General features: G+C 42.7%; 7 protein-coding genes across 9 annotated transcripts; 2 read left to right on the top strand and 5 right to left on the bottom strand.

Annotated features, from left to right (window-relative positions):
* Positions 1-23,165: 23,165 nt before the first annotated feature.
* pitx1 (paired-like homeodomain 1) lies at positions 23,166-34,528 on the top strand. The gene is made up of 4 exons (XM_056285291.1): positions 23,166-23,211; positions 28,452-28,625; positions 29,739-29,941; positions 33,332-34,528. The coding sequence occupies exons 1-4, from the start codon at positions 23,166-23,168 to the stop codon at positions 33,878-33,880; spliced, it is 972 nt and encodes a 323-aa protein (XP_056141266.1). The 3' UTR covers positions 33,881-34,528.
* Positions 34,529-44,449: 9,921 nt separating this feature from the next.
* Positions 44,450-71,286, bottom strand: LOC130117140 (pterin-4-alpha-carbinolamine dehydratase 2-like). Its single transcript, XM_056285296.1, has 4 exons — positions 71,149-71,286; positions 60,489-60,620; positions 45,712-45,792; positions 44,450-44,727 (listed from the first exon to the last, which is right to left on the bottom strand). Exons 1-4 carry the CDS (start codon positions 71,245-71,247, stop codon positions 44,632-44,634), a joined length of 408 nt encoding a protein of 135 aa, XP_056141271.1. The 5' UTR covers positions 71,248-71,286; the 3' UTR covers positions 44,450-44,631.
* A 1,459-nt stretch (positions 71,287-72,745) lies between these two features.
* On the bottom strand, positions 72,746-82,235 carry txndc15 (thioredoxin domain containing 15). The gene is made up of 6 exons (XM_056285290.1): positions 82,047-82,235; positions 81,249-81,568; positions 77,984-78,121; positions 75,815-75,978; positions 73,507-73,637; positions 72,746-73,074 (listed from the first exon to the last, which is right to left on the bottom strand). Exons 1-6 carry the CDS (start codon positions 82,141-82,143, stop codon positions 72,878-72,880), a joined length of 1,047 nt encoding a protein of 348 aa, XP_056141265.1. The 5' UTR covers positions 82,144-82,235; the 3' UTR covers positions 72,746-72,877.
* Positions 82,236-82,300: 65 nt separating this feature from the next.
* On the top strand, positions 82,301-82,954 carry dnlz (DNL-type zinc finger). The gene has a single exon (XM_056285294.1). The coding sequence runs from the start codon at positions 82,348-82,350 to the stop codon at positions 82,909-82,911; it is 564 nt and encodes a 187-aa protein (XP_056141269.1). The 5' UTR covers positions 82,301-82,347; the 3' UTR covers positions 82,912-82,954.
* Positions 82,955-87,459: 4,505 nt separating this feature from the next.
* c8h5orf24 (chromosome 8 C5orf24 homolog) lies at positions 87,460-96,796 on the bottom strand. 2 transcript variants are annotated; one of them, XM_056285293.1, is made up of 2 exons: positions 96,581-96,796; positions 87,460-88,177 (listed from the first exon to the last, which is right to left on the bottom strand). In XM_056285293.1, exon 2 carries the CDS (start codon positions 88,169-88,171, stop codon positions 87,551-87,553), a length of 621 nt encoding a protein of 206 aa, XP_056141268.1. In that variant the 5' UTR covers positions 88,172-88,177; positions 96,581-96,796; the 3' UTR covers positions 87,460-87,550. The 2 variants fall into 2 exon arrangements, with proteins under 2 accessions (XP_056141268.1, XP_056141267.1); XM_056285292.1 differs by having other exon boundaries at positions 87,460-88,174.
* A 391-nt stretch (positions 96,797-97,187) lies between these two features.
* ddx46 (DEAD (Asp-Glu-Ala-Asp) box polypeptide 46) lies at positions 97,188-135,923 on the bottom strand. Of its 2 annotated transcripts, none has more exons than XM_056285288.1 (23): positions 135,818-135,923; positions 135,370-135,552; positions 134,787-134,909; positions 133,671-133,758; positions 132,969-133,137; positions 131,821-132,062; positions 127,987-128,097; positions 123,931-124,096; positions 114,475-114,595; positions 112,072-112,247; positions 111,368-111,489; positions 111,163-111,241; positions 109,910-109,992; positions 108,593-108,757; positions 107,297-107,459; positions 106,362-106,555; positions 106,115-106,252; positions 102,876-103,025; positions 102,008-102,235; positions 101,201-101,419; positions 100,032-100,176; positions 98,300-98,373; positions 97,188-97,701 (listed from the first exon to the last, which is right to left on the bottom strand). In XM_056285288.1, the coding sequence occupies exons 1-23, from the start codon at positions 135,832-135,834 to the stop codon at positions 97,654-97,656; spliced, it is 3,204 nt and encodes a 1,067-aa protein (XP_056141263.1). In that variant the 5' UTR covers positions 135,835-135,923; the 3' UTR covers positions 97,188-97,653. The 2 variants fall into 2 exon arrangements, with proteins under 2 accessions (XP_056141263.1, XP_056141264.1); XM_056285289.1 differs by having other exon boundaries at positions 127,987-128,094.
* A 1,877-nt stretch (positions 135,924-137,800) lies between these two features.
* Positions 137,801-142,466, bottom strand: camlg (calcium modulating ligand). The gene is made up of 4 exons (XM_056285297.1): positions 142,175-142,466; positions 141,351-141,805; positions 139,520-139,585; positions 137,801-139,268 (listed from the first exon to the last, which is right to left on the bottom strand). The coding sequence occupies exons 1-4, from the start codon at positions 142,341-142,343 to the stop codon at positions 139,077-139,079; spliced, it is 882 nt and encodes a 293-aa protein (XP_056141272.1). The 5' UTR covers positions 142,344-142,466; the 3' UTR covers positions 137,801-139,076.
* Positions 142,467-144,179: the final 1,713 nt, after the last annotated feature.

Genomic DNA, 144,179 nt, shown 5'->3' with positions numbered 1-144,179 from the left:
TACTTATCTCCTTTCTCCTCCGTCCAATTTATCCATCAGGTCTCTTCCTTTTTTTTTTTTCCTTTTGCTTGCTCCCTTCTCCGCCCCCCCCCCCTCATCCCTTTTACCTTTGACCTCTCTGTATCTGTTTACATTTTGGGCGGGTAGTAGATCATCTCATTTGGAAACCATCTACTGATCGATTGCCAGCGTTACAGGCAGCCAAATAAGGAGCGAGGGGGGAACTAAACAGGCAGGGGAATAAGACAAGGCTGTACGATGACTCGACCGTTTCCTGTGTTACACTGAACATTTACGCCCGATGACACAGACGGGTTACAACGACCCACGGGATGAGCGCTACTCTACCCAGAAGGCCCTGCGTGAGGGTTCTCTGAGGCCTGGCTTCCTTACTGGGAGTTTTACCTTTAAGTTGAAGAAAATTATATGTGTTTACCCCCGCCCATTACCTATATCTCCACCCCCCCCTTCTTGCCCCGAGGGTGGGTTATTAGCTCATCAGGACAAACGCATTTTCTGTGACATGTGTACCCTCCTCTCACACCGAGAGGCACGTTAAATAGACACACATACACGCCATGTACACACACACACACGCATGCACGCCCCGAAACATCCACGTACCTACAGGCACATTTACATACCCACACACACACACACACACACACACACACACACACACACACACCAAGCAAGTGAATATAATAGACACAGGTGCACGTGTGCACACACTCACACGATCATACTTGCTGAAGTGAGAACACGCACTGATGTTAGTACACACAGAAAGGCGCGCACACACACACACACGCACGCACACACACACACACACACACACACACACACACACACACACACAAAACATGCAAGCGAATCCTCACTACTCCACTCTTTCAAAACAGTACTAAACATTTGAGAATAAGTGTGGCAGCGTAAGATAAGAGTCTTACACCCACACCTGCTTCATCATTGGAGTGTAGTTACAATGTTTTCCCCACAACTAAACACCGAGAAGCTTTTCCTTCACTCCGCCCGAGGACTGTGACATAGCAGATGTCTGAGAGAGAGAGAGAGAGAGAGACAGGGAAATGGAGGGAGAAAGAGAGAACGGCGTAGAAAGGAGAGCGTGAGAGAGCGAGGGAGAGAGTGTAAATAGTCATAGGGTGAGGGCCAAGTGCATATACATGCATACAACCATGCACTTGGCCCTCGCCAGGCTCCACACAATCTGTGTGAATTTTTATGGCTTATATCTGTCCTCCTGTAAAAAGCACCGCACTCTTATTCACAAAATGTGCTATATAAATAAACTGTGCAAGACAAGGGGGGGGGGCTGTGTGTGTGTGTGTGTGAGAGAGAGAGAGAGAGAGAGAGAGAGAGAGAGAGAGAGAGAAGGAGAGAGAGGAAAAGAGGGGAGTGAGAGTAAAGAGAGAGGGGGAAAGAGGGAAGTGAGAGTAAAGAGAGGGGGAAAGAGGGGAGCGAGAATAAAGAGAGCGCGAGAGAGGAAAATAGGGGAGAGAGGGAGAGCGAGAGAGAAAAAGAGGGGCGAGAGAGTAGAGAGAGAGAAGAAAATGGGGAGAGCGAAAGAGGGTGAGAGAGAGAGAGCAGGAGAGAGGAAAAGAGGGGAGTGAGAGTAAAGAGAGAGGAAAAGAGGGGAGCGAGAATAGAGAGAGAGAGGGGAAAAGAGGGGAGCGAGAGTAAAGAGAGCGAACGAGAGACGAAAATAGGGGAGAGAGGGAGGGAGAGAGAGGAAAAGAGGGGAGCGAGAGTAAAGAGAGAGAGAGAGCGAGAGAGGAAAAGAGGGGAGCGAGAGTAAAGAGAGAGAGCGAGGAAAACAGAGGAGAGAGGGAGAGCAAGACAGGAAAAGAGGAGAGAGAGAGTAAAGAGAGAAGAAAATGGGGAGCGCGGGAGAGGGAGGGAGAGAGAGAGGAATTTTAAATTTACGACAGCTCTTTAACGAGAAAAACAATCTTAAACAATGAAAAATGACATCATCAAACGTAGTCACTCCTTTACATTAACGTGCACCAAAAAGATCGATTTAAAGAGAGCAGACAGACAGAGAGAGAAAAAGAGGAAGGGAGAGAGAGGCAGAAAAAGAGAGGGGGGGTGGGAAATAGAACAGGAGGACAAAGAATGAGGTGTGCAATGAAAACGAAGCAGGGACAGAGTGATCCCCGTGCAGAGAAAGAGAGGAAAGGAGGAGCATATCAATCAAAATCAGTTAACCACGCGAGTGTACACATACAAGGACTCTGACCTGCACTTAAAACAGGACTTGATCTTATAAAGGAATGATATCTGCATAAGTGTATAACTGGAGAGAACCTGGGAGGGAGAGAGAGAGAGAGAGAGAGAGAGAGAGAGAGAATGTGTGTGTGTGTGTGTGCGCGTGCAAAGGTAGAGAATAGTACATGACAGGAACGAGAGAGACAAAAAAGAAGACAGAGGGAGAGGACACGGGAGGGTAGAAAGACAGAGACTCTAAAGAGAGACAGGCGCCTGGGCAGGACCAGAGACTGGGGAAGCTAAAAACAGACGCACAGTCAAGTCAAGTCAAGTTTATTTGTATAGCCCAAATTCACGAGGTAGTCCCGAAGGGCTTTACAGTCAGTACAATCTATAACAATATGACAATATATGACATATGACACCCTCGATCCTTAGACTCCAAACCCGGACAAGGGAAAAACTCCTCAAGAAAAACCTCATCAGGAAAAAAAAAAAATATGGGAGAAGCCTCGGGAAGACCGGCGGAGGAGGGACCCCTCTTCCAGGACAGACACGCAATAGATGTCAAATGCACAAAATACACAAAAATAACAGAATTATAATGCGATAGCATAGAGTACACAGAGCAAGCTAATGTAGAATACATATAGTTCATGCATAAAATTTAGCAAATTTGGGGCGTCCGGGTAGAAAAACGGTCTATTCCGTTGCCTAGCAACACAGGGATCGTCGGTTCGAATCCCCGCGTTACCTCTGGCTTGGTGGGGCGTCCCTACAGACACAATTGGCCGTGTCTGCAGGTGGGAAACCGGATGTGGGTATGTGTCCTGGTCGCTGCAGTAGCGCCTCCTCTGGTCGGTCGGGGTGCCTGTTCGGGGGGGAGGGGGGAACTGGAGGGAATAGCGTGAGCCTCCCATGCGCTACAGCCCCCTGGCGAAACTCCTCACCGTCAGGTGAACAGAAGCGGCTGGCGACTCCACGTGTATCGGAGGAGGCATGTGGTAGTCTGCAGCCCTCCCTGGATCGGCGGGGGGGTGGGTGGAGAAATGACCAGGACGGCTCGGGAGGGTGGGGGTAACTGGTTGGGTACAACTGGGGAGAAAAAGAAGGTGAAACCCCCCCCAAAAAAATTAGCTAATTTAAATGTGCTGGGTAATACATTTGCGAAGAGAGTGCAATGCAGATTTAGTGAATCTGTGTCCGTCCAAGACAACGTCAGGAACCCCACAGACACAGACAAGGGCCCCGCGCCACAAACCAGATCTGCTCAGCGGGATCCTGCAGAGAGAACAGGCTTTCACGTGCACACGAGAGGCGAGGCAGACTTCCACACAGTGTCCACACAGAGAGAGAGAGACAGAAGACGAGAGAAGAGTGATGCCGCAGCTGAAGCACATAGTACAAAAGCAATTTCTAAACAAGAACAGCGCAAACGACGGCCCAAACCTCCAGGAGGTTGGGACTGTGTCCCAGCAAAAACAGGACGCATCACAAACACGCGCCAAAGTCATCAGGTGGTTGAAAAAGAGAGAGGGAGATGATCCACCTCATGTGTATGTGTGCATTTGTTTGCCCTCTCCAGCGACACGGCTTCCCTGAGTGATTTTTATCAGACCCCAGAGACACAGGCTGCTTGAGTGCTTCTCGCTAAAGACTCCTATGAGCAGCTTTATGGCCGCAGATACGATTTTATCTGAGGACAAAGATAAAAATGCCAGGGCTAACCCCCTGCTCCGGCCTTTCCCAGTCCTCGGCCTCATACCTGGACAACGTGGAATTCCCAGAGACCGGCAGTAAATTGTTCTGCGGGGCGACATTGTCCTTTACTTCCTGCCTGCCTTTCACTCTGCTAAATAAGAGACAGGAGAGGAGGAATGTTGAGTTTCACCTCATATGCCATCTTTTTTTTTTCTGGGGGGGGGGGGGGGACAGTGCCTAGAATGAGAGGGTGCATATATACCATGTGTGTACTTGCGTTTTCGTCTACTTGCATGCGAGCGTGCACGAGTACGCGCATAGCTCGGTTTGTGAAATCGAAGCGCTCGGCCCAGCTCCAACCGGATGAACTCATTGAGGAGTTGCAGCGCTTTGTGAGAAAATTAGATACGCAGGCGATCCATTGTTGATTGACAAACACGGCTGAGGTCACAGAGCAAATATTCGGTGATAGTTTGCACAGCCTCAGTGTTTTCTGTTAGGTCAATCCGTGACGCTGACATATGGACAGTGCCACGGCGATGTTCAGACCCAGCCAAGAACTTGTCATGGTTTTGATTGCCCAGAAGAAAACATACAAAAAGTGCACAGCTAGTTTCAAAAAGTAACATTGTGGTCAATTTCCACGAGTGTCAGGTCAAGCATACCGTTCCGTATATCGAAAGAATGCACTGATGGATTTGAACTACCTATGCACCCAAATATAACCGGGACTATTGCATGAAATGGTAAAAAAAAAAAAAATCATTATTCTTCAAGTAAAATCCCCCCCGAGTAAAGATGTATATTTCCTCTGAAGTGTATATCAAATGGTCTGAACTATAGCACACATGATTCAGAGCTAGACCAGTCATCTGTAATTTAATGTCTACAGTGACGTAAACTTGCCTGTTTCCTGTCTGTTGAACAAAATAAGGTTCCACTGGTTTAATAGTTCTCTGGCGAGATATGTACTCCAATGCACACAGTGGAAGCCCTTGTGAACGTCTCCCCCACCCTGCATCTTTCCTGCATTAACGCTGCAGGAATTTCCAAACAAATCTTCTCGGGGGCTGTGGAGGAAGACTTGCAGCAGCAGTGCAGCTGGCAGGTGAAAATGATGTCTCCGTTTGGATGTGAAGAGCAATGCAGTGGCTCGGCTACAAAACCCAGAGTTTTGGAAAAGGAAACAACGGCCATAAACATGGTGCCTATCCACAAATATCTGGCTTCAGACAGAGAAAAAAAAGATCCCAGACCTGGATGTAGGGTACATGCAAAAGATATTTTTCTTCTGTTGTCATCACAATTTATTTTTGTTACACCGTTTCCTCCTATGTATAAAATAGTGTGTTTTTGAGTTATCCATATAGTGATTTAGAGTATAAGTACCTGCCAATATCTATGCATGCCCATGAGAGAGAGAGTGTGTGTGTGTGTGTGCATGTGTGCATTGCATGTGCATGTGTGTGCATGTAGTATGTGTGTGTGTGTGTGTGTGTGTATGTGCATGTGTGTGTGCATGTAATGAGTGTGTGTGTGCGTGCGTGCATGCGTGTGTGTCGGTACATGGGTGTGTATTGTCCATAACTATTTACCCTCTCGTGGTGCCCTGTTCCTCTGAGCAGGCAGGGCTGACGGTCAGCGAAGCAGGCTGGGCGGTTGTGGCAGCTTCTTAATCATTTCTCCCTACTTTTTGTTACTCTTTTGACAGCCCTTCGCTCTGGTGTGACGGCCCACAACGCCGCCCCAGCCTGCTTGGCTTTTCAGAGCTCCTGAAGCGAAACTACTAATGCACCTTGCCGGCTCGCAAGACTGCCCTGAGCTCTACACTGCCGTGACAGCGCAGGACGCTCACTTTGTCTGCATTGTTTGTCCAAAAATTGTTCCAATATGTATTTTTGGGAACGGTAATGTTTGCATGATAAATCTTTGTGTCAGGGGAATACAAAGGGAGCCATAGGTCGAAACCTGGGCGGGCCAGGTTGGACTTTCTCTCGCTCGCTTTCTCTTTCCTTCTCTCTCCCTCTGTCCCTCTCTTATTCGATTAATGCCCACTTTCCTTCTCCTTTCTTCCTTCTCCCTTTCTCACGTTCCCATTCACTCCCGAACACACAACCTTGAGCTTTCTTCTCTTTCCCCTCCAGTTTTTTTTCTTGTCCTTTCTCTCTCTCTCTATCTCTCTCCCTCTCTCTCTATCTTTCCCCACATTTCTCTCTCTGTCTCTCATGTTGTTTTTCCTTCCTGCTGTCAGTGGGTTTACACTGACACGTATCAGAAGCCCAGAGCAGAGACTGGAACCGCCTTCCTCCTGTATAACCTCTGACAGTTCTCATGCCCTTAGTTTTTACCTTCCCTTGCCCGCATTATGAAAGAGGTGTTGAGAATATGCAGAGATTTGCACTGATCTACGGAGAGCTGAGCTACTCCTTCACCAGCTCTTCCCAGCAGTCAAACAAAGCATACGTGCGTTGCCACTAACTTTCTGAAATGGCTCAAGGGCTTAAAGAATAAATAAAAGCATCTTTCCTGGGTCCTGTGATGGCCTTGTGATGAAAGCAAATCATATTAAAAACACCAATGAGGTATTATGTCACTGCATCCATAGTGCAATGTCATCACTGAAATATGGCGTACAGGCCAAAAGAACCTCCAAGGCCATCTTTAGTTTCCGCAGCCCAACCCTTTAGCAGCCTTGCCTGGTTAAAGTGCAAAGTGCAAAACACATGTAAAAACTCAACAGCCTGGGGCTGAATTATACATTGTTATCGTTTTTGGTTCATCTTAAAATTCAAATCACATTACCATCAATCTAAACATGTATAGCCCATGAAAATCATTTGGACCAATCAAATCAGAGGAACCCTAAGGAGAAGAGCTAATGATTAAAAACTGCTATGTGGAATATTTCTGCTTTCTTTAAGCATAATGCGTAAATGTCAGCAGGGATTGCAGAATGGTAGGCTTGCTGATTGAAACAAACAACTGACTCCCATACCTCAGATTTCTGAATTCAAAAACATGCTTACTGTTATGTAATGTCCCACTCAACAAGGATTATGCTGTGGGCTAATTAGCTACATCAGTTAACTTAGCTAGCTAGTCTAGGTCAGGCAAGCAAGTTATACTATCTCATGCAATAGTTATAACATCCCTCCTCTGTTGCTCTCCCTGAAGTTTCTACCTGTTTTTTCTCCCTGTTAAAGGGTTGGGGTTTTTTTTAGGGAGTTGCTCCTTGTCTGGTGAGGGGGTCTAAGGAAAGGATGTTGTGTTGCTGTTACGTCCACTGAGGCAAATCTGTCATTTGTGATATTGGGCTATAGTAATAAAATTGACTTGATTTGACCAAGTAAAACTAAATCACTGTTTTCAAGGGCAGCATGTCGATGTTACCTCAGCCCTATGTTCCCTCACTCTAACCTACCTATATAAATTCATGAGGCTGAGGCAACATAGCGCTGACCCCGATTTGAAGCTATATAGTCCATTATTTATGTTGTTTTTCATGTTAAAAATCTGCCCTGATAGCTAGGTAGTTCAGGAGTGGGCAGTCTTATCCAGAAAGGGCCAGTGTGGGTGCAGGTTTCTGTTCCAACCAAGCAGTTATACACCTGATCCCACTAATTAACCAGTAGAGTCTTTGCTGAGGAACTTGATTAGGAGACGCAGGCGTGTAACTGCTTGGTTGGAACAAAGCCCTGCACCCACACTGGCCCTCTCTGGATAAGACTGCCCATCCCTGAACTACCTAGCTATCAGGGCAGATTTTTAACATGAAAAACAACATATATAATGGACTATATAGCAAATGTTTAATGCTAGCTAGCTAAAGTTAGCTAAAAAGTTATTGATTAACATTGACTCAAAGCCACGTGATATGTCATCATCTGTATTCTGATTGGTTATTTCAGGTCATTGGTTGCTTGAAGTTAAATAGTTAAATAACTCCAACCTGGTTGCAACAAAATTAACATGTGATGTTATGGTAGCCATGCAACTTCACTAGGGTTGATAACCGTCCTGTAAAATACGGAATCAATCCCATAAAATACGGAGGAAACTAAAAGACGCACTCCATATTGAACTGATTTGGGAACTGCTTTGTTCTGTATTTTTGAGAATAAATTCAGTGCAAATCTATGGGGGAGAAATATTTCAGTTTAGACTAAGACAGGGTGATTTTTATGAGATAGAAGAAACCCTCCTGCTCTGTTATCCCTCAGTCAGTCTGTCATGTTATGTTCCATCTACCCAAGCAGAGAATGTGCTTCTCATTGGTTGTGGCAACGTCGCAGGGATACGCCTGACAGCGAGACGAAATTTTAAAAAATGGGGACCTGCGGGCGTAGTCTGCCAGCAGAAAAAAAGAAGAAAAAGAAGAAGAGATTAGGACAAAAATACAGAAGGGAATGGGAAAAATGACTATCAATGGCTGGGATGCATGAGCGAGAATGTGTACAAGACTAACTGCACCATCTGCCACTGGGTTTTCTCCATTAGTCACAGAGGAGCCATCGCAGTTTCCTTGATGTGTTTATGTATGGCATGGTTAGGACTTCTCACAACCCTGTATGTGGGCATTTTTAATTTTCTATCTTTGGATAAGTCTACTACTGAAGGATAATGTATATGTATGAGTAAGACCCATCGTTTTGAACAAAATCAAATATTTGTTATAGGTCCACAGTAGTCAGAGCTCCTCAGTCACAGGGGTGGGCAATCTTAGCCAGAAAGGGCCGGTGTGAGTGCAGGTCTTTGTTCCAACCAAGCAGTTACACACCTGTGTCTCCTAATCATGTTCCTCGGCAAAGACTCAAAGACCTGCACCCACACCAGCCCTTTCTGGATAAGATTGCCCACCCCTGGAAGGTCATATAGCCCCCCTCCCCCCGCCAGTGTTCCTTATTTCCATTTCAGGAAGTTGGCAACCCTAAACGTCACCTTCATGGATTTAAAGGAGTTGTAAACCTTTTTCACATTGTTGTGGCAGAAAACATTTTGGTGTGGGTCTAGGATGGTAAAACTGATTGCCCTCATTACAAATTCAACAAAACACGTGACGTATAACACAGCCATAGTTTTTCTTGCATCCAAGAGAAAATGCTCAGTTTAACCTCCTCTGAAATCCCTATGAAATATGGGGGCGTTTAAGACTCCAAGACCCATATGTGACACAGGTGAGACATATGGAGCCAAGTGTGCTAGAATTTAAAAAACAAAATGAGGCAAATAGAAATGCAACATGTCAGTGTCAGCCAACTAAACTCTGGATAGACTTGTGTGAAACTGTGGTGTGGTGTTTTACTGCAACACTGACACCTTCGAGACTGATAGCGAATTCACTGCTCATGACGATGTCATTCAAATAAATTTATTTTGATGTGAAATATCACTGTCATAAATGCTGGTGTAACCACAGCCTTAGGCTGCAATCACATTTGACATGTTTTTGGCAGTGAGTGCATGTTTTTCCTATTGTTTTCACTGAGTTTGAAGCATTTTGCTTGTGAAGCTGCAAAATGTTAAGGTCAGTTTTAAGATATAAAATGCTGTGATTGATATAATAAGTTGTCTGGTGTGTTTTTTCTGCAAAATGAGTTCAATTATCTTGTTAAAATCCTGAAAATCACATCTACTACCTGTCCCTCATTTTTAAAAAATCCAGAGTCTTCATATGAATATGCAAATTAGCCCACCCTAAACTTAAATCTCCCCCACCTGCATCTCCCCACCCCTCCGCCGCTCGCCTGCAGTGCATATACCTGCTCATCATCAACTCTGCTCATCAAACACAGTAACTTCTGCTTGTTTTCTGTTTTGCTTGCTACTGTATGTTACACAATGGCAAGTGGTCATATAGGAGTAATTCAGCCATACATGTTCAAACCGGAAACCGATTCCGTAGAAGAAGAGCAAATGGGACAGGGTCGCTGTGGCTTGTTAGCGCCAACGGGGAGGAGGAGGCGACTTGGCGTGACTGTGGAGCCTTTGTCCTCCCTGCTGAGCCATCGGTTCGTCCTCTTGGGCCAGCATGGCCAGCGGAGCCTCACCACCACCGCCACACTGGGTGTGCCAGACAACCGAGACAGACGTAAGGCTGACGCGTACGGAGGAAGACTGAGGGAGATGCCATGTGTGCCACGGACAGTCAACACACCATGCCGGGCAGGGCCACCGCCGGGTGGCTGTCACCATGAGGAAACGGAGCCGGGGAAGGGAGAAGGGTGCATGAGATGCGCCGGGGAAAGACTGGGAAGGCTCTCCGTGCCGGCCCGATCTGTGGCCGGTTCTGTCTACTCTTGGTGTCTTTGTGTATGTGTCGTAATAAACATATCTGTAACTGATGATGTTTGCCTCCGTCCTTCTGTCCAAACCCCCTCGTGGCACCGGACTTAGCGTGCAAGTGGATGTATCTGGTAACGTATTTTATGCATTGCTCTCCACAACGTTAGAAACTCATCAGTAATAGATAGCCTTCGGCTTGACAACGTTATCAATCAGCTGATAAATGTGTTGCTAATGTTATATAAACCTTGGTCAGGCTAACCAGCTCTGACAAGTTATCTACCTCGTAAAGATAAACACTCAGATGTGCCGTTAGGAAGAGGCGATTTGAACACCACAGTCTCTGGCGAAAGAAAAAGAAAACTTACCGGTTGACCAACGTGTCGGCTCGACCTCGTCGCGTCCCCAGGATAAACGGATGGCACAGCGTCGGGCTTCAATATAAGCTTTGTGGCAAAACTCATCTGTTCCTGTGACGATTTTCAAAACGGTGTTCTTTAAAATGGCTACCGGAAACGTTTTCTCCGGAAGTTTGGCAGGGACACTATGATTTTTCCAAGTAAACTACACCAATTTCTCTGGGATTTTCGAATCCTTTGGTAATAAACGAAGGCTCACTGTTTATCCTTTTGTACATTTGCAGCCGAAAACAAGACACGTCTCCGCCATCGTCTTGAAAGTACTGAAACTTGTAGCTACTTCCGGCTTCTCTGGTCCGCGTCGCGGTTGTGGCTAGATGGGCTACAGCCACGGACGGAAGTGTCGCAAAATCTCTTTCGTTGCTATGGCGATAGCTAGCCTAGCTTACCTCCTGAGCTGTATCTCATAAAAATAATAACAAGAGCTATTCGTGCTTTGTTCCAACAATATGTATTATCTGTACCATATGTCATTTCTCATTGGAGTAAATGTATTTCTAATATCTGTTGGGAAAAGGTTTGGATGCTACCACATAATTTTTGATAAATAACAAAATAAAAGAGGTTTCCTTTAAATTGTTACACAGGTGTCACCCAACGAGTCAGTACCTGAGAAGATTTGTAAAAGCAATGAACCCCTGTTGTTCTTTGTGCAAAACTCAAACTGAGACAATCACACATTTATTTTGTACCTTTGGAAGGAACTAAAAAGTCTGTAATAATTTTTCCCTTAAATGGGAATATGTATTGTTTGGTTTCCATGACACAAACAGTGAAAGTAACAATAAGTTTTACTTAATAAATCTTGTTATTGGTTTTTTTTTGTGCAAATTTTCACATCCATAAAAGTACATTTTTAAATAATAAACCATTCTTTCCTGTTTTAATTATAGAAATTGGGAAATATATCTCTACCATTTCCAGAAGCACAAACAGAAAAGCAGTCAAAACATATAATGCTTGTTTACATTTTAACATTTTCACTTAATGTACACTGTAAATTTCCCCCCTGGCAAAAGTGCTTTGTTTTTGTTCAACATCATCATCATTATTATTGTTAATACTACAGTTCATTCATTTTCTTTATTTACTTTTGTTATGACATCGAATGTAAAGGTGTAAAGTTGTTTATACTTGATTGGTCTGATGATATATATGTACAATGTTCCTGTATCGTTTGTATTCTAGTCGGGGGGGGACTTCCTGAGGTAGTTTGGACTTTGGTTTTTAAAGCCAGATGAATGATAAGTCGGATGAATTAGTTTTACTTAAAATAAGTACAATTTCACTTAGTGAAAACTTGTAATTGTGTATTTTAAATGAAATATCACGCTGCTTGTGCGTAGATACTGCTTCCCAATGCTAGCAAGCCAGCTGAGTCTATTTTTAAACGATAGCTAACGTTAGCTAGTGTCTGCGACACTGTAGCTATTTATCCATAGAGATAACGTCATATTTAAAATGTTAATTCTGTGTATTAAGTAATCGCGTTTGCCACGCTCGGCCAGGAGTGAGGGTCGCGAAATAAACTACAGTGTATCAGATTCATCGCCAGTGCATGGATACCATATAACCAAACATTTGTCCTGCTAAAGTTACATGCCTAATGCGGTCTTTCGAAGTAAAACAGTCCTACATTGATTACCATCCGTTATCTGCACATACTGCCATACCTTGCATGGTTCAGCCAGAGTAAGACGTATAAGTATCTTTGGTTCGGCTCCTTCCTTCAGATGGTAGGGATGGTAGGGATGGCATTGCATGTCATGCTCTCAGCAACATACAAAAATATCAAAACATATCTAGAGAATCATTTATTGCTTTACAGACTGTAAAATAACAGATCATAAATTAATAAAATGGCAATCAAAATAAAATTGAAGACTGTTAAGAAAAGAAAAAACACATGAGATTAAAGTTTATTATAGGCTATTCTATAAAAATGTGTGTTAAGTTGGGTTTTAAAACAACGACACAGGTGATCTAATTTCCAAAGGAAGGTTGTTACAGAACCTAGGGGCTGTGATCAAGAAGGCACGATCACCTTCCATTTTCAACCTAGACTCTGAAACAACCAACAGTACGCCCGGCGAGATTTTGCGTCACTTCCGTCCGTGGCTGTACCCCATCCAGGGGCGGATCTACAGGGTGGCAAGGGGTGGCAGCTGCCACCTCTGGGACACAGTCTTGCCACCCCTGTTGCCACCCCATTTATAAATCAGATAATATGTTTTTAAAGTATATTTTATGCACATGCATGGTGAAGGTCAATGAGACCCGCACCAAACTCATCTCAAACAGAAGTCGCCGATTTAGAATCCCCCTCCCCCTCACAGGCGCGGATCTACAGGGTGGCAAGGGGTGGCAGCTGCCACCTCTGGGACACAGTCTTGCCACCCCTTTGCCACCCCAGGAAAAAATCTCTAGATCCACCACTGACCCCATCTAGCCACAACCCCGCGTCGCCGAAGCGGGTGTACATAATGATATGTGAAGCACCACCCCGTCCATTAACGAGATTGGTTCCTTAGGTTTGTGGCGTGTGAAATCCTGCCTGTCTGAATCCGTTTTTTTGAGACTGTGCTTGGTACGCTGCAGTCTCAAAGTAGATATGCTCAGCCTCAGCCATTGCGTTGACTGCTTATTTAGCTCCTGATATGTCGTAGATTACCCTAACCCCACAAGGACGTGTTGACAAGGTTAAAAAGTGATTTTGGCTTACATCAACACAACTTTTTTTCTATTCTCCAATCAGAGGAGCAGAGGCTTCTCAACTCAACTATCTACATTAAAGGAAATTTCACCGGTAGCACATGAAAAACACTTGCAGTTGTACCTGGTCGTTTCTGCATCTCTGGAGCGGCAGTGAATTTTTTTTCCCCGGCTGCCAAGTGACGTATTATGACGTCAGTTGGCGGCCGGAAAAACTACAGCCTAGTAGGGTTTCTAGGCGTCCGGGTAGCGTGGCGGACTATTCCGTTGCTTATCAATACGGGGTTCACCGGTGCGAATCCCCGTGTTACCTCCGGCTTGGTCGGGCGTCCCTATACAATTGGCCGTGTCTGCGGGTGGGAAGCCGGATGTGGTGTCCTGGTTGCTCCACTGGCGCCTGCTCTGGTCGGTCGGGGCGCCTGTTCAGGGGGGAGGGGGAACTGGGGGGAATAGCGTGATGCTCCCACGCGTTACGCTCCCTTGCTGAAACTCCTCACTGTCAGGTGAACAGAAGCGGCTGGCGCCCTCCCCGGATCGGCAGAGGGGGTGGAGCAGCGACCGGGACGGCTCAGAAAGCAGGGTGATTGGCCAGGTACACTTGGGGAGGAAAAGGTGGGAAAATAGAAATAAAAGAAAGTAAAAGAAAAGGCTGGTAGGGGTTCTAATACTCTAATCTGCTCTAAACACGCTGTTCAGATCCTCATTCACATCCTCATTCAATCGCCTAAACTACGTTTCCGATGGCGGAAATGACGTCCCACACCACTAGCGCAGAGGATTTTAAGGACGACGGTACGGAAGCTTACGCGCAATGCATTCTGGTACGTGTAGGCGCTTTGGGAAAACACTGAGCAGGAGACAGTGAGGTAGACAGTGAGGACTTTACTGCTTCAATCGACTACTTTACTCATCAATACTGATGAGCACATACACAAAACCACTGATGAAATTCCCTTTAAAGACGGACGGAGTAGAAATTGCTGAAGCAGGTGCTCTAAGCTCCTCCGTGTTTTAGAGGAATAAATAGTAATATGGGTAATAAAAAGAGATATTGTCGAAGTTGCGCGAAAACAGAGAAGAACAACTTCTCTCTTTGACTACACTAACGTGTGTCATTTAATGCTTCACTCACTATCAACTAAAAAAAAAATCACACACACAATAGTGCTGCCCATGCCACAAAACACTGAAAACAATAATGTCCATGCCCATAATAGCCATAATGTCCATAAGGCCCATAATGTCGCCACGTTACCATGGCTACGCACTGATCTCTTAAAGTGAGCGCATCAACACAAAAAGTCACGTAACACAACTGTACATGTTGAACAACACAACGAACGACAGGTTATGGTGAATTATGTCCATAAGTCCATTAAGTGTCCACTACAATGTGTTGTTTAATGGCAGGGGGGACAAAACCAGGTCCAGAAAGTAAGTCTTAATCACCTGTCTTGCCACCTGTTTACTGATAATAAGTAATCCTAAGTCAGATGGATATAGTTGTGCAGCATAAACACATACCCCTAATGTTGGTACACAAGTGATTGACAGGCCCCAGCAAAAAAAAAGAAGTCCCCAGCACGTCCCCTAAAGGTCCTCTCCACACGTCCGGCAAATTAGGGTTTTCATTACGTCACGGGGACGTAATTAAGAAACAGTCAAAGAACGTCCAACAACATCCCCGTGACGTCCCGGGGCCATCTAGAGGACTTTTCCCTAATGTCCCTATAATGTCCCCGGGACATCACGGGGCCGTCTAGAGGACGTTTCCCTAACGTGCCTGTAATGTCCTCGGGACGTTACAGGGATTCCCCGCAATAACGTCCCCGTGACGTAATGAAAACCCTACACAATTGATATATACGTCACGGGGACGTTATTGCGAGACGTTCAAAGAACGACCCACAACATCCCCGTGACGTCCCTGGAAGGTCTAGAAGACTTTCCCTAACGTCCCTGTAATGTCCTCGGGACGTTATAACGTCCCCGGGACGTCACGGAGATGTCTAGAGGCCTTTCCAATAATGTTCCTGTAATGTCTTCGGGATGTTACAGGGACGTCCCACAATAACGTCCCCGGGATGTTACGGGGACGTCTAGAGGACTTTTCCCCCAACATCCCTGTAATGTCCTCGGGATGTTATTGTGGGATGTCCCACAATAATGTCGCCGGGATGTCACGGGGACGTCTAGAAGACACTTTTCTCTCCCCGGAGCCAACTGCTGGATTGACTGGGGGGGGAGATAAAGGGGGAGGGAGGGTATACGCGGAGCTTTGCGGGACGTTGTAACGTTGTGTAGGGCAGCGCTATCCCAAACACAGCGGAGTGCTGTAAGCCTCCGCCATAAATCTCGGAGCCCGCAGAGCCGCAGCCAGGCCTGCTCGGTTCACCGTGCGCCGTATACGAGAGGCCAGACTCCAGATGTCGGGGGAGAGGCGGTAAATAAAACAATCGATCAAAAGTGTGTTAGAAATATTAGTCGAGAGAAAGAGGGGAAACTTTTCTTCTTTTTTCTTTCTCTGTATTCATGTAACTGATATCAGAAAGAAAAAGGTACTCTTCCAACCTTTCTATATAGGTGCATTTATGGCATACGCAGATGTATATCCACTTTCTCTCAATGGGTGAAATCAGGAGGTTTAATCCAGTTTGGGACTCCGCAGATATATTAAAGCGCTGGGCGCGCTATTATAGCTCAAGGTGTTTCTGAATACAAAACAGGCCTCTATCTCCGGATTAGGTTTTTATCATGTATGGATGCCGGCGGTTTGAAGGGATAAACACATACAGAAACCTCGTTGAGAGGCTGAGTAGCTTGCGCCGGGGTTATAAACATTCACGGCTTGAAAAGTTCACTTCCGTTTCATAATGGTGGTGTAGTGGTTTTAGAGGCCTGCCGCTGGACACGAGCCCCCGCTGACCCGGGATTGAATGCTGGCAGGACCTTGTCTACCGTGTCTCCGCTGCTCTGTGATTTTGGTCTGCCTGAGTGCCATGTAACATGCTGGGGGGGGGAGTTAGAGAGCCCCCCCTGGGGGGAGGGGGGGGCTGAACAACAAAGTTAGCTTATGGATCTTTAATTCCCCCTCGTGTGTTAAGTTGGGTCATGAAGAGTAATAAGCTGGCATTTAGAATATTAAAGCGGAATACTGCTTCGTTTAAGACTTGTTATCTTAAGCGCCTATAAGAAAGGCCATCACAGTTTTCCTTTCCGTTGCTATTTAATTTAGAGGGGGGGGGTTGTGTATGGCGGAAGCACCTCCCGAGCCAAAAATCAGCTGGTATTTAAAAGTGAAGACGTAAAAGTTCTGTCTTTTAGGTTGTAGACCGATGTACATATAGCGAGTATGTGGTTCATAATTACTTTAAGTGGCGTTTTCCATCCGATGAAATATTTTCCCTTTTCCATGTTCACGTCTTCAGAGATGTTCAGATGCCTTGAAGGCCCCTGTGTTGGCTCATTATGGCCGCCCCACGCCATGAGGACACTCTCCAACCAGCCCTCGGTATTCACAAAGACATGGAGACAAATCCAGTTTGTGAGAACCTGGATCCAGGAACTATGTTAAAGTGCTATTGTCTGATTTGATCGTTGGCTATTTTTTTCCCCTTAATTAGCAACTTAGTGCTAGAAAGTTGATTTTGGGGGAGATGGCTTTCAAAGTCACTACGGGGTTTGCAGCTTTTCGGTGGTGGGCTCTTATAGTAAATGCTGTGCCGGAGAGGAAATATCACTTCAGCTTGCATTAAGGTTATGCTCAGATTGAACCACTGGAAGCTGGACGTCCGATTCTCATCACCGCTAAGCCACGGAGGCCGGTGGACTTTGGAAAGGAAAAAAAAAGTGGAAAAGAGGGATGATGCCTCCTCTTGAAATGATGATCTATGCACCAGGCCTGTTTACGTTGGTAATCTCCGAGCTCTGCGTAATCAAAACATCACTAATTTCACCGCCGATTGGAAACTGTGACATCTGCGTTTTCAGCACACTTCAAGGTGGACTGTTCTTAAAAAGGAAGAGGGGGGGGGAAGAAAAGTAGCAATAAGGAAGCATGCATAGACCGTAATAGCCCAAATGATGACAGGATGACTGAATCCCCCCCTCCCCCCTCTGTTCAGATGTTTAGAAATGGATAGATATCCATAGTGGAAACTGGATGAAGTAAATATCCTGGCTTGGCTTGCTGACGGTCTGGCCGGCGTTGCCGGCTGTGTATCTGTCTGTGTGTCTGCGTGTGTGTCTGTGTGTCTGTCCGTGTGTCTGTCTGTGTGTCTGCTGGCTGCCTCGGCTTGCTGGCTTGTTGACAGACCAAGCTCTCTGCTCTGCTCTGTTCCTAGTTAGGGGAAAGGGCTGTCAGGTCACAATGGCCTTTCCATTCCCCACTGCTCCCGAGCTCCCAAAACCACCATGATTGATTTTACAGAGTCGGTAGGATGTGCGGTTCAAATAAAAAAACAAAACAAAAACAACAAAAAAACAAAACAAAACAAAACATTTTTCTGCTCTTGGCTCAGGAAAAACGAGCCTTGCTTCGTGTAATGCCACCAGCGCTCAGCGATCGTCCCGGAGGAGCTTGGGGATCTGTGCAAACAAGTTGATGGGCCACGGTGGGTAGGACATGTCCCTCGTGTCAGTCCAGACACTTGGCCACTTGGAAAACAACCAGTGCAGCTACTTATGTACCTCTGGCACCTGCACACTAAGGTGGGTGGGGGTGGGGGGGTGCATGACTATATAAGTGTTGTGGGTCGGTAGTTGTAACGTGTGCTCTGTGTAGGAGCATGCTTTTACATGTGCGGGCACACGAATGCATACCAGCCGAAATCACCAGCCCTGAGTGCAGACGAACGCGCGCATTAATGGATGCATGTGAAATTGAACACACGCACACGCACGCACACAGAACACATAAACACACGCATAGAAAGACAGAAATCTACATACACAGACACACACACTAGCATATGCACACGCGCGCGCTCGCACACACGCACACTTATGAGCACGCGCACACAAACACATCAGCCCATACCGACTCACCAATGGGGTGTGACTTGTTTTCCACCGATCGAGTATGCATCACCCAATTCTGTTTTTGAGAATGACTATTTACAACACAGAGGTGACCATCCGAAGTCAGACAGGCCCTAGCCACAGACGGGCAGACGATGTGAAGCCCCCACCCCACCCCACCCCACCCCCACCCCTCCCACGCCAGATGCTAAATCCTCTCCACCTATTTGCACAGGAGGGATGGGGCCACTGCCTCACCTTCAGGGTAGTACTTAACTCAAAGTCCCCTCTAGTCACTCATTGGGTAATCACAGCATTTACTTACCGCCTAATTATAGAGAGCGTGTGTGTGTGTGTGTGTGTGTGTGTGTGTGTGTGTGTGTGTGTGTGTGTGTGTGTGTGTGTGTGTGTGTGTGTGTGTGTGTGTGTGTGTGTGTGCGTATGTGTGTTTGGTGCACTCATCACTGGTAAGTCTGACAGGTAAACAATTATCGAGAGCGACACGTCCTAGTATTACTATTCTGTGGACACAGTTGCATGACGCACAGCAGCCTCGGTCACCGTTGTGACTGCAGCCTGGTCAGAGAGCTGTGTTGGGGCTTCGGCCCTCAGTGATCAGGCGGGCACACAAGGAGGCCCATGGGCCCTCCGCAGAAATATCCGCCCTCTTGGATGAGTCAGTTTAATCCCAAAAGAAGAAAAAATTCTAGTTCCAGATAAAAATGAATTACTATTCTTGCATTATTTATTTATTTTTTGTCAGCAATGTAAATATTGGTTTTGAAAGGGGTTGTTTTCCGGAAGCCTGTTATTAGAATTAATACAAAACGACAGACGATGGGTTTCTCCTACATTAGCCGCCCCGTTGCTTTCTTTGGGGTACACGCACGCGTCTGTGGTTTATCGCAACTTTGATTTCTTTTGATTTGATTTGATTTTTTTTTAAATGTAATAAAAGTGAAGCAAATCTTGCGGAAACGTGAGGTTGCCTGTTGCCTGAAGAAGACGAGCGCATCAGCCGCGCAGTGCTGCGCAAGGTCGTCGCGCACCGGACGGGATTTGGCCGCGTGCGTACTATCAGATACGGACCCGACATCACTCAGCGGCAAGGGGGCACAAATATTGACGCGTCCTTTCGGATAACGCTGCTGGCAGAGATGTAAAAGCGGAGTGAGTTGTTGAGCCCCCCGCCGTTCAGATGGAGTTAGCGTCTCCAGAAAGGAGCATGCGTATGAAACAGGAGGTCTGCCTGTATACCGGGGGGAGCTCTGGTCTAATCCTCCCCGAATCCCAGCCAAAGAGCCCCATTCGGGCTCATGCCAAGCCCCTCTGGTTGCTCCGAGTGGACGTCCGGGGAGGGCGACACATGTCTCACTTTCTGCCGTGTCGAAGGTAGCTCGACACGGCTGCAGACCAAGCTGGGGGTGGTGGGGTGTGGGGGGCGGTATGGGTGGGGGGGGTGTATGGTACGGTGCGCCGGCTGCAGCCTGGGTGTGCTCTGCTACCTGTGCCCTGCTTTAACCACCGTCGGACAGCCGCGCGGTCAGGAGACCTGCGCGAGCGCGCGCGTGTGTGTGTGTGAAAAGGATCGTTTTGACTATACATTCTGAACCCCCCCCCCCCACACACACACACACACACACACTATTTTCGTTTTCTGAACATGATAATAAACCATTAAAAATACAATATGTTGGATGCATTGACAATGATGCGCGCGAAAAGGTTTAGAATAGCTCTCTCCCCCCCCCCTCTCTCTCTCTCTATCTATCTATCCATCTATCCATCTATTTTATAATCGGCGTGGGCCTTTTTAGTGAGATTTGAACATGTGATGAGACGGTGAATGAAAGTAGTTGCCCGTCTCAGTCTACAGGCCTCTGCATCTTCGCGTGGCGTGACCCTGACCTGCGGGCTCCGTCCTCGTTACATGATGCACTTGGAGAAGGAATTATTTTCCATAACAAATAACTCCTACAGACCAATCTCTACAGCCTACTGCCGTTATCGTTTCCGGTGTTTTGCTTCCTGTCATGCCCGTCTTCTTCTCCAGCTCTGCGTTATTACATCCAACCCGTGTTAGTCAGTTTTCACATTTCTTTAAGTGGGGATTTAAATTTCCACTCATTCTTGTTTAACCGAAACAGTGTAGGTTTAATCACCCTCAATTTAAAATGGGGGCCTGGCCGTAGAAAACGCGCGCGCGAGCGCGCACGCACGCACGCACACGCCCGGCGCCGCTATATTTATTTTGAAAATATGAACATATCGAGAAGAATAACGGAAAGGGCAAACTCGTCAGTTCACGAACGTTTCATATATTTGCCTGCTTGACGTTGGCAATTAGTAATCCAAACAAACAGGAAACGGGGACTACAGGATGGAGCGGAGTTAGGTGGGCCTCGGTTCTGCGGGCGGCGCGCAACACGGCGATCAACCCGAACCGCCGCGACTGACTCGCGGAAAACAATCCGCTTTAACCTGTCTGCAGTGTCGACACGTCCGAAAAGGCGCGGGAAAAACAAACACGAGCAACAACAAGAACAAAATTATTCTTATAAGTTACATTACGTTACATTTGACTCCACAAAACTAATGGATCCGGACTAGTATTCGGAGACTTGTAATTGTAAACAGTAGCTCGGCAGACCGCTTTTCGGACCCGTGAAGTACTTCAGACGTGGACTGGGACACTGGGCCGAGTCATCCTGGAGTCCGGCTTGTAGACAGAATTCATATTTTGTGCAAAACAGATATCGCTTTATTCTCTGAACCATTATTCCGCTCTTCACGTGAGGCCAGACGAACCCGGGCCTTCGCTAAGAGGCAGACTGAAACGCGGAGAAAGACCCAGTTAAGATGCTGAATCCCACTTAAGATTTTGGTAAACTATTTTTCACGTCCGGACTGTTTTTCTCCCCAACCTCTGGTCGAATTTTGTAATTGTAATTACACAGTAATTGTGTAAAGGCAATTTAACCCTATATTAAAACACACACACTAAATTTATATATATATGTGTGTGTGTGTTTGTGTGTGTATGTATATATATATATATATATATTATAAACACACACCTACACATACATACACGCGCATATATATAGATACATACACACGCACGCACACACATATAATATATAATATTATATATATATAGTTAAGTGGTTAGTTAGCTATGTGTATACATATATATATATTTATAGTGAGGACATATGCCACATACCGGAGAGCATCCCGTTAAAGCCGTGAGCATCCAGCCGCCTTTAGAGGTGAGGATGAGGATAGGGGTGGGGGGAGGTGGGGGGTTGCTAGTGTGACGTCACTGCAGGGCGAACAGAGAGAGCATGCGAAGAAAACCAAGGTAGCGCTGCAGACACAAGCAAAGCGTTTATTATCCTGGACGCAGCGTCCGCGCACGGCGCTAAAGTGGATTTATTGAACACCTGCATGGGGAAATTTTGAGGTTGTCTCGTTGTTGTTATTGTTGTTGTTGTTTTTTTTTTTTGGTTTTTTTTTTTTTTTTTGGTTTGTTTTAATCTCTCCCTGCTGGGGAAACCAATTGGTGAGTACTATATCATAGCCCACCTATATACATCCCATCCTCTTTTTGTATGTCGCTACTGGAAACGTAGCTTTTAAACCCGCTTTCAGAGCCGCGTCCGAGCCCAGGTCCAGCCGTGCTGAACTGGACGCTGTTGTTTTGATGTAGTCTGTGTGTCAGCCCTTCATCTTACGCCGGAGTGCTAATAGCAAATATGAGTCACACTGGAGTCCCTGTTGAGCGTTCAAAAAAAAAGAAAACAGCAAATATTGACACATACCGAGCGTGTTTTACTAGAGTCCCAGACTATAATGCTTAATTTCATACTTAAACCCCTCCAACAGGCGGCTGAGAGCACGCTGCGCTATCCAATGAGGGCAACCCGATGAAACACAAATTTGTCTTTGTCGGGATTTAAGTAGGCTACACACACAGACACACACACACACACATGGCTTATGCCGTCGTTTTGCCTTAGCTGGGTGCATTTAGCGGTATCGATAAGAGCCACAACAGCGGTAGATTACAGGACAACACCCCCCCCCCCGCCCCGTGTCAGAAGTTACTGCCCGTCTTCCGTGTTTCTGTAACGTAAACATTGCAGTCGGCGGGCGCGGGGAGCCCGCGTGAGTCCACGCTGATCTCGGCGCTTGAACGGCGGGGAGAACGATCGGCGCGCGCCCTGCCCTGCACACGGGGCGAAGAGCGTTGTTATGTCAGGATTTATTGTTGACATAAAACGAGCGAAGGGATTCCTGCAGAGGAGAGGGGCTGTGTGTGTGTGTGTGTGTGTGTGTGTGTGTGTGTGTGTGTGTGTGTGTGTGTGTGTGTGTGTGTGTGTGTGTGTGTGTGTGTGTGTGTGTGTTGTGAGTGTGTGTGTACATCATGGGAAAGATAAACTATTTGGGACAACGTGGAGATAAAGATCTCTTGAGTGTCACAAGGATGAGGCCCACGATAGACTGGTCTGAGTCTATGGGAGAGGGGGGGTGGTGAAAAATGGGTGAAGGTGAAATGTGAATAATGCTGTATGGTCGAAAAATAATACCCTCAGAAAAGAAGAACGCACCGATACTACGCTTATTTGGCTATCTGCGTGCTTTGCTTTTTTGTTTTTTAATTTGAGTTGAAAATTCACGATAATGGTGCAAAACCCACCCAACAGGCTGCCCTTTCCCCTCAAACAGCCGAGCAGCGGCTTTACACAGAGGAAGCTTCGTTTTAATTATGCAAATTGTTTTGTGTTGCAGGCAACTGGAATGGAACTGAATCTGTCGAAGAATGTAATGTCTTGTGGGGACCCAGGTATGAGACCTAACTCCTTTCTGAGCATGAACTAATACGGACCTATATTGTTTTAAGGTTGTTATTAATTGAGCATGCTTGAAACACTTCTCTGCGTGCCCGTGTTGGCGAGTCTGAGAGCTTTAAGGTGTTTTTGACCCTAAACACGTGTCGGGCTCACATATAGACTGTAGCTTTCGTCGTGTGCCACATTATAAACACGCTGAAACGGCAAGGAAAGGGTGTGTAGCTACATGTCCCACAATGTATACAGACTGCTGCACATTTCCCCCCCGTGCCTGCAGACACAGACGTGTTTTTAGCAAGACACCGGTACGTAAACGACACAGACATATCCGAAGTACCGACATATCCACCGACGTAATTTGGAAAGCTTTGATTGGGATAGTCGCGGTGTTTGTGTGTTATACACCAAAGCCTTGACACAACGACATCCTTATTAGAGATGGTCCATTTTGGATCAGTAATGTTGTATCCTCATAATGTTACTGGCCTGCGTGTGTGTGTGTGTGGCCCGTATCGTAAACTCCAGGTAAACATATGGACCACAAAACACAAAATACAGAGATAGCTTTATTCGATTGAAAACACCCATTTGGGTGATATAAGCGTATATCATGAGAGTTTTAACGTTAAACATTTCTGCAGCATAAAGATTGACAGCACACTTGAAATTGTTTTGGGTTTTTTGTTATCAAATAAATGAAATATCGGCTAAGTATAGGCCTAGCGTTAAGGAAAAGGGCTTTGCTGTACAGTACTAGCTAGCTAAAGTGGTGACGAACCTGAGAGCCGCTTGTCTAAACCTTAAAAATATACAAAAAAAACCCCATTATTTACCCACAAATATAAATCAGAAATGTTCTGATATGAAATACCCAAACGCTGTTAATAAAAGCAAGTGCATCCTTGAGTTGCGACAGACGGTTTGATTCAAAGTCGGGCAAAAAAAAGAAGAAAAAAACCCTTAAAAGCGCGGATGCGTGATGATGACGTCATCCAGCCGTGTTTCGTTTGCAGGCGAACCGTCCAAGGCGGCATTTCGTCGTCTGATCGCCGTCGTGGGTCAACTTGTTACATTTTACTTCAGCTTTACAAAGCGAGTCGACGTTGTTTCTGCAACCCGCTTTATTGCAACCGCTTTTATAACTTCGGTTACAAACTGTTGAGTTTTGTTTTTTGTTTTGTTTTTTTATTTTGTTTTTTCAAAACAACAACAACAACTGACATTATTTCGGCCACATTTCAACCTTGACGGATGCTCACGCGCTGGGATGGCGCCGTATGGATAAAACAACCAATGGTTGTAAACGTCTCCCTCCTAAACCTGTGAACCCATTAATATTCACATTACCAACAACATAACACACTTATTTTTAATAAGTGTGCTTCTTTTTTTTTTTGAAGAGAAGCAGTTGTTGTCAAGCCCCGGATGGGCCGGGTCTTGGGTCAGAGCCAGCCAGGGGGACACCGTCACCAAGGCAATAATGTCATTAGCCCCGTCCTTCTCCTCTTACCCACCGTGTCCAATTACATCTGCATGTCCACCTCTTTCCCCCCCTCACAATTTGCAGAAAGGGTTTAATTTTCTGTTTTGGCTTTGTTTTTTTGTTTTTTTGTATTTTAAAAAAAAGTTTGCCTCATATGAGGTATCCGATTTATTTGGCTAACATACAAATAATAATAATAAGTGGGGGGGCACTACAGAGAAAACTCAGATTTCTGTCACGTTTGCTTTGTGATTTGTCATGGTCGTCGAGTATATTTTAATTTCTTCGAGTCAAGTCAGTTTATGCTAGAAAGTCTTTTTAGATCATTCATCACACGCAATATAAGCCCCCACACACACCCACACACCACCCTACCCCATCATATAGGCCTAGGTAGCCTACCTATACAGCAACACAGACCATGCATGGTCACCTCTTTTATGTCTTCAGGGTGCCTCCCCACACACACACACACGCATGTCTTTTCATTGTAATTTACACACACACACACACACACACACACACACACACACACACACACACACACACACACACACACACACACACACACACACACACACACACACACACACACAAACACACACACCCAGGTATGAGACCTAAATCCATGTATATATACACGCACACTGTGATGTACTATAGCATCACAGTGTTTCCTCCGTAAAAACAACCACACACCGCCCCACTGCTCTCCAGTCAGTATCAGCGAATCCACAGCTTTCGTGAACGCGCAGAACCGACTCACGCCCCCCCCCCCAAAAAAACAATGACTGTCCCTCCATCTAACCTATTGCCCTGCTGCGCCGCTGCGCCATCGGAATAGTAAATACCACCTGCTGACACTATTCAGTGACAGCAGCCAGCAGGGATGACCAGGTCCTTGAGGTCACCTAATGCAACATGTACATCGTCAGCCTGTGTGACTTAATAACGCGTGGGTCCTTCAGTCACTCTCCCGGAGGCCCCGCGTCTGCAAAACATTGATCCGTGGCACTGCACAAATGACGGCCACAATAGTTAAAATAGTTAAATATTAGTTTGCATTGATTTGTTAGAGGGGGCGGGGGGTGCTGCTGGTGAACCTGATGTTTGTTTGTTTTTTTTTAAGAAACGAAACGTCGTGAAAGATCAACTTCCAATTAGTGTAAAAGGATGACGCGTATCCCAAGTATCGTGATCCCTCAACATGTTAGATTAAAACGCGGATGTCCCTGTTATTCATGCGTTATAATGGTAAACCGAGCGCATGCGGGAGCTACCTCGTGTGGGTTATCAACTCCCGTGCATAAAAAATAAAAAAGGGTTGCATATATACATATGGAAAAGGGCGAGCGATTGTTGAGACGTTGCACAATTGCCTCTTTTTTTTTTCTTTTTTTGTGAAAAGGCCTCCGGGGGAGTTTTCCGGTCGGACGGGGTCGCCTGTCAAAAGTCCCTGTCATACAATAATGCCCTGATACGCTTCCCACTGGCGCCTGTGACGGGCACCGAGGCAGACGGAGCTGGCGAAGCAGTGTGGATTACCTGACGCATGCGCGGGCCAGGCCACGCAGGTCCCCGCATGCGCACTCACTTGTGAACGGGGGGTAATGAATGGAAACGCCACAGATTTCAGATTTATTTATTTCTATGCAAGATCTATAGCCTATATGCTCGTCGTGATCCCAAATAGTGTAATCAGACAAAAATCACGTCTCTGAAGGGTGCACACCGGCTATGATGGACCGAACTGAGCATGGGCGGTCTACAACATGTGGTGGTGACCCTGTGGTCCCACTATTTGACTGATGAGTATTTGAATATCCGGAGCCGTTATCGCGTCCAGCAGGCGCCGCTGGAGCTCACATGCGTGTGTGTTTGAGGGTGGAAGAAGCGTGTGACAGTAACAGTCAAGCTGCACCCGCTGCGACGCGTATAGCTGGACCCGTTCTGCCTCCGGACACTTCCTAAACACTTAGACTTGGAGCTCTACACCCCTAGGCTTCAGTGCAGGCCCCTGTGATCCCAGGATGTTGACAGGACAGGATGTTGTGTTGCTTGTTAAGCCCACCGAGGCAAATTTGTAAATTTGTGATATTGGGCTACACAAATAAAATTGATTTGATTTTGATTTGATCTGATCCCGCCGTAAAGCCTCCAGTGCGGCGCTGGCCTGACTGACTGGACGCTATCGTCGATGCTCAGCTGAGCAACGAGTCTTATAGTATCACGATTATTATTTATTTATCCCTCAGATTTAGATATTTTCACCCTCACCCCCACCCCTTATTTTAACATGAAGCTTCGGGCAAGAATGTTTGGTTTTTTTCTATCGAAATACATCTGTAAAGAGTTGACAACCAGTAAGAGAGGATGAACAAAACATCCCTGTTAGTACTGCGAGTATGTTATGCTACATCTGCAGTATAGGGAGGTGCAGGGGACTAGGTGGGATGAATGGCTCCTTAGAGGGCTCCTCCGTCCCTTTCTTAAGAGTTTTCCAAAGGAAGCGGGACGTTGGCTGTTCCCTCCAACATGAATTCACCGTTGTTTGGAGGTGTTGTACCCGGAGGAACATGACCTTCTTCTTTTTTTAGTAGAATTATAAGCCTAAAATTAACCAAAATTGACAGGAGTGGAATTGTACAACGGCCCCCATTCACACCTTTGAAGGTACCCAAATATAGATAGGCCTTCCCTGGCCACTGTCTTGCTTATCGTTGGCTGTGTTGGTGGTGGCAAATATACAGTTTTAGGTTATGAAGGTGGGGGGTGGGGGCGCGCGCAAAGGAAGATTCATGGCGCGCTCTGATGTTTCTGGGCCGCTTCGCTTTTATTGGACGTGACTGAACCTCCCGTGTATACACTTGGAGAACAAAAACCTTAACCCCAACTGCAAATGCGAATGAACCGATGGAGTGACACTTGGCACGCACTATGCCCATAAAGCGTGCGCGTGTGCGTGTGCACGTGTGCGTGTGTGTGTGTGTGTCTTTTTTTTCCGTTTCTCGAGCTGAAAGAAAATTATATATAACCGGGGCAGACTGGGTGGCAAATGTTTATTCAGGTCGTATACATACCCGATATATACATTGTGCGCGAGCGCGTGTTTATAAATAAGCGGGCGCAGCTGCCCCCCCCCCTCCTCCTTTGCGTGGCGTTGCACGGGAAGTTATTCCAAACATGCCTGCAGGAATAAAAGGGGCCCATTCTGCTTCAGACTTTTCCAATGCGCGGCAGAGCAAAGCGTTTGGGCCCGGTAGATAACCCTCCTTTAAAAAAAAAAAAGGAAAAGAAAAGGAAAAAAACAAACCCTGCTCCTCCGCAGCCCTGCTGAACAGCCTTAGTGGGTGGGACCGGCTCCGCGTTTCGGGGAGGTTAAACAGAAGATGGGTGGGTCTCATCTCTAGGCTCCAGCGCGAGCGCTTCCTCTCGGCCACAGTACAGACTCGTTCCCACAAGCGGATACCTAAAGGAGCGCCGAGGGTCGTCGTCGTTCCTGCACCGGGGGGGGGAGAAAGACTGCATATGAAAGCCTGCTTCTGTTTTGTTTTTTCCTTTTTCTCCAAGAGCCATATCCTGAGAGATTAATATATATATTTATATATATATATATAAATATTTAAACATACATCCCGCAGAGTTAATTCTCCCATGCAGTGGCACACACCGGGCGGCGAGTGGAATTGTTGCAAGCTAGCTGTCGAGGAAGCACGCCGTTCCCTTTTCACACGCGTCGCTCCTTTCAAGGTGGGATGAATTTGGACAGAATCGCAGAGGCCGCGAGACCGCCGCCGCCGACGACGACGACGACGACGACGACGACGCGCGACGTGGCCTCCTCGTTCCATTTGCCGCGAGCTTCCAACGACAGTCGCGAAGCGCTCGAGAACTCGAGCAGCGAGTCGTCGGACGAGCTGGCAGGTACATTGAACCGTCCCGCGGAGCCGACGGGCCACTCAGACGCCTCTCTGGGGGGGGGGGGGGGTACATTAATGATGGCGTGTTTCCGCGAGCGCGTCTCTCGCGGGCCGTCACGGTGCCCTATGGGAGAGTGGCTGGGCATCAGTATACATGCGTGCATTGCTGCGAAGAAGGGCGGATTGGGTACGGTTTAGGTTTTGCCCTTCCGAGCCTGCGTCTATCTGCTGCAGAGTCTGATACCCGGGCTTACGCGTTAGGCACAGGAAATGAATATTGGCGCATTTTGGTATCCCATTGAGTGTGTGTGTGTGTGTGTGTGTGTGTGTGTGTGTGTGTGTGTGTGTGTGTGTGTGTGTGTGTGTGTGTGTGTGTTGTTCAGAATAACACTGAGCTACAAAATTGTAACATCCTCGCTGTTTGTTTCTTTTTCAAGCCATTATGATTAATAACAGTTTAACAGCTCTTACATGCCAGGATATAGACGGATATCCTAAAGGGCGGCATTAATCATATTTCTAAAAGAAGATGTTTACAGTTCTGCCATCCTTCATGTTGGCCGTGTTTTGCAGACCCACGGTAATTTATGCAGGCACCGTGGCTTACAGACAGCTGATCGAGTTTATCGAGGTAATCCATAGCGTTAAATGGGCATTAAGTTGATTGCAGGTTGCTCGTTTCGTCTCTGTTTATATTGTTGGCAAACATTCAAGTGGCCATTCTGTTTCTCTAATTCGCCCCCCCTCCCTCCCGCGTGCATGCGGGGGTCTGTCTGTTTGATAGGGCTTAGTTATTAGGACATCAATACTAGGTAGTGGGCGCAAGATAGGACGGGGGGGGGTTACCCTGTGTTGGTGGGGACTGACATTGGTCCAGCAACGGGACACATCCAACGAGGCGCTTGCGAGAATCACGTCCGACGTTAGAGTCAAACTTGTTCATGTTTGACCTGCCGAGTCCTGCTGGGACTCAGCTATCCTTTTTGTTTGCTCGGTCTACGTGTTTTTTGCGCGCCCGGTTGTTTTGCTCGGTGTTGTACTTTCACTGGCCAGTGAGAATCATGAAAAGGCACATATATATGATATGATATGATACTGCGGTTGTTGTGCCTCACAGAGAAGGAGAGGAGCGTCGAACACAGGAGCGATGACGGCAACGCGGACGACCCCAAGAAGAAGAAGCAGCGCCGGCAGAGGACCCACTTCACCAGCCAGCAGCTGCAGGAGCTGGAGGCCACCTTCCAGAGGAACCGCTACCCGGACATGAGCACCCGGGAGGAGATAGCCGTGTGGACCAACCTCACCGAGGCCAGAGTCAGGGTAAGGACGGAGCACACAGGCCGCGGACGAGACCGGAGATCCGCTTCACCCTCACAGCAAATGTAGGCAGACATGAACACAGAGCCATGACTAAATCCGAGGCATGAAGAGAGGCGACGTGACGCGACACTTGGGGCTTGGTTTGCTGTTACTATGGGACGAAACCGTCCTCTTTATTTCCCTCACGTTGATGGGTACGTTTATTTTGTCCGTTCAGGACCTACTGAGGTTGGGTTTTTCTTCTTCTTCTGCAGATCCGCAATAACTAGTTCAGCTGCCATTATGTAGACCATTTATCAATTATAGATTATAAAAATATCACTCTCGACTGGTGTTTCGCGTTTGTTTTTTGTTTTTTTGTTTGTTTTTTTACGGAGGACGTATTCCCTAAAATAGATCTCAATGTATTTAAATCGAGTTCAACTCTTGGTCATTTTAAACCAACTGAATTTATCATACTGCCATTCAGACACAAGCGAGCATCGCTTCACCGGCGATAAAATCATAATTGATGAGCACATCATCGAAATAAACAGATGCGTTTTATGCTCCATAAATACTACCGAAAAACATAAGATATGATGATGAGAGAAGCACCCTGGAGAATTACGGGCTCCCTCCAACACAGACTAGCCAGCGTTAGGAAGAGCGATTTGTCATTTTCAGCACACTGCACTGGCCTAGTCTGAGACGATAAATATTTGCGTTTGACCAAAACTTCAGGTGGATTATTAGCTTACACGTGGCGTATTGACACAGCACTGGCTGCGGTGTGTGCACTGTCATGCTGTCTAGCACCGGTTCTGGGAGGAAAGGCCCACGTCTCGTCCCCCGAACCTCTCGGATGAGTTGAGATGCGCGTCCGTCAGAAGAAGAGCGAGCGTGCGAGCCCGTGTTGACGGAGCGCGCGGGTTACTGTTATCTGGTGATGTCACCCGCACAGTCTGGACTCTGGGAAGGTCGTCCTGCGTGGACGGGACCGACCCAGGCGGACACCAAGCAGTCCCAGCATCGTAACCGGTGCATCGCCATGCATGGAGCTCTCACCGTATAGAGCTGGATTACAATTATCATTTGCTTTGGGACATATATAAATATAAATATAAATATAGCAAAAGTCTCAGTTCAAATTAGAAAATACAGTCAAATACGGTCCTCATTCTGGTCGGGTAAATAAACCAGTTAGATTTGACAGATAAATAACACTTAAAGTGAAGCATGATGTAAAAAAAATAAGTAAAATTTAAAAAGCTATATTATTATTGTTATCATCATCGTTATTATTGTTATTATTATTATTATTATTATTATTATTATTATTATTACTCAGCACTAGAGCCTATCTAAGGTTTTCAATTTGATGCATTTTTTTGTTCTTTGGCTCCGGACAAATTCATTTCGTCTTTTTTATTTTATATTTTATTTTAGAAACGCTAACCTTTACTTAGGCACAATAAAGTCCGTAATTTGCACATGAATATGTAAAAAGGTGTGACTAAAGCACGTTTCGTATTTAGATCCGTTTAGTTAGTAAAAGTGCGTGTTGTGACATTTTTACTGGTTTGGATTGGACCAGTCCTTGTAGACCAGCTGGACCGGTCCTTATAGACCAGTAGTATTAAACCAAGCTAAAATGATATTTCAACACTAATCACAGCCTCACTCATGTAGCAAACATGCCACTTAATCCCACCTATTCAAAACTAAAGAAAGAAAAAAAGAAATAAAAACCGTGGGCCATATTAGCTTGAGAGTATGACATTTATGATTTCTAATAGAATTAATCAATACGTTTACGTTTGTTTACACAACAGTAAATGTCATGAATATATGGCTGCAGATGGCATGCTGTGTAGGATGCTACAGCCTATATAAACATACACCTGCATATATAATATATATATATACACATACACACATACACACACACATATACACACATATACATATATACACACATATATATATATATGTGTGTGCATGTATATATATGTGTGTGTATATGTATGTATACATGTGTATATGTGTGTATATGTGTGTATATGTATGTGTGTGTGTGTGTGTGTATGTATGTATGTATGTATGTATGTATGTATGTATGTATGTATGTATATATATACACACACACCAAACAAGGCATCTTCTGTATGTCTGTTCAGCTTTGGCTTTCAATCTCACCGTACTGATAGAAACACTATAAACAATGTAAATATTATAAACACTATAAATTATATAAACACTATAAATACTATAGACACTATAAATATTGTAAATATTACAAATACTATAAATGATATAAACACTATACATACTATAGACACTATAAATATTGTAAATATTATAAATACTATAAATGTCATAAATCTTATAAGTACTGTAAATATCATAAACATTATAAATATAGATATTATAAATATAGATATTACAGGTATCATATTATAAATCTTATAAATATTCTAAACACCATCAATGTCATACATTCTATAAATATTATAAACACTATACATATACATTTTATAAATACTATAAATATTATAAACACTAAAAATATTATAAACACTATACATATTATAAATACTATAAATAATATGGATATTATAAACACTATGAATATTATAAACACTGTAGATATTATAAATACTATAGATATTGTAAAGATTATAAATATTATAAATACTCTAAATATTATAAACACTGTAAATATTATAAATACTATAGATATTATAAAGATTATAAATACTATAAATATTCTAAACACTGTAAATATTGTAAATACTATAGATATTGTAAAGATTATAACTATATAGGGTGTCTGTGTACCAGCTCTCTGATAAGTTGTAACCTGTTTCTACTGTGACGTCATCAAAAATACAATAGACGAGACTTTTCATGTGGGTTTCATCTTGTGACACGACATGATTTATTCATTATAGTGTGTCTTTAATTTGGTCCTCGTCTGACTGTGTGTGTGTGTGTGTGTGTGTGTGTGTGTGTGTGTGTGTGTGTGTGTGAGACACAACATGGGTGATACAACATAAGCTGTGTTGTGGCCTGTTAATTCGTTATTACTGCTTATGGTCTTCCAACGGTGTTGGAGCGACATCTGGATATAGTGATGCACAATATCTTCTCGGTCTAAAATCAATGAACAAGAATTAAAATATGCCATAATGTTCCAACAAAATGAGATCTGAGATATCATAGAGTTGTAATGTGAAAACTATTGGTTTGATATTAGCATACATTACCAGACAAGTTGATTGTGATGAATGTCAGTTTGGACTGTGGGGACGTTGTTGAGCTGACACGGTGTCCCCATTTCCACCGGCCCACAACAGCTCAGTTCATCTGCTTTAGACAAACCCTGACAGTCTCTCTCCACCCTTCAAGGTGTGGTTCAAGAACCGGAGGGCCAAGTGGAGGAAGCGGGAGCGCAACCAGCAGATGGACCTGTGCAAGAACAGCTACCTGCCGCAGTTCAGCGGCCTCATGCAGCCCTACGACGACATGTACCCGGCCTACACCTACAACAACTGGACCAACAAGGGCCTCACCCCAGCGCCCCTGTCCACCAAGAACTTCACTTTCTTCAACTCCATGAGCCCCCTCACCACGCAGTCCATGTTCTCCGCGCCCAACTCCATCTCCTCCATGACCATGGCGTCCGGCATGGGTCACTCGGCCGTGCCGGGCATGCCCACCGCGGGCCTCAACAACATCAGCAACCTGAACGGCATCGGCACCTCCACCATCAACTCAGCCATGTCCTCCTCCGCCTGCCCGTACGGGCCCCCCGGGTCCCCTTACAGCGTATATAGAGACACGTGTAATTCAAGCCTGGCCACCCTGAGACTTAAATCCAAGCAGCATCCCACCTTCGGATACAGCGGCTTACAAAGCCCGGGGTCTACTCTGAACGCCTGCCAGTACAACAGCTGACGGGCTAAGAGACGATGAATTATAACAGTAACAGTAATAATAATACTAATAACTAGCAACGAAACGATCAGCACACACACACACGCGCGCATGCGCACACACGCGCAGGGGGTGTGTGCGTGTAGGGCCCATATGTCTGCCTGCGGATGGGGGAAAGACAACTAAACTGGATTAGTTGCAATCATTTATTTTTCAACATGGATTATGCGGGTTGTACTATGTGTTTACCAATGAACTTGCACAGCAATTTAAAATGTCCAGGTTTTATTTCTTATTTTTTTAATTTTTTTTTTTTGTTTCTTTCTAAAGTGATGAAGACATGTTACATTGCTGCATTGTACATATATACAGTCGAACAGACGGTGGACAGTCTGTGCTTTTTTCTTTTTTTCGTTTTTTGCCTCGCTTGCTTTTGCAGCCTCGCGCCGTTTAGCTCATGCTTGGTTCGGGCCCGCGACCTATCCGGACCAGGAAGAAAAGGAAAAACAACAAAACAAAAAAACGAGACGAACGTGACATAAATGTGGACCCGGTGAAAACAAGACATCTAATATGTTGTACATAGTTGGGTAGACTCTTATCATGCTTATGTGTGCTTTATCCAGCGCCTCTATGCAGGTTGCTTATAATGCGTCCAGTGACTGTAGCCCCCCCCCCCCGTCTACACGTGTTGTCCGAAGCCCCCCTCCCCCCTGCGGTTTGACTTGTTTGATGAAATAGAAACCACGCATGTTTTAACTTGAGTGCAACGTGTTTTGTACGAGTTGTTCATAATGTAAGACTTGCAGAAATACGTTCGTCACCATGGTTACACGAATGGTGATTTCAAGTCTACATGTGTTAATGGTCATGTTTGTTTGAATAAACTACCAACAAAAAAAATAGAGGTTTATATCAAGCCTATCTACTATATCTTTAGTCTATTCTTTTAGATTCGGTCTCGGTTTGACCAAAACGTCACATTATTATCTTAAAATATATATTTAAATATATATTATATATATATAGCTAAATATAAGTGATGGGAAAATAACAAAACAAAACAAAAATCCAGGGTGACGGCAGAATAACACCTGTAGCTCCAGTAAACGGTGAAGAGAGTAAGACCGGGCTGCTGGGCCAAACAACGGGCAATTAATATCGCAGGTTCGTTTTCCTGCTGACAATATCACCGCGTCGTAATCAGAGAAGAGACGCAGACTGACGACATAATCCCGCCCAAATGGACAGCTGCCTGACCGTTTATCCTGTTTTTGGTGTGTTGGTGGACTGTCTTTATTACTATTACTACTATTACTACTATACTGTTGTTATTATTATTACTATTATCATTATTATTACTATTATTGTTATGTGAATGCAAGGCGAGGCAAACCGATTTGGAGTATCAAGAATTCGCCTTCAATGCCTTTTCGGGAATGGATGGATTCATTTCATGCATATATATATATATATATATATATATGTGTGTGTGTGTGTGTGTGTGTGTAACGTTATAGTCTATCTTGGAGACATCATTAGGAGGTCATATACATTGTAGAGTGTTATGTGTGTGTGTGTGTATATATATATAGAGAGAGAGAGAGAGAGAGAGAGAGAGAGAGAGAGAGAGAGAGAGAGAGAGAGAGAGAGAGAGAGAGAGAGAGGGAGGGAGGGAGGGAGAGATTATAAATGCGACACTCCGAGCGCATCTAAAACTAATTTAGTCCACGATATCTCATTTTTTGACACCTCCACGAGCCTCCGTATCTTTATGAGTGGCCAATAGGCCGATATTATTAAGGCTGTGTAAATCTGCAGCAGCGAGGTGTGTTTACTCTGAACGACACGTACTGATAATGCACTCTTCAGAAACCCCAGCAGACAGACAACACGGACGCTGAACCGGATTAATGTGTATCCCTTGCAAGTACTATTTATAACAAATCACAAAGGCGTATTTGTTTATGGAAAATACCTCGCGCGACCCCCCCCCCAAAAAAACGTTTCAAAGGTGTGCCCGTACGCACGGGATAAGCGTTCGCCCGGGATGCGCATGCGCATCTGCACCCGTCGTTCCCGTCAGCTTTGATTTGCAAATGTTTGAGCAGATAACACCATTATGTCAGTGTTCATAGTGATGCATAACGAAATGAAGTGCGGCTGTCGTAAACGCATTCAAATAGGTTTTCCAGTTCCACCTCCCGCCTCCACATGGTTTATACAGCAGGAGGTGACCTGGACGGCGAAGGTCCATCAACAACAACAACACAAATGCGTTTATAACTTGTAAATATTTTATATTTTCTTTTTCTGCGCACGAGGGAGGAGGTTATTGCTTGTTCGTCAATTTCGTCTCCGGGGGGGGGGGGACTACAGGCCTACCACGAAAGGTGCTGATGAAATTAGATCAGAATGCAACGTAACTAAATAGCTATAGGGTGTAAAACGTGTTCATCTCGACCATATGGGGGCACACTGAAATCGGGGTTCTGCTGAGACGGGACAGGCACGCCCGCAAGAGCCCGGCTGTTGACCAAGGGGGGTGCTTGGTTAATCCTGTTTTGTTTGTTCTCTCACCGGTAGAGGACGGGGGCCTGCTTCTGGGACCTCAAGACAATTACGCGCACCGACGGACACGCGCACGAACGCACGCACGCACGTACCTAGCGTACGTGCACCCCCCCCCCACCCCCACGCATGCGTCCAGGTAGTTCCATATGAACAATTTTAATGGCAGCCTAGTGTAGAAAAAGACTGCGCTTGAACGAAAGAATAAAACAACAACAAACACATCAGGACATTGGAGCGCAGCAGGATTTTTGGAGTTTAATTGCCCATCTGAGCTCAACTTGACCGTGAGCACATAAAGCTGTGCTGGGTTCCTTACCCACCCCCCCCCCCAAAAAAAATTTTTTTTTAAATGCACCGCAACAATTTCTGGGATTGTAATGCAAAATCCATGTGAGGTGAAAATGCAATAATCTCGGCATTCAAAGTGCTGGCACAAGATGTCACCACCAATTGCACTTGCCTTTCCTCCCCCCCCCTTCTTCTTCTTCCACCCTCTATTTAAGCCTGCCAGCGGTGGAAGGATACGTAATGAGTACAACTCACTCCCAGAAGAGTAGAGAAGTACAACAGACTTTATTAGTGTGCCCCTCCTCTTATGGTTTTGACTTTTTTTTATTTGACTATTCAAAATAGTGATACAGATTTTCCACATGAAACCCTCATGGTTGGTCTCACTGCCCGTCCTTCGGTTGGTCCCCCGGTGACGCAACTAAGCACGTCTACAGTTAAAATGAAATTTACCCAACATGACCGGGTGTGTGTGCGTGTGTGTGTGTGTGTGTGTGTGTGTGTGTGTGTGTGTGTGTGTGTGTGTGTGTGTGTGTGTGTGTGTGTGCGTGTGTGTGCGAGTGTGTGCGTGTGTGTGTGTGTGCGTGTGCGTGTGTGTGCGTGTGTGCGTGTGTAAAATATCACTTAGAAGCACACGACGCTGGTTGAACCCGAGTTGCAGCTCTTGATGTCATATCTGTTGGGTCTGCTATGAGCTCCTCGCTCTGCCCAATATCTGCTTTTTTGGCTACAACAACTAAAGCCTTTTCCTTTCAACTTTAAACACACACTGCCTGCCTTATTCTTCCACATTTTTGGCTGCTCTGGTGAAGATGTGAAACATTAATTACAGGGGGTGTCATTTTGCCTGGGAAAGTCCTATCTGATGGTAAACTATGATGGTTTGGATATGTGGGAATTTGCTGTTGCTAAATACATCAGAGAAGCGGACCAAAAAAGAAAACAAAAAAGAAAGACATTTGTTTGCATGCACAGCTTCAGGATTTAAACTTTAAGACATAATAGGAAATCCCATTCACTTAAACCCTGTTCTCTCTCAATATCACATATCAGAGCCACAGCATGGACGCTGCAGCCAGTGCCGGTTTTTATCAGATACTGTATAAATCAGCCAATAGCAGGGTTCAGTTGGGATGACATGGCTCAGTTGGCGTTCATCTGTCTTCATTTGAATAAGGTTTATCTCATACGACGAGCTCGGCGACCCCGTAACTGGTGGCTGATGAAAAAAGAAAACCCTGCTTAGAATTTAATATATGAAGTCCGGTCAGGGCTTTCCACGCTGCGCAACTTTAAAAACAGGGTTACCCCTTAGCCAAAAGCTTGCCTGTCTTGTGTTAATTCGGCCCGTTTCTGCAGAAGCATTTAGAGGAGGGTTTAGCAGCAGAACACAAGGTCATTGTTTTAATGCAGGACTATGCAGCATTTAACACAGTATGCTCCACTGTTCGTGCCGCTGCTAAAATGTACATCAAGAGACTAAGTACCCGAAACCTAAATGGTGCGATACACAACACTCGCCGTTGTATCGACAATGAAAACAAAAAACTGGTTTTTGCACCCCAGCCTTCTCAGGCCAGGTTTGCAGCCCATGACTCAACTTCCACATGTTGAAGCCATTCTCCATGACGCGTGCCAAATACACCAACCGGATGCTAACAGCACTATCTGACCCTGCTCCTTGATATAGGGAACATGGGGATGCGTCATTTAAGAGGCCGTGACAGGTCTCAGCCATCGCTTGTTCGTGAATAGGTTGCCAATGTGCCTTGAGCAAGGCACTCCATCCCTATCTGTTCAGCCGTGGTAAGTTGCAGCTGATAAGAGCGGTATCTAAAGACCTCCAAGTGTCAGCGGGAGACAAAGTTAAAAACTTCCTTCTTGCAGCACCTTTTCCCTTCCTTCTCTTCCTCTGTTGGACTTAACAGGCTAACAAAGAGAGCCTAAACGACTGATTGCCTGCAATTTTAAATCTAGTAAATCTAGGTTACAAACATATACATAGGATCCTAGTTAACGCTGCAAATGTGATTTTGCTATTTTTCTTTCAGTTACACTTAAGTCATAAACCTCCTAAGCGTCACATTCAATAGCACATTATGCAACGTAATACCATACAATAACGGCTAATAGCATAATATAAAACCCATATTGCACTATAAAGACAGACTCAAATTTATGGCTTTTTAATATCTATAACTCAAAGTAAACATGAAAAGCCAATTGGGTCGATCTCGTGCAGTCAAATGAGCATCCAGCCAATAAGTGCGCAGTGTTGCAAGCCCAAGTACAACAGCGTAAATGACTGTAATCATGCTCATCCTGGGAAAATGATGTAATTACGCCCAAGACTCCGTCTGTACCGGGGTACACTCTGACAATGCTGACACATGACAGTCATTTTGGGATTAGCAATAGCGCTGAGTCTAGCTTCAGCACACTGCTACTTAACAGTACAAGGCCTACTTTTTACTTTGCATGTACTTAGCCAGCCTGCAACACGCGGTCCAAATGCTGAAGGTGGAGCCGACAGGAGAATATGGCGTAATGCAGACTGTATCAAACCACAATAAAAGTTAACTGGTGAACTTAATGGGGGCAGCCAAATTTAAAACCAATTTAACCACGAGCCGTTAACAAACAGTAGCCTTGCAACGCAGCTTACAGAGAACCAGGAACGGAGACACACGGAGAGAGAAAAGGACGGAGGCAAACCTCCACTATTCTTAAGATGTGAGGCAAGGTTCACCCATTCTCTCTTTTCTCTAGGTCTCTCGCTCGCTCTTCCTCTCGGCTGTATATAATAGGTTTGCCTGAACTGTGGCATGGTAAAGTCTTAAAAAAAAAGAAGTCTTAAAACCTTTGAATGAACCAGGACACACTTTAGAGGAGTGACTCAATGAGTCAAAGGGTAAACCTGGCCAATTTTTTATCAGTTGCACAAGTTATTGCCGAGTATTTGGCAGGCCCTGTTGGCTTATTGTGGAAGAGATTGTGTGTGCATGTGTCTGCCTCTAGCAAAAGCAGTGGCGAGCAAGCAATATTTTGAGACGAGCGGTAAATACGGAAATTGATGAAGAGTATAAAAATCTGCTCAGGTAACCTGTCGGACTGATCGTGTCAAACACCTTTGGTCGTGATTCTGGGGGAAATCCCATTTCTGTAGTCAAGAGTTTGATGTGTACTAGTCACCTACCTGAGTCTGGATAGGAGTCCTCAGTCCCCTGGTCGGCGTGGACAGGATGACCTTTCATGTGCAGCGTGACAGGGAGAGGTAGAAGAGCCATCTACTCGCCGAGGGGAGCTCGACTTCTCGCCAGCTTCTGTATTTCAATGGGAATTAGTCTGGGTATGCTCGTTAAGTCATATCCCTGAAGATTTATACTCAGACAAACGTCATTTATGACACTTTCCGCTGCAAGCGTATTTAGGACAACAGCTAATCCACAAATATTTGACCCAGGAACGTTATTGTAGCTGAACATTTTAACGGGTTTTGGGTGCATATAATTTTTACATCTGAACCGTGGCAGCTGAATGTGGACAAACGCGGCAGGTAGTGGCAAGTTTGAAGGAGCCGAGCAGTTGCAGCAAACATGAATATATGGCAGATCGAGCTTGTGGAAGCTCACTGTCAACACACGCTACAGCATCAATAGCTTAAAACTGGATCAAAATTTTTTTTCTTTCTTTGCTGTGGGTGAAGCACTGACACATCACCGACAAATTTGTCAAATTTAAAAAAAAGGATCTCTGGGATTTAGAGGGTCTTACACCGCTGCCATTACACGTATCATCGTCAGTAAGTTAAACAAAAAGGCCGATCTTTTGAGCAGAAATGGGGTTTTTTCAATAGATCAGAAAATACCCTTAATGGCACTGCTCTTGTCCCTCTGTGTGTGTGTGTGTGGGTGGGGGGGGGGTTCTGAAAATTGTTCCAACACTGCTCCATCATGTACCTTCAGAGGGTTCAACAGAGACTAACGATAATAAACGACAAGGCCGTATCCGGGGATACACCAATATTGCTTTTTTTTGGTCATTATCGACCACATTATGTGCACATTTGGAAAGACTGTTCGCTACAGCGCTGATCCTCTTGGACACGAGCAGCTGAGCTACAGTAGGATTTCTATCACAAGGGGAGCAAGTAGTACAATAAAAAATGAAAACGAGTTCAAATTAAGCCAAGTTAGAATAAAATAATAACCGATGACACGATGCTTCATTTCAACAAACATCAGTGCACCCCTGAGGAAAGTTGTCGACCTTCTCTTACAAGATGGAAGTTTGATCAGATGATGCACAAACGTCTCTGCAAATATTAAACCCACATTCTGCTTTTTTGGGGGGGGGGATTACTTTCAGTGCATGCCATGGCAGAGAGAACAACTTGCTAGCCGATGGCTTGAGTGCTACCCTTCAATAATACTCGGAGAGTAGACGCAAGTCATAATTGACTTTCTTTGACCTTGTTATCTTTATTTGGCTATATCACATTGCACCGCCGCTCTCCCCCACACCACACCGACTGGGAGGGACTCTGCTCTTCACACAGTCCAGGAGAAATATGGGCTGCTATCACGCACAGCAGCTCCCTGGAAAAACAACCCGGAGACCCTTTCTCCCACTCAAGTCACTCTCTCTCTCTCTCTCTCTCTCTCTCTCTCTCTCTCTCTCTCTCTCTCTCTCTCTCTCTCTCTGTTGCACCCCACCAACCCCCCCCCCCACCCTCCATCTCCCTCTTCTGCTCTCAGAGCTGCTAGACATTTACACTGGAGAGAATTATTATTTTTCCATCTCAAGATATATATAAAAAAGAAAAAGACATTGTTCACTCCCCCTGCTACCCCTCCGTCTCCCTCCACTCTCCTGTCATCCATTCTCAACTGTCTCCCTTTTCATTCTTCCCTCGCTCTTTCTTTACAACCCCTTATATGCCATTTACTCTCCCCTTTGCCTCAGCAATCTCTTGCTTACCAACCCCCCCCCTTCTCTCTGATGCCCCGCTCTCTCTCTCTCTCTCTCTCTCTCTCTCTCTCTCTCTCTCTCTCTCTCTCTCTCTCTCTCTCTCTCTCTCTCTCTCTCTCTCTCTCTCTCTCTCTCTCTCTCTCTCTCTCTCGTGTGTGTTGGCTATAGTGCTGGCGGTGCAGAGTTAGAAGGTCAGGCTGCAAACGGATTAAGGAACTGGAATCCAGGGAGAGTAGGTTTGGGAAGGCTGGTTTGGATGAACACCTCTTCTGGTCATCAGCTGAACCCAATTATCTGAAGGGCCACATCAGGCCTGGCCTGGCTTAGCCTTGCAAGTAATACTGTCTGGTCATATAAGAATCCTCAACTCCTCAGCAAACGCGCTACTGACCGTCTCCGCAAGTATTCTTTTTTTATTTTTGTTTTGTTTTTTTGGGGGGATTACTTTCAGTGTTGACTTTTTAGCACATGCGACGGCATAAAGGACAACTAATGGTTAGCCTTTGCATTACGCTTGAGAGATATTCAGAGGAAAGACGCAAGCTAAAATCGACTTCCTGTGATCTTGTTATTTACCTGCAACCCTCCCCCCCTACGGCACAGATGAACCGGAGTGTCCTCCTGGCTGGTACCATCCTGTAACTGAAAGCTCGCAAGTTCAATCTCTGCAGCAGCCATCACTGTCTTTCAAAAGGCCCAAACCCACTGACTCTGAAGCTTCACTGGCACGATCTGTTAAATCACTCCTGAAACCCAACTTTTAAAACTGACCTGAGGTGTTTTTTTTGTTTTTTTTTACTCATTTCACACGGCCATTGACAGTCTGTTGTCACTTGTTAAAAAGCACATGTTAATAATAAGTTAACAGGATAATTGATGCGGCACAATTTGTGCCATAGAAGTCAGTACAGCACTGGAATTTTTGCCAACATGTAAAAAAAAAAAGCACTCCTGCACTGAATTAGATATTTGGAACATCCAGTGCATCAAACCCAAATCTGAAAAGGAGTTTAACTGCCTTTCAGCCTCAGAAATATTCCTAACGCATCGATCAGAAAGGAAATTTCAGCCCACGCCTACAAATCATGACTCAAAACCTGTCTGTCCTCTCTTTCTTATGGCTACCATGCCCAGCTCCACTGTATGAATATCCTGATTACGCATCATTCTTTCTGTTATTGCTGGCTTGTAGTGTTGCTCTTGTTCTATATATTCTTGACTGATATTTTCTTTTTTTTAAATGTGAAGTGTGTCGAGACACTTCTGTGAAAATCACTGTAAATAAAGGTGACTTGATCTTCATAGTGGCTCATTCCCTTGTGTTGCTTCATATAAAAGCGACTGTGTCGCATCTTCTGAGGGGCCCCACTTTGACCCTCAACACTGTTTACCATCTGGTGTTAACAGTGCACGTAAACAAGAAATATCTTGGGGGTTCCGGGTGGCGTAGTGGTCTATTCCGTTGCCTACCAACATAGGGATTGCCGGTTTGAATCCCCGTGTTACCTCCAGCTTGGTCGGGCGTCCCTGCAGACACAATTGGCCGTGTTTGCGGGTGGGAAGCCGGATGTGGCTATGTGTCCTGGTTGCTGCAATAGCGCCTCCTTTGGTTGGTCGGGGTGCCTGTTAAGGAGGGAGGGGGAACTGGGGGGAATAGCGTGATCCTCCCACGCACCACGTCCCCCTGGTGAAACTCGTCGCTGTCAGGTGAAAAGAAGCGGCTGGCGACTCCACATGTATTGGAGGAGGCATGTGGTAGTCTGCAGCCCTCCCCAGATTGGAGGAGTGGGTGGAGCAGCGACCGGGACGGCTCAGAAGAGTGGAGTAATTGGCCGGATACAATTGGGGAGAAAATTTAAAAAAAAAAAAATATCTTTACTATATCGGCTGTTGGCATCAACACTCTACACCGCTTGTCTTCCTCTTCTCATAGGCATAATCAACAAAACAGACAAATTTGTTCCTGGGGCCTGCCCAGTAAGCAGCCTTAGTTTAGCATTGGGGATAATTGGTGCCTTGCTCAACAGCACCCCCACAGGTACATTTTGAGAGTGTACATCAGCTCTCCTGTCCAGAATATGTTCATGGACGATGAGTCAGAGATAATATTTACAACGTTGGTTGCCGGCATTCAAAATACGAGTCCTACTGAGTTGCCCCCCCCAGGCCCTCAGCGTACTTCGCTTATCTTCTCTCAAGGGTATCCTAGCCAGGAAACCTCGGCAGCGCTCTCCGGTTCGCCCTTTATTCACCGTAAATCAAGCAAATCCACTCCTCATCGCTGACCCCTCCGATATTTTTGCTCCGTTCTCCGGTGCCAAAAATGAGGACCCGGGGTCTGCCGGACAACTGGAAAGGAAGGGAAACTGTCCTCCGTTATCGCTGGCTAATTAGCACATGCAGCCAGTTGCTGCACGACGGCTGGCTGTTACTGCTAACGCAACTCTATTTCTGGGTTTTTAAGGTTAAACATTGCTTGAAAATAGGAGAACGGCAGCAGCATTACAGCGAAGCAGAATGTACATGTAAATGTAATCCTAAATCTAAGGCACGGGGGATGTTGTAAATGCACCTACAGCAATTCCCTTACTTTAGAGGCTCGAGGCTGGGCCCCAGCTTTGCAGATGTAATGTAGAGCAAATTTACAATACGAGGATGATTTCCTTTATTTCGAGTCCAAAGTTTTTTACGAGAAAGCAAGAAAACAGAAATCAGCACTACGACGTCAAAATACAATTAACAGATTTTATTTGGGTAGCAGATGTACAGGCCTCCAGGAGTATGGACCAAAAGGAGCAGAAAAATGTCCTACTAAAAAAACAATTCTTTACACCAGCTGAAATTATAACTGGAAGAAAAAAGGGACATTTGGGAAAACTGAATAAAACAGTCTGTCCAATTAACTTGACATTCATATAAAACAACAACAACCACAAAAATCACATGGCAAGTGCAATTTTGTCAATGAACTTGGCCATTTTGATGTCCCGTTGTGAGAGTCCCCCACAGTCGTGGGTCGTCAGCGTGATCTGGACCTGTGAGGAACGGGGAGATCAGAGCATCGTAGCCAAGCCGTAAATGTTCACAAGGGCAGTGGGAAACAAAGACATTAACTCAAGTCGGCCAAAACTATGGCGAATTAATGCCATATCTTTAGCGCACCAAGGCCTACCAAACAAAACAAAATACAGAGCATAAAATAACAGAGCAGAAACGCGCAGAACAGAGTAGATTAGAGTAGAGGACAACCTTTTTCCCCAGGAGAGCCATCTGTAAATGTGGGATTTATTTTGAGGCATCAAGTGGAGAGTGCTGTGGGGGCCCTCAGGCCCATCACACCGTGCTAGAGGCACTTTAATAAAGAGTGGATTAGGAGCTGCATTCCTTTTTGAGCAGCAGGGTCCACCACACAGTAACTCAGTGGCTGGGGCCCTAATGCTGAGAGATTTTCACACACTGTGTTTGTCATCTCAACCAATACTTTAGTTCTGGAGTGACGAAGACAGTGTGTGTGTGTGTGTGTGTGTGTGTGTGTGTGTGTGTGTGTGTGTAGGCTTGAGCTGTTCCAGAGTTTTTGCAATAAGAATTATGGGTTTATGGTTTGAAGCAACCACTTTTTTTGTTGTTGTTTTTATGCCCTCTGATTGCATTTTAACTAACCTGAGTGCAATTCGGTCTGAAGTGGAAAAGGGTAAAGTTCCCCACACCATCCATCAATTCATTGATTGTACCTGCTGAAGCCAATGTAGAATCACTGGTGGGGACAATGCCAGCATGCATTGTGCAGAAGGCAGGTCACCAAGGGCAGCACAGCATTGTTTATCATGAAAAAAACTGGACTCGGGTTTTTTCATGGTTGGTTGATCTTTTTTGTGGATATTTGGCCCCATATATTTATCAGCATCGCCAACATGTTGCCCACACAACTGTTTCATTCCACCAGGTGCGACTCTGGTGCATGTCGATCCTCATCACATTATAAACTGTAAATCTGGGTGTAACCTAAGGGCCGTTATTACCTTATTATACACATTGAACCATTCCGGATGGTGGTTCATCTTCTCTGCTTGCAGGGCTACTCGGGACATGAAGCCGAAAGCCTGGTTGAGAGAAAGACAAGAGGTATGAACAACTAGTCCACCCTGACTGAAGTCCCTGTAACATCAGAATCACTTCAAGAACTGGAATTTCTTCAAAACTGAAGATGGAGGCATTTTGCTATACATAGGCTTTCGAGTGCAACTTGGAGAAACGATTAAGAATAATCACTGTAACGGTTGAATCCACCTGTTGAAAATGAGAAAATTGAAAATAAATGGACCCCGGCCCTGATAGCCCGACTGACTCTCTCAAGACTCAAAATGAGTGGTTTATGACCACAATATACTCCACTAAAATGAAAGACTTTGACGTAGAGATATAACTGCTGCTAATAAAGCTAGAATCTGTAATAAATCGAAGATGATAAAACAAAAAAAAAAAGTACAACAAAGTGTACATCTGGTGTTTAAAACATGCAGGCATGGAACCTACAACACACACACAAAAAAAAGTTACCCTTTAAGACACAGACACTCAAAGTCAACGTTTCTGCATGGAAAAATAGCTACGCTTGGTTGTGTGCCTACATACACACACAGACTATTTAAGAGGACAGAGTATGCTTGCATGTGCACGTGCACACTCCCACATTCATAACTCAAGTTGGGCAATGTGAGTCTTTCCAATCACGTGCCATCCATGGAGTGATTACGGTCATTTTAATTATCTACAAAGACGAGAGTGAAATCCCTTGTTATGCTCACTATGGAAAAAAAAATCAGGTAGAGGCATTTCAGAGCAATTTCCCACTGCAATCTTAATTAAGCCCCTAAATACTTCCTCCCCGTCTAATTAAATCAACTGAAACTCTATTGTTTACAGACCGTCACTGCGGCAAAATCCACCGCCCGTCTGACTTGTGACATGACAAAACAGAATTACTCGCCGAGAGGAAATTGCGTTTAGCCTTTTTAGTGCATTGTAACCAATTTGGCAGGCCTCCTGTTTCGCCGGTCCGCACAGGGCGACACGTGTAACACGATCGGCTGCTTGATCGAATTGGTTATCAAGGAAACAGTGTCCCGATCAATTTAAGTAATTGCCATATTCCTGCAACTTGACCTCCACTGGCACCAATTTTGAGACGGACGTGGTCTGCTTTTTCTCAGCGTCAACCGGCTCTGATGGGAGACGGTTAAGGAGGCCGTCATGTCAGGTGTTGTGCAAAACGTGTGCCCGCTCTCAGGGACCGAAACCCAACTTACCTGCCGCAGGGGTAGCCCGCTCTGACAGGCCCCCGAGTAGTTTGTGTGAACATATAGACAGGCTTCCTTCACAATTCCCTGCAGAACGAAACGTCACGTATTTGTGCCCCCTTGAACTTGAAGATTTTGCATACCGGGCGGCCTGACTGCCAGCTGGATCAGCTGCTATCTGTATTGCTGATAAGTACACACAATAAATATCCCAATAACACACTGCTGGAGCCACAGAAGAGATGACTCTGAGCCTGAAAACAAAAATAAAGTGTACAATATATGATTAACTTTGTAAAACTCCCCAAAAGTAGTAACTGCGGGCCATTGCCAGGACTAAATTACTTCAATTCCCCGTCACTCTAAAAAGTAGGCTACATTTTCTTTGAAATTCAACTTTTGGCAGAGGGAATTTGACATTTCTAGCCCATTAGAAATGATTGAGAACAAATGTTTAATCATTAGCCAAAGAGCCGCGGTTTCTATTTTCATTTTGGATTGATTTGAATTATGGGTGAACTACCCCCCGCCTTATCCCAGCTCCATTCATCCTTAAAAAAAAAAAAATGCTGAAATCCCTTAGACATGCAGTTTTTTTTTCTTTTTCCGAAGAGGTGTCACATTCACCTCATTGTCTAAAACACCCAAATCCATGTCACCGTTTAGGTCCAATAAACGCCCAAATCAATTATTGAGTTGAAGGTAAATTGGAAGAGAAGAGCGTTTTAAACAGAAGATGACAGATTAACCCCATGAGCAGTAAGGTTGGTCAGGTTAGGGATTTGGGGGGGGGGGTTGTGCTAATCTATTACAAACAAATTGGAATTGTTGGTCAAAGAAGGAAAAAAAAATCCTGAAATCGCCTGGAAAAATCACCTCCTGCATGAACTCTTCCTCTACCCAACCATCCTGTTGAACGCAACTCGACAAAACATCGGCGAAGGAAGTCACTGACTCAATGAACTCAGTCATCTACCATCAAGATAAGGTGATGCTGTGAATGGTGCTACCTTGTCAAAGGTCAGTGACCTTAAATATGTCCTCCCTGGTGACCGTTTGTGGATTAGCTCATTACTATTGTACACCAGAACTGGGCACGTGTTTGAATGGCTGCCTTGAACAACGGGCACACAGGTTGTTACATCATGTTCTTCATAATGGCAAAGAAGGGAGGTGGGCCCCTTGGGGCCATAAGGAGAGAGTGAGTACACTACACCGGCTATCTATCCCCATCTGTCACCTGCAGGTCTACAACATCCCAACACTTAGGACAGACAAGAACATAAAACCAACCCCCACCTCTAACCCGAGGCCTAATGTCAACATAGGTCAAGGACTCTCCCTCTCAGGGCCTTTTGTTTACCCTGCTGTGTCGTGTGGACCACACTTATGGTGCCAACAGGTCAGCTATCCATCCATCCATCCAACCATCATTTCATCCATCCATCTATCCATCCATCCATCCTCTGCCTTTAACTGGCCCAAAAAGCTGTGGCTGTCAGAGTCAGCTAATTTGATGTGACATTTCACAGACCCCAATCTCAGATAATCAGAAACACCCGACGGCGGACCGCCTGATCCGCCCCCTTTTCCCCGTGCACGGTTTTTGAGGGGCCATTTTGCTGCTATTAAGGCGTGATTGTCATACAACACTGGATGAGACAATTTGACATTGGAGTGGAGCAGTTCTCCCTCTTTGTCTCTCTCTCTCATTCTCTCTCTCTCTCTCTCTCTCGCTCTCTCTCTCTCTCTCGCTCTCTCTCAGTGCAGTTGTGCGCTGGAGTATAGGCCTCGTTTTCTAACACATGTCTGTTATTTACAGATCGCTTTTCCACCGCTGTGCAGTCCAGGGGCTTAGGGATGCCTGCTCTGCCTTGCCAGGACTAAGTGCATGCAGATTGTGCCTACTCTGACACGCACACGCACATGCATGCACACACACACACACACACACTTTCTGCAACCCTTCTTCTACATTACACATCACCATGACTACCCGGTGATTATCATGTGAGGCCCATCATCACCAGCGCTGGCATCAGCGTCCTGGCAGACCTTGCCTTGTACACAGTGAAAGACTAGAACGCTGTGAACTGCAAACTGGTGGCGGCGATGACCACGACCACACCTCCGGCATTTCTTTACCCAAACAGCACTGCAGGAGCTTCCAGTTGGCCGATGAGAGGTTACCCGCAAAGTTGACATGTAACTTAAAGCAAAAGATCGAATAATAATCACGCAAAGCTGCCACGTGAAGTTGCCAAGTTTCGTTTTATGTAGGAGATAGTCTTGCAGGGCATGTGTCACGCCGTTGGCATTAATCTTCTCCAATTAACATTCTCAGCGCTAAGCCGAGGGGCGAACTTCAATTTGATACTCTGACAAAAACGGAATACATACTCCTCCATCCTGTGAGCAGGTCTGAAGTAGATAATGTCCCGTGTAACAGACATTCATTAACATGAACACCTGTTTATGTAAGGAGTGTCGTGTAATGCCGAGCGTGGCATTAAGGCTGTCTTATGCAAACGCCTCTTTAACGTCAGGGTAGCCAGCTAAGGGCTTAAGGAGACACCGGGCTTGTCAAAAGACAGCGGACGTCACGGCCATCTTGGCTTACCCCGGATACGATAGCCAGATCGTCTGACAACCTGCTTTGGGATGCCACACCCCCTGGCTCCCCTCCAGCCATTTTGGCAAGGTAGAGATCAATGTTGATCACAACCAGTTCCCAGAGAAAGTTTCTCATATCAGGAACCGAGGCAGGAATTCAACACCACTGAGACAATTAACGGGTCATTGGGTGTGAGTAAACTGTGTGTGTAGGTGTATGTTGTCGCACATATGTGTAGGGGTAGCTTTGTGTGTGCATACACGTGTATGTGCATGTGAAATTTTGTAATTTTGTATGTGCGCACAGTTTTGTGTGTGTGTCTCAGTGAGTGCACACACAAGTACATCTGGTAGTGCACGTTGGGCTGCACATGGTATACGTGTCTTTATGTCTGAGCAGTGGTGCCTGCATGTGTCCTTGTGCACGTGCGCATCTTTGTGTGCATGTGTGTGTGCGCCTGTAGAGAGGAAGGGGAGATGGCCTTGGAAGTTTCGTTTATCCGGGGGGCTCAGCCTTACTTGTAGGACAACTCATTTAACACGGGCAGAGCGAGGGCCTTAACAAGAGGGAAAAGCTTGAGAGGAGATTTGGTGGAGCAAGAGCCCCTGACAGAATGTATAAAAGGGGGATCAGCCTCCCCGAGTGGACCAGAGGGACTATGGGTAACTGTCTGTGAGCAGAGCAGTTACATGGCCTGTCTTGCTTAGTGCTAGCAGATGCCTCAGTTATAACATGGGAACCTCAAATCCTCATCCAGAAGCTGCTCTGGATTAAATTCTACTTTTTCCCTGGCCCTTTAAACATGGCTCTGCTATGTCAGAGCAAACAGGTTCAGTGTTTTTGTTTGTGTTAATTTTGTGTCACTTCCATACATATATACATACATACATACACACACACATATATATGTATACTTTTTTTTTTTGGCAGATTAAATGTTGGGGTGTTATTTGTGCCATTGCTTTCTGTGTTTGATTGATAAGCAATAGGTCCATGTCTTGACCTAAAATTTTTTTTAAAAAAAAAGCAGGTTAGCTAATTTTGTAGACAACCATCTGGAGGCAGAATGAATGGGATTTGTACATTTTTCATGCTGGGGATATTCTTACACCAGCGTTACCATCTTTTGATTTTATTAATAACCAATATGACTGCCTTTCTCCACTTTGTGTGTTTGTTTCAAAACAAAATTCTTGACTTTGATACCAATACCACATTGATAGCACAGGAAATTACTGAAAATCAAGGTTTCTCATAAAACTTCAAAAAATTAAAGATCAAGACCTGGCTAGTCCATCTTACTTGTCATTTTACACCTTAATCGAGTCTTTTTTAATCCGGTTTTTAACAATTGAACATTTAAAGTACATACGGCATGGTCCATATCCCCTTTACTCAAGTAATTCAAGTATGTGTAATGATTGCATCACTACAGGTTTGGAATTTCAGTACCCATAAACTACTTTCTCCCTGGCATCTCATATTTTCTGTCAAGCTGTTGAATCCATGCAAGTAAACACAGCTGCAGCTCTGTTCAGTCTTTTTGGCAGCTTTTAAATTTATATGATATCTTCTTTGCATTTCAAATACATTTTGAATGGGGTGCTAAATCCCTAAAACTATAGGGCATTATAGGTTCTGTCTGATTCTGATTTTTCTGGATGGGGAAAAGAGGAGAACTTACATAACTGGCATGCCATAAACGTTGGAATCTGGACATTTTTAATTTTATCAGCGTCATAATCCATGTGAATTATGTAATTATTGAATTTGTGCGAACAAACACACATGATGTTCCTATTTTGCCCCTGAATTTTACAGAACTAAAAGGATTAGGCTTGAAGCAATTTGGTTTTGCATCAGTTTGTAGCTAGCTAACCAGTTTCAGTTGATCAAAAAAGATTGGGGCTATGGGTCTGAATTAACACACAAGTAAGCACTTTGTGAGCAATAGAACCACACTTATTAAACCATCAAAACACCTTAATCTACACTTTTCATCTATCCATTATTATCCCACTGTCTGGCTTTGAATTCTTTGACGAGGTCAGGGAAGGGGTGACGGGGGGCACTGGTCTTCCTTCTTGTGCATTGAAAATACTCCATCACCATGTTTCATGAAGACTCATAGTTTAGAAACTCTGTGTGAGACTGTAAAAGGCCTTCAGTTAGGTTGTAAATTGACACCAGCAAGCAACACTGAGTGCCTGGATAGTGACACCAACTCTCTGACCTGTCGTTGGTTAGTGATCAGCACATTAGGCTCCTTGCTGTGCTTGTTCATTCGGGTAAACTGGTCCCTAAAAGTTGTGTATAGTGCATAAGTAATGATGTGTGCCTCAGTTTTGTACTGACGGTGATGAGTTATTGCTACTGGTGTTTCGGAAACTGCTTTCTGGGACAAGCATTGACAGGTGAGTTTAAATAAAGGCAGGGCTTAGGAGGTAACTGCCAATATAGCTTATTATTGGCTTATGCAATTCAATCCATACGTCACATGTCGTTGATATTTGGAGCCTTTCAGGCATGAGTTTGCTTAACACCTAGCTAAGACGGGCTTATGTGACAACCCTATCCTAGCCCTAAACCTGTGCTGAGTTAGCTAGCTAGCTAGCTAGAGAGCTACTACAGGAGCAGGTGAGCTTCTATAGCACGTTAGTCAGCAAACCTAATCATGGGGGTATGAAAACAAATAATATAAACTTGATATGAAAAACAAAGTCAACTTAGCACTCACTAACACGAGACAAATGCTGAGGACACAAGTCATGCCTTTGGTAGCAAAAGTAGTTGGCGTGCTGTCCATTAATCAAAAGCAGAGCAGGAAAACTGTCTCCGCCAACCAGCCCTGACAAACAAAATTCCCTTCACGATTATAAAAAGCCATTACATTGTGATCCCACTTTTCATCTTATTTGTGAATGCAGAGTAACATAACAGAAAGCTTACAAAGAGTGGACAGTTTAAAACAACAACAACAACAACAACATGTCATAGTGCCATTGAATATTTCCCATTTAGTGACACATTTTTAACCCCTTGTGGACATATACCACAAAAATTATGACATGTGGGTAATTTCAGTCAAAACATTCACAGGTTAATTGACCCAAACATTTGAGATAGCATCAGTTTAATAAAGTAAAGGGAAAAAATGTTGAATGGAGAGACTTTGTCAACTGTGTTGAGTAAAAAAAAGAAAAAGAAAAAAAAAGACCCATATATATCAAAAAGCTGCTACGTATAGAATTACTAATTAATAGCAGGGGTTACTGAACGGTAATAACTGAAACAAAGTAAATGACTTATACCTCCCCCGTCACAACTCAGATTTCTGCATTTAAAAACACATGGTGGCAGGCCAGTTAAGTTGTTTTAGTAGCCCAGTTGTTTGACAACCAACCCCCGAAAGACTTAATTCGGCTGACACCTGCAGCCCTCGACAAATTATGCAGTGAAGGCAGCAAACAGTATTTTGTAAGGGTGTACTGAAAACAGCAAACACGCTGCATATCTGCAACCTTTCTAAGGGAATTCTGTTTGTCTTGCTTGCTTTGATTTGTTAACTGAACAAAAAAGTCAGGACTCAAAGGGGCTATATGCGATTCCACTTAAGTGCTCTAATCTTGTGCACTGTCCAGATTACATCTCTCTCAACAATATTAATTCTAATTTAGCAATGTTAGCTGTACCAGAGGTTGTTACACACAAGGGCCCTTGATACTCATTTGAGCTCTGTGGCACAGAGGCCGTACCTCAGACATATTTAAGGGTTGACCCCTGACCCTTGCCCAACTAAATCAACTACGTAAATGGAACAACACACTTGACTGGGTGTCCTAGACGTCACCTGTGATCATCTAGGCAACAAATCATTCAACCCTTTCCTCATAGGCCTCCTGCCTCACCTGGTCAACCCAGGAACAAGCAAACCATCTATAGAACTTTGAACGCCGATGTTTGCTTGGTTAAAAGTAAATACCTCACTCCTCCAGCAGTAATGAACAGTCCCTTCACTTTGAAAGAACACACTTGAGGAATGTAGGAAACGCAACTGATTAGACTTTCAAACCAAACACAACTCATGACAAATATTTTTTTCCCCTTGCTGGAGTGAATGTTTTTGGTGAGCTCTGGAACGCTATTGTCAACCTCAGCTAACATAACAGAACAGTTGTGTATGTGCCGCTTTTTAAGTCTAGTGTCTCCATTGTGTCACATGAATCTTTCAGCTTCATCCAGTGAAATGTGAAGCAGATGGCCATCTCTAAACATATATAACATACAGATATGGTTGCATAAACATCAGTGATCTCTGGATCCAGACTATCAATGACTGCAACCTAAAACACACGCAATTCCAACTGAAATGTACAGTATATAAAACAGGATGTTTCCACAGATGATTTCTTGGATTTTAATCAACCAAAACGAATCCAGAATGAGGATTTCATTTCTCAGATCTGATCAAATATTTATGGTCTTGACGAGTAAAATAATACTTATTTACATGTCAGACTGCTACCAATGAGAACATCTTGTACACACACACACCACAGATTGATTACAAAGTTGGTCCTAAGTCCATCCCAACATTTTCTGCTGGTGGTAATCAAACAAAAAAGCTAGTACAACTGTCATGCTCATGCTCTCTTTGTTAACTGGTAGATTTACAAGAGGCAAAATACTTAACTTCACAGATTGGCCCTTAGGTTTTCTAAAGCTATGGGTACAGCTCTACCACCCCCTAAAGGCCATATGGGGTACACCTCCGATGTGAGGACTTGTGACTCTCATTATAACCCCCCCTCCCCACACACACACACACACCAAACCCATCAATTGGAGACAAGTGGGGAATGGAAATCAGCCAGGATGTCGCTCCTCATCTCCATTCTCCTTTGGTTAAGGGCCCTTGAGAGAAGTCATAAAAAAAACGAGACACAAATTTTGCGAAAATGCAGCAGGCAGATGGGAACATGGTTTGGAAATGGAAAGAAAGAAAGAAAAAAGAAAGAAATAAGAGCGATGTCTAGACCATTCCCTTGCAACGTAGCATATCAGAGATGGAGTGAAAGAGCAAGAGAAGAGTGAGACAGACGAGAAGGAGGTATATAAAAAAAAACAGTCCAAGAAAAACATCTGACCTGAAGAAATGATGGCGTTGTTAGTGGTTTGTGAACCAGATGAAACATTTTAACCAATTTGATTGTTTGTGAAAGAAATCATTTTGTACGAAACCCCAATTGCTGCCAACTGGCGGCCTGGCGTGTCTCACGGTAATGCGGCCTGACATGTTGGGGTAAGAGGAGAGGGTTTTCAGCTAGGGGGAAGAGATAGAGGGGGAGGCCTCAGCGCACCCCTGGACTTCAAACACAGGGAAGTGTAAAAACAGAGTGTGTTAGAGGGCTAAAACAACTAACTACAGGATTAAAGGAAGTCCACTAAGTGGGTTGGAGGTGTTGCAGTTTACTTCGCCAAATGCGGAGGTCGAGGGAGAGCGGCAGGCTTGCTACCACATCAGGGACAAACAGTATTTGCAAACAAGTCCTTTGGTTGCTTTTTTTTGTGCTACATGGGGTACCACACGAGCAAAGTTTGTCTTTCAGGATGCTACAATGAGTGCACCATTGTTTAGACAAGACACAGCTTAGTGTTTGTGTCAGTTTTTTTATACCTTTGCGCGACTGACAAGTCTTCGGACATTGTTAAGGGTAATCCCGATGTGGTAAGCACCACCCCTCTGGTAAACCAGGCACGTTAAAGAAAACGCAAAGTTATTTGCACACGCTGTTTAACCTACTGGGTCTGATAAGATGGGACACAAAGAGCTACAGTAAATAAATTAGTGACTTTCTAGTGTTTTCTTTGAAGTGGCTTGTTCATACACCTGATCTGGCAGCTGTCTTATTTATGACCCGACATATATTCCATACATTTCTGAAAAAATTCTAGCAAAAAAACAAAACAAAACACTTAATGTGCCATTGCCAAGAATATAGCGATTGCTTTTTCTTCTTTTTTTCAGATCCGCACATCTGACGACCTTCAAATACCTGACAAGGTTAACCCTGGAAGGTCGGAACCAAAAACTGGGAACCAAATAAAACTCCAGAGAGTTTAAGAGGGAGCCTGTCCCCCTCTACACCTGCAACCAATCAGCTGATAAACATGAATTTGTGTGTTTCCGATGGTTATGTGGCCAGCTGTGCATCTGGCCATCCCTATGCTGAGCCCCCATGTAACAAATCTCCAGTCTACACATTGCTAGTCCCCTTAAGATCACATATCCCCCCCACAGACCAATGGATAAATTACTCCATCTGTAGAGACACATCTGCCCTGGTATGAAAACTACACAATGCTCTACTGGCAGATTAGCAAAATGCAGCAAAGACAATCGCAGGTGTCACCTGTGTGTGTGTGTGTGTGTGTGTGTGAGTAAGAGTTTATATATACAGTATAAATATAAAATTGTTAAAAGAAACACTCGACAGTAGGGAAATCGCTCAACAAATAAGGAGCAAAATAATCCAGTTGGTCAAGTAAATTCTCTGAGACAGTACAAGCCTGTTTCATGCTATAAGCAATAATCAGCTGTCAATAAAACTACTTGAGGAAGGACATACCACCTACTGCCACATCATGCACCTCACGTGCACGTTGTCCAATGGGGGAGGGAGATGTGCAACGTGAAAATTTTTCAAAAACACGTGATTACTAATGGAGGTGCAATTCAAAAACACGTGATCGCTAACGGTCCAGTTTGGGGGGGTATTTGTCTATTGTCGTGATTTATTCGTAATTACAAAATAGGTGCTTATATCTATGTCTGCAACTGCTGGCCAATTCATTTCTGTTATTCTATGTGGACATTTCTGGTTTGAAAATTATAAAATATTTTTAACTGAGACATAGATTGTACATTTTATTGCTGGTTGAATATGCTTTGTTCTTTGAGAGGATTTTCCAGGTGGTTGAATAATTAATGTTTCTGTCCGCCAATGACCAAATATAACGGCTTAAAGATGTTACATTCTTTAAACGGCTGTTTCTAAAGCTACACATGTATGCATTAAACCTCTTTTTGAATGTTCCCTCTGTTAGACCGATGTATGTCTCTATTTTGTCATTGTCATCTCTCGTCACCGTAGCTTGGTAGATGACTCCCTTCGTCTGGCATTTTCCCTCGAGGGGGCATGATTCGTTCACACGGCAGTTGCAGCCGGGGAGCCGGGTCTGACAACATATATATTATTACATATATTACGCATATCTATCTACCAATATATATATAGATAGATAGATAGATAGATAGATAGATAGATAGATAGATAGATAGATAGATAGATAGATAGATAGATAGATAGATAGATAGATAGATAGATAGATAGATAGATAGATAGATAGATAGATAGATAGATAGATAGATAGATAGATAACATGCATGGACAAGTAGACTCACTAGCCACTGGCTAATGGGTCGGACCATTTAGTCTACTGGTTAACGTTGTTGCCCGTGGTGCAAGAGATCTGGGTGCGTGTCCTGACTGCGGCGGTTCCTCGGCTACCCCCCAAATTTGCTACATTGGTGTCAGAAGTGGGATTAGACACTAAGGAAGGAGAAAAGGACTTGTACCGATTGGCTAGACAGAGGGACCAAGCTGCAAAGGATGTGCAGCAAGTTAGGGCGATCAAGGATAGAGATGGAAATGTGCTGACAAGCGAGGAGAGTGTGCTAAGAAGGTGGAAGGAATACTTTGAGGGGCTGATGAATGAAGAAAATGAGAGAGAGAGAAGGTTGGATGATGTAGGGATAGTGAATCAGGAAGTTCAGCGGATTAGCAAGGAGGAAGTGAGGGCAGCTATGAAGAGGATGAAGAATAGAAAGGCAGTTGGTCCTGATGACATACCTGTGGAGGCATGGAGATGTTTAGGAGAGATGGCAGTGGGGTTTTTAACTAGATTGTTTAACACAATCCTGGAAAGTGAGAGGATGCCTGAGGAGTGGAGAAGAAGCATACTGGTACCGATTTTCAAGAACAAGGGCGATGTGCAGAACTGTAACAACTACAGAGGTATAAAGTTGATCAGCCACAGCATGAAGATTTGGGAAAGAGTAATAGAAGCTAGATTAAGAGGAGAGGTGATGATCAGCGAGCAGCAGTATGGGTTCATGCCACGAAAGAGCACCACAGATGCGATGTTTGCTTTGAGAATGTTGATTGAGAAGTATAGAGAAGGCCAGACAGAGTTGCATTGTGTCTTTGTAGATTTAGAGAAAGCTTATGACAGAGTGCGGTAAGGTATGATGAAGATTGGAGAACAAGTCAAGGATCGGAAAGGCTGAACTGGTGTTCTCCGATTGGTTAGACGGGTGTCAATAATTTTCAGGTCGAGGAAAGACTAGGTGAAGCTTCACTGGGTGGGCATTAAAACGCGTCATAAACCATAACTGTCTAATCAACAACGTGTAAGGTACTTTTCCAAATTCCATTCGCTTACATTGGGTTAGCGAAGCAGAACACCCCGTGTCACCTGAGGAGGGCGCTGTGTTGCACAATACCCATGACACTTTTTTTTTAACGGTGACACTTTTTTTGTTTGATTCACAGGGGAAATAGTAATTTTAATGAAATGTTGGCATCTAAAAAATATATTTTATGTGATAAAGTGTGTTTTTGTTTTTGGTTTGTTTGTTTTTTGGTGAAGCACTGCTTCACCTGTTGTCTGATAGAAACCTCCCCTGCCTCAGTCCATATAGCTGTTGTGATGGCACATCCATATGTTTCGATGAGCTCCGTTACCACTGACGCCTGCAGTGGCTGAGCTTTCCCCTCCACATGCCTGTCAGGATACAGTTGGTTGGGTGAGGCAAAACATCTTTTACATCAAATTTGCCATATTTAGCGACTACATTAACAACATCTTGAACTATCTGGAGGTCTCCCCACTATCACTCTCAGAAGATCCCCTCAGCTGGTGGCGGTCCCACGAGACTGTCTTTCCCCTACTGGCCAAGTTGGCTAAACGCTATCTATGCATCCCTGGTATTAGCGTTGCGGCACAGACGGTATTCTCAACTGCTGGGGACATCATAACTGCACAGCGGAGTATGCTCACTTCAAAACATGTAGACCAGCGTCTGTTTCTACAGAAGAACCTAGACATTCTAGGCAGTGGTGTACTTTACAGCTAAATGTAACAGTTCTTGTTTGCACTGTGCAGCTAAATGTAGCAGGCAGCTATTGTTTGTTTGATTTTGTTATTTGAATATTGAATTTAAGTTATTATTTGAAGTTTGAATTTAAGTTATTACTTGAAGGTTTGCACTTTGCAGTTTATCTTTGCAATCATTTTTATTTTTGTATTAAGTATTAATTTTACCCTTTGTCTCAGGGTTGCCTTGGTTCCCTATTGACTGAGTGGACTAAAGGACAATAAATCTTCTCAGGGTTGACACTGAATAGCAAACGTTTACATTTGATTCAGTGTGATTTTTTTTTAGACCAATAAAAGTGTCTACCGCAGTCAAATGGGGAAAGTAAATCAAAACAGCAATCTAAAATCAAATCGATGAATGTACTGAATCGACAATTCATTCTGAATCGCAACTCGAATCAATTTTGAATCGCAGATCGTTTTGAATCACGAATCGATTTTGAATCGAATTGTGACCCCAAGAATCGGAATTGAATTGAATCGAATCGTGACATTTCCTGAATCATGCACCCCTAATTATATATATATAAAACTTTGTTCAAAGAAACACCCAACGGTAGGGATAGGACAATGCTCAAAAAATAAGGAGCAAAACAATCCAGTTAGTCAAGTAAATTCTCCATTAGACAGTACAGGCCTGTTTCATGCTATAAACAAACATCAGCTGTCTGACAGCTGACAGCTGATGATTGCTTATAGAATGAAACAGGCTTGTACTGTCTCAGAGAATTTACTTGACTAACTGGATTTTGTATATATATATATATATATATATATATATATATATATATATACACACATACACATACACACACATATATATATATATATATATATATATATAAACGCCTTTCAAACAAAGTTATAAAGTGCTGCACAAGATAAAGCTATAGAAAAATAAGCAACATACACATACCGTTATATGCAGAAAAGTATAAATTACAGCCCCTTTACAGGGAAGGTAAGTTGGTACAGGTAGGTTTACAGACTCAGCTAATCCAACAAGTGGGGGGGGGGGTTCCAGAAGTTATGGGGTCCTTTTGGCAAAAGCAGTCACCCTTGGATTTTTGGAGGGAGCAGGGTATAAATAAGAGACTCTGGCTGGAAGATCTGAGTGGTCAAGAGGTGGAGTAAGGATGCAAACATTCGCAAATGCATAAAGAGGAAAGACCATGTAGGGTCTTGTATGTGATAAGCAGTATCTTGAAGTCTATTCTGTACTTTATGGGGAACCAATGAAGGGATGCGAGGATTGGTGTGATGTGGGATCTACGAATGGCATTGGTTAGCAGCCTCTGTGTGTGTGTGTGTGTGTGTGTGTGTGTGTGTGTGTGTGTGTGTGTGTGTGTGTGTGTGTGTGTGTGTGTGTGTGTGTGTGTGTGTGTGTATTTCCTGTTTAATCTTGTTCCTGTGTTTTTAGATGCAGAAATCTGGGGAGTGGGGCGAAGCACAAGTTGATAAATATGTTTCAGTCTATACTATTCAGAAAACCTCTGCCCATTTTATATTTCAGGAATGTCAAAATAATACACCTAGAACCTCAAAGCTGCACTATGTGTGTATCGACTCAGACACGGACATAACTTATAAATGCTTGAATGAGAGACAGACACTGAATTGTGTAGGGACAGACAGACACACACCTCTACACTCAGACACAAACCTGGTTGAAGGTTTTGAAGTGTAGCTCTTTGTAGATGGCATCTCGCTCCTCTACTTCCAGCCAGCCAGTGGCTCTCAGCTCCATCAGCAGCTGCTCTCTGTCTGCTGGAGACAGCCAATGCGAGTCTGAGGCCTGAAGAAAATGAACACAACAGATCAGGCACGTAAACAACTCCATGCTCTTGAGTGATTATTTTAGGTTCGCTTTAATGAACACACTTCTGTTATGCATTTACTGATTTAATTTGCATGCTGTGAACTACAGAGTGAATTGGAAGCGAACAGTGTTTGCCGTTCTGTTGGTAATCAAGCTCATCCAGAGCTTCGGAGAATGATCCACAGGGGAATACGTGGTTTAGATGTGATGTAAACAGCAATAACAGCAGAAACATATTCTCACAATGTGGAAAGATTTCCGTAACAGCACATGCTTGTCCATGGTGCACCTCACCTGCATTGCAGGACTCATAACCTACGAGAACACTGTGGAACCAAGTCCACCAATGCTGCAGCAGTGGCCACTGTATTTTCTAAGGCAGAACAATGTGATCAACTTGTAAGATTGGTCAGGCTCACATGATTATTTTTGTTTGTGAACACAATTCCATTAGCCCAAGATAGATGTTAGAGCAGGGAAACAACTCTTGTAATAAAAGAAATAATGCACAAACATCAGACTCAGATTTCACTGGCCAAGATGAGGTAGGTGTAGAGGAACACATTTCCATCTTAGTTAACAAAAGTGATTTTTTTTTTGTCTAAACTCCTTGTTGACATGATTACTTCCTAGCATGCTTGATTACTTCCTAGCATGCTGCAGCCACTACAAGCACGTTCAGCTAGGCCTGAGTAGGTTTTTGTTAATAATCCTGAATATGGGTGGTCTCTTGGTTGCACTGGTGTCCAGGAAGGTAGAGGTGACTGCATCTTCAACTATCTTCCGCTTCTGGTGTGGGAGGATGGCGGTGCAAACTTGCGTTTGCGGCAGCTTCACCTAGTACCAGCCATGCAGTGTCTTTGTCCACGTCTGTCCACGTCTTCCGTTTGATGGCTGGGATTGCTGCTATTGCTCGCCTAGCGTTGAATGTGTTTTTGGTCTCGTCGTGTGGAGTGCGGGAAAGTGTGTCGAAGGTGTCTGGCTGGGAGAGCTGGTGTTGATCGGCTGGGGGAACCTGGTCTGCTGCATCCAGTGGGCCCCGGGACCACAGTCCTGCCTGGAGCTGCGCACGAGGAGGAAACACCAAGGGCAGTCTGACAGGACGCAGAAGTGGGGCAGCCTATGCTAACTGCTAGTCCCTGCAGACTGGCAGCTCCGACAGTGATTTTTTTGTTTTGTTTGATATATGAGTTCTTGTAGTTTATATGTTTTTGTCTTTGTGGTGTACTGCTGTGGGCTGGGGAAAATTATATTTCATTTCATGTATACAAGTACATGAAATGAAATGAAAAAGTGTTTCTGATTCCTGATTCAAACACGGCCCCAAAGCAAAAGGATGACTGCTTTATGAAGTAAGGAAAACAACCAGGGTGGAGGTCGCCTACTCTCAGTATGATCTCCAGGACTTCTCAGTACCGCATTGCAGCAAAATCTGTGACTGTTGAAAACTGTGATCAAACTGTGCGAACATCTCCAAGTTCTCCCACCTCCTGGTTAGGTTTAAGTATGAGTTTGGTGTGGTTAACGATCTAGGAGGGTAGTTATCCCTTAGCGATGCCATCTAGTTTCGACGGTGAGTTCAGGAAAACCACGTGGTCAGAATTTTCAACGGTCACAGATTTTGGCGAAATACCGGTCCCTGGGTACCATCCAGTACAGCAGGGTTGCGATTCTAGTAGTTAATTACATTCATCATTCACCTGCTGTTTTAGGTGTGAAACCTCACCTGATTTAATGCTGGAACAGGTGAATGTAATTAACAACCCGACGGAACAGAAAACCAGCTTTACCTGAGGACTGGACTGAGAATCACTCATTTATAGAAACCAAAGAAGAAGAAAAAAACTAAATGATCTCCACCAGGTGTAGAGATCTCTCTTCTCCGGTGTTTCGACTTGGCGACAACCCCCCTTTTTTCGCCTACCAGAATAAGGAAAATACACGCGCAAACAGACAGAAAAAAGTGTTTTTCCTGCCATTATAGACTTATGCTACATTAGACTTTTGCATAGCACCCAAGTCGATTGATTGGGAAATATGAAAAAAAAGTTAATATGCAGCGATCAAGCTACAAAAATCTAGCAAATAAAAACATTTTGCCTGTCAGTCTGCGGATGTGCAGCCTCCTAGGTGGACCCTCACACGAATGTAACCAAGTCTGACATGAAATGACAGAGATCACGTTATCATAATTTCAAAGCCCTTATTAAAAGATTTCAAGTATGTTTGTCACGGTTTTCATGATATAAAATTAATCAAGGCAAGCGGCTGCTCTACTGATTGGCTTTTATTCATACAATAGTAAGAAAACATAGCTCAGCCGTGGGAAATGTTTTCATTGTAGCTACTGAGATGACTTCCAGCTGTGACTGATTAATCCTACTCTTTAAATTGTATTTTTATAGCGGAGTTTTAACAATGGAGACTAAAGCACTTCCACGTGGCGGCGAGGTGAATAAGAGCTCATTTATGCTCAACGTTAAATACGTATACGTATACGGACGGAGCCTTCTGTCCGTATTCTGTGTTCATTTCGTCCGTATTTCTGCACGTTTTCTGGGAGCTTGCGGATGCGTACAAACGGAGCAGTACCGCCGGAAATACCACAGGAAACCGTGGGGGCAGTGTTGCGCAGTGTAGCTTAATAGCCCACCCGCGAACAGCCAGCGACACACAACGAAGAAGACGAAGAAGTGGCGGAACTTTTTGAGGAAAGGCTGTGCTAGTTAGTACGTAGTTAGACATATCTCGCCTGGGCACAGAGACAAACAACTGCTAAAGAACAGTTGGGAGGACCGCCGTCTACTACGCTGCCTCTTCTTTTTTGCCTCTTTTTTAACAGATACACGATCATGATCGCCTCCACCGTCGCCATGTTTGCCCTCTTCGTCTTCTTTTTCTTCTTCTTGTGACTTTCCGGCAGCCTAGACACCTTACCTCTGAACTCGGAAGTGAGCTCTGAACTCTGAACTGCCCTCTGGTGGACGTATTGCTTAATAACCATGCCAACGTAAAACACGGATGGGAAGTATCTGGGCAGTGACGTTTAGAACGTTTGAAACGGACGTATCTATTTACATACGTAAAGGGAGCATAAATGAGCCTTCAGATGAATTATTTTTGGCTCATCCAGTGTTCCTCCACTTCTCCTGTGTTGAGATCAGCGGTGAATGATTTGTTGGCTTGCGAAATATGATCGACTTCTCGTTTACATTCAAGACTCATACCCGAATACATGTTTTGTTTTTGACACTATCGCTGCCCGATCTGATTCAGCCGTAGATGTGAGTCACGCATGCGCACGGTTGACTCAGATTGGGAAGCAACGGAGAGCAGCGTTGGGCAAGCGAGCTGGAGTGTGAATGAAGGAAGGGAGCGGTGATAGCAAAACTAAACGTTTCGAATGTTTTGAATCCCCGCAACCACAAGAGGTTCTTCATCATACAGTCATCTCTGGACACAACGTTTATTGAGAGAACAACGTTTCATCACTCATTTTGTGACATCCTTCAGTCTGCAGGTATCCCCAACCTTATAAACAAAAGAGTGGCATAACGACCGAAAGCAATGATCAGTTTCATATGCAAATTACCGTGACCATTAACTGGAGTTAAAATGGCCATGTGTACAGAGGATTGGGGAACGTTTGCAATCACAGCATTGTAAGATGGCGACAGATGTACTCTTAGCCTCCACCCCCCGTTCAGTGATGGTTGTTCCCTCTTCACACAGATGGCCTCTTTGACTCCCCATTCAAACCAGCAGTCCTCCCGATCAAGAATGTGCACATCCTCATCCTTGATGGCCACTGGCCTGTAGATGGGTGTAGACTGCGGAGTCCTGGCCTGACGTGTTAGTTCTCTGTGTTGTGCTATCCTCTTGGGCAGCGTCTGTTTAATTTCCCCGATGTACAAGTCACGGCAAGTCCTGGCACTTGATAGCGTACACTATATTGCTCTTTTTGTGCCGGGGGACCCGATTCTTGGGGGTGGATCAATTTCTGGTGCAGCGTGTTTTGGGGTTTGAAAGCAACTGAGACGCGGTGTTTGGAAAATACACCTCTCAACTGTTCCAACACTCCCGCCACATACGGAATGACCACTGGTTTACGCTTAGGCAACTGTTGTTTCGGTGTTAAATGACGAGACAGGTCATGAATGCTGACATACTCTTTATTTGGCTCGGAGCACAACAACATCCGGGGCACAACGCCCCTACAGCGATACACAGCCGGCAAAGCAGCACCACCCAAATTCCAACAGATGGCAGTAAAGTGCCATCTAAGACCTGTAACATCTTTTTCTGAAATAATCCCTCCGTTTTCCAAACCGCTTATCCTGCTCTCAGGGTCGCGGGGATGCTGGAGCCTATCCTAGCAGTCATTGGGCGGCAGGCGGGGAGACACCCTGGACAGGCCGCCAGACTATCACACTGGGCCTACATACAAATGAGAAACATCTTATTAAGTTCCCGAATTAAACTGAACCTATGCATTTGTGTACTTCGTACTTAGCCCTCCATTACTGAACACGACATAAATATTACAACTCAATCTCAAAAATTATTATTATACTGACAATTATACTGTTGTCAGTATTCAAACTTGCACCTTTTTTTCCTTTTTTGTTTTTATAACAACAACAATATTGGTGTAACAGTCCGACCCAACTACAAATTAAGCCTAACAGGTGCCCGGGACAGCCGTCCAGAGCGCAACTGCATAAAAGGCCCTGCAGGAGAATGGGCAGGCAGAACGTCAGAGCACCTGAGTGGGGTATGGGGGGGGGGGCTCGGCTCTTCGCCCAGCGCCTCTGGGCTGGCCTGGCACATGGGCATGAGGCGCGGGGGGGGGGGGGGGGTTAGGCCAGTCTCTTCATTTCTCCTTTTTTTTCCCCTCCAGTCTCTTCGGGGGTGTGAGCCAGTGGCATGCTTTCCAGATTAGTTCCTGGCAGTGCTGGCTCTGCCACCTGCAGGTCAACTCTGTTTCGGCGGTACAATGATCCCTCCACTTCTACCAGGTAGGGCCGTGGAGCAACCTTCTGTACACAGAATCCACATCTCCAAATGTCTGTTTGGTCTCCTGGTAGCGGCTTCATCTTGACTGCTTCACCCACCGTGAGGTTCACGTAGGTCCCTTGCTGATTTGTCATAGATCACTTTGGAGACCCATCTTCTGTGATGCAGCTGGTACCCTGGTCACCACACATGGCTCCAGTAGCCTGTAGGCCACAGGCAGCGCGGTCTTCCATCAGGCGCTGGGCCGGACTGCTGTCCATACCCTCTGTTGGTGTGTTACGCCACTGCAGGATCGCCTTCCAGGCATCATTGCCCTTACAGAGAGCTTTTTTACACAAGTTCTTGGCTATCTTCACAGCAGCCTCAGCCTTACTATTAGCTTTGGGATGGAATGGTGAGGAGGTGATGTGCTCAAAATCCCAGTCTGCAGCAAACCACCTGAATTGGTGACATGAGAACTGGGCCCATTATCAGAGATGACCCAGTCAGGCTGACCATAGTGAACAAACTGAGCCCTGCAGCGTTTTATTGTCGCCTCATCTGAGAGGTCTGGATGAAGGTCAATTTCCCAGAAATCAGAATAATGGTCAACTAGCAGGAGGAAATCTTTGCCACCAAGAGGTCTAGGCTTACAATCTGCCAGGGGTGTGTTGGCAGCTCATGCGACATCATTGTCTCCCTCTGCTGCTCAATGGCGTATTCGTTGCAGACAGTGAATTTGCCTACAACATCCTTGATTTCGCTCCGTATCCCCAGCCAGTACAGTGTGTACTGGCTGGGGATACGGATGCTTGCCTGTAACAGGCCACGGCCCCTATGTGACTAGAGTGCACTCATGCCAACATTTCGGGGCAGAGTGATCTGGGAAGGATGACTTTCACCTTTGAATAGTACCCCATTTTGAATACTGAGCTTCTCCTTAAATGCCCAATATTTCCTTGCCACAGTGGAGTTTCATCTCCGTGTTCAGGCCAGCTGCACAGTCACAGATTTCATAGCCTGGAGTTACTCGTCATTGTGCTGCTGGATCTGTACGAGTCACTGGTCTGTGACACTGAGATAGTCAGCCTGGTTGATGAGCTCCACGTCCAGCTGCTCTGTCTCTAAACTACAGACAGCGTGCGCTCATTGTGCATGGACCCTGTATGTGTCTGACACAGTGGCCTTGCTGAGGGTATCACTCACGTGCATTTCTGGCCCCAGCTTATACACCACCCTGTGGTTGTAGTTCTGTAGAGCCAGCAGTATGCTCTGCAGACGATTTGGGGCACTCAGAAGTGGCTTGCTGAATGTGGTGACGAGGGGCTTGTGAATCTGGTCTCTGCTGTAATGCTGTTGCGTCCATACAGATAATGGTGAAAACTCTGGCACGCAAAAACACTTCTGAGCCGGAAACGGCTTGACCTGCCTGCATCAGTCCATTAGCGCCAGCAGCTTGGTATCATGGTCTCGGTCTGCCTCCTTATCTGTTTCGCCACAGCCGATGATGAGAATGTTGTCAGCTATGGGCTCCACCCCATTGAGCCTGACCAGCAGCTCGTGCCGTTTCCGTTGGTACACTTCTGGGGCCACAGACACACCAAAGGGAAGGTTCCACCAGCGTTTTCGACCCCAGGGCGTCCAAAAAGTGGTCAAGTAGGTGCTGGGCTCATCGAGCTTGCATTGAAGGAAAGCGTCCCTGGCATCCACGAGTGCAAAACCCTTGCCTTAGTGAGCATGTAGAGTACATCCTCTAACGTGGGCATGACATAATGTGATCGCCTCAGTGCTTGGTTGAGGTGCTTTGGATCAATGCATATCCACAGCTTGTCAGGTTGCTTAACAATCACCATATTGCTAATCCAGTCTGTTGTCTCTGTAACTGGAGTAATATGGTCCTCAGCTTCGTATTGGTCGAGCTCTGCCTTCACTGCTTTCGGCATTGCGACAGGAACATTGCGAGGTGCACTCTGGACTAGCCGACTGGGGCAGTGAAAACATCTTGGTATTTGCTAACCAGCGTCTCTTTAGTCAGGGGCCTAGGTTGAACATTGTCCACAGCATTGAGGTCTGCTGGAATGATAAAATGCATGAGCCCAAGGCGCTAACAGGTGGACCCTGGGAGCAGTGGCTGCTGATTGGCCTCAACTATCTCGAAATCTAGTGTATCTATGGCTGCGCAAAACACACTCTGTCACAAACAGGACCATGGAGGGCATCAACTGGCCTGAGTAGAGTCTGAGTTTGGTGCTACTTGGCACGAGATTGTCTCTCGGTGCAAGCCGCATTTGTCCTTGAAACTCATGACATTACACGTGGCTCCTGAATCGAGTTGGCATTGTTGCTTCTTTTTGTTCAGTTGAAGAGTGACAAACCACTTTTTTCCTTTTCCTCCCACAGCCCCAATACATTCGCTTGGATAAACATCGATGTCCTGGCCTGGAATTGAATTGTCAACAGAATGAACTCATGCTCCCCCCCACCCCCACGCTCTCTTGGTTATGATCAGAGGTGGACATCCCGGCTTCAGAAAGTAAAAGTCCAACAATGTATTTGTTCTAGCCATTCACTAAACAAGGTGATTTCACTCTACCTGGCTGAAGAGTTGCGCTTATTAAATTCAGCTGGTGTAGTGTATGAGTGGAACAAATACATAGCAGGACTTTTACTTTCTGAAGCCAGGTTGTCCACCTCTGCTTTTGATGCAAACTCTTGCAAAATTGTTAGCCGTGCCACAGGCTCTGCACATCTTTCCATACGCTGGGCATTGCTCTTTTCCCCGCCACGCCACAGCATCTACATGCGGAAGGCTATCTGTAGTCGTATCATATCGTCTATGTTGCTTGTCTACGACCAGAGAATTTTCCTTGAATGGCTGCCTGAATGTTGCATTGACGCTGTCTATGCGTGTCCTTTCTTGGTCAATAGACCTCAGCCCCATATCTGTCAGCTCTGCAACACGGCATGTCTCCACCGCAGCCATCAGCGTTAAATCTTTCTCCCTCAACAAACGCCTGCATGTGCCCTCATTTGCAATGCCAAGTACAACTTTGTCCCTAATCAGTTCATCTCTCAGCGCCCCATAACCACATGCAGTAGCCTTCTCCCTAAGGCGAGTAACAAAAGTGTCAATGGACTCACCATCCTCCTGTTTGCAACAGCCAAAGATGTATCGTTCATAAATCATATTCTTGGTGGGTTTGAAGTATGCCTCCAGTGCATCCAGAATTTTCTTTATATTTTTCTGTTCCTCCTCAGTTAATTCCAGATTATGCTGTATACATGCCTGCATTCAGGGCCCATTAGACTCCTCAGAGTAGCCGCTTGGACCTCGGCAGGTTTCTCATGCAGACCCGTTGCTAAACTGTAATCCTCAAAATCTGCCCTGAAGATGTCCATTAAGCTTCATTGGAGCAGGAGGAGGAATCATGTTTACTGCTGCCATGACTTAGCTCGGGTGTTGTTATACTTTGAGGATGGCCAAAGTATAACATTTGGTGGCAGTGCTGAGATGGTACGCCTTAGTGAAATGGAAACCAGTGAAGGAAAGAGACCAGATGAGCAGCGTGGGGCGTGGACGAGGCCGGGTCCCCAGGTAAAACCCAGCTCCACAGGAGAGCCAAGAAAGTGACAGGGCTGAGGGGGTGACAATGCACCCACCTCAACTGGCGTTCCAGTAATAGAATTTCAAGGTCAGTTTTTCTGATCTTGCGATCCAGATAGACCGCGGGAGACATCGCTGACCGCTCGACTACAGGGTCCGACCCGTTAGCCAACGGCGAACGTGTCTACTTATCCATGCACGTCACAGTATTGTTTATAAGGGTGGGGACACCTGCAGTCAGTTTAGACTGAAGAGGTCAGTTAGATGAGTGATGAAACATTTCTCTCAATAAACGTTGTGTCCAGATGAACTGATTAGACTTTCTGTGATTTTCTTACCTGGATTATTTAACATGCATAAAGACGGAAGTGGGGTAGGTTAAGCTAACTGCTAGCCCATGCAGACCGGCAGTTCCGACAGTCATCCTGGCTGGCGTTAGTTCTCCCGGACAGTTTTATATATGGGTTTGCATGGGATAGTTATATATATATATATAGATAGAGAAAGAGGGAGAGAGAGAGAGAGAGAGAGAGAGAGAGAGAGAGAGAGAGAGAGAGAGAGAGAGAGAGAGAGAGAGAGAGAGAGAGAGAGAGAGAGAGAGAGATGTGTTCGTTTGGATATATGTGTTCTTGTAGTTTTTGGATATGTGTTTTTGTCTGTGTTCCACTGCTGTGGGCTGCGGGAAACGATACTTCGTTTCATTTCATATGCGCAAGTGCATGAAATGAAATGACAAAGTGTTTCTGATTCTGACATGCATACATAACTGTGCACAAAAATAGTTTAGGCTGATAGATCATAATCATGTGTACAGATGATGTTAAAACTGCCCTTTTTATGGCCCACTGTACTCCACTCTATACAGCCCACTTGTGGTGCAATTATAGCCAAGCAACAATGAAAAAGCTGCAGGTAGCATATAATGATGCATTTAGAGTCTTGCTCAAGCTTCCAAGATGGACAAGTGCAAGTCATATGTTTGTGACTAGTAATGTTCCCACTTATCATGCTGTGTTGAGGAATTTTATGTACAAATTTATGTGTCGATTCTAAGAATGTAATTATAATGCTCTTAACTGAGCCTATACAAAGTGACAGCAGGTACTCCTCTTGTTTCTGGACACATTGGAACAAATGTCTGTATAGCTTTTAATCATTGTGGACTTGTGAACTGCTGTTTTTAGCTATATTTTTGTGTTCGTGTCCTGTGTTGTATTTCTTTGTTGTTGTCTTTAATATGGACCTACCTTTGTGTCTGAATAAAGTAAGATTTGATAATCATAATCAGATTCATTGCCAAGTATAAGAACATACAAGGACTTCGTCTTTATGTTGGTGCAAGAGGGAAAAATTAACAGTAAATAGTAAAGATGAAAGTTAACAATAATAAAATAAACTATGTATAAAAGAAAAATTAAAGTAACTTGCAATAAAGCGCAATCATCCGGGTCAGAGTTGAGTTCGTCCAGTAGTTTGCGAGATTAGCGACGCACACGCGCGAACACACGCGAACGTACACGCACACGCATCCTAGCGTAATGAGATACAGGAGTATGTCCGGCAGGTGGCAGTCTTACATTCTCAATGAAAAGCCGCCACTAAAGCGATCATCGTTGGATAAATGTGACACTGGCAAAAAGTTAATCACACACAGACGACTGTGAACACGCACTTTAGCCGGCTTTCTTCAATGCATGTAACTAGAAACTAGAAACTGCGGTGTAATTCCCAAGCAACCTGTCAGTCCTTCATCTCACAAGTAGTTTTTTTTTCTTCCATAAAGTTGCACCTAAGTCGTTGGCGAATACCGGCTATGCGAGACAACATCAAACAAGACGCTTTAACCTGTTATAACGCACCACCTAGCTAATACAAAGGTCTCCTCCTCTCAAGTCTTGCACTCACCATTTTAGACGACGAATGTCTTGCAGATGAAGAAAGCAACAGCCTGCCCAGACCAGATATGGGAAACCGCCATACTCCACTAACCATTAACCCATACATACCAACACTCAGTGATCAGACGGTTTCCAAACCCTCCCTGTCGGTCCGTCTTGTCATGTGAAGCTCTCACAGCTGTTCTGCAGAACGCCTGATGAAAATACATTTTTAGAGCATCAGTTCCTCCACGAAGCCACCGTTGAAACAGGCAGTCTTTTGCGCTGGTTATATTACACGTTTGTGTATTATATATCCCTGTCATATTAGAGTATCCCCCCCCCCCCACACACACACACACACTTGTACCTCTCGCTCACATGGCAGGTTTCTCTGAAAGCTGCCGGTGAACGGTCTTTCTTCCTCTTTCGGCTGCTGCCGTTAGGGGGCGCCACAGCGGATCATCTGTTTCTAGCTCTTCTCTTGTCCTCTACAGCTTCCTCACACCAGCCACCTGCATGTCCTCCCTCACCACATCCATAAACCTCCTCTTTGGCCTTCCCCTTTTCCTCTTGCCTGGCAGCGCCATCTTCAGCATCCTTCTCCCAACATACCCAGCATCTCTCCTCCACACATGTCCAAACCATCTCAATTTTGTCTCTCTTGCTTTGTCTCCAAACCGTCCAACCTGAGCTGTCCCTCTAATATAATCATTCCCAATCCTGTCCTTCTCCGTCACTCCCAATGAAAATCTTAGCATCTTCAACTCTGCCACCTCCAGCTCTGCCTCCCGTCTTTTTGTCAGTGCCAGTCTCCAAACCATATAACACAGCTGGTCTCACTACCTTCTTGTAAACCTTCCCTTTAACTCTTGCTGGTACCCTTCTGTCGCAAATCACTCCTGACACTCTTCTCCACCCACTCCACCCTGCCTGCAGTCTCTTCTTCACCTCTCTTCTGCACTCCCCGTTACTTTGAACAGTTGACCCCCAAGTAGTTAAAACTCAAATGCATTCATCACCTCTACTCCTTGCATCTTCACCATTCCACTGTCCTCCCTCTCATTCACACATATGTATTCCGTCTTGCTCCTACTGACTTTCATTCATCTTATCTCCAGTGCATACCTCCACCTCTCCAGGCTCTGCAGTGGAAATATGTGTTCATGAGAATCTTTCACTGTGAGACACTGATGGTCAACTACGGTGTGGTTAACATCAGTCAACACTTCTTTCCACTCAATCTATGATAATAATGATAATACATTAAACTTATATAGTGCTTTTCCAACACTCAAAGTTGCTTTACAATAAACAGGGTGAAACAAAACAGATAAACCTAACACAGACATACAGGGGTGGATGGGAAGGGGGGCTACGAGAGGGAAAAGCGGCAGCCACACACAACACCAGCAGTATACTAACCTATACTTAAACAAAGCGATATATATTAAACTATACTAAAATAAAGCAAAAATTTTCAAACTGTAGGCTGTGTGAGGTTTATTCAAACATCACTCAAGCTCCTGATGCATCATTGTCAATGATGCTTAAACTCTTATTTGTCCATTTAATCCTGTACAATCATACACAAAGTAAAAAGAAAGCACTTATCAGAAGCTGTGTAATCTATATACAATTTATTTAAGTCACCAAACACTTGAAACATAAGCAAATAAAATGGTAAAACCTAAACTTCTTTTTTTTTTCAACAAATAATAATTTACAATCCAAATCATTTTGAAGTCTGTGTAGTCTCAGTCCTGGTGTTCATGCTCCTGTCCCGGTATGAGCCAACGGATGCTGTCTGTCCGTAGGACAGCGTAGAGTGAGAAACCGCTGATGAACAGAACAGAAAAGACCAGCAGCCAGTCGATGCTCCTTACTGGGACATTTAGCAGGGGCCCTGAACGGTCGGCATCTGTCACGTTTCTGTCAGGGCTCCCTTCAAACCCTGCAATATAAGAGCAACACTGATAAACTTGTCGTGGAAGTAGCACAGTTGCCTAGCCTTGGTCAGATTATGTGTTATTATGCTAAATTCATTCACTTTTGAGAATATTTCACTGGGTTTTCACAAGTCACCTTAAGGCAGCATTAAGAGCATTAAAATGTGTGTGCTTGTATGTATATGTTAGTCTGTGTGTTTATATTTGTGTAGTTGGAAGAGTGTTATAGGGAAGAAAAGAAAAAAAGAATAGGAAAATTCAAAAGGCCTAGGTCATTATCAGCGAACATTCAAGGTATATATAAACATCCAGCCATGAAAATAAGCAGTAGGGCCCCTGCTAGTGGTGACCATCTTGCATCTTTAGGGAGTTGGCATTTTGTTGAATAAAAAAATAAAATAAAAAGACAAACTGCTTTATTTCTACTCCTTCCAAACCTGTCTGGTTAGCTATGAAAGAGGTGAGCGTCTCCAGGGTCCTGTCAGTGTGGTTGAACCTAGCCATGGGTTTGACGCCTTGGAACAGCAGAATGTTTGGCACAGCAACTGTTCCAAACCGAGTAGACAAACTGTCAAAGAATAGAGCCAAAGAAAATGCAATGGGTTAGGAGTGGGAGCTTGATGATAGTTCCGTTTTTATAACTGAACTATTACTTGCCCAAGTAACTTGGCTATCAAAAAACTGGGCGGAAAATTAAAAATATGGAAAAACAAATATCGTAAAAGTCATCATGATTGCTTGAGCTGGAAAGGTTGATATGTTTGATAAAGAATGATAGAGAGAGGTTTTTAAAATGTCTCCAAGTAATTCTCATCAACCCTTTGTCATTTTTGTCTTGAATGTTTTTGAAGACGTAGTCCTGCCCGAAGGGAGATTGCTAATCACTTAAAACCAGCTAATGGAGATACAGCCGATTCACATTCAAATTTTTTCCTCTTTTTTTTTGTGGATTTTCCCTCCTTTTTCTCCCCAATGGTACCCGGTCAATTACCCAACTCTTCCGAGCTGTCCCGGTTGTTGCTCCACCCCCTCTGCCGATCCGGGGAGGGCTGCAGACTACTACATCCCTCCTCCGATACATGTGGAGTCGCCAGCTGCTTCTTTTCACCTGACAATGAGGAGTTTCGCCAGGGGGACGTAGCACATGGGAGGATCACGCTATTCCCCCCAGTTCCCCCTCCCCCCTGGACAATCACCCCAACCGACCAGAGGAGGCGCTAGTGCAACGATCAGGACACACCCACATCCAGCTTCCCACCTGCAGACACAGCCAATTGTGTCTGTAAGGATGCCAGAGGTAACACGGGGATTCGAACCGGCGATCCACATGTTGGTAGGCAACGGAATAGACCGCTACACTACCCGGATGCCCCCTTCATCTTTTGAGAACCTCACTTAAAATTCAAAAATCATTGAATGGAAATATGACTTGTGATAACAGCAGTTTTAGATGAATGCAGCTTAATCTGACTGGATGACAATAGAGAGTAGGTATTTGACTCATCTCATCATCAGCTGCTTCGCTGGGGTCAGATTGCACGGGCAGCAAGTAGGGCACTCCAGATATCCCTCTCCCCAGCAACGCCCTCCAGCTCCTCCTGGGGGATCCCAAGGTGTTCCCAGGCCAGATTGGACATGTAGTCCTTCCAGCGAGTTCTGGGTCTACCCTGGGGTCTCCTCCCAGTTGGACGTGCCTGGAAAATCTCCAAAGGAAGGCACCCAGGAGGCATCCTAATCAGATGCCCGAACCACCTTAACTGGCTCCTTTCGACGTGAAGGAGCAGTGGCTCCACTCCAAGCTCCCACCGGATGTCCAAGCTCCTCACCCCATCTCTAAAGCTGAGCCCAGTCACCCTATTGTGGAAACTCATTTCAGCTGCTTGTATCCGTGATCTCACCCTTTCGGTCACTACCCAAAGCTCATGACCATCGGTGAGGTTTGGAACAAAGACTGACTGGTAAATTGAGAGCTTTGCCTTCCGGCTCAGCTCCCTCTTCACCACAATGGTCCGATACAACATCCGCATTACTGCTGATGCTGCACCAATCTGCTTGTCAATCTCCCGCTCCATCCTACCCTCACTCATGAACAAGACCCTGAGATACTTGACCTCCTTCACTTGAGGCAACAACTCATCCTCAACCCGGAGGGAGCGATCCACCATTTTCCGGTAGATATCCATGACCTCAGACTTGGAGGTGCTGGCTCTCATCCCAGCCATTTCACACTCAGCTGCAAACCACTCCAGTGCATGCTGGAGGTTGCGTTCTGATAAAGCCAACAAAACCATATCATCTGCAAAGAGCAGAGATGCAATGCTGAGGTTCCCAAAACAGACACACTCCTCACCTTGGCTGCACCTTGAGATCCTGTCCATGAATATCACAAACAGAATCGGAAACAACGGACAATTTTGGCGGAGTTCGACACCCACTGAAAACGTGTTTGACTTTGTGCCGAGAATGCGGACGCAGCTCTCACTTTGGTCATACAAGGACCGGATTGAGAGTTGGCATTTGGCTGATTCTCCTAAACAGCACATCATACAATAATAAAATTGATTTGTCATTGATTATTGTATTTGTTATTATTATTGATGGCTTAATATTGATTTGTGATGGTAAAAGTTGCATGCAAGTATCACATGTAACCTGGATCTCAGATTAGAAAGATTATGGGGATATGCAAACCAGTCCTCCGATTACATAGGATGGGGTTGCGTTTCCCTTTCGTGGCTAATTTACCTGCTGTGCTGAGAGGCATCCAGTGCCAGAAAGTGAATGCTGGGAAAAACGCGGGGCAAGGCATTGAAGTGAGGGGCCAGTCTGGCAGAGAACTGGCACCATGTGGTAAAGAACAACACCACAGAGCATTCTGTGCTGTTGGCATTCAGAAACTCCATCAAGTCCTGTGAGGGAAAAAAAAGCACATAGACAGAGATCTGGACTGAGACTTCCCCAAACAGCTTACTGCATGAAACCAGCTGATGTGTATCCTAGTATCGGGGGGAACATCAAGATACAGTGCCTTGCAAAAGTATTCAACCCCCTTGACAGTCATCACTAATTTCTGGATTATAAAAGATACTCACACATCCTTTCCTTAACAATATTATTTTGTGAACCCATAAGCTCTAACAGCATGTTCCCAAAGCCAAAACAAATTATGTTTCGCTGACTTTTTTTAAAATAAATTAAAACCAAAAATATAGTGCCTGCATGAGTATTCAACCCCCACAATCAATACTTTGTACAGTACCCTTTTGCTGCAATAACAGCCATGATTCTCTTGGGGTAAGTATGTACAAGCTTTACACATTCTTCTGGGGTAATCTTTGCCTATTCTTCTAGGCAGAATTTGTACAGGTCTTGAAAGTAGGTCGGATGGTGCCTCTGGACTGCAATTTTCAGTCTGTGCCACAGATTTTCAATGGGGCTGAAGTCCGGACTTTGACTTGGCCACCCCAAAACGTTCACCTTTTTGTTGCTGAGCCATGCCCTTGTTGCTTTAGCCTTGTGCTTTGGATCATTGTCCTGCTAGAAGATGAACCTTCTCCCAAGCTTCAGTTTTATGGTAGACTGCAACAGGGTTTCTTCCAATAGTTCCCTGTATTTAGTAGCTCCATCCATTCTTCCCTCAGTTTGAACAAGGTTCCCAGTGCCTCCAGATGAAAAGCAATTGCATAGCATTATGCTGCCGCTGCCATGCTTCACTGTAGTGAGGGTGTTTTTTAGGGCATGAGTCGTATTAGGCTTGCGCCACACAACACTTTTGAGTTTTGGCCAAAAAGCTCAACTTTCGTTTCATCTGACCACAAAACCTTTACCCACATCCTAACTGGGTCTCTCTCATGCTTGGTTGCAAACTCCAAGCAAGCTTTTATATGCATAGTTTTGAGAAATGGCTTCTTTCTTGCCACCCTCCCATACAGGCCAGATTTATGGAGAGCCTGTGATATGGTTGACTCATGCATTTACTCCAGTTTCAGACACTGACCTCTGGAGCTCCTTCAAAGTGATCGCAGGATCATCTGTGGCTTTCCTCATCAGCCCATGTCTGGCTCGGACACTTAGCTTTGAGGGACGGCCGGTCCTACAAAGCATGTGGGTGGTGTGATACAGCTTCCACTTTCTGACAATGGATCCAACAGTGTTCCATGAGACATCCAAACACTTGGATATTGTTTTGTATCCCTTTCTGCCTTCTGCATTTTAATCACTTTGTCTCTTACTTCAGTATTATGCTCCTTTGTCTTCATTTTCTGATGGAGTTCACACCCGGCTGATGAACTTTACACAGAGTGCATTTTATACCTATAAATGAGACCATCACTTTAATACCTTACAGGTGCACACTAATTATGTCCAATTGTGTTTCCCTTTTTTTAAACTATATATTATAGACTATACTATATATTATAGTGCTGTGATGGTCTGGCGGCCTGTCCAGGGTGTCTCCCCACCTGCCGCCCAATGACTGTTGGGATAGGCTCCAGCATCCCCGTGACCCTGAGAGCAGAATACGTGGTTTGGATAATGAATGGATGGAATGGATGTGTTTACCCGAGTTTGTTTTAGGAATAATTTGTCATTTGTGTAAACTTGGAGCTTTCAGAGCACAAGGGGTTGAATACTTATGCAAGCATTATATTTTAGTTTTTAATTTATTAAGATTCAGCGAAACATAACTTATTTTGGCTTTGGGAACATGCTGTTAGAGCTTATGGATTCACAAAAATAATACTATTCAGGAACAGATGTGCGAGTATCTTTTATAATCCAGAAATTAGTGATGACTGTCAAGGGGGTTGAATACTTTTGCCAGGCACTGCACACTTGGCCCCTCGCACACAGTTAGGAACCACTGCTCTCTCTGTCCTTTGATCTATAGGCTTAACAGGGCAGGATAAATACCTGTGAAGCATTGAGGACCATCACTGTGAAGTAGCCCATCCCCGTGATGTTCCTCTTGTCACAGTTGACTTTGTAGGTCTTGGCTGCTTCTGTCGAGTTCTGATCCTCCACCTCCACGTGCACCATGTCTAAAGTAACCTAGCAGCAAAAATATCCCAAAACAAAACAAAGAGGGGTCAGTTGCAACTATGTATGTATATTGCCGTTATTTATATTTAATAAATGTAGGGGGCCAGGTTTTCAGGTTTTGGGAAACTGCAGAATGAATCATCACATGTGTTTAAACACAAAGTTTTTGGTAAAACTGTTCTCCAAATAGTAAAACATTAGTTATTTTGAGGCAATTCAATCACAAAAATAGACATAAAAGCATCACTACATCATGGCAACATGTAGAAGGAAGAGAGACGTGTATGTAGTGTGTGTGAGTGAGAGTAAGAGAGAGACAGAGAAAGAGAGACTGAGAGAGAGGGAGAGAGAGAGAGAGAGAGAGAGAGAGAGAGAGAGAGAGAGAGAGAGAGAGAGAGAGAGAGAGAAAGAGAGAGAGTTTACACAGAAAAGTCAACGTGCTTGTAATAGAATGATGAAGCCAGATTGGTTCAGCAACAGCCATAAACACCATAAGCCTACAATGTGGGCATCTGACCATTCAGTTAACTTTTAAATTGAGCAACAAAGATGCTGCACTAGAAATGAAGTGATTTATTCCATTTCATGCTATGGTTGTTGGGTGATCATCTAAGAGAAATATTGTACATAATTAGGTAACAAACTGCATATAGTTTCCACAATGCCTGAATGCCAATTTCCATCTGTCTCTGACCAATTTTTAGCAGTGCTGTTTGTGCTGCATTATGTCTTCTCAATGGACATTGTTTTGGCTTAAGTTTAAATTTACAAAAAGTATCTTTAAAACAAAATCAGGCACATAAAACACTGCTCAGAATTAATCAAGATACTAATTTTAAAAAAATCACTCAAGTACAAAAAAATTTGGAGTAACAGGTATTGCTAACTCTACAAAAGCTGGCGGCACAGTGGCCCAGTGGTTAGCACTGTGCCTCACAGCAAGAAGGTCCTGGATTCAAAGTTGTCCAACCTTGGGGGTCATCCCAGGTCGTCCTCTGTGTGGAGTTTGCATGTTCTCCCTGTGTCTGCAGTGAGTTTTCTCCGGGGGCTCCGGGTTCCCCCGTATAAATCCTAACATGTATGTTAGGATTTATACTCCCGTCTGTGCCCCTGACCAAGGCAATGGGAAAGAACTGGAGTTGGTCCCTGGGCGCAGCATGAAGGCGCCAGCCCACTGCTCCTAGCTACACAGATTACAGCTAGGATGGGTTAATTTGCAGTAACTGAATTTCCCCAAGGGGATTAATAAAGGAAACTTAATTAATTAAACTCTAAGATTTGGGATATGGAGAAAGAAAGGGAAACTAAAAAGACCATTATATAAATACCTGCTATTTAGGTGACTGACACATAAGGGGGACTTTCTACTCAACTTCTTATTCAGTATCGTCTACAGCCTGTGTTGCACTTTAACTCTAAGATTATAAGTACTACTCTTCTGATCCAAATAATAAGGCAGGAAAATTATATTTTCATCCCCTTGCAACATTTAGAGATGGTTTCAAAAACTGTGGCATCCCCCTATCCTCTTAACCAACAAATTTGTTTTAGTGCATATAATATTCTCCAAACTATGTTTTATTCCCTGCCAGAGAGCTAGGAAAGGAAAGCGCTAAACCAGCCACAGGCAAAACTTAAAATTCCATTTGGCTGCTACAGTAGCTGCTATTCCACCTGTCCAATCATGTTGTTTCAGTTTAAAAACATGTACACTACCGTTCAAAAGTTTGGGATCACCCAAACAATTTCGTGTTTTCCATGAAAAGTCACACTTATTCACCACCATATGTTGTGAAATGAATAGAAAATAGAGTCAAGACATTGACAAGGTTAGAAATAATGATTTGTATTTGAAATAAGATTTTTTTTACATCAAACTTTGCTTTCGTCAAAGAATCCTCCATTTGCAGCAATTACAGCATTGCAGACCTTTGGCATTCTAGCTGTTAATTTGTTGAGGTAATCTGGAGAAATTGCACCCCACGCTTCCAGAAGCAGCTCCCACAAGTTGGATTGGTTGGATGGGCACTTCTTTGAGCAGATTGAGTTTCTGGAGCATCACATTTGTGGGGTCAATTAAACGCTCAAAATGGCCAGAAAAAGAGAACTTTCATCTGAAACTCGACAGTCTATTCTTGTTCTTAGAAATGAAGGCTATTCCATGCGAGAAATTGCTAAGAAATTGAAGATTTCCTACACCGGTGTGTACTACTCCCTTCAGAGGACAGCACAAACAGGCTCTAACAGGTACTATTTAATGAAGATGCCAGTTGGGGACCTGTGAGGTGTCTGTTTCTCAAACTAGAGACTCTAATGTACTTATCTTCTTGCTCAGTTGTGTAACGCGGCCTCCCACTTCTTTTTCTACTCTGGTTAGAGCCTGTTTGTGCTGTCCTCTGAAGGGAGTAGTACACACCGGTGTAGGAAATCTTCAATTTCTTAGCAATTTCTCGCATGGAATAGCCTTCATTTCTAAGAACAAGAATAGACTGTCGAGTTTCAGATGAAAGTTCTCTTTTTCTGGCCATTTTGAGCGTTTAATTGACCCCACAAATGTGATGCTCCAGAAACTCAGTCTGCTCAAAGAAGTGCCCGTCCAACCAATCCAACTTGTGGGAGCTGCTTCTGGAAGCGTGGGGTGCAATTTCTCCAGATTACCTCAACAAATTAACAGCTAGAATGCCAAAGGTCTGCAATGCTGTAATTGCTGCAAATGGAGGATTCTTTGACGAAAGCAAAGTTTGATGTAAAAAAAATCTTATTTCAAATACAAATCATTATTTCTAACCTTGTCAATGTCTTGACTCTATTTTCTATTCATTTCACAACATATGGTGGTGAATAAGTGTGACTTTTCATGGAAAACACAAAATTGTTTGGGTGATCCCAAACTTTTGAACGGTAGTGTATATAAACAACATTAACCTCTCTTTGCTTCAAGAGCAGTGATGGGCAATCATGCACCACAAGAACCATATCTATAGATTTTAACCCCATCCAAATCCTTTGTTTCCACTAATAGATAAAGGTGTGCTGATTAGGAAAATCAGCTTGTGTAGTGCTTGATTGGTCTGAAAACCTTCGTCTTGGTGTTCAGTGACACATGACTATTAGAGCCTCAAGTCTGGAAAGTAACCTGCTCTGGTGATGCCGTGTCCTTCTCCAGTGCTGTTTCATCCATAGCCAACGCAGACCCACCACTACACTGCACATCGTTCTCATCACAAGGCGGTGAGAAGCCAGTCTGGAAGTCCTTCACATTTTTGGGGAAGAGCGATTCAATATCACTCCTATCGATTGGTATTTCGGTCCCCATCACCGCATCTGCAATCTCAGCTGTTTTGAACTGTCTCTTGGGTTGAGACTCGAAGTCCTCTTTCTCAACAAATTTAGGGCTGTTCTCCAAATCAGAGTGGATGTCATCTGATAATTTTAACTCAGGCTGGTCATCAGTCTCTGTGAGAGTAAAATAAGCGTGATGTCAGGTAGCGTGACATTATACTGACAGTGATGTATCATGTTTGTGTATAGTGGAAAAAGTACATCGATTTCATATTCTTACATTGTTGGCTTCAAACACTGGTCATTTTTCTATCTCGAGGAAATCAATCAAGCTCAATACTTTCATCTGGATACTCTCTGGCCTTCCACTAAAACGTCAACTATGAGGTCTTACAGCTGAAGGGTCGATCGACTTTTAAAGGGAATAGGATCCATCGTCTTTACTCTATAGGCTATGGGTACCCGTTTTCTTCACTAAAATCTTAACTCGGCTGTGCAAAGAGAAACACCTTATTGTGTAGCTAATAAAGGCTTGCTTCGTTTTAAAGGCGGGAATAGAATTAAAGTTAGATATCAAACGTTAGCATAATCCTTATAACATTTTTTCTCTAGCACTGTTTAGCCAAACACGGAGTTGTACGTTCAGGCTTACCTTGTGCTGTCACAGACGATAAACTTGTCATATTAAGAAGATAAACAACAGCGATTAAAACAAGAATAAATCGTATGTTATTCAAAATCCCCGTCATATTGTCATTGAATAAATATAATCTTTTTTTTTCAAGTCATTTGAAGCTCAGAAATACTCTTCGCATTAGCAGAGGAACCTGTACGTTGGTTGGTTGGTTCCCTACCGGAAAAATAAAAACGCGTACCACTCCTATTCGACTTCCGGGTTGTTACCGGTGGCACTTGGGAGACAACCGCAACTCTTCTATCGACTTGGTGTAACGATGCTACGAGCAAGTAGGATATCGCGGTATTATCACGAAATTGCACTTCTGTCGAGTCTGAAAGCTGGACTTAGTTTCCGCTCACCAGGACCTGCGTTAGCAGCGCTTAATCTAAGACATTTGTCAACACGGGATAGACACAGCCGTCCCACTGCGTCATTCACCCACAAACACCAACCTGGCCTGAGAAACAGGGGGTTCTCGTTTACTTCTCATGTTGGAAGTGATGCCGTGGGAAAGATTCAGTCAACCCACTACCATCTGATTTACACGTGCAAGGTCTGCTCCACCAGATCGGCCAAAACGATATCCAAGGTGGCGTACCACAACGGCGTGGTCATAGTGACATGTCCGGGATGTGAGAAGCATCACATCATCGCTGACAACCTGGGTTGGTTCTCCGACCTGGAAGGCAAGAGAAACATCGAGGAAATCCTCGCAGCCAAAGGAGAGACTGTGAATACGACAGGAGATGCCACTTTAGAGATAGTGGTGGACGGGTCCGGTAAAGGAGTGTCACAGCATGAGGATGACACAGACAAAGATGATCCACAAAAAACGTGATTGCAATTGTATTTTGAATCTTTAACCATTGTAAATAAATAACTCTTACAAGTAACATTGAGCATGGATTGACTAAAAATGCGTGAAGCTATTACCGTCTCACTGTCCCATTGCGTACAGCAAAAGCACTGGTGGTGAGCAGCAGCAGCACCACAGGGAACATGACTTTTTTTTAAATCAACTAGAGGATTAATATAGTTGTGCAGCAACCAAACATGACGCACTTTAGGTGCTTACAAAAATAATCCTCACGTCAAGTGTCTTCGTTTCAAATTTATTACACAACTTCTCAACATTCCACAACAAACATGCAAGAATAAATCAGGATTACACAAAGCTTTATGGTCCTAGCTGATAACACTATAGAAGTAACCTGGCTATACATATCCCTAAAAACAGTCTTTAAAACCACAGTTTACACACTGCAGACCACGTGTAGATCTTGGTGGAAGTGGGAGAGTGCAAGAAAAAAAAATCCCCTTTGAAAAAAGTGAAAGGTAAAGTTGGTTAGGAAATACTAGGGACTACAGTATATAAACCAATTCCATGGTGTGAATGTACTGATTTGAATCAACAATGGGGGTGCCAATCGTTCCAAGCTGAGACAGCCCACACTCAGTTACATACATTTTACTGGTCCCTTGGCATAAAGTTTACTTCCCTTTTTCAAGGTCACATTAATCTGCGACAGGTATCCTACTTGGTGGGAAATCTCAGTGCAACTAACCCAATACCTTCCATTTATTTAAACTGATGAAAAAGTTCAGAAAATACACTCGAGTTCTCCAATCATGTCATCAAATTCTATGTAAAGGTGTCAAACAAATCGGTGGAAATGTATATACATACAGGCATGCTGGACACTTCAAAAGCCCTGCTAATAAGCTAGTAATGCTACCAATCAGCCTTAATGGTTTTTATGCCACTTACTGTTACCAAGTAATGGGTTTTAATCATTTTACACTTTGTTGACACATGAAAACGGTCTGTAAATAACTTTTGACATACACTGTGCGAACCAAATTTCCCAATGCATTAACAGGAATTGTGTTTGAAAACCATTATTAGTGAAAATAAACCAAGGTTACATAGCAAAACACAAAACTAACAAAAAAGTATTGTACCAATAAGAATATCTTCAGAGCAATTGAAATAAAAAATGATGCAGTATGAGGAAATAAATGTTAATTGCCTCTGGATATCATTTTATAATGTATTCAAGAAATAGCTACCTTGATGTGAATTATTTGTAACTATTATGTATATATGTTTGCTGGATATCATTTATACAAGTAAGGAATTCATATTCCAGTTCCCCAGTTGAGTGTGTTTAATGAATGGATGGATGGTAGTATCTCTTAGTGGTTTGTTGTTTTCTGAATGCATTTTTGGCTACATATTAGTCACACTGCAAGATTAAATTCCCATGTCATGGTCACCAAATGGTCTGACTCGATATCAAATACAGCCTAGCACACATAACTTATTAGCTTACAGGTAGAAAGCATAACGTCTTTGGTAAAGGAGGGCGATAACGTGTTTTGACATGACAATTCGGTCCCAGTGTTTAAGAGGTAGAAAACCTTGTTTTGTTTTGTTGTTTTTCTTTTTTTGGTTGTTTTTGTTTTTTTATATATATATTTTGAGAGTTGAAAACATGTTGGTATGGGCCTAGGATGGTACAACTTATTGCCCTCATGACAATTTCAACAAGAAATGAGGCATTACGTCTGCTCAATAATCCAGGTAAGAAAATCACAGAAAGTTGAATCAGTTCGCCTGGACATGTTTATTGAGAAACGTTTCATCACTGAAGAGGTCACTTAGATGAGAGATGAAATGTTTCTCTCTCAATAAACATTGTGTCCAGATGTACTGATTCAACTTTCTGAGAAGAAATGAGGCACATCACACAGCCAATTCTGAGGGATAAAATCTAGAATTTTTCTCTCTTCTGGAGGAAAACACACGCCACAATTAACCCCCTCCGAATTGCCATCGTCACACCAAAGGTGCCGAAACCCATGTTACATAGTCAAACACATGGGGTCCAGCGGGTTAGACCAATAAAACATGAGGCAAGTAGAATGGTGACATGCCGGCGTTAGCCAGCTAAACTCTCTGGGTAGACTCGTGAGAGAGAGGTTGGGGCGAGATGTTTTACTACAACACTGTTACCATCAGTCTAACCCACACCACCATCACTGTCCTCTACATCGACATCCTTTTTTTTTTACACACATCCAGAAAGTGAGTGTTAGATCTTGTACACAAGTATCAAAATACAACAATATCAAAATTTGATAGTATCAAAGTTACCACAAAGTACAATACATACAACAGAATATTGCACCCAAAGTTATCAAGTTTGCCTGTTGATCTACACTTTCAAATGTTGCACAAGTCTGGGTGAAGAAACAATTCAATAAAGCCATGATAAACATTCGATTTCCGATTTACTATGAAATATTGTGGATCAATGTTGCTGTAATCTTTAACATTTTGTAGGTTGGTGTACTTTGATACATCAAAGAAAACTTCTGTAGCATTTTATTTTTTTACTATGAACTAAAGCAGAAATTGGTAATCACGTATTCTGTATGTAAAGGATGTCACATGGCTAAGTAAAAAAAAAAACCATCAACAATGCAGCAGTTCCTTCAATATTATGCCTATATAGAATATAGAAATAGTTTCTGTGTAAATAGTCTCAACAGCCCCCGCCCAAAGATAATAGTTTTTTGTTAAAAAAAAGTAGATTTTTACTTTTCAATGTAAAAGTCAAAAACGTAACAGATCTACTGTAAACCAGGTGGAGGATGATTCAAGGATTGTCTTAAAATTAAATTACAAATTTCGAGCACTACCACCTTTTGGTTCCCCTTTCTACCTGTGAGCAGGAAAGACTATAACATACTGGAGACAATAGATTAATGACCGTCACTCAAGTACACACTGAGCAAATTGTTTTTTTCCCCAACTATATAAGTTATGGTTATGAGCTAGCTGTCTGACTTCATAGACATTACTTATTTTTATACATTCAGGCAAAATCTGTAACACCTTTGTAGAAAATGCTGATCTCAGTCCGTTTTCCTTTTTTTCCCACTCAGGAGCACAATTTCCTTTATTCCCCACTGGAAGTGTTTTCCAATATGATAAATGTTTAGTGAAGAACAATAATAAATCAATGCACTAACTTTACATTTACATAAGACAAAGTCACAATGGACTGACTTTTAAAGTTATTCAATTTCACTCAATTCCTATGGATGACTGCTTCATAGGATGATAAAAAATTTGAAGTTAAGTCCGCAGTAATCGTAAATCGTGGCTAGGTTTGTAATAAGTGGATTATTGTAATGCATCCTAGAGGCAATTCTTACGTAACATACCAAATTTTGGCACCAAGGCCAATTTTCCATAACACAAAAAGAAAAGAAAAGAAAAGCAGGTAAGATTAATGGAGGACAGAAAGGATCAATACTAAAATGCAAATGCTTGATGGAATATGTCTTATTCAAAATTTAACAGCGTCACTGCATCCTTGTGGCGTTTGGCGCCCTCTTGTGTTTGAGATCCCACTGTACAGTTCCCCCTAAGCTCTTACCCCATGGACCGGTGGCCGCGCCTCCTCATTTACATACAACTCTCAAAAGGCAAATAACAATTAATGCCAAATAAGAGAAAGAAATATGGAAAAGAAAAAACTTCACTGCTTTAAGTTTACTCCATTTACTTTCACCTTTTGAATGTATCGTGGCACGACTTTTCCAAACAACATTTAATAATATAGCATTTACAATTTAGGGGGTGCATTTGAGTACTGACACTTGCCGTCCACCTTAAAGTAGACTTTTAGGGGCAAAATTCACTTGTAAGATACATTTATAAATGAGGCCCATTGCACTGCAGGCTAATAAAACCGCAAGAAAATTTGTAACTGAACCATTTGCACCTACAGCTCCTACCATTTTGTATTCAGACCATCAGCAAGCATATCATGCTAATTTAGTCTGATTTGAACTGATTGCTAGCTGCAGTTCGAAAAACTTGCCAAAATAGGATGTACTTACAGCAATGATCGCCCGTGGTTTGTTGCTGAAAGGCAATACCATCCTAGTTGCCATGGTAACATGGGCCAAAGTTCCTCACACTGGGGGAAATCAATGGATACCCAGTGACAGAAATGACTTGATGACAATATGCATCCATTACTATTCGTATAATCTGCTCAGAAAATAATCCCTAACTTTGTTTTTGATTCAAACCAAATAGTGTTAATCTTTACAACTTATCAAATGGATTTTTCAGTTGTTTGGATGAAATCTACATGCACACAACACAACAGGCAATTCAGACAAGACTTGTGGCGAGTGAACAATAAAGATTAGTCCAGTTTTTTTAAGTGAATTAAAAAACTGGAACGAAATCTTTCATACACTTTAGATCCCTTAAGGTCAGAGCCAACAGGCACACTAATGCCAGCAACACAGTTTAAAAAAAATATTCATATCTCTTCTCCTTGTCCTTCCAGCAGACTGGGACAAGCACGCTCAGTAACTGCTGGCCACTTCAAAAACACGTGGGTCCCAATACGCTGATGAGGGCCAACTAAGAAGAGAATGAAGTACAGACATTATTCATTAGCTGCCTTCTCTTTGCAGGTGGATTCACAGAGAATCTCTTTATGAGGTATTGGATAGGGGAAAGCCGCTCCGCTGCAGGTGCCATAGGCAAGTTTGTTGAGGCGGGAGAGGCTTTTAATGCTGCCCGGGGGCCTGCCAGGGCTGACTTTGTACCCCGCCGCCTTAGTGGTACCCAGTGGCCTCCCTGGGCTGGTCTTGAACCCAGCAGCCCTGGTGGTACCAAGGGGTCGGCCCGTGCTGGTGCGGTACCCGGCTAGCTTAGTGGTTCCCGCAGGCCTCCCACGTCTCCCTGACTTCCCAGCCTTTTTCTTCTTGGAGTCCGCCACTGGCGGCTGACTGGGAGTTTTGACCACTGGTAAGTTTCCTTGCTGGCAAGGATCACCCCCCAGACTTTCCTGTCTCTGACAGGCCATGGACTTGTGGGGGCTGTGGGTGGTTAAGGGCATCGGGGCCAGTGTCATCTGGAGTGATGGTGGAGGGGGAGGGGGGTAGAACTTGTTAGACTGAGAGGTGCACAGGTCAAAGTGGCTGGTGGGGTGATGGCCATCATCTGCAAGGCATGACGGCCTGCTACTCATACAGAAGTCACCGGTTGTCACTTGGCGCATCATCTTCTGCTGAAAATTGAACAAATACAGTAAATGTTGAATTAATATCAGTGTCAGATAAGACATTTGCCATAAGTATTAGCCCTGCTTGTGGGCATGGCCACAGATGCATCTTAATACATGTGAGCCTTGTGATAACAGCATAATAATCTTTTAGACTTGAAAATCACGCATACCTTCTTACACAACTAAAGCAGGAAATTTTCAATAATCCAACAGATATTACTCGTGTATTTGAAACTGGTATTACAATAGGCTTCTTGTCTTCCCAGAGGGTTTGAACAATCTGTACAGACTTCCCTATGATTTCAGCTCCACTGTCACATTTCTGAAACACAGACAGATATATACCATGGCAAAGTCCTTGATCACGTTTCAAGTCTTGGCACATCGGTCTCTTGCAGGAGTTGGACAAATGCAGTAAATGTTGGATTAATATAATCTAGAGATCAGGGTAGGAGATATAATATTATTTTTCATCCAAAAGGTACACTCTTCAGTATACTCCAGTTTCCACACAACTTCATCCACATAATTAGCTAAGAATTTCTAGATTTGCAATTAAGCTGCCTATGACCAACTTCAGCTGCGTTTAGGTTGTTGGTGTCCGAAGAGAGACGAATAAAGTCAAAACCATCTCCTAGTTATGACAGCAAATAGGTGGCAAGGTTGTGTGGGGATGAAACAGGCCTGCTGAAGTATCCTGACAGTCCCCCTTCAGTCATGTTTTAAGACATACAATGCTGCTTGATATAACAAATTGTCCAATGTGTTTTTTTCAGCAAACTAAGTTCAATTATCTTGAAAATCCAAAATCTACGTAACCCCCCCGCCCCCAGCCACTCGACAGCAGTGCATATACCTGCTCACCGTCAACTCTGGTTTCTTCTTTTTTTGCTTTGCTTGCTACTGTATGCTACACAATGGCAAGTGGTAATATAGGAATAATTCAGCCATACATGTTCAAACCGGAAACTGATTCCAAAGAAGAAGAGTAGCAAAATGGACAGGGTCGCTGTGGCTTGTTAGCACCAACGGGGAGGAGGAGACGAGTTGGTGCAATTGTGGAGCCTTTACCCTCCCCGCTGAGCCACTGGTTCGCTCTTGGGCCAGCATGGCAAGCAGAGCCTTACTACCACCGCCACACTGGGCGGAGGCGAATGTACCAGACAACTGAGACAAACGAGAGAGACAGCAGGCTGGCACGGACGGAGAGACAGGGAAGGAGGGAGAGCTGGAGCTGACCGTTGCCGTGGGGGAGTGCTGGGCCGTCAGCATGGGATCGAGGGAGATGCCATGTGTGCCACGGACAGCACACCCTTCTGGGTAGGGCCACCGCCGGGTGGCTGTCACTGCGAGGAAGTGGAGCTGGGGAAGGGAGGAAGGGGCATGAGATACGCTGGAAAAAGACTGGGAAAGCTCTCCATCTGTCTACTCTTCGTGTCTGTATGTATGTAGTGTAATAGTGTATGAACGTTAACTACCTGTGGAACATTCATGTAAGTGGTGTGGAAGTATTTCAGAGGAAAAAAATCCAATAGCTGAATGCAAAATTTAAAAATAAAGCAGCTAGGTCAATAAAGTGAGTTTAAACTGTGTTGGTTAATGTTATGTTATTTATTGGAAATGTTATACATATTTAAGTTGTGTTTTACAGTGCCATTTGCACATAGCTGCACTGTAAGGGATAGTTTTGAATAAGTTTTTTACAATGCTGAATGCTGATTGTTTTGACTTTAAACCTGTTGGTCGCCTTAAGTACTGCAGTACCTGTTTTTTGTTTGTTTGTTTGTTTGTTTGTTTGTTTTTGAAGTGTTTGAATAAAGGGCGGCAGTCTTTCATAACCAACTGTTGTTGTGGACTATATACTGGGGAAGTATCCGTTTGTTCTCCATTTGAGTGAGATGTTTTGAGATTGGTAATTGGCTATCTTAAGCAAAGTGCTTCTGTGTATTTTATTATCATTATTATTATGATTATTATTAATATCATTTGTACATGCAGGTGGCTGGCGTGACAGAGGAAGATCAGAATCAGAATCATACTTTGCAGAGGACAGGAACAGATGATCCGCTGTGGCGACCCCTAACGGGAGCAGCTGAAAGTAGTAGTAGTAGTAGTACAAGAGTAAAACAAAATATCGAATTGATATTGGTATTGGCATCGGTACTGGAAGTGAAAAAGTGGTATCGGGACATCTCTAATAAAAACAGAATAGGCAGAACAGTTGGTGGAGTATGTCAGTATGTGAATTCTGGACACTCAGTGAGTGTCTGTGATGATATTATCATTGAAGATGATCACTTCGACTCTCTCTTCATTAAGATAAATATAAACAATAGTAAAAATCTTATTATTGGTGTAGTTTATTGACCCCCAGATTCCAATCTTGATGCCTTTAGGCTTAAACTGGAAGAAACTTTATATTCCATAAATAGAAATAACAAAGATTGTATTATTCTTGGGGATTTCAATATCGACATTTCTAAAGAGGATACTGCAAAAAATGATTTTATTAACACATTTTATTCCTCCTCTTTCTTCCCCACCATAAACACTTTTACCAGAGTACTAACAAAAATCAGCAAATCTACCACTGATAACTTCATCACAAACATTCGTGATGCCTGTATTGACGCGGGTGTAGTGCTTTCCGACATTTCAGATCATTTTCCTATTGTGTTATTCATTGATCTTGCTAAGACTACAACTTCAAGTCCTAAAACAAAAGTTAAAGTCCTAAATGAGAAAATGCTGCTACAATTATGTGAAAACCTGGAAACCATAACATGGGACTCAGTCTATGATTGTAAAGACCCAGATACTGCATATAATGCTCTAATTAGTGAAATAACACTCCATTGAACGCATCATACCCGAAAAGATCGTTAGAAGCAGTACAATAGATCACAATTTCTGGCTTACAAAGGGAATCCTAAAATCCATCAAACATAGAACAAACTTTATAAACGCCACATTAAAACCCCTAGTGATACTAATAAGGAACAATATACCAAATACAGAAATAAACTTACACATATTATACGAACTAGTGAGAGAAATTATTACACAGAACTCATTAAAACATCACAGTGGGATTCAAAGAAATCTTGGAAGGTTTTAAACAAAGTCCTAAGCTGGGGTTGCAAAAACGCTGTGCTTCCTGACACCAAGATTATACAAAGTGCCAATAGCACCAGCAATAACATTAATAATTCTGATATTAGCAATACTGATCTTGCTAATAACTTTAACAATCATTTTACCTCTATAGGTGAAAATCTTTCCAATAAATTAGCCCACCACAGGGTGCCACTTTCAGCCAATATCTACAAAACAAAATCATTTGAATTAGTTTTTCTTGAAGCCCACTGACAAAAATTAAGTGTCTAAAATCATCACGATTATGAAAAGTTCACATACAGCTGGCACAGATGAAATCTCTAGCAAAATTCTTAAAGCCATTGTGAATGAAATTGTGGAGCCACTTGTCTACTCTATTAACCTCTCATTACTTTGTGGGGTTGTGCCTAATATGGCAAAGATTGCTAGAATTGTTCCAGTCTTTAAATCTGGTGATAAAAATGATATGCACAACTACTGTCCAATATCTATATTGCCTACAATATCTGAAGCACTAGAGAGAGTTGTGTATAGCAGATTAAGTGATTACCTAGAAAATTTTAATATTCTTGTTCTGTCTCAGCATGGCTTAAGGAAAAAGAGCACCACATGCATAGCGATTCTTGAACTTATTGAAAGAAAATCAATGATGCTACTGATAAAGGAAACTGTGGCATTGGTATTTTTCTGGATTTGTCAAAGGCATTTGGCACTATTGATTTTGAGAATCTTTAAAATAAATTGTATCATGATGGGGTCAGAGGTATAGCACTTCACTGGTTTAGAAGCTATATCTATGGGAGAAAGCAATATGTACTTATAAATGGCCACAGATCTTTATGTAAATCCATCAGGTATGGGGTCCCCCAGGGTTCCATTTAAGGGCCGCTCCTCTTTATCCTGTATATAAATGACTTTGTAAATTCCTCTTACATTTTACATAAAATATTGTTTGCTGATGATACAAATTTGTTCCTGTCATATGATAGTCTAAATGATCCTCAACAAATTCTAAACGAGGAGGCGGTGAAAGTGAACACTTGGTTCAGATGTAATAAATTATCCCTACATATCAGCAAGACAAACTATATTGCGTTTTGTTCCAACAAAAATCAGAATAATGCGGAGCATGTTTGTCTCAAAATTAATGGTCAGGTTACTGAAAGAGTAAAGTCCACAAAATTACTAGGGGTCCTTACTGATGAATCCTTAAACTTTAAGGGCCATATTGATGCTTAAACAAAAAGATTATCTAAATATGTTGGTCTGTTTTTTTAAGATAAGACATTTTCTCCCATGTGCAGCATTTCTTACTTAAGTCTTTATTTGAGCCCTATATCAATTACTGCAATGTTATTTGGTGCAACACTTTTCCCAGTCATCTAAAAAAAACTACAGATTCTGCAAAAGAAAATTATATGCACCATATCATGGTCTGGGGTCTGTGCTCCCATGGACCCTCTTATCCGTAATTATGGTCTTTTAAGGCTTGCTGAATGTAACGATTTTTTTTCAAGTTTATTTTTCCATTTTCATAATGCTTGTTTGATGTACCATTTTATCTATGGGATCAATGACAGGCTGTCTGACCTCATTCAAATTTGCCTTCCTCCGCATGCATTTAGCGCCAGGAATAAGAACCTTATAGCGGGCAAGTGGCGCAGGCTTAGATTCACGAGCCTTGGTGTGGCACGTAAAGGCCCACAGGTGTGGAACGAGTTAAGTGACGATTTGAAAATGTCATCATCCATACATGTCTTTAAAAAGAAATTAAAACAAAAATCAATTCAGAAATATAATGCTGACTGATATACTAAAAACTTGCTAATTATAGGGCTAGGACTTTAGATTTATTTATTTTCTATTTTTTGTAGTTTTTATTTTTTATTTTTATTTCCTTCTATGTCTGTTACTTTTTATGTAAATTAATTGCTCAAAGTACGAGCCCCCCTCCATAAGCTCTCCTCAGCTTACTTGGGGTGTCCCTCTCACACCATCTTGTGTATTATATATGTATAAATTGTTTTTTTTTCATACTTGTCTGAAATAAAGTTGATTGATTGATTGATTGATTGAAGTTGGCCACTATAGGTGAAACTGGGGAACCCATAGCACACCCATGCCTCTGCCTATAGTACTGCCCTCTGTATGAAGTATGTGGACTGAAGACACAGCTTCAGGAGCAGACACACTTGGTCAGTTTTAAGGGTGGTCCTATTGCTAGGGGTGGGGTCATCCTGTAATTTCATATGAACTACCTCCAGTGCTTCATCAACAAGAACACATGTGAAGAGAGACGTAACATGATTTAGATTGGAGTGTTTTTGAAGCTGCAACTGGCAACCTGGATGAACTGACTGACTATGACATCTTACATCAGCTTTTGTGAAGACATGTCTATTCCTACCAAGACTTTCTGCACATTCAACAATAACAAGCATGGTTAATAGCCAAACTAAGACAACTTCAGTAGGCCAAGCCGGATGTCTACAGTAGTGGAGATAGTGCCCTGTACAAGCAGGCCAGAAACTCACTGACAAAGGAGATCAGAGTGGCTAAAAGAAGCTACACTGAAAAGCTGAAAAACAGGTTTTCAGCCAATGACCCTGTCAGTATGGAGGGGGCTGCGAGACATCACAAACTAGAGAAGAACACCCCTCGTTCAGGGAAACAAAAACCTGGCTGACGACCTGAATGTCTTCTACTGCAGGTTTGAAAGAGACAAATCCATACCCCTCACCCACTCCAGGCCAATGGCACAGCCCCCTTCACACCTCTGGTAACCCCTCTACTCCCCCCGATACTCAGGCTGCACTCAATATACATGTAGAGGATGGGATTTGTCTTTTCCAGAGACAGAAGACCAGGTAAGTCTTTATGCATGCTCAATAATCCAGGTAAGAGTATCACAGAAAGTTGAGTTAGTTCATCTGGACACAACTTTTATTGGGAGAAACGTTTCATCGCTCATGTAAGTGATCTCTTCAGTCTCATCTGAGTGCAGGTATCCCCACCCTTATAAACATTACGCTGGCGTAACGACCAAAAGCAATGATCGGTTTCATATGCAAATTGCCATGACCATTAACTAGAGTTTTAATGACAATAGTACAGTACAGGCAACGCACAATGGCAATATTGAATAGTACACATTGCCATTACACTCCCAGCTGTATCCCCCGCCATCTATCAGCAGATCACTAGCTTCCTGACAGGCAGGAAACAGCAGGGGAGGCTGGGGGAAGTCAGTTCTGGTATACGGTCGGTCAATACTGGTGCTCTTCCCCACTGCTCTTCTCCCTCTACACCAACGACTGCACCTCCAAGTACTCAGCTGCTAAACCCCTGCAATTTGCAGATGACACTACGGTCATCGGACTCATCCAGGATGGCAACGAGTCTGCAAATCGGCGGGAGGTTGAGTAGTTGGTGCTCTGGTGCAGTCAGACCAACTTGGAGCTGAAAATGCTCAAGACTGTGGAGATGACAGTGGCCTTTAGGAGACACCCCTCAGCACTGTTCCCCCTAACAATATCCAACAGCCCTGTGTCAACCATGGAGATCTTCAAGTTTCTGGGAACTATCATTTCCAAAGACCTGAAGTGGGGGACCAACATCAACTCTATCCTCCAAAAGTCCCAGCAGAGGATGTTCTTTCTGCGACAAATGAGGAAGTTTGGTCTGCAACAGGAGCTGTTGAGCCAGTTCTACACCGCAGTCATCGAATCTGTCCTGTGCACATCCATGACGGACTGGTTTAGAGCAGCAACAAAACAGGATAGGAACAGACAGCAGCGAACAGTAAGGACAGCAGAAAAAAATCATTGGTGCTCCTCTGCCCACGCTGTAGGACTTGTATACCTCTAGAGCCCAGAAATGGGTGAGCAGAATCAGCACAGAGACCCCCCCCCACACACACACACGCCCAGGACACAGTGTGTTTAAACTACTACCCTCTGGCAAGTGCTACAGAGCAATGTGCACCAAAACCACCAGACATAGGAAGTTTTGTCCCCACAGGCCATCTCTCTAATGAACCCTTAACCGCATGATGCAAAAACGGACGCTTATTATGTTAACATGACACTTTGTAACAGCATGGTGCAATAATAGGCACTTATGTAAACATGACTTTCAACATAGCCCTCTCTCAAGATGTCTCACTTATCTCCAATGTGCTTTACCTCTTTTTAAATCAGATGTGGGATACCTAATTTAAAAATACAAATGTACAATTGTAAATACATATACAACTGCTGTATACTGATTGTTATAATTATAACATAAGTATATAATAAAGTATTATTAGTATAATAATACATAAGTATAATAAGTTGTAAATTGTTCAGCCATAACAACACTCTGTATAGTTGTGGCATACCTTGTTGTGCATACATACTCACCTCCAGTATTCTATTTATTACTCCTAATTATTTTTCCCTTTTGTTGCTTTTTTTTGTTGGACTAATATATGCAAGTGCTAGACGCTTCTGTAAACCTGAGTCACATTTCTTGTATGCATAAGCACACTCGGCTAATAAAGTTGATTCTGATTCTGACGTGTTAACAAGGTTAAACATTTTGATTTTCATCGGAGGGGGTCTTTAAGCAAGACATTTGAGCGTCTACCAGCTTCGGGGGCGCCGCTTCAACAGAAACCCTGGGCTTTGACCTTCCCGCGGAGGGAGGAAAGGGAAAAGACGAAGACCCCTCTCAACAAATCACTCCCCAATCTGGTGATATGCAAGCAACAGTCCAAACGAATGCAGTTAAAACTTGAAAATAAAAGGGATCGGTTCGTTTATGATCGCGGGAAATGGCGAGCCACATAAGCTGACGCGTTGCCAAAATAAGCACAGCATTAAATTTTTATAAATTCCTATAAGGGGGCAAGTGGCTGTAGATGATAACCAATGGCTCTGTTCTGCTGTCAGAAAACCTGCATAGAGGGGGAGGAGTGCACTTTACTACCAGACCACAATATAGTAAATGTCAATCTTAAAAATAAAAAAAGCAGGGAGTTCTGAATCGTCTTGTAAAGAGCTCCAAAACAGCTTTGGTTTCTCTAGTGTAACCCAACAGATTTTTAACGCTCGGCACCGTTTGCCTGTACCAAATAAAAAGTAACCGAATTAAAACAGTTACAGAGAACGGCTAAAAAGCACATATATCAACAAAAAAGTAACATAGAGAACTCGCCTGCGGTTTCGTAAATCTAGGACAGGCGTTTTTTTTTTCTGGGGGGAAAAAAAAAATCAATGCAACTAGCTAGCATTAGCACAACTGTACCTCGATTGTTTGCAGATCACAGGAAGCAAAGGGTTAAGAGGGAAAACGATAGATCTTTCATCCTTCAAACCACGAGACGATCCGTTTTTGGAAAGGGACCACGGGATATAAACTGCTGGTTAGCAACTAGCAAATACTACTTTCCTATGAAAGCCTAGCAATGCCGAATTTAAGCAGTTACTTCCATGCTCGAGGGGTTTCGATAAGGAACGCAGCCATTTCCATTAAAAATTAATAACACCACTGCGCATGCGCACTCCGCCTTAAGGGTTCACGATTTTCCACCGCCGTAAAAAAAAAATCATCTTCATTGTTCCTCAATTCACAATCCGAGGTAGCCGACTAAAATCAAACCACGTTTTTCCTCCCCATTCATTTCAAATTGAGTGAGACTTTTAGATTTAGCACAGAGACGGACACGAGGGCCTGTCAGTTTCAAAGGCGACCCAACAGCCCTTAATGCATAATACACGAACGGCGGGCCGTTTATAAATTAAACATCCCGTTTGTCTAAACCAAATCTTCCAAGAATCAGTCCAGTAGTATATCGTCATTCAAACTATTGTTTTGGTGAAATACCGACACGACACCCCTTCTCCAATGTCTTCGCAACACACTGCTTTATTATGAGGGAGTAAAAAAAAACAAAAAAAACATAACACACCTTACCCCTTAATTATTTTCATACAATGTTTGATCTAGTACTTGCACTGAGGAAATACAGAAACTCATCAAAAATATGTAAAAATGAACAAAAATTATCTTACAAATTTATCTAAATGGGCTCAGCCAGGTTACAGAATTTTAAAGTGAAACTGGGATGAAAAAGAGATAAACCCTTTGCATGGCATTTCCATTTTCTATTCATAAAAATCACTGGTGGCTTAATGGTAGCATACAATAACACGTGAGGAAAAGGGAGACAAATGCATAAAAGCTTAAGTATTAGAGCGCAATGTTATTTTAAAAAAAAAAGGGTAGAGTAAAATATCCTGGAACAATCTAATGACAAACTGTTGGAAAAGTGATTGTAGACTCAAAGATGAGAAATCCTTGGCGCCCGAGTTCATCCTCTATAGCACTTTGTATCGGCCTTTGCTTGTTGGCTGGTAGGAATTTTGCTGCAGAAAGAAAAGAAAAATCATTGATCAACGTATTTCACTGATCACTTTTGTGTAAGTATTTCAGAAAGTGGTGCAACAATTCTGTTGCAGGAATCCAAATTAATTACATGTGAGATAACTTGACTCACGCAAAATTTAAGTAGATTTTTTTACCCAACACAGGGATGCATGTTATTTTCCCATACCACTAACTTCAAATCAAAGCACTGAACTTTAAATGAGGGAATACCATGTTTTGATCTGATCTATTACCTTTACTTAAGAATGTAGTACATTCAGACAACTGGTTAGGGGTAACAGAACAAAATTAGAAATTATAATCCATTTTGTCAGTTTGAGGATCCAAAACTGAAAAACGTGTAACACTGAATCAAATTTCCTTGATAGAGATCGTTACATGCAGTTTCTGACATCAAACTGTATGGCAGGGATATTCTAAAGTAGACGCCATTGAGTCTGCTATCAGAAGGATAGCCGTCTTGAGCATGCATCAAGATGGCTATCCATCTGATAGCCATCTTGAGCATGCATCAAGACAAATACAAGATGGACATCAGTGGATCTCTGTTCTTAAGCAGCAGAAGAAAGCACTTACTAATCTAATGAGTTCTTCCTTGATCAACCTGGTAATCTCTGCTTTGGCTTTCTGCACAGCCAGTTCATTTGCACCTTGAAAAGAAAAACAGAAGATCAATAAATACATTGAGGTAAACTACATTTATTTTCTGATGGTGTAGAGAAAATTATCTATACTGACAGAGAGGGGAACAAGCACTGTTGCTGACATCTGTTGGCCTGCCTGCTGTTTATTAAATGTCTTGCAAAATAAACCAGTAAGGGCTATATCAACACAATACTGAAATGACTATACAGAAATGTCACGCAGCCTCTTTGTTTTAGCCGCTTTATTAGAGCCACGTTATTTGACATTGTATTCTTACAATGAATTGTATTTTTACAATGAATTTCTTCTCTGCATTTAACCCATCCTATTGTATAGGAGCAGTTGGCAGCTGCAGCGCCCGGGGACCAACTCCAGTTCTTCTTTCCATTGCTTTGGTCAGGGGCACAGACAGGAGTATTAACCCCAGCAGGCATGTCTTTTTGATGGTGGGAGGAAATGGGAGCACCTGGAGGAAACCCACGCAGACACGGGGAGAACATATAAACTCCACACAGAAAGGACCTGGGACGGCCTGCAGTTCAAACCCAGGACCTTCTTCCTGTGAGGCAACAGTGCTAACCACTGGGCCACCATGCCAGCCTTTATGAAATGAATTATGATTTAAGAAAATAAAAGAGGCTTTGAGAGGCAATTGCACATAAAACAATCTCAGAGAGTATACCATTATTGCATAATCTGTGTAGGTGGCCAGACAGTCTTTGATCCAGTGAACTATGCCTCCTTCAACATTAAGATCCTGCAGCCGCTACAGTAGGATATGTATTTGCATTTAACTCAAGGGTGGAGCTGATAACATTAAAGAAAATTAGACCTGGGTAATTTTAAGTGACAGGGTATCATATGAGTCATGGTCAGTTCCATCCTCTGTCCCCCTCAGTGACATATAGGTTAACTGTAGGGCAGCGGTGGCTAACCATGCGCCATGGAGAGCCAAGTGTATGCAGGTTTTCATTCCAACCCGACTCCACACCAGGTGATTTCACTGATACATTCTTCCTCTTTGGTTGAAGGGTTGCTAATAAGCAAGGCTCAGTGTTTTCGGTTTTTACCTATTTTCACCGAAAAATACCCGGATTTTTTAAAAGGAGCAGATCGGTTTAAACACCGATACATTCACGGATTTTCTTAAAAAAACAAAAAAAACAACCGAAAACGTTGAGCCTTGCTAATCAGTGAAATCACCTGGTGTGGAGTCCGGCTAGAATGAAAACCTGCATACACATGGCTCTCCATGGCACATGGTTAGCCACCCCTGCTGTAGGGTGTTGAGCTGATTTGCTATTGCTGATCTGAAGAAAATACAGAAAATTCTTTCCAGCCCTTTTCAACAGTATGGGTATTAAGGTATCAGGGCTACAGTCAATTATACATTTGGACTGTGAATATTAAAGATGGTGGCTGTGCCCAGCTGCAGTCACGTGCTAAGGACCCACTGTCCCTGGATGTACATGTATCGAATAAAACCTTCTCTCCCGTGTCTCCCTATACTTTCCCTCTGTTTATAAGACTGAATAAAAGTACTGATGGTTGACTAGACTGCTCAATTCCCTAAAACAATTAGTTAAAAAAAAAAAAAGATGGGCTGTGTCTTCTAAAATTAGAAAATATTTTGGAAAAATTGAATTTCTTTTTTGATCCCTACTTTCAATAGCCAGGTAGATCTTGCGTTCTCCTTCCTTGGGCTCCTTCCCTGGAGGAAAGTAGGTTCCTCTGATCGTGATTGCTGCCTCCGAGTATTCTCCGATCCGCTGGAGAGCCTCTTTAGATGTCACCTTCCACCTGGCAGTCTAGGGGAGAACGGAACATAAAAATCTCAGCAACATCCTTCTCCATATGCAATTGTACTAGTATTAGTAGACTGGAGCCCATTTCTCAAATTAAAAGACAAAGTATATAAAAATTTACTAAAAGAAAGCTTTGAATGATCAACAGAAAAAAATAATTTAGAACAATCTTCTGAATGTTTGCCACACTAAATGCAGCCTTTCCTCTTTAAAGAATAAGCCTGAAAACTGAGGTAGACACATATTAAATGAAAAGATAATAGAGTAGGCATCAGTTGATGCAATCATGTCAATTGATTACTGAGAAAAATAAATTTCTATGACAGTGAAATATTTCTTTTTTTATGGGGGGGATTTTATTGTATTATTGTGTGACACACTTTGTGTTACATTTGTTTGTATGAGAGGTGCTCCACAAATAAAGTCTGATTGATTGGTTGACTGATTGATTGACTGATTGATTGATCGATTGACTGAGTGAAATGTTGCCTCAAGCATACCTCGAGACTACACCCACCCCCCAAATCTCTTATTTATCGTGTGGGACACAAAGGAGAACAAGTTGAAAGCTGGTGAGCCACTGGTACCCCCATCTGCGTTAATGAGCACTGGGCTTAATGTTTACAGTCCTAACAAGTCATTGAGTTATTATAGTGGCCAAAGAAAAACGTTTTCTCCTCCACAATAGTGATAACTTGAACAAAAAACGTATTTGTAAAACACCGTTCATAAAAAAATGTTTACAAAGCACTTCAGACAAAACACACAAATAAGCTGACACTAAATAATGAAAGACATAAAAAGACAAAAGGCAGGGAGGACACAAGCCCAGGTTGGGGTAAGACATAAGTGCATGTGTGTGCACACATATGCTGATGGGCATTGGCGAAGGTTGAACACAGGTAAGACTACGGCTTGCATACGCATGTGCATTTGTGTGTGTACATGCACATGTAACACAATAATTATCTTTGAAAATACAAATTATGCTGGAATCCCTTAGACATTTACCAGAGAACCAACTGACCTGAGGGAAGTCGTTGATCTCCAGCTCCTCCTCATATCTCTTGACAGTCTCTGACTGCTCAGCAGCCTGCCGCTCTTCTTCCATCTTCTCCACTGGGGTGTAGTTCAGCTTGGCATTGATCTTTTCTGCCAGCTGCTCTGCAATGGTCTTGGCTGACACAGAGGGTGCCATGATGGTGCCGCCACGGAGGATGGCATTGGTTGCCTGCTGCATCACATCCTGTCCATGGAGACAAAGATGAAGGAGACAGTCCAGAGTGGCGAGGGAATCTTTTGAGATACTGAAAGTTGTTCATTTTTCTTCATTCTTATTTTCCATTAGATTTATCCCAATAAGAATCTGTATTTAAGAGGAGACTTGGGCAAGATTTTAACATTTGTTGAATATTATTTGCCTTTAACTTATGATTTATGTCTGTAATGCTGTTTTCTTGGTCAGGTCTCTCAAATCTCTAGAGATTTTTAATTTTTATGGGACAACCTGGTTAAATGAATGTAAAAAAATAAAATAAAATTAAGCAGCATTATGTCAAATGAGTTACAGCAGAGGCACATTCAACAATAAATTATAAATTTACATGTTCACATCACATAAATGTAGACCGATAAAAAAAAAAGTCTTAAGTAGCAAAATATAACATGATGCTAACTGTAGCTTACAGCACAAGAACAAGCAGGATGTCACATTCACATAACAGATCATATCGGTATCTATATAAACACTCAGTAGCAGTGGCTTTCTTTGCAGTGCCCAGAGAAAGATACTCATATCTTCTTAACTCTCTACCCTGCCATATAGACCAACTACCTGAGCCTCAGCACCAAGGTTCTTCTGAGCATTGATCCGGAGTGCCAGCCTCTTGGCCATCTCCAGTTTCTGGATGTTCCCAGCAGAGGGGGCCCCGAGGCTGGTCAGCCCAGCAGCAGCAGCTGCTGCAGAGGACACGGCTCCTGCTGTCGCTCCAGCAGCCCCGGAGGCAGACATGTCTTTCACCCTCTTCTTGGAGTTGAACATGCTCTCAATCTGCTCATCGATCTGGTAAGTGAAGGAAGACGTATGGCAAGTTAAGGGGGGCACATACTGAGTATTACCGTTTATCTTCAACTCTGCTACCATGGTGTAACCACTGTTGCCAATCTTTTATACTTTCATACTTAAAATGTTTAATACTTCAACACTAACAAAACCCCTTTTTTTTTAGAACTACAAGTCATATCTAACCCTATTGCAAATATCTCTGCATGAGACTGCAGCTGACCTGAGGTTATGCAATATCATGATACAATGCCACGTGGCTGGACAATTATACCAACTATTTTGTAACTGTTACTGATTTGTGATCAGAACAACAGGCATTTTGTTACCATGTCTATTGGTTTACCATAGTTGGCAAAAATCAGCATTGTAGCCATAATCTGCTCACTGATTTTGTAAAAACAAATCTGGTATTGATGGGGTTAAGTCATTACCACTGTATTAGTTCTGATATTACACACCACTGCACAAGCTTCCACCACAGCCTGTGATGTCATTACAGATTTTTATCTTCATTTTCTAGCTTTGCGTTTTAAACTAATAAATTAACTAAATTAAAACTAATGGTTTTAAATGCCCAGCTTGGTGAAATGCAACTTCAGTCACAAAGACAAACAAATTTCTCTCGCCTGTTACTCACATCCAGGGCTCCGTCCTCATCATCAGAGTCCTGCAGTCCCAGAGCAGCCTTCTGGAGCTTCTTCCTCTCATTGGCCAAGGCATGCTCTGTCTCGTCAAACTTAAACCCCTTCCCTGAGAAGCCACTGCTACTCTTTATGGTCTTCCCCTCCTGTCAGAGGAAGATAGAAAATGCAGAAGCAAAACAGAGAAAGAGAAAGGCACAGAGAAGTGGAGAGAAAAATTAGAAATTGTGGAGAATGTAAGCCAAAAAAAAAAGGAAGAAGTAATGTCTGGTATAAATTGAAAACATACCCTGCTACTGATATCAAAATGGAGGGTGAGCATGTGAAGACGATTGACATGTGCAAGTCACCATAGACATATTTAGGATGCTTTATTCACATTCACTGGGAAGTATTTCAAGTATTTAGAATAAAAATCTATTCAAATATACATCTGCATTGATTTCTTGTATTTCAAGATTAAATCAGTCTACTAACCACACATAGATATTTTTACTCTTATGTCCACTGTCAACATGGTTCATATCTCAAGAATATTTACAGGATATTACAAGAGTACGACCTAAAAGTGTCAACCATGGCTTCAATAAATAAAAACACCCTTAACTATAGCTAAATGCGCTAAAAAAACAAAAAAACAGAAACAAAAAACAAAACAACTCCCTGCCAAACAGGCAGTCTGATCTGACTATGTTGGCATGATTCAATCACATAATGATCAACAGTGATGACTCATTGGCAATGTAAACAAACTACTAAATGACAGGGCAGTCAGTGACAGCTTGTTAGTGTTCTGCTAGCAATGGCAGCATCAGATAGGATTGGTACGGTGCAGCCAAACACGTCTGAACCAGCAGATATTGATTTTGTTGAGGATCAACCAGAAGTTCTGCTTCCACGTTCTAATTCCTTTGCATATAAGAGGATAATAGTATGGGAAACAAACTGTCTTGCTGGAGCATGGTAAAGACAAGCAAGCAAGTTTATTTATATAGCACATTTCATACACAGAGCAATTCAGTGTGCTTTACACAAATAAAAACAGAAAAGGAACCATATAAAATATAATTAAAAGAGAGTAAATAAAAATAAATAGGAACAATCATACATAAAATATAATTAAGAGTACAAAGTACATAAAATGTACTTTGAAATAGTAATTAAAAGAGTAATATAATTAAAAGACAGGTACGATAAAAAGAAAATACAAAGTGTAAAAAAAAAAAAAAAAAAAGAATAAAAACATCATCACTTCTTTGCCGGGAGTGACAAGATTTCTACTTCCAGAATTAAAGTGGAGTAGGAATAAGGTGCAAGTTTTAATGCTCAATCATAGGCACAAGAAAATTTAAATGTTTTTAACCTAGATTTTAATATTTCGGGCACATCTAAGGTCTTCTGGTAGTTTGTTCCAGGTGCATGCAGCATAACAGCTAAATGCTACTTCACCATGTGTGGTTTGGACTCTGGGCTGAACTAACTGACCTGAGTCCATGGATCTTAGAGCCCTACCCGGTTTATACTCTTCAAGCATGTCAGTAATGTATTCTGGGCCTACACCATTCAGTGATTTGTAGATAAGTAGCAGCACTTTAAAATGTATTCTGTAACTAACTGGAAGCCAGTGTGGAAGCCACAAGATTTCAGGAATGGAGTAATGTGCTCTGTTCTCTTGGTGCTGGTTAAAACTCTAGCAGCAGCATTCTGAATAAACTGCAGCTGTTTAATGGTCTTTTTGGGGAGACTAGTTAAGAGACCGTTACAGTAATCAGTTCTACTGGCATTAAAAGCACGGATGAGAAGAGACTGTTAAAGTAATCAATTCTGCTGGAAATAAAAGTAGGGATGAGCTTCTCTTGGTCATTTTGGGATACCAAACCCTTGATTCTGGCTATATTTTTAAGGCGATAGAAGGCTGTTTTAGTGATTGCTTTGATATGGCTGGTGAACATGAGATCTGAGTCTATTAAAATGCCAAGATTTCGGACTTGGTCTTTGGTTTTTAGAGCTCAAGACTTGAGTTGTTCATTTATAATGGTTCTCTTTTTGTTGCCAAACACAATAATCTGTTTTTTCCTTATTTAATTGAAGAATGTTTTGGCTCATCCAATTATTTATCTGCTCAAAACAGTGACACTGTGATTCTATTGGACTGAGATCATCAGGTGTGAGAGCCAGATATATCTGATTATCATCTTCATAACTATGGTAATCCATGTTGTTGCTCTGAAGAATTTGGCCTAAAGGCAGCATGTACAGATTAAATATGAGAGGTCTGAGAACTGATCCCTGGGGGATTCCGCATGTCATTACCGCTCTATCAGATTCATAACTGCAAACGGTGACAAAGTAACTCTGATCTTCTAAATAAGACCTGAACCAATTAAGTACTGCTCTGGAAAGTCCTACTCAATGTTCCAGCCTGCCTAACAGTTTTCTGTGATCTACAGTGTCAAATGCCGCAAACTGTCAAGTTCCGCCCATCTCAAACCAGTGAGAGGAGAACAGAGAAAGCACATTTCACAGAAATGGTTAAATTTTTCTCCCATTTGCAGTCAGTAGTATGTTTACATAGGACCCTCTGGATTATAGTAGGTAGCTGATTAAGGGAACAGGTTTTCAGGGCCTTTGAGATTTCAGCCTGTCAAATGTCACCATTTAAAAACACCAAAAGATGCTTTGTACTGTGGGAAAAATCCTTGGTCCTACACATTTTCTTCAGTCTTCCAGTGTGACGCAGTCTAATACTGCCAATGGAATGCCGTCTTAGACTGCCACAGAAATCTAGCAGCGTTTTTGGCTTTCGTTTGTGTGTTGTGTGGCAGAGTTTACGAGACAATCCCAATGTTAGACGGTTGCCAAAAAAGATGTTACATGCGCCAAGGTATTTGATTGTAAACATAAATGCGTATCGTTTCAATGAAGAGAAACATGGCCAAGTGGGACACTTTCCATTTGATTTCTTTTTTAATGTTTTCTCACAAAATACCACCAGGATCACAACAACAGCCATTCATATGAGCAACACATGCCCTTTGATGCTGCTGTGTCTACTGACATAGCATCAAGGTAAAGGCAGATTGTGTCATTATAATTTCTGCCAATTTGGTCATTGTACCTAATCAATCTGAAAATCTAATGTTGTAACATCGCACAGTGTAATGAGATAATCCTAAAGGCATAATCTGCCACATAATGTGATTACAAATAGAAATCCTTGCCTCCCTCCTCTTACCGCTTTCTGCTGGTCTTTGAAGGAACCCCAGAGCTGCTCCAGTTCAGCTGGGACAGGAGAGCCGGATAACTCCAGAGCTTTGATGATGTCCCCAGCATAGCGAACCTGCTCCTCTGTGATGAAGGTGTAGGCATAACCCTAAGAGGAAGACAAAAACAGGAGAGAAAGACAGAATGTTAGTTTTTTTCTTCAGGTTTTCAAAAAGAAGTGAAACGTTTTGTACTGAATTGAATTTAAGTTGTCTGACCTTGTTACCAGCCCTGCCTGTGCGTCCAGCTCGGTGGACATAGTCCTCATAGTGGTTGGGACAGCTGTAGTTGATCACCAGGATCAGCTGCTTGACATCCAGCCCCCTGGCAGCTACCGAGGTGGCGACCATCAGCCGGCATGCTCCATTCTTAAAGTCATTGATGATGCTGTCTCTGTCATATTGGTCGATACCTTGAAAGAAAAGAGGATTTACATGCGTGTTACACCACATGCATATAGTTTATATAAGAGTGTGAGATGCCCTATATACTGCACATCAGAATCCCACCCCTAGTCTACAATCATTGCCATAAGAAGATATCTAATACAACAGAGGAAAAAGAGAACTGGATTGTTCCTGCATAATAAATAGGTGGATTAAACTAAATACTTCATCCTAATGAATCTGGGCGATTTTTTTCATTATGACTGTTGCCTTTGCAAATATATGTCTATAAACCTTTACAGTAGCCTATAGTTTCCAGTATCTTTTCTTCTCGTTCAAGTAACAACTATTTATTCTGTATGTTTTGCCCTCAGCCTAACACTTTTGAATGCAATACTTAAACAGAACCAGTTTGGACACAAACAGAGGCATTGCCTTTGTTTAGACGATTTACGCAGCAGACATGTTGTTTACGTAACACGACTAGTGAATGTTAATGCTAAGTGTCACAGGCCATTAATACAAACACAAACACTTACACGCACACACACAAGAACAATAGCACCTCACTACAGCAGAAATTCTCACCCAACTCAAACCCTTTGCCATTACTTTAAGGTAGCAGGTCTCTATTTCAGACCTAGTCCCCCACCCCTTTCTTTTTATCTGTAAAGATGATGACAGATAAATGTCACCAAAATCAGTTCAGGTAGAGAGCAGTGAAGAGGTGGTAGTGGCACACCACTGATCAAAATCAAACCCATTACCTCCATGCAGGGACATGCAGGGATAGGAAGCCTTCATCAAGTCTTTGAGCAGTCCATCAGCATGTTCCTGTTTGTCCACGAAGATAATGACAGAGCCCTTCTCCTGGTAGTGACCCAAAATTTCCAGCAGCTTTAAGAACTTCTTGTCCTCCTCAATCACCAGCTAAGGAGAGAGGAAAAAAATGAGAAGGAGAGAGAGGGAGAGTGAGACAGAAATATCAATAGGCACAAAGAAGGAGAACAGGGGGTCAGGGGTGCCATGAAAACAGAAATCTTGTGTCTTTGCTGGGATAGATTTTGGTGCGAAATAGGGGTGTTGCGATATACTAGTATTGATGATAACCATGATATTTAAAAACTGAAATACTGATATCATGTTAATAATAGATATATGACAACATCATGTAAATAATCCAATGCCTCTTAAATCATTTCAGTTTCTTTCTGTTCTCGCTTTGTCTCCCTCCCCGAACCATGGTTTTTGTGTACCGTTACACCCTAACTGGTCGGTTCTCTATATATACAGTTTAAACTAAGGCTGTGTGATGTGACCAAAATCTCATATCACGATATAGGTCATTCATATCACCATAGCGGCCCTGTGATGGCCTGGCGGCCTGTCCAGGGTGTTTCCCCGCCTGCCGCCCAATGACTGCTAGGATAGGCTCCAGCATCCCCACGACCCTGAGAGCAGGATAAGCAGTTCGGATAATGGATGGATGGATATCACGATAACGATACAAATTACGATGTAGTACATTTTCTGTAAATTCAATGAATAAATAGTTTATATAAAATGACCACATGGAAAGGCGTATTTCTTATTACATTTTGAATGTGTTTTGTGGGGACCGCCATGCAGCATATTTTGCAAAGTATGATTTTCTGGTCCGTGTCAGACTTTTCATACCCAAACCACGTCCATACGATAGAACTAGCCCCTCTTTTAGGTACAAGCTCCTTATTTTGTCCCGGCTTGTCGGAGTCCTTCTGCTCGGAATTACCCCGTTCTGCGTTACGTTCACTGTCCTCCATGTTTGTTTGTATTGCCTTCATGCAAATTTCCTGCCTATGGCCATGCTTTCCAAAGTGCAGAAAGGGTCGTCCAAATGACAAAAAATATTGCCGTAAAGAGTGCGATTTGCAACACAACGAAATAAACGATAGAGCTTAATATGAAACGATAAAACGTTTTTTATCGTTACATGATTTATATCGTCATATTGCACAGCCCTAGTCTAAACCCTTTCAAATAACCCCCTCAGTCTGACATATGAAGTTATTTTTTTTATTTACCACATGTTGTTCCACATCGGAGCAGACCACGCTGCGACCGCCCACTTGGACCTCAATGGGCTTGGACAAAATCCTGCGGGCCAGTGCTTCCATTGCTCTGGGAAAGGTCGCTGAGAACATGACCGTCTGACGGTCAGGACGCACATTATCCACAATACGCATCACCTGGTGGAGGAAACAGTACCAGAATAATCCAAATCTGGTTTATCTGCCATTAAAGTTTTTAACATTTCAATGAAGTTTGTCTTGATACAGTAATGGTAATTGTGGAGTTGGGTGTGAACCACTGCCCCAAGAGGATCACGCCATTCCCCCCAAGTCCCCCTCTCCCCGAACAGGAGCCCTGACTGACCAGAGGAGGCGCCAGTGCAGCAACCAGGACAGATACCCACACCTGGCTCCCCACCCGCAGACAGCCAATTGTGTCTGTAGGGATGCCCGATCAAGCCGGAGGTAACACGGGGGAGGTGTTTTTATCTTTGCGTTATTTTAATAAACCTGCTGTTGAGCCCTCAACTACCAGGATTTGTCTGTGTCTATGCTCAAGAACCCTACTCGTAGCAGTACTTTGCCTCAGTAGTATCAGTGAAAGAAAAAAAGCAACAAGTAATCTGAAATGTAAAATAAATATGTATATAAAGATGGCATTATGTCTATTGAAATAGCATCTCTGAGTGTGCAAACAATTAGTGCAAGTAAATACCATCTGTCTTGTTCATTTCATTACTTAATGAACTATCCTCAATAATACTGCATAGTCTAGATACTGTATCAGAGAGCCACTATTTCATATTTCTTTGCCATTGTCAATCTTTCCTATTACCTTTTTAAGTCTGGACAAACCTGACTGAATGTATGTTTTCAAAATATCTAAGTCACTGCCTATTTCTGAATTTCATTTGAAAACAATTTTAAATGTAAAAAATAAACAGTCTGAAATGCCCCCCACCCCAACAATTTGTTTCATTTAGTACTTAAGTGAAATAAAGAAAAACCCTACTATGTATAGGCCAGTCCAAACTGTTGACTGGTATTGTATATGGTATGTATAATGCCCGCCCAACAAACGTGTATTCATAATTTCACTTTGTTCTTAATATAAGTTTGTGTTTCGTCCAAGTGCCACAGTGAGCAATGCATCATGTCAGATTTCTGGCAAGTGAAAACTTGCATGACAATCAATACCAATTCTGATTATTGTAAATCCAACATATGCCTTTGACAGAAAACTCCTTTCACTTAATTTATCTACTTAATGATGAAGCTGGGTTATATCAATTTCATTTTATCATATGACAAGTCAAAGCTGACTCTCACCTGTGGCTCAAAGCCCATGTCGAACATTCTGTCTGCTTCATCCACCACCACATATGTAACTCGCCGCAGGTTGGTGACACGGCCTATACAGTCCAGGAGAGGAGCACAGGGAAAACAGTTCACCTCAGGCAGCCAGGGGTCAGTGTGCACATCCATCCTTTCCATTTCAGAAAACATCAGCTGGTCTAACACCCTTTCCAAAATTAGCTTACTTGAGCACATAATCAAAGCATCCTAAATGTAGCATATTCCTTTCGAGACTGATAAAAGTGGCCAAGTTGTTTTGATTTATCCTAAATTCTTTCTTTGTAACATTTGTTGTTCTCTCTGGGCTTGCGTACCATCTCAGGAACAATGAGGGACCTGTAAAAGTCAGAAAACAGCCTCAAGATACAATACAAGAGATGGAGCCACATCAACCATTATCTGACCAAGCGCCTTTTCACCTACAAGGGAAACATATTAGAGATTACCTCGCATGTGTGGAAGCAACAAAACTCATTTTTTCCTAATTCTAACTGACAGGTATTAAATAATCTAGATTTTCTCCAAATGATCAAAGTTATCAGGAATAATGTCTATTATTTTCTAAGAACATTCAAAATGCACACATTTCAAATATGCAAATGTTCAACATTTTGCAAGGCTCTACAGTGACATTCAACCCAAGGAGCACCTGTGCTCTTCAGAGATAATTAGGGCCACAGGAATATATGAAGGCGCATGACCTGTTAAGATAAGTAAGAATTGCCTAACCTTACATTGAATCTCAAGAGCTCATGTGTCCCCCTTTTTTAAAAATTTGCTCAGGAGCATGACTTTAGCATGATTTTTGTGTGCATATGCTGCCACTATGAAATGGTAACACCTCAGGACACTATTCATCCTCTCTTATTAGGACAAAATTACACAAACTGAGCAACCTACTTTCATGTCACAACACGGGTCATAGAACATTTCTGACCCATTCTGGCTTGGGGATTCAGGAACCACACAGGCAGCACCGATTCCACCTACCTGTATTTGCCCTCTTCTTCAAAGAACACACCACTGTCTTGTAGAAATGACTGATCCCCCAGGTGATTAAACAATGTCAACAGTTTAGTAAGTGGCAACGACTGGGTTCAGTATGCACTATGTCACATCATAATTATTCCATGCAAAGCATTAATCAACACGCTAAAGAGAAAAACTAAGGGCTTGTGTGCAATGGCAAAACAGACTAACAAAGGGGTAAGGTGTGTGGAACTCACCACTGTTGGCACCTAACATGTCAATCATCCTTCCCGGTGTGCACACAATGATTTCAGCTCCTCTCTTAAGCTCAGCGATCTGGACAAAAAGGAGAAAACCCAATACTCTTAATAAACGTTCAAAGAAACTACAATGTTTTCTCTTCTCGTCACATACATTTTCCCTCTCATCAAGTACAGACTTCTGATAGACCAGTGGTTTTACCTGTTCACTAATACCAGTGCCTCCATACACACAAACCACCCGGAGACCCAGAGGCTTGGAGAACTTTTTACACTCCTTGGTGATTTGTAGCGCAAGCTCTCTGGTGGGAGTCATGATCACAGCTGTTGGAGAAGAGGGAATTGATAAAAATGGGATCTTTAAAACTTCACTGAAATTCAAGGAGCAATCAAACTTTTTTTGTAAAATTCTGAGGAGATAAACTCTTGCAAATACAATATTTCAACTGGAACTGGGCTTACAACATTACAATAGATTGGGTTTAAACACTTCGGGGTCTGCAAGTCAGGAAAATTCACTCAATCTTCAAGTTACCAATTTAAGTTGTTGGGCAGCAAATTCTGTCCACCTACTTAATATTGTAGCTAAAAAAAGTTTAAAAAAGTGGATTATCATCCAGAAAATACCAAAGGCCCATTTAACATCACTGCAACCTACATTTAGGCCCTGACATGTTCTTTGAAAACACACCACCTTAGCAAACCCCAAATCCTATCCCAACCAAAATCTCCCTCTGTTAATCCTCAGTCCCAAACCTTACCCAATCCTGTTTTTTTTTTTTTTTCATATTCTCCCTGTCTGCGCATCTGATTTCTTCCATCCTTTTCTCAAGGGATGGGGAAATTTAAGAGGTACAAAGTAGTTCTGAATTCAGTAAAATTTATAGAAACAGCATAGGTCCTTACCAATGGGTCCCTCTGCCTCTTCCAGGGGCCTCTGATCCATGATGTGTCGAAACATGGGTAGCAGGAAGGCTATGGTCTTCCCACTGCCTGTCTTAGCAATGCCAATGAGGTCGCGACCTGACATAATTGCTGGGATGGCCTGGGTCTGGATCGGGGTGGGCTTCTCATAACTGTGCCTGAGTAGGTTTGGGGGTGGTGAAAGATTAGCTGCAGACCAACACTATGTGCTACTCACTAGATGCAAGTGCAGAGTATTTTAAAGTCAACATAAATGTAATGATTATTATTATTAACATTTCTGCCAATTACAATAACGATGCCCGTTTTATTTTTTTCCTTTCATCTTACAATATAGTAAGGTGGTCTTTTAAAAACCCTAAAACCCTTGGATAGTTTCTCATGATTTACACTCGACTCAAACTGGGTGACTGATCATATATATTGTCATTGTAAGAAGTTACTGAATGGGTTTGATGCCCATCATGGCTGATGTTAAGAGGTTCCGGTCCCGCTTAAACAGTACTGGGTTAGGAGTCCCACAACTGGGGTTTTGATTCCCACCAAAAAAAGAAAGAAGTGGATTTGTGTCCCAGAGGTGATAGGATCATTAAACCCAGATCAGCGAGACATCTACCTACTGATATCACCTGCTTGACCAGATGCTTTAATTCTGTCTGTCTGTTCTCTGCTTTTCATTGCACTTTTGGTTAATGTAAAGTGCATTGAATTGCATTCTAATACATGAAATGTGCTATATAGTTTGACTGATTGATAAACTGATGTTAGCGTTAGAAAAGGGGAAATGGATTCAAATTATGCTTATTTTGAGATAAATGGTTTGTCTCACTACTGAAGAAACTCAACATTCATAGCTGCTGTGTTGCATTGAGACAGGGCAACCTAAAAAAATATGGTTTTTATTTCAATGTTAAAGTGGCTCTTTTCTGTAGCAGATTTAAAAGCATCCCAGAAATATCCCACATCAACAACTAGATAAATTTGGATAAATTTAGAATATCTGACCAAAACAATGGCAGAAGAGGGGCAGTCAGCCACTGTGTGCATCAGTTGTAGACAGTACTCAGTTATACATCTCACTAAAACCCACAGATCCTAGCACCTATTAAATCTCACAACTTGCCTCACTGACATTAAATCCTGGATGTCCAAAATTTTTCTTAAATTTATTGATGATAAGTCTGAGGTCATTTTGTTCGGTCCTGAAAAGTCCATCAGTCCGTCTGCCACTAATCTTGGTGGTCGGTCAGATAGTCTTAAGCAGGCTGCTAGGAATCTTGGGGTAATATTTGATGCTAACCTCAGTTTTGACAATCAAATTAAACATGTTGTTCAGTCATGCTTTTTCCAACTCAAGCTAATCTCCAAAATTAGGTCATTTTTATCAATTTTTGATTTGCAAAAAGTTGTACACGCTTTATCTTTTCTTGGCTCGACTACTGTAATATACTTTATTCTTGTATCAGCCAGGGCTCCCTCCACCATCTGCAGTTGGTACAAAATGCCGCTGCTCGGCTCATTACCGGGACAAGGAGGCATGACCATATCACTCCTGTGCTTGTCTCTCTACTCTGGCTCCCTGTTATATTTCAAATTGATTTTAAATTTTTACTGCTCACTTTTACGACTTTAAATGGTCTTGCTCCTTTATACATTTGTGATGTATTGACTTGGTATGTCCCCCAACCATTAAGGTCTGCAGATGGAGCCCTGCTAGTTATTCCCAGGTCTCGGTTGGTTACAAAGGGTGATCGGACTTTTGCTGTTAGAGCCCCCACACTATGGAACTCTCTTCCTGCAGAGCTAAGTCAAACTAAGTCTCTAGCTTCTTTGAAATCTTGTCCCAAAACTTTTCTTTTTATGAAAGCTTTTATAAATGTTTTGATATTTGTTTTTATTTTTACGGTTTTTATTTTTACTCTTATTTGATCTTACTCTTATTCTTGCCTTGTCTGGTTTGATCTGTTTTTTTGTTTTTTGTGTGTGTGTGAAGCGCTCTGTAACATTGTTTTAGGAAAGTGCTATATAAATAAAATTATTATTACCTTAATATTTTAATATGTCAATCTGAAAGCACCACCCTCTTCAGCCAGATTGTCCATCCAAAAAGACACCTTTTGTGTGACTAGAGGTTGACCAGGTTTATCCAAATCCTAAATTTTCACTTCTAGATTTAACATCAAACCAGACTGTTTCTATAGCAGAGGTAACACAGGCAACATGAATCCCAGCAGGAGCAAGTGGAAGTCAGGTCCCTTGGCATCCTGCTAAGTGAATTTCTATCTATCATTCCCCATTTATGTCCAACTACTACAACCCAATAAGCGTTGCCCCGTCCACCACAGGGTCTTCAACGATTAACCATAAACAATATCTGGTACTCACTTTTTCAGGGCATTGAGGATCTTCATAGATGTGCCACACTGCACCCATGTCTTGATTGGTTTGGGACAACCTTTCCCTTTGACAGTAATTCCTTCCAATTCCAATCTGTACACATTCACCTCTGGATGGTTTCAAAACAAACGGACAGGGATTATACAGTCAATGGAGGTTTAGAAATGGCTAAAATTCTTAACACAACTTAAAATATGTGGTCCTGTTTAGCTTAATGGGTAGAACAAGCCACTTATACTGTCTGAGTCAGAGATTTAATTCTTGCTGGGGCCACTAATGCTTAGGGTGATTTCACTGTGTTCTCAAACAGACAGCCATCTTGTCACTATAGTTTCATCTCTTTGGTCATTCTGACCTACGTGGCTGCTAGCAGGGACATCATAGCACTGTAGTAGTAGATGTTAGATATTTATGAAGCTGGAATCATGCCTTATATACAAAGAAGCGCAGCGTATGATTTGCGCTTGTAAACAAATGGTGAACTTTAAAAGTGAATCACTAATCACAATTGTAATTCACAACTTGTGAAACTGCATTTAAAACAAATCACAATCTTAATTTCATACTTGCAAAACTGTAGCACAGGCTTTGCATTTGTAAATTCCGGTCTGAGTGCTCAGGAGCATAATCCTAACATGTGATTTTTAGCCGCTTTCTCTCTCAAGTCTGTGTGCAAAAAATGACAGAAGCGTGACTCACTGTCGCTTTTCTAACACAAGCATCCAGTAGGTGGTAGCATACGTGACTCATTGTATTGAGAAATGCTGACTTCACTACAAAATCGACTGTAACTTGCTTAATTTTGAACCGATTTTCATGAAATGTGGTCTGTTATAAACGTGAGAAATTGAACATTTTACTGGCTATTTTACATTCAGTTACTGAGGGCGGATCTATTGTATTGTATCATTGTATTATATTTGGTGCTGGAAAAATTAATGCGTTAATCTTGCGATTAATTTGAAATATTTTACACGTTAAAAACAATTAACTCAATTAATGCAGCTGTTTTGTTGACTTCGTGTGGTGGCTGTTTCACAGGCATATCGGGGGATTCAGTTTTGCGCTCTCCCTTCTGCTTGTTGTTGGTGCATGGAGAGCTGTCTTTTTCTCCTACCCTTACAGGGTGTAACCTTCGCCTCCACTTTTTCACAGCAGGCTTTGTTCCCAGCCCTCATCCCCTCAGAGAATATTGGATATTCTACTATGCTTTTTCACCTCTGTCTGAGTTTCAAATACGTGCTTTGTCCCACTGAAAACAAGCTGCAGTTTTGCTGGGTGTAGAAGGGAGCATTTCACTCCTACCTCCCGAAGTTGTTTCTTCACCGGGAGGAATGCAGCTCTTTTGTGTAATAAATCGGCACTGAGATCGGGGTAGAAACTGATCTTTTTTCCTCGATAAGTCAGCTGTCTTCTCTCCCATGACATCCACAGGATCTACTCCTTAGCCTGGTAATAATGCATACGAACCACCATAGCCCGCAGACGACCTGTCAACAGCGGCGGTCTCAGGGTCCAGTGAGCGCAGTCCACCACAGGTGGTTGAGTAAAGCCGTCCTCCCTGAAAACTTCGGTCAGGGACTTGTCCATGAAGGCAGAGAGGTGGTTTCCTGAGATTTTCTCCTCTAGTCCAGTCACCCCAATGTTGTTCCTCCTCGAGAAGTTTTCTAGAATATCTAGCTTGGTCTATAGTTTGGCGTTCGCTGCCTTCAGAGCTGTAGGTTACATTTCAAGCTCTGTGACTCTCCTGTGCATGTCTATCAGTTTTCAATGTCTGCAATTTTTTCAACATGTGCAGAGACAGCAGTTTGGAAGACTGATACAGAAGAACGTAACTCTGCTAATATTTCCTCCTTCACTACCACCACGTCTGCTTTGATACCCTCTCTCAATTCCTTCAGTATCTAAGCTAGTCAAGTCCGTCATTAGCCCACTTGCACATGGTTTAGGTGGTGAGGTCTGCTCGTGCTTGTTGGCGTTTTTAAGCCTGCCGCTTTTGGTAGACATTACAGGTCAAACAATGATTGTGACGATAATAACACTGTTAGTTATAAAACAGCGCAGGTTTAAGTAAAAAAAAGAAGAAGAAAAAAGCGTGTTTTGAAGGAATTAAATTATATAGAAGACGAGGAGAGCTTTGGAATGACATCCTCACTCTGCTATGACCCGGAAGTCCTCCCATGATTTAAAATTTAAATATCCATCATTACAAGATTAAGTCTTGAGAAAAATGCAATTAATCACAGCAAATTGTGCAATTAATTCTTTTTTTTAAATCGATCAACAGTCCTAATTATATTAGATGTAATTGCCACTCGCCACACTGATCCGTGCACTGTATCTGCATTTGGCCAGCAGCTGTCTGAAGCCTTGGCTCCTTTCACTGTAGAGACTTCGTCTTCAAGGCCTCCTCGTTAGTGAGGGTTGCCAGCACCATCAGGATGACATGCTTGCCAAACAAGTCTCCTCCATTTCTTTCTGTCCTGAGCTGATCTTGTTGCCTCTGATATTTTCAGACTAAGCTATTCTTTGATGTCATCATGACACTGCCTTTTTGGTCGGCCTCTCTTGCGCTTTGCTGGTGTAGTTCCCAAAATTGCTGTCTTTGTTAATTTACTTCCACCTGGATGACAGGTATGCCCAAAGAATGAGAACTTTCTTTTCATTATATGTGCCATTAGTCCTCTTTTTGTTCCTAATTCATTAAGGACGCTCGCATTCATTTGTTTCTCTGTCCAACTTATTCGAAGCATCCTATGATAAAGCCACATCTCTGCAGCCTCAATCCTGTTTACCATCGCTTTCTTCAATGTCCAACTTTCAGCTCCATATGACAACACTGGCCAAATGAGGGCTTTAAGTAGACTGACTTCCACTTCTTTTCTTATTTCCCTATCTTTCCATATTTGTAACATCTCCGTCATTCTTTTCTTTGCTAGGGTAATTCTGATTTTTATGTCATCTGTACAATCACCGTCATTTTTCTTAACTGAACCCAAGTATTTGAAGCTCTCTAGGTGTTCTACATTGTCCATCTACTGAGATTGCAATATCTGATTCACCCACTTTCATGCACTTTGTCTTTTTCACATTCAAACTGAGCAATCTCTTTTTCCCTGCCTCATTTACTCGACTCAACATTTCGTTTGGATCTTGCTGTCCATCAGCTGCTAGCACCATGTCATATGCAAATCTAAATTTGCTTATCTTATAACCACCTATGCTCACTCCATATTCATCTATATCTGCCTCACGCATCACTTCTTCTGTGTATAGTGTGAATAAGCATGGTGATACAATGCAACCTTGACGTACACCCTTCTCTATTGGAAAAGCTTCTGTGTTCTCACCATTCCATCTCACCACTGCTGTCTGGCCAATATATAGACCTTGAAGTAGCGCAACGAGGTGTCTAGGGAAACCCATTTCCAGCATTATGTTAAAGAGCTGTGCGTGGCTTACTGAATCAAATGCCTTTGAATAACCAATGAAAATCAGCATTGCCTTATTATCTGCGTTGGATACCTTTTCAACTAGTGTTTGCAGTGTTACCAGCATTTCTGCACACACTCTTGTCTGTAACCTGCTTGCTCATCTGATATTTCTGATTCCATCTTGTTTATCATCCTGTCCAACAAGATGGATAGCATGATTTTACTTGTGTGACTAATGGGGCTTACTGTGCGTTAGTTTGCACAGTCTTTGCTGCATTCTTCAAATCTGGATTCAAATCCAGTCTTCAAATCTGGATGCAGCAAAGACAGAAAAGACTGTAGAGACACACTGTTGAAAACCTCACAAGTGACTTAAATGTGACCCTCTAGTCTCTTCGGTTCAGTTGCACCTCTCACTACCAGAGCTAGGTGGCTAAAGAGGCCTACACCCTGGTTTAACGATGAGACACGTGCTATTAAGTGAGCCTGCAGGAGACTAGAACGTAAATGGCGAAAATCAAAATTGGAAGACTTTTTTTTAACCAATCTTTGCACAAGTCTTTATTGAAATACAAGCATGCTTTATCTGCTGCAAAAGCAGCATAACGCTCTCGCTTAACAAACATTAATAAACATCATCCCAGATATCTCTTTGACACTGTAACTAAATTTACTAGAAAGCAGCCGTCTATTAGCCGCACACCATTCATGGCTCATGAGTTTCTAGACTTTTTCTGCAATAAGGTTGATGAGATAAAATTCGTTTTTCAACTCCAGCTACTCCCGCAGATCTTGTCTTACCAAATTAATATCTATACAATGAGACACTGATAGTCCCTGTTATTACAGCTTTTGAGAGCTCTCTTGATACACTAACTAAGCTCATGCCAGCTTTTAAACCAACTACTTGCCTACTTGACCCTTGCCCCTACCAGCAAAGCTTTCCTGGGACTTGCGATGCTAGACATTGTTAATTTATCACTTACTACGGGCACTGTTCCTAGCAGTTTTAAGAGAGCTGTGGTTAAACCTCTACTTAGGAAACTGCACTTCGATCCAGGGTCTCTTAATAACTATAGACCAGTCTCTACAGAGTATTAGAGAAAGTTGTGTATCAACAACTTTGACCCATATAAAAGAAAATGATCAAAATTAACCTTTTAAATTGCCTTTCAAGCCCTGTCACTCCATTGAAACTGCTCTGACCAGAGTGGTGACGACCTTCTACTAGCTATGGACTCTGATTCCACCTCTGTGCTTCTACTATTGGACCTCAAAGCAGCCTTTGACATCAGTGATCACTGTATACTATTAGACAGAATAACTTTTAATTTTAGTGTCTCTGGCTTAGCTCTCCCAAATTAAGTCCTACTTATCTGAAGAACACATTGTGTCTGCTATAATATTAAATCAAAATTCTCTGACAATAAACATGGCGTACCTCAGGGCTCAGTTCTTGGCCCTCTGCTTTTCTCTCTTGATAATTCACCTCTTGGCTAAATTCTACAGAGTCATGGAATAAATTTCCATTGTTATGTGAATGATACTCAGCTGAATCTGTCCATAAGGCTAAGTTCATCCAGGTCTGTAGTAGCAGCTCAAATATGAGCCAATCAGTGCATTAAAAGCAGGCCTGTAATTCTAGCTTTGCCTCGTTGGTCCATTTCTTCACAGTCTTGACCACAGGCTTAGAAGATCACAGTTTCTGCCTGTAAATCGGGAGAAGATGAACCAAACACGGGGGACAGAGTAATAAGCGCCTTTAATATGGTGTAGCAATGATGCAGTGTGTTTTTGTCCCTGGTGGGACACTTTATTTGCCATCAGTATTTTGGCACTTCACAGCTGAGGTTTGCTTTGTTATATCCTTGCTCAAAAACAATGAGCAAAGAGTCTGGGTGTTTATGCTCCATGTTTATTATCTGGTCGGGCAGATTATGTAATGCCTCACTAACATGGGCCTGAGGTGGGATGTAAACACCAACCAGAATAAAGCAGGAAAACTCTCGTGGTGAATAAAAAGGTTTACAGTTAATGAAAATGGTCTCTAAATGAGGGCTGGATGACTTCTTCAACACTGACAATCTGTACACCAACCTTTGTTTCTATAGGTCTTGATGCATGCTAAATAATCCAGGTAAGAAAATCAAAGAAGGTTGAACCAACTAAGTGACATCTTCAGTTTAGACTGAAGATGTAATTTTGTGTTATTCGTCCGTCGCGATGACGAGGACCATCTAGTCATCCTGTGATGGATGACTGATGACTTGCACAATGATTAAAGTGAGAAAGAGTTGCGCATCTTCAGCCCCACTCTCTTGTCTGAGACCACCTACTACCAGTGGCAAGACCAAGCAAGACGACTGGCAATTGAGAGGGATGCAGATTTTTTCTCAGGGTTTCTTCCTGAAGCCTTTCCCGTATATGAGTATACCCGCAAGGCAGCGGAGGTTTAAATCAGAGTTTTCCTTCTCCTAAATGAACTGCCTGACAAGGCTAACGAGCTTCATCTACCCGGATTTGAAATCAGAGTTGTCCTTCTCCTAGATTGGCTGCCAACCAAGGCTAACAAGTCCAATTGACCCACCCAGTTATACCGCCGGGTGGGTCGATTGGACATCACTCAACGAAGATGTCACTTAGTTGAGTGATGAAACATATCTGTCAAAAAACGTTGTATGCAGATGAACCGGTTCAACCTTCTTTAACTTTGTTTATATAGGAACAGATTCCGCCTCCCCATTTCCCCCCATTAACTCCATTTCACGGTCAGCTCGGAGGAGTTGGAAGTGCGGCAGATGGAGTGTGCTGTCTGGTATATGCTCACCAAGCCGGGTTTCAGTGAGGCACAGGGCAGCAGATCTGGAAAAGTCTGAGTTTATTCCATTGAGGAGCAACAGTTCGTCCACCTTGTTGACCAGAGAGTAGATATTCGCCAGGTGGATTTACGGGAGCCTGGTTCGAAATCCCTGCTATCGTAGTTTAGCATTCCAGCTTGCTTCCCCAGTCGTCAACTCCGGCGAAACACATACACAGCTGCTGCTCCTCCAACTAAAAGCTCGGTAAAACTTTCTGGGTCAATGGGAAATGGCAAAAAGAATTGACTCGTGGATAGTGGGGGGTTTAAAAGTTCTTCCATGTTGAATTTGATCACAGACTGAGAGCTGGAAACTAAATGAATAAACAAAAACAGAAAAACTACCAGAGAGCGCAGGACTGAGGCTGCTGTCTGCGGTACCATCTTAGATGATGATATTACATTAAAGCATTGTATTGTATTGTATTATATTGTACTATTGTATTGTATTATTACATTATAGTACTGTATTACTATATTAAGTATTTTATTTGTCAGTGTCTAAATTGAATAAATTAAGATGAACATAATATTTGAGATTTTAAGTATTTGTGACATTGTTTGTGTAATGGCAACCATCCAGCCTGCAGAAGCGGACTTCTGTTTGTCTTGTGGTTTACGGATGAACTGACTGGATGTTATTCTCTTAACTGGAGTCTGGGGAACAAAAATAGTCCTATTTACTTTATTAATGAATTGACTTAATTATTATTACAATAAAAAGCAACAGGTGGCTTTATAACAATATATTAGATATAGAAATCTACATTTTTGGTGAAACTCACAAAAGCTGAAATTATAAATAACTTCCACTTGATGTTGCCTTTTCATAGATTGAAGCCTGCATGTCCCAGAGGAAGTTGTAGCTATTCAGACGGTTATTGTTTTGGAATAGAGCTGATTAGATCTGCCCTCAGTAACTGAATTTAAAATAACCAGTAAAATTTTTAATTTAGACTTAGACTGCTTTTATTTGTCATTACCTTATATGCATGTCGCATACATACAAGGGAATGAAATTACGTTTCACAAGGACCTCAGTGCCACATAAAAATAAATAATACACAATAAATATTAAAAACAAAAAGTGCATTGAAAACAAGAATTACATCACAGACCTAAACATCACAAGCGCACCTGATACGGACAGTGAGTAAGACGGTCAAAAAGTCATTTTATGGAATTTCTCACATTTATAAAGAATCAAATGTCATGAAAATCCGTTCAGAAATAAGCGAGTTACAGTCGATTTTGTTGTGAAGTCTGCATCTCTCAATACAATGAATCACATACACTGCCACCTACTTGATGCTTGTGTTAGAACTAAGGGTTGACCAATATGGGGGTTTTTTTCAGGTCCGATACCGATTATTGGTAAGTTGTGACGACCGATATTTGACGCCGCTATTCGGTTGCAGTAAATGTAAAAAATGTTGTGCCAAAATTTACAGCAACACAAACCCCAACACAAGGCTGCTTTTAAATAAACATATATTTGATTGAATTTTGTGTAAAAAAAACAAAAAACAAAATATTTGAAAAAATAAAGTGCATGATGTTCAAGGCACTAGATAACAATCTGAGTGGAATTCTTTTTTAATTAAAAATAAATAACTTCCAAAACATGAAAATGGAATGAATTAAACAGCATGGACACCAGGAAGTAAACTTTGATCAAACTGAATAATTATAATATTAAAATAATTCCACATAAATTGGTTAAAGTGCTCCCAGCAGGCTTTGACTGAACTGAATGGAAAAATCTATACATTAGTGTCATTATGTTCCCTTTCTCTTCTCTTTAAAGTGATAGTTTGGGTTTTCTGAAGTGAGGTTGCATGAGGTACTTATCAATAGTCAGTGTATTACCTACAGCAGATGGGAGTCTGTGCGCTCCCAGTTTGGAGATTCAGCAAGAGTAGCCGGCACGGAAGTTGAGGAATGGGACAGACAAAACCCTCCCATGTGTTTTTTTGCCCCCCCACCACCACGATTCAGTTATATACGAATTTGGAACATTCATTTACAGCCCTACCAGTTTAACAAAGAGTTGGCCTTTGCTCTCTCCCTTTATGAAAGTTTATGACAGTTTTTAAAAGCAACTGTCAATAATGTATTTTGCCAATGCTGAGAAGGTTTAAAGAGTTTTGCAAAATTCAGCAATGCCTTGAAAAATGTTCAGGTGAGTTACAGCTATATAAAAGGTAATATAAGCATCATTTTGAAGTTTATCTTCATAACCTTGCTCCTATGCAGCGAAATTTGATTGCTGCATTTATTGGAGTGTCTAACAGATTTTACTCCTGATAATGCCGTAGTTATGCTTTTGAACACACACCCTGACCATTCTTGCTTGCCGTTTTACAAGTTTCCCCTTTCTCCTCTTTTCACATCTCTCCTCTTCATGTGATTCTTTCAAAACCTTTTTTCTGTATGTAAGGAAATAATAAACATTTTCAATATGTGATTTAAAAGAAAAAAATATTGGCTTGGCTGATAAAAATATGCCGATAATGATAAAATGAAAAATGACAAATATCTAAGCCAATAATCACTCGATCCCTAGTTAGAACAGCCAGTAAGTCACGCTTCTGTCATTTCTGGCACACAGAACTGCGAGACAAAGTGGCCAAAAATCAAGAGTGGAACTTACAAATGCAAATCCCGTGGTACAGTTTTGCGAGTATGAAATTACAATTGTGATTTCTTTTATTTTTTTGGACCCCCCCCCCCTTTCTCCCCAACTGCACCCGGCCAATTACCCCACTCTTCCAAGCCATCCCGGTCATTGCTCCACCCCCTCTCCCGAGCTGGGGAGGACTGCAGACTACCACATGCTTCCTTGAGTCACCAGCTTGCAATTTGTTTTAAATGCTGTTTCGCAAGTTGTGAATTACAGTTGCGATTAGTCTTTCCCTTTTAAAGTTCACCGTTTACAAGCGCAAACCATATTCTGCACTTCTTTGTAGTATATAAGGCACGATTCTAGCGTCATAGATATTACTGTATAAACCAGATGCTCAGCTGATGGATAGAGCTTCACAAAAATGGCACCAAAACAAGCTATCAATCAATCAATCAATCAATAATCAATCTAGTTGCATTTTAATAAATATACCCAGATAGTAGCCACCTCAATTCTTAGTAATGTACCTTCTACGGTCATCTTGGCAAGTTCGGGCACCTCCACATAGAAATTCTTGCGGTAAGACTCATACTGAATCTTCTGGTGGTCCACGGGCTCCAGGACCTTCCTCTGTTTGGTCTGGTAACCTGTGAGTGCTGTCTGCAGGTCCACCTCTTCTTCTTCTGATGAGTACTGCAAAATACATCACACAAGACAAGAAATAAGGATATGAGGGGTATGAGCAATAATCAAACAATAAAAGGTAGGTGAAATAAAAATTATTTCAGGTATATTTGTAGGAGTAATAAAAATTATCACATCGAACAGTCTGAGTGAAATACATACTCAACATTAAACAATGTATGTGTGGAAGTAACAGAAATTACTCCAGCAAAGGGATAAATGTAATGAAACACTCATCCCTCACCCTCCTTTTCAATCCATATGAAATTTTAATCTCACCGTTCTTCAGTTCACATTTATTCTATCACCTTTACATTTATCATTTTTGTTACTACCATCCTCACTGCCTTAAATGATAAATTAAGATAAAGACTGGTGATGGTTAACTATTAAAACGAACAGCATTAATAAAATGCTGTGTTTGCAAGCATTTTTAAATCATTTAAACTTACTGTTAAATAGAACCTTTTCCAGGTATTGATTTAACAAAATTTTCCCAAACTCAGCGAGTAATGTACCCACTACTAGTATCAGTGAACAACCTTACGCTTGGTCTACAGTCAGAATGTGATATCTCTACACTTTAATGAAATACAGAGTGAAAATGAAAACCTATGGCTATATATAGTTCAAGATGAGGCATGTTATGAATGTGCTGAAGCTGTATAGCGAGAAAAGCTCATTAGGACTTCTGTTCACAATGACAGAAAAACCCTAAGAGAAATGAGCGTTGCTTACCCTCTTTCCCTGACAGAGCACTTGTGAGAAAAGCCAGATGATTCTTAATGTCCCATTTGTGACAGGGACACATGAATTTCTAATGATAGGATTTGAGGTGCTGTGTGGAGTATGTGTGAGGACTTGTGTCTAAGGTGCAATGATTCACAGTTAAGTTACACTTTCAGATTAATCAAATATGGCACGGCTAATTCAAGGAATATAAAATGTACCAAACATTTCCATGGGCTGTTAGCTTATCATATTAAGGACCTGTAAGAAAATTTTTAGGCATTTCTTAGAAAACTGAGAGCGTTTTTGTATCGCTATATACTAGGAAGCTACCATGCAGTCTGCTGCAAGAGTGACGTGTGCCGTCACAAAGACTGAATGCTGAAAAAATAAACTGATGTCCTCTTGGATGAACTGGTGGAAAGTGTACCCAAGGAGGAGAGAGTGGTGATTAGAGCGGACATCAATGGGCATGTTGGTGAAGGGAATAGAGTTGATGAGGAAGTGATGGGTAGGTATGGTTGTCAAGGAGAGGAATGTAAAAGGACAGATGATGGTGGATTTTGCGAATAGGATGGAAATGGCTGTGGTGAATACATATTTCAAGAAGCGGGAGGAACACAGAGTGACGTATAAGAGTGGAGGAAAGTCCACACAGGTGGACTATATCTTATGCAAGAGGTGCAATCTGAAAGAGATTGGAGACTGCAAGGTGGTGACAGGGGAGAACCTAGCTAGGCAGCATCAGATGGTGGTCTGTAGGATGACTTTGGAGATCAAGAAGAGAAAGCAAGTGAAGGCATAGCCAAGGATCAAATGGTGGAAGTTGAAAAAGGAAGACTGTTGTGTGGCGTTCAGGGAGGAGCGAAGACAGGCACTGGGGGGTAGTGAAGAGTTGCTAGATGGCTAAGCATGTACTGCAGAAATGGTGAAGGTGATGGCTAGGAAGGTAATTGGTGTGTCATCTGGACAGAGGAAGGAAGACAAGGCAACTTGGTGGAATGAGGAAATACAGAAATGTAGTATACAGAGCAAGAGGTTGTCAAAGAAGTGGGATAGTCAGCGAGATGAAGAAAGTAGACAGAAGTTTAAGGAGATGTGGTGTAAGGCGAAGAGAGGGGTGGCAAAGGCAAAGGAAAAGGCATATGGTTAGTTGTATGCAAGGTTGGACACTAAAGAAAAGAGAAAAGGACTTGTACCGATTGGCTAGACAGAGGGAGTGAGCTGGGAAGGATGTGCAGCTGGTTAGGGTGATGAACGATAGGGATGGAAATCTGCTGACAAACTAGGAGTGTGTTGAGAAGTTGGAAGGAGTACTTTGACGGGTTGATGAATGAAAGAAGTTTGGATGATATGGGGACTGAATCATGAAGTGCGGTGGATTAGCAAGGCTGAAGTGAGGGCAGCTATGAAGAGGAGGAAGAATGGAAAGAATGGAACGTAATATAAGCTAGGTTAACAGGAGAGGTGATGATTACTGAGCAGTAGTATGGTTTCATGCCACGAAAGAGCACGACAGACGTATGTCATGCTTGCTTTGAGAGTATTGATGGAGAAGTATAGAGAAGGTCAGAAGGAGTTACATTGTGTCTTTGTGGATTTAGAGAACGCATATGACAGGGTGTCGAGAGAAGAGGTGTGGTATTGTATGAGGAAGTCGAGAGTGGCAGAGAAATATGCAAGTTTGGTGCAGGATATGTATGAGGGCAGTGTGACAGTGGTGAGGTGTGCAGTACGAGTGACGGATGGGTTCAAGGTGGAGGTAGGATTACATCAAGGATTGGCTCTGAGCCCTTTCTTGTTTGCAATGGTGATAAGACAGTTGACAGACGAGATCCGGCAGCAGTCTCTGTGGACTATGATGCTTGCAGATGACATTGTGATCTGTAGTGAGAGTAAGGAGCAGGTTGAGGAGAGCCTGGAGAGGTGCAGTTATGCACTGGAAAGAAGAGGAATGAAAGTCAGTGCGAGCAAGACGGAATACATATGTGTGAACGAGAGGGAAGACAGCGGAATGGTGAGGATGCAAGGAGTACAGGTGGCAAAGGTGGATTACTTTAAATACTTGGGGTCAACTGTTCCAAGTAAGTGGAGTGTGAAATGGAGGTGAAGAAGAGAGTGCCAGCAGGGTGGAGTGGGTGGAGAAGAGTGTCAGAATTGATTTGTGATAGAAGGGTACCAAGCAAGAGTTAAAGGGAAGGTTTACAAGATGGTAGTGAGACCATCTATGTTGTGTGGTTTGGAGACAGTGGCACTGACGAAAAGACAGGAGGCGGGGCTGGAGGTGGCAGAGTTGAAGATGTTAAGATTTTTGTTGGAAGTGGCAAAAATGGACAAGATTAGGAATGAGTATATTAGAGGGACAGCTCAGGTTGGACAGTTTGGAGACAAAGCAAGACAGGGTGAGATTGAGATGGTCTGGACATGTGCGGAGGACAGATGCTCGGGACAGCTGTCCTTTGTCTCATGACCAACCTTTCCACAAACTCTTGTACAAGTCTGTGAATCCATTTGGAAGTTATACACCTTATTGTGATAGGCCACTCCCATTGCCATGCCCCCTTTTGGCGCACGCGCACACACGCACGCACGCACGCACACACACACACACACACACTTGACCTCCATGCCAAATTTTAGCCTCCTAGGGCAAGAACTGTGGCCGCCAAAAATTGGAGAAATTTTTGCGGACTGACCGACTGATTGACATAGCGAGCTATAGAGCTGCTGGCCGCAACTAAAACTTATTTGATGGACTAGCCTACAATCCCAGTGCTTCAAATCTTACTTGCAGTGAAGCTTTCATGTGCAGAGTCTGTGTGACCTCAGAGTATTTACATTAGCGATCCAAGGGATCTCTCTAAAGTGGTTGAAATAGTTTCAATGGGGGACATTCATGAAACTGGCGATGATGAATGAATTCTGCTTTAAAACGGACTTTTGGAGAGAGACCTTAGTTGCATGAGCTCTTTATTTTCAATCAATCCCCATAAATTTATATCACATTCCATCTTCCCAACTAGGTTTTCACGATGCGATTCCTTTTCCTTTAAAAAGACCACACACGGCATCTCACCCACAACTGAATAAATGACCTGACTCTGCTCTTTTCAATATACTGGGTTGCGAAAGCAACACTGCTTGAGTTTAAATGAAGAAAAAAATCTCACCTCCATTGCATCCTGGTCATTCTCCATCAGCTCGCCTTTCTTCTTGTGGGTGTGAGGGCCTTTCTTGGTTTTAACGACGGTCACGACTTTCGTTACCATCATTCCTCCCTTCTATTGAAATTGAAACAAACTTTAACTAGAGTAGTGATATACTACACTAGTAAGAAAATTATATGAACAGAAAAGTTGGACAACAGAAGTTATGACACATGGGCAAAAGACAAGATAGTAATGCAATTTAAACCAGGATCAGGCGGCCTTATTCACAACATAAAAGCATAAATCTGCATTTGAATTTCAACAAGGGTGTACATTTTGAAATAGATGAGTTAAGACTCCAGTTACAGTTTCAGTACTGTCTTAAATGTTTTTTGTCGTTTTTTTTTTTTTTTTTTTTTGTGCCAAAAATTTTGATTTCGGTGCATAGCGCACAGTGCAGACAGGCCACAAAGTACAAATTAAAGTGGGTTTATGGCCACAAAGTCCACCAGTTTGAATGCCCGTACTAGCTGGGAAAATTTGGCTGAGAAAAGGGAACTTCCTCACAACTAATTGCCAAGGTGCCCTTTGGCTTAACACTGAGTTCCCTTGAATGAATTAAGGTTAATAAATAGATTTAAATAAAAAGACCACCGCCTGTTTGTACAGCTTGCAGTGAAATTTCCAATATAATTCAATTACAAAACGATTATTCACATAGCACTTTTCAAAAACAGGGTTTACTTAACAGTTGTACAAATCAAAGAACATAATAAAAGGGATTGGCTAACTATCAAATAACTATTCTAATCTGACAAGAAGCAGCACGTGAAGCTGGGGAAACACATTTGACTCCCGGACCAAGCACCGGTTGCCCTCAAGGCTGTATCCTTTCCCCTCTACTCTTCTCCCTGTATACAAACAGCTGCACCTCCAGTAACCAGTCAGTCAAGTTCCTTAAGTTTTCTGATGACACCACCCTCATTGGGCTCATCTCCAGTGGGGATGAGTCCCGCCTACAGGTGGGAGATTGAACATCTGGTGTACTGGTGCAGTGGTATTTAGAGCTCAACGCTCTAAATACCACTGAAAGTACTAGGGCTGGGCGATATGGACCAAAAATTATATCTCGGTATTTTTAGGCTGAATAGCGATACACAATATATATCTCAGTATTTTCTACGAAGTGAGCTAAATGTTCAGTTGTAAGTGAAAGCCAAATTTGAGATGTCACAAGCATTTTTATTAAAACAGATCAAAAAGATCAAAATAAAATGCAAAGACAGGGTTTCCCTCTCTGTTTTAAAATATACAGCTACACAATATATCAACATGTAAATGAAAAAGTATCTAAAATAAATAGTCTATATTAAATAAAAATAGGCCTATCTCTGAGAACGCAAACCGCATTCCAAAATGGTCATTCAAAGTTTAATAACTTTGAGGAAAAAAAGATACAGACTGCCACTCGCTGAATTCCCCTAAACTTGCATATATTTAAATGATTTAGATCAATTGCACAAAAAAAGTTATGATAAGATCTACCTAAAATGACCATGAGCGGCCACTCGTAATTTGCATGTGATCGTGCGCATCATGTCACTTTTTATGACATGTTTTGGTCACATCATTTCCTTTGCAAAGTTCACTGCTCTGTCCTAGAAAAAAAACTAGCGTTCTCCGGTGCAGAGAAATAGTCTACATTTGATTTTTGATTATTGCCATCATGTCTTGACGCTTGTTTGAAAAATAGTATTAAAAGTTGTTAAAATGTTAATTTTGGTGTCAGTTTCATAACAGACATACTAACATACTATGTAATGCATTCATATCTCAATTGGGTATTTAGTAGTTTTTAAGTTCCGGTCGTTGTTTGGGACTGTTTCAATATTTATTTTCAGTTCTTTTTTACGTTTCATGTTTATAGGCCTTTCTACGTTTGTTAGATTAGCAATATGTGTTTTCCGTTTTGTTTTTCAGGTAATATTTTCACTTTATCAATTTTGCTATTCAAGTTCGACCATGTTTCTCTGAAGTTTAAATTGTTTAAAAATAGTATTATAGTTGTTAAAATGTTAATTTTGGTGTCAGTCGTTTCCTAACAGACATACTAACATACATAGTGCATTAATATCTCAATTGAGTATTTATCTTGACAGAATATAGACTTTAAACACCAGCCATCAATTTGACCGCCCATGGTCATTTTAGGTAGGAGGGAAATCCCAGTCATTCTAGTGTTAAGAAACGGGTTACGTATTTTAACGCAACATCAACTATATTGATATAAACGGTATTGTCTCATCCTATATCGTGTTTGAAAATATACTGACATAACGTAAAAAGTCGATGTACCGCCTAGCCCTAGAGAGTACCTAGTCCTACCCGCCCCCATCAGTGTCTGTGGCTCCCTAGTTGACACTGTGGAATCCTTCCGCTCCCTGGAAACCATCATCACCCAGGACCTCAAATGGGAGCTGACCAAGGCAAAGTAGAGGATGTACTTCCTGTGGCAGTGGAAAAAGTTCAACCTGCCAAAGCCAATGATGGTGCACTTTCACACCGCCATCACTGAGTCCATCCTCACCTCCTCCATCACTATCTGGTATGCTGCTGCTACTTCCAAGGATAAGGGCAGACTGCAGCATATCATTCGCTCTGCTGAGAGGGTGATTGGCTGCAACCTCCTGTCACTCCAGGACCTGTACGCCTCTAGGGTACTGGCGCAGGAGAGATCCTGGCCAACCCTTCCCACCCAGGCCATGGTCTCTTCAAAACACTCCCCTCTGGCAAGAGGCTATGGTCTATATAAACCAGACACTCACGCCACAAGAACAGCTTCTTCCTTTCAGTAGTAGGCCTTTCTAACAAGTCCCCAGACACAGAAAGATCCTGACACTGCCACACACCCACTCCCCACCACCTTTTATCTTCGCTACTGTGCTCTCTGTATATGGACACTTTGCATAAAACCTGCACTAACCGGTAAAATAACTGTTATTCTGTAAATAACTTCTTACAATTCTCATTTAACTTTCTGTAAATATAGCTCCTGCCAACCAGTACCGGGCATCAGAAGCTGCCACGTGGTCTCACGTTCAACTTTGAACCGGTGTTGATTGCAACTTACTTTTATTTTACCTTGTATACATATTTTATTTATCCATCATCCGAACCGCTTACCCTGCTCTCAGGGTCAAGCGGATGCTGGAGCCTATCCCAGCAGCCATTGGGTGGCAGGCAGGGAGATACCCTGGACAGGCCGCCAGGCCATCACAGGCCGCACGCACGCATGCACGCACCTAGGGACAATTTAGTATGGCCGATTCACCTGACCTACATGCCTTTGGACTGTGGGAGGAAACTGATGCTATTTACTGTTAATTTTTCCCTCTTGTACCACCATACCAGTCCAAATTCCTTGTATGTTCTTGTACTTGGCAATAAATTCGATTTTGAAAGAAATAAAAGCCATACAAAGTTTAAAAACTTTGTGTTTTTAGAAGAGATTTAACAGAAAATAATGAAGAGGTTAGTCTGACCTCCTCAGGTAAACTGCTCCAAAGTGTAGGAGACCTGATATCAAAGGCACGGTCACCTGCACATCTGAGCTAAGACCTCAGAAATATGAGAAGGGACTAGACTGAGGATCTCAGCCTGAATGCCAGCTCATTTGGGCTTATAAGCTCAGCTATGTACTCTGGTACCTGTACCTTGAAAATTATTGATACGGTTTTCAAATCAGTTCTAAAGTTAACTTTAAAATGTTGCCTGTGTTTTGTGGCCTTATAGGCAGTCTGGTTGGATTGAAGGGTTGTGTAGGCTTAAGGTGATGCATAAGTCACAAATGCCAACCTTGTCGTTTCCTTTCATGGCTCCCATGTTGAACTTCTTCACCTCCTCTTTCACCTCCTCCATGTAGGCATCGAGTGGATCAATATCATCCTCCTCGGCCTCCTGCTCCATGGGCATCTCCTTCTCCTCTCCCTCCTCCTTCTTCTCTTCCTTGATCTCCTTCTTCTCCTTCTTCTCCCCTTGCCCCTCCCCCTCCTCATCCTCTTCTCCCTCTATTGGTGTTGGCCCATCATCATCATCATCTGCAATAAGAGGATCCGAACAATAGGGCTCAAAAGTAATAAAAACTAGAAACACTTTGGTTTTTAAAGTTTTGATCAGTGAAAATGATGGTAAAAACTAAATCGACCCTGGTCATAAATTCAACATTTGTACCATTCTGAGGAGGAAAACATTATTGCCAGGTTTACTAATTACTATGACGGCTGAGTAGTTTAAAACATTAAAGACAAAGAAATGTGATCCAAGTGGCAAAACTAGTGGTTCAAATCGATCATGCTGCAGACCACCATGTTTCTAAGGTATTGTCTGCTTGCCAAATTTTTCGCAACACCTGAACTCAGTCCTGACTAACTAAACCCAGGTTCAAACACTTTTTTTTTTTGAGGTAGAAAAGAGCCTGAAACAGAAGCAGTGGGGAATACCTTTTTTTCTTTGAATGGCTCTCTGGGGTTTGGAGAGGTCAAACACGGCTGCAATTACCATCATCACCGAAGGTGTCGCTATGTTAAATACTTATGATCGTCAGGGTTTCACCGTTAAAACATTTTCTGTAAATGCAGGCAGGACCTTAGAGCTAAAATTAGTAGTGTAACTCCTTTCTCACTAGGGGTGTAGAATCAGTCAGCTCATTAGTATTGGCCAATAATTGCTTAAAATATTCAGGAGAGATCAAAATTATGCCTGATATGTCACACTAATATGACATAAAATACATGCCAACAGTGACTACAGGCCTTGATGGAAAGACAGGTCATAGTATACAGCCTAAAAAGAAACATGGGCCCTTTTGATATTTACTAAAAATTGTTTTTACTTGAGCGTGATGGTCAGCATCTTACAGGGAATTCCTTTATAGTTGGTATTGCAGAGAAACGAAAAAGTGTATATCGTCAAGAATTTCAATATTGTACATCCTTATTTCTCACCATCGTCATCCTCCAAGCTCCACTTCTTTCCCTGTTTCATCTCCTCAAGCTCTCTCTTGATCTCTCCAATGTTCTCAATGGCCTTCTTCCTCTGCTCTTCTCGCCATTTCTCCACTCGCTCTTTCCTCTTCCTCATCTCCTCCTCCAGCTTGTTCTGGTCAAAGTCTTGCTGCATGACAAAAAACAGAACACAAGAGGTTTAACTGCAATATGTTTTTTGGGGGGGTAGATGGGGGCAGCGGGTTAAACCCAGATTTATATTTCATTAACAACCCACAATTCACAAATATGTTGGTATTTGTGTCTTGGCATAGCCAAGCTTGGATGTTGAATGAATGAACCCATAATAGTTGAATAAAAGAGTAATAATTGAAGTAATACTCTGCCAAAAGGTTCATCTGATGTTGTTAGCTTAGACTTTCTTTGCACCATGTTTCGGTAAAAGAAAAAGAAAGAAAAAAACCCCAACAACTTTACAAATTAAATCATGGAAATACCCTTTTGGATCATAATGCATAATGTCAACAATACACAATCTCTCTTTAACTGACTGCATTAAATGTATTGACCTACATTTGTCCTTATTTTCTGACCACAGGTTGACCTACTTTTCTGACCACTGGTTGACCTACGTTTGTCCTATTTTCTGACCACAGGTTGGTGACCCCTTTTGGCAATTTTAAGTAGATGAGCTAAACTTACATCTTCAACCTTCTCATCTTCTTTTTCTTCTTTTGCCTTTTTCTTTTCTGCCAAGGCATCCAGGTTGTCTTTTTCCTTGCTTTTAGATCTGTTAAAAACAAACAGAAGAAGACTGGCGGTAATGGGGTTTCATCCTCAGCAGTGACATATGAAAATGGAAAAAAAGAACATGAGCTAGGCTTCATCAGTACACGACTGATGATGTGTTATTGCAGTAATAATCTTGCTGCAAGAAAGCCAACACAAAATAGTGTAGAGTAAAAAGAGTAACATGGTCCATTAAGGCCTGTAATATATACTCTGAATGAACAATTTTATTGTTGAGGATATCTGAACATGCAGAGAACGTAACTGAAATCCCCGAGTATAACCACTCAAGATAGATATTGTCTGGCAGACCAGTTACTTGTTTTGTTTTTTGTTTTTTTGTTTTTTTTGCTTTTTCCTCCAATTGTACTTGGCCAGTTACCCTATTTTCCAAGCCGTCCCAGTCTCTGCTCCACCCCATCTGCTGATCCGGGGAGGGCTGCAGACCACCACATGCCTCCTCCGATACATATGGCGTTGCCAGTCACTTCTTTTCAGCTGACAGTGAGGAGTTTCGCCGGGGGGACGTAGCACATGGGAGGATCACGCTATTCCCCCCCAGTTCCCCCTCCCCCCTGAACAGGCGCCGCGACCAACCAGAAGAGGTGCTCATGCAGCAACCAGGACATATACCCACATCCAGCTTCCCACACACAGACACGGCCAACTGTGACTGTATGGACGCCCGACCAAGCCAGAGGTAACACGGGGATTCGAACCGGCGAACCCGGTGTTGGTAGGCAACGGAATAGACCGCTACGCTACCTGGACAGCCAGACCAGTTACTTTTTGTGGGAGTTAGACAGACCATATCAACAGGGCAGAAACACCCACAAATTACCGTGAAAGAGCTATAATGCCATGAAAATATCCATTATAAAATGTTGTATGGTGTGTCATTAGACAGCATATACATTTCTGAGGAATTAATTTGTGCCAGCAATTGCAATAATAAGGCTAAAATTCTATCCATGCTCGGGATTAAAAGACACCAATTCTGAACATGAGTTTTTTTGGTTTTAGACTCACTTTTCATCTGGTCTCCTGCTTTTTCCAGGGCTGGAGGATCGGGACCTGCGACCCCGGCTTCTGCTTCTCGATCTTCTCTTGTCCCGGCTTCTGGAGCGCTTCCTGTCCCTGCTCCTAGAACGCCTAGGGGGGAAAAAAGGAAAAAAAAGACCACTTTGAAAATGTGTATAAATGAAGACATCCATCAGCCAGGGCTTAGCAACTTCTACTTCTTCCGACTTACGCCGTCCCGCTAGGAACAACTCTGATGAAATACACATACATAATGCTAGATTAATACAAAGACATAACAAAAAAAGCATAGTCAAGGAAAATTGTGGCATGACATTATTGGGGAAACCGTAAAACCGGGTCATCTTATTCAAAATGACTGGATGGCAATGCATTTTTTTTTTATTCCTTTCTCCAAAATCAAATCTAAACGTCCTTAGTATACTCAACGAATTAAACTTTGTGGCAGACAACACTTTAAACTTGATAAAGATGCCATCAACACCACAACCATAGATATCCACTTAAACGTCAACAACACGCGCGCGCGCGCACACACACACAGACACACAAATCCTTCACTCCCACCCACCGGGGTCGTTTCCTGTCCCTGGATCGTGACCTACGGCGGTCTCTGCTCCGTGAGCGCTCTCTCCGATTACGGTCTCTGTCACGGTTAGCGGCCCGGTCGTCTTTCTTAGACCGTTTGTCCGGTGAGCGGCTTTTTGACCGACTGCCAGAACGGCCCCTGGACGTGGAGCGTTTCCTGTAATGTCTGTAAAATAACAGTAACTGCGGTTAGCAGAAATTCGGGATTTAAATAAAAAAACATAATAAAACAAAACAAACCCATTGGTGTTTGAAAAAATTGACTCTGGTTCCAAAACCACATTCGACAGTTAACGTCAAATGGACGGTTTCAGTTTGAGTTAGCTTACTTGTGTTAGCCGTCAAATTCACGGGTAACAAGCTAAAAATATCTAGAGAACAGGGAGAAATCTTACTCATATCCATGAATAAACGCAAGCACGTTAAAATACCTTGACTCCCGTCCCATGGTGAGTTTGTGCCTGGAGAAGTAATTGAAAACTCACTTTCTTTCAGGGAAACTATTACGGTTATGAAGCTGAGTATACGTCACAAAAGTGCGACGTGTTTAATCTGGATGTAGGCGCAACGTAAGAGCGTGTACCGCCTGTGGTGGGAGGTCAGAATTGCAACGGTGAAAAATAAATACCCGATAACAGACCTTAAAACTACGCGTGTGCACCAAAGCAGAAGCAACGTGAACTATTACCCAAGTCTTTATTTGGTTTGAAATGTTTTGTGTTATCCGTTCTAGTAAGATTCTAGGCATTACTGTTGCATTATTGTTGACACTGATTTAATAGTGAATTTTAAAATACAATATAAGACCCATCAAAAACACTGATAATTCAATAAATGAGCACAATTGCGTTTATAAACATTATCAAAAAAAAAAAAAACAAACAATCAAGTAAAGCCAACAAGTTGCAGTAAATAGCACTAACTGGTTTTCACAAAAAAGTTGCACAGACAAACTGAATAAATTAATTTGGATGAAATCTAGCGAATGGAGAGTCGTTATAACATCACAGTAATAGAGTTTATATGTATTAGTGAAGCAGGGACACACCAAAGCAAAATTTGACATTTCATCAGAATAACCCAACACATATGTACACAGACCCCACTGCCTAAAAACTGAATTGCAGTGACAATACACTTTCCAGTAAACCCAAAATATTCCTTCTCCAACGGACCGCACATTTCTACATGACATATAAATGTAATAACCTTACTGCGCATTTCATGATATAACGGTGCAAATAACACACCACATTCACTGTGTCCTGAGGGACAAAATGCATTTCCTTGCTTTATCATTGTAGATGAATAAATAAATTTTTTAAAAAAAAGTTCTTTCCACAAAGTAGTGTAGGTGGACCCTTCTGGACACTGTAAAAGAGCGAACAGTAAATTAAACCGAGAGCATGCTCTGGACTTGAAAGCTATATAATAATACCAATGAATTTCATGGACGTCTACCTGTTAAAGGCATAGTTCAAGATTTTTTTAAGAAGCCTGTCAAATTGATCACTAACACACGCAATCGAAAAAGCCATTCTCGTAAAAAGTGTGTGGGGGGGGGTTTTGGGATGTTGAAGGCTAAACACATCAGTGTATGAGTTTATGTTGCTAGCGTAAGTCAACAGGAATACAGAACTGCAAAGTTGCATATACAAATTTTAATCAGAGGCCATACCATAAGTGGGCGCAGCAGAGGGGACTAATAAACAGAGGACGCCACTGAAATGTCTTGAATTGAATCCCAACCAGCTTAAGGAGTTATTCTGTAGATTAACTGGTGCTCTCAACACCCTTTGTAAGGGGAATGGGTGAAAAGAGAACCCCCACAGAATTTAAGTCAAATTTCTAAGTCAATTTTATCCAGACCAGTTTCTTTAAAATGCCAATTCTTTCGAGGCCTTGTATGTAATAATCAATATTCTATAAGAGAGTTAATAATCCTTGTGGGTCCTGTATTCACTTTTAAAAGTAGCTACATTCTGCATTCTAACACCCGAGGTAAGCGTTTTTATGGGTGCCATGTGTAACATTTCAGCTTTCTGTCAACAAGGTGTGCTGAGTGGCAGTGATTTAAAAAAAGAGTAAATAACTCCATCCTCATTTTTCTGTATTGTGTGACACAAGAAACACGTTGGCCGGGTTGTTTTTTGTTTGATACTGCCCAAAGATTTAGACCACCGTCTTCAAACAAACTCATGTTTACACAGCACTTTTAAATTGCAGCTTGGGAGCTATAGTCTAGAATGGGCCTTTTTCAAGTGGATCCTCTCACAATGAGCACTACTGTATTGTACTAAGTGCCTGCCTGGTACTGCAACCACTCATTTTTGTTCCTAACCAGGACATATTTGAGAATGTTTTCTACAGACTCTTTGACCCCCTCCACCCCACAGTGTCTAATCCTTGGGCGTAAGACATGGCAATTACTTAATGAAGTGAAAATGTCTTTTACCATGATCAATTATTCAATGCATTGTGCAAAATGTTCAGGGTCTAGTATTCCGTTACCATTATCCCATGATATGATTTGCCCTTTGGACTTGATTGTTATTCAATTTTTGACATACCATGCATTTCACATCTCAGGGCCAAATGACATGTGTCAAGAGCCCAGGACCTGACAAGCACTAGTAGTCTTGTATGTTGGGTAGGATACTGTTTTTTTCTGTCCTTTGATGGTGGGGATTTTCCAAAGTTTTACAGCCATCTAATTTAACAGCAGAACTGGTTTTAGAATAGGGGAACCCTCAATCGTTGGTTAACTGCTCTAATGGATACTGCAGTATGTAACTGACTAGCCAACATCTAATATGACTAGTATTTGGCTGGACGTTTGGTGTTGGTGCTCCTTGAAGATGACATTGATTCACCATGAGACACATCCAGTCCCTGCTTATGTGCTTTCTGGAGGTAAGGAAGATGTAGAGACTCCAGTGTTCTCCATACATAAACTTTCTTTTGTGGCTTCCCCAATTCATATCAGACAGGTTAGCCCTGTCCCAGACACACAACTTGACAGCCCAACGTTGATTTGACACTTATAAAAAGTGCCAGTTGTATCTACAGGGAGAGTTGCACTCTAGTAAACGTGTTGCATTTTTGCTTATATATGATACATGTTTTCTTTATAGGCCTTACAAATTAATTTACCCTCCGGACGATAACTGGTGTCATACCTTCATTGTGCAATTATATTTTTCTATTATTCAACTCATGTTCCAGGGAGGGCGTCACCACAAATGATATAAGGATATGTAGGGAAATACTAGACCCTCTCATCACATCTATTTTGCCTTGTGCACTGGTACTTAATCATGTGCCATGGAGGGCCACGTGTAAGTGGATTTTCATAACAACACTACACCATTGGATTTCACAAATAAGCACAACTTCAACAGCATTTTAGTAAAATCAGTTGTTGTAGTGTTAAGCTGGAATGAAAACCTGCATGCACACGTCTGGCTCTTGCATGGAACATGATTTAGTACCACTGCCTCGGTGAAAGCTGAAGCACTGGCACAATGAGCACTAGTCTCATACATACAGCCCTGACTGAAGGGCAGAGTCAAGTTTCCTCCCCGTCAATCCAAAGCCTATGACAGCCTGCATAAATAAGCATGTCTTTTTTTTAAATAGGAGTGGGGGGGACAAGGACAGAAAGAAGGTTTTTGAGGTTGTCGCCGTTGATCAGGGAGTCTCTGAGCCTGTGAGTAACAAGATCTGGTGAGACAGAATGAAGGTGAAGAAGTAGACACAGAGGTCAGAGAAAACATCGCCCATCTTGCGGTAGGTGTCCATGGAGCGGTTTATGACCTCAGCTGGAATACCAGACAGCAACAGGGCAGCAGTTAGCACAGTGGTCTGGCTCTTCTTCTCAGCCTGGGGAGTAAAGGGGCAGGATTACATGTAATATGCAGAGATGAGGACATACAATTAAAGCAATATTTCACCTTTGAAATGATATGCAACTACAAAATACACATTACAGTTGTTGCTAACAGTTTTGCTCTCAGTAGTTTGACCTTGTACTACATCAATATCAGCTAGGTCTGCTTTAGCTTGACAGCATAGTGTGTGTGTGTGCGTGTGCGTGCGTGTGTGTATCAAAGTTCAGTCTAGTGTCAACTCACCTTTGGAAAATATTTGTACAACCCCATGTAAGCCAGTTCAAGGGTAAGAAATGGAGCAAATATTGACTGGAACAAAAGAATATGAAGAATATATCATTGTCATTTTAAAAACAATACCAATCACTCACAGCCCTGAACAAAAAGTGTGAAATGGTAAGTAAGGGAATATGGGTGCACTCCATCTGGCCTTGCCAGCATTGTCACATATTGCGAAGCAGAAAGGGTAGTGAAAACCTCTTAAACTGATGTAAACTGATGTAATAGCCGCCGTTGGCAGGTATTACATCGAAACCCTATCAGCTGATGATCAAACAATGGCAGACTGAGAAGAAGTTGGTGTAACGCTCCTTGTTATGGATGAGTTGCCTAAATATAAAATTGATTAAACCATGCCAAACCAAGGAAAAGAAAGGTGTTTTAACAGTCTCCATTGTATTGTATGCCATGCTGTTGGTATTTGTTGACATTAAATCCTGGATGTTCGAAAATTTTCTCAAATTCAATGATGATAAGTCTGAGGTCATTCTGTTCCGAAAATTCCATCAGCCCTTTCGGTACTAAACTTGGTGGTCTGTCAGGTAGTCTTAAGCAGGCTGCTTGGAATCTTGGGGTAATATTCAATGCTAACCTCAGTTTTGATAATCAGATCAAATATGTTGTTCAGTCATGCTCTCTCCAGCTCAAGCTAATCTCCAAAATTAGGTCATTTTTGTCAATTGCCGATCTGCAAAAAGTTGTACATGCTTTTCTCTATTCTCGGCTTGACTATTGTAATGCACGTTATTCTGGTATCAGCAAGGGCTTCCTCCATCATCTGCAGTTAGTACAAAATGCCAAGGGCATAAAGAAAGAGGCATGACCATATCACTCCTGTGCTTGCCTCCCTATACTGGCTCCCTGTTATATTTCAAATTCCACCCATCTATCCATTATCCAAACCACTTATCCTGCTCTCAGGGCCACAGGGATGCTGGAGCCTATCCCAGCAGTCATTGCCCGGCAGGCGAGGAGACACCCTGGACAGGCCGCCAGGCCATCACAGTATATTTCAAATTGATTTAAAAAATTTACTGCACACTTTTAAGGCTTTAAACAGTCTTGCTCCAACATACATTTGTCATTTATTGACCTGGTATATGCCCCCTCGACCATTAAGATATGCAGATGGAGCCCTGCTGGTTATTCCCAGGTCTCGGTTTATTACAAAGGGTGGTCGGGCTTTTGCTGTTACAGCCCGGACACTATGGAACTCTCTTCCTGTTGAACTAAGACGAACCAAGTCTCTAGCTTCTTCTAAATCGCGTCTTAAAACTTTTTATGAAATCTTTTACAAATGTTTGATATTTATTTTTATTCATTCATACCATTTTTATTTTTACTCTCACCTTGTCTGGTTTTATTTCTTTGTAAAGCATTTTGTAACATTGTTTTAGAAAAGTGCTATATAAATAGTTATTATTATTGGCACATATGGTTCTTTGTTTACTTGCCGCATTAGCTGTCAATATGGAAGCCATACCTATCCAGCACAAACTGTCAGGAGCACACCCATAGATACTGACACTGGTAAACTGGGACAATTCCATTTCAGAATTAACATGTCAGACGCAATCAAAATACTTTGATGTCCAACACATTTATATAGAAGGAATTCATCTGATAGAAGACAACAGATATTTCAATCATCCTGGTTCAATGACCCTAAACTTGTACTCTACTTCCATGTGTTGAACAACGGTTGAACAGCATTTAATCTAGGTGGCCATGAAGACTCATCACCTTTAATTGATATGGACAGTTGAAAAAAAGTGCCTATAGTGACCAAGCTCACCAGATACTTGCAGACAAAGACCCTGACAAAGATGGCAAGGAGGACGCTTCCGACGAGCCTGAAAACTCTAAAGGAATCAAATTCCTCTGTGTCAGAACCGCCACCCTGGGCTGGTTTCTCATTCGCCAGCTGGCTTCGGAGCTTCATAGTATCATCAAAACGGGACGAGTACTTCTGCAGGCCTCGGCGAGGGGATCCACTGGGGTCGTCCACTCCCCGCTCGCCCCTGGATCTCTGTCTGACTCCCGCATCGTCCTCCAGCAGGGGCTCAGTGCAGTCCGGCAGGGGGGAACCCCTCCTCTCCGGGGTGCTACTGTGTGAGTGGCTACTAAGAACAGAGGCTTCGGGGAGGAAGGGGGACGGTCTGGGCGAGGCTGAGGATGATGCAGGCCATGTCTCCGTTCTGTCAAGATCAAGATGGAATCTGGGCTCTGTTAGACGCCGGGAGGCCCCTGCTGCATGTCCAGTAATGAAAATTTGGGGCAAAAAGAGAAAGTAATAAAATAAAATTATTACCTCAAAGTACTAAATCTATGAAATGTAAGAACGTTTTTTGCTAAATGGTACCATTACAGAAATGGTCTGTAAACAATTAAATAGATTAGATTAAACAATAGATTAGATAGCGTGTAGATTGATGAGATCATGCAAATCAATACATCTTGGATGACGTAAAAGTGAAGCTGTAATGTTTGAACACGAATCGAGGAAAAATACGATTCTGATGACGGCCACGGCAAATAAGCTAACCATAACGACTTATAAAAGAAAGACACACTTGCAAAGCAATCTCACACTTGCAAACCAATGCAATTACAAATTACCATCGATTTCAGTGTCGTTTTTGGCAAAACCAACGATCCTGTTCATTCTGTCTTCTGAATTCATCAGCAATTTTCGCCTTCGTATCTCAGCTCTCCTTTGCGCCGCCGACAAGGTGCTTTTCTCCTCGGCACTCTTTTGATTATTAGAATTAGCTACGGTCGACTCCATCGTGAAATTATCACCCGAGAGGTCTAATCACACCACCTATAAAAGCGAGGTTCGTTCTGAATTATTAAGGCTATTAAGATCACAAATCCTCGGGTGGTCACATCACTTTACACAGCAGCTCAAAGCCTTCTTTATCTAACTGGGTGCGCACGGTGATGACATCATCAGGTGACGTTATTTTTCCTCCATTCTTTATTGAACAAATTTCCCTGTACACCGGTACAATCACAGACATCTAGAAAACAAAAATAAAAAGGCGACAAGTTTTTTTTTTTACATTTTACAATGCCAGAGTTTGTGTTATATGCAGCATATTAAATTCGTCTAGAAACTTAAAAGTCTTAATTGCTTTTTTGTTCTTAAATTTAAATAAGATGGTGCTATATTGTTTAAATTCATTAATAATGCGCAGGAAATGTGGCTTGGTTCCTGACCCTTTTTTCTTACGAATATGGAATTTTCCAAAAATAATAACTGGTTGTATGATATACAGCATGTTATTTCCAATCTTATCTTTACTAAAATATAGCATTACATCTAAATATATCTATTTCAATATCAGCTTAAGTTTCTTTTTTAGGAAGTTGGCGACATCAAACCAGAACATTCTTGTATGCATTCGAGGAATAGATGGGTAATACTCTCTTTTTCTAGTCCACAAAAATCCCACTTATAATCAATATCTAGTTTGAATCTTTCTAACACAAGCTTTACCGGATAAATTCTATGCAATATCTTGAAAGACACTTCCTTAAACTTGTTGATACTGTATTTATCATAAACTGTCCATGCTTTCTTCCACCGTACATCATTAAATAATGAAGACCAAAAACACCTAGATGATGGGACAGTGACACCACTGTGTTCCTAATATTTTTGTTAGAGCACTTCTCTTTCCAATATATTGGTTTCACCAATATAAATATTTTCTACGCAATCTTCAAAATGAAAAGGTATGTCTACAGCACCAGAGTTTCGTAGAAGTATAAGGACACTTTCTGGTATAGCATCGAAAACAATAGCATACTCCTTTGGTTTTATAGGTATTTTGAATTTATCAAGACATTTTATAAGATAATAAATAACCATTTTGATTAAGTAATTGGCCAACTGTCAGTATTCCACTACTGATCCATGTGTGATAGAAAATAGCCCTATTTTTTATATTGATATTGTTCCATATGGGGCGAAAAATTGTTTGTAAGCTAATAACCAAGGTGTCAGATCTTGCTGATGAAATTTTGCCAACTTAATAGGGATTCTATCACACAAAAGTCACATTTTAGTAGGAATTTCATACCACCAACTGGATCAAACAGGTAATTAGGGAAATTATTCCAAATACTATCCTTGTTTTTTAAGCATTCAATAATCCACTTATTAAGAGAGCTAAAATCTAGATCTTCCAGACCTCCACAGTCTTTGGTGTTACAAAGCACTTTTTTTTAAATAATGACTTATTCCTCCAAATGAAATTGTAAAGCACCTTCTCTAAGTCCTTAATAACATTGTCGAATATCAAGTGACAAAGCAGTATTACAGATCTTGATATTCCTTCTGCTTTAGATAATGGTACCCAACCATATAAAGATAAGTCTCTCACTAACGAGTCATTAAATTTCTTAATTCTTTTTTCAACAATTGGTTTAAAATTCAAATTACTCCTTTGTTGTTCATCTTTGCATATTATTACTCCTAGGTATGTTACCATATCTTCGATTGGAATTCCATGTATTGTCATATCACATTCCTTAAGTGAAAATAAGACAGATTTACTAATATTCATTTTTAAACCCGAGACCACGCTAAATTCTTCATGAATTGAAGAATTTAGTG

This window comes from Lampris incognitus, chromosome 8, assembly GCF_029633865.1.
Source record: "Lampris incognitus isolate fLamInc1 chromosome 8, fLamInc1.hap2, whole genome shotgun sequence".
In the NCBI taxonomy this organism is placed as follows: domain Eukaryota; kingdom Metazoa; phylum Chordata; class Actinopteri; order Lampriformes; family Lampridae; genus Lampris; species Lampris incognitus.
This window is presented reverse-complemented; position numbering and strand designations above follow the sequence as displayed.

Bases quoted from the DNA above. Each gene is read 5' to 3' on its own strand.
- pitx1 (XM_056285291.1), top strand. From the start codon at position 23,166: ATGGAACTGAATCTGTCGAAGAATGTAATGTCTTGTGGGGACCCAG. The intron at 28,626-29,738 runs GTACATTGAACC...TGTGCCTCACAG, and splicing joins GTCGTCGGACGAGCTGGCAG to AGAAGGAGAGGAGCGTCGAA. The intron at 29,942-33,331 runs GTAAGGACGGAG...CCACCCTTCAAG, and splicing joins TCACCGAGGCCAGAGTCAGG to GTGTGGTTCAAGAACCGGAG.
- LOC130117140 (XM_056285296.1), bottom strand. From the start codon at position 71,247: ATGTATGGGTTAATGGTTAGTGGAGTATGGCGGTTTCCCATATCTGGT. The intron at 60,621-71,148 runs GTGAGTGCAAGA...CATTTTCTTCAG, and splicing joins GACATTCGTCGTCTAAAATG to GCCTCAGACTCGCATTGGCT. The intron at 45,793-60,488 runs GTTTGTGTCTGA...TCTCTCAACCAG, and splicing joins ACTTCAAAACCTTCAACCAG to GCTTTCGGCTTCATGTCCCG.
- txndc15 (XM_056285290.1), bottom strand. From the start codon at position 82,143: ATGACGGGGATTTTGAATAACATACGATTTATTCTTGTTTTAATCGCT. The intron at 78,122-81,248 runs GTTACTTTCCAG...TTTTGCTGCTAG, and splicing joins ACACGGCATCACCAGAGCAG to GTTACTTTAGACATGGTGCA. The intron at 73,638-75,814 runs GTAAATTAGCCA...ATTCTTTGACAG, and splicing joins GATGCCTCTCAGCACAGCAG to TTTGTCTACTCGGTTTGGAA.
- dnlz (XM_056285294.1), top strand. From the start codon at position 82,348: ATGCTACGAGCAAGTAGGATATCGCGGTATTATCACGAAATTGCACTT.
- c8h5orf24 (XM_056285293.1), bottom strand. From the start codon at position 88,171: ATGATGCGCCAAGTGACAACCGGTGACTTCTGTATGAGTAGCAGGCCG.
- ddx46 (XM_056285288.1), bottom strand. The intron at 100,177-101,200 runs GTCAGTTGGTTC...GTTCTCCCCTAG, and splicing joins AGATCAACGACTTCCCTCAG to ACTGCCAGGTGGAAGGTGAC. The intron at 97,702-98,299 runs GTAAGTGCTTTC...TTCTTTCTGCAG, and splicing joins AGGAAGAACTCATTAGATTA to CAAAATTCCTACCAGCCAAC.
- camlg (XM_056285297.1), bottom strand. From the start codon at position 142,343: ATGGAGTCGACCGTAGCTAATTCTAATAATCAAAAGAGTGCCGAGGAG. The intron at 139,586-141,350 runs GTGAGCTTGGTC...CTTTTGTTCCAG, and splicing joins TCTTTGTCTGCAAGTATCTG to TCAATATTTGCTCCATTTCT. The intron at 139,269-139,519 runs GTGAGTTGACAC...TTTACTCCCCAG, and splicing joins TGTACAAATATTTTCCAAAG to GCTGAGAAGAAGAGCCAGAC.